Source organism: Hemitrygon akajei, chromosome 24 (assembly GCF_048418815.1).
Source record: "Hemitrygon akajei chromosome 24, sHemAka1.3, whole genome shotgun sequence".
In the NCBI taxonomy this organism is placed as follows: Eukaryota; Metazoa; Chordata; class Chondrichthyes; order Myliobatiformes; family Dasyatidae; genus Hemitrygon; species Hemitrygon akajei.
In genome coordinates this window covers 41,562,039-41,696,646 of record NC_133147.1, presented here as the reverse complement: position 1 = coordinate 41,696,646, position 134,608 = coordinate 41,562,039, and the positions used below count along the sequence as shown (strand labels likewise).

At 48.3% G+C, this 134,608-nt stretch overlaps 1 protein-coding gene across 1 annotated transcript; it reads right to left on the bottom strand.

The window, feature by feature from the left end:
- Nucleotides 1–15,144: 15,144 nt before the first annotated feature.
- LOC140715702 (cyclin-dependent kinase 17-like) lies at nucleotides 15,145–102,088 on the bottom strand. The gene is made up of 4 exons (XM_073028072.1): nucleotides 101,983–102,088; nucleotides 22,466–22,613; nucleotides 19,667–19,756; nucleotides 15,145–15,353 (listed from the first exon to the last, which is right to left on the bottom strand). The coding sequence occupies exons 1-4, from the start codon at nucleotides 102,001–102,003 to the stop codon at nucleotides 15,145–15,147; spliced, it is 468 nt and encodes a 155-aa protein (XP_072884173.1). The 5' UTR covers nucleotides 102,004–102,088.
- Nucleotides 102,089–134,608: the final 32,520 nt, after the last annotated feature.

Sequence of the window (134,608 nt, the reverse complement as noted above, 5' to 3'; positions counted from 1 at the left end):
TTGAGGGGGTGGTGGGTGGGGTGTGTGGAATGTGCTGCCAGGGGTGGGGGGAGAGGGTTGAGGGGTGGTGGGTGGGTGTGTGGAATGTGCTGCAGGGGTGGGGGGAGAGGGTTGAGGGGTGGTGGAGGTGGGTGTGTGGAACTGTGCTGCCAGGGGTGGGGGGAGAGGGTTGAGGGGTGGTGGGTGGGTGTGTGGAATCGTGCTGCCAGGGGTGGGGGGAGAGGGTTGAGGGGTGGTGGGTGGGTGTGTGGAATCGTGCTGCCAGGGGTGGGGGGAGAGGGTTGAGGGGGTGGTGGGGTGGGGTGTGTGGAATGTGCTGCCAGGGGTGGGGGGAGAGGGTTGAGGGGTGGTGGGAGTGGGGTGTGTGGAATGTGCTGCCAGGGGGTGGGGGGAGAGGGTTGAGGGGTGGTGGGTGGGTGTGTGGAATGTGCTGCCAGGGGTGGGGGGAGAGGGTTGAGGGGTGGTGGGTGGGTGTGTGGAATGTGCTGCCAGGGGTGGGGGGGAGAGGGTTGAGGGGTGGTGGGATTGGTGTGTGGAATGTGCTGCCAGGGGTGGGGGGGGGAGTGGGGTTGAGAGGGTTGAGGGGTGGGATTGGTGTGTGGAATGTGCTGCCAGGGGTGGGGGGAGAGGGTTGAGGGGTGGGATTGGTGTGTGGAACGTGCTGCCAGGGGTGGGGGGAGAGGGTTGAGGGGTGGTGGGTGGGTGTGTGGAACGTGCTGCCAGGGGTTGAGGGAGAGGGTTGAGGGGTGGGTGGGTGGGTGTGTGGAACGTGCTGCCAGGGGTGGGGGGAGAGGGTTGAGGGGTGGGATTGGGTGTGTGGAACGTGCTGCCAGGGGTGGGGGGAGAGGGTTGAGGGGTGGTGGGTGGGTGTGTGGAACGTGCTGCCAGGGGTGGGGGGAGAGGGTTGAGGGGTGGGTGGTGGTGGGTGTGTGGAACGTGCTGCCAGGGGTGGGGGGGAGAGGGTTGAGGGGTGGTGGGTGGGTGTGTGGAACGTGCTGCCAGGGGTGGGGGGGAGAGGGTTGAGGGGTGGTGGGTGGGTGTGTGGAATGTGCTGCCAGGGGTGGGGGGAGAGGGTTGAGGGGTGGTGGGTGGGTGTGTGGAATGTGCTGCCAGGGGGTGGGGGGAGGAGGGTGAGGGGTGGGGGATTGGTGTGTGGAACGTGCTGCCAGGGGTGGGGGGAGAGGGTTGAGGGGTGGTGGGTGGGGTGTGTGGAACGTGCTGCCAGGGGTGGGGGGAGAGGGTTGAGGGGTGGTGGGTGGGTGTGTGGAATGTGCTGCCAGGGGTGGGGGGAGAGGGTTGAGGGTGGTGGGTGGGTGTGTGGAACGTGCTGCCAGGGGTGGGGGGAGAGGGTTGAGGGGTGGTGGGTGGGTGTGTGGAATGTGCTGCCAGGGGTGGGGGGAGAGGGTTGAGGGGTGGTGGGTGGTGTGTGGAATGTGCTGCCAGGGGTGGGGGAGAGGGTTGAGGGGTGGTGGAGTGGGTGTGTGGAACGTGCTGCCAGGGGTGGGGGGAGAGGGTTGAGGGGTGGTGGGTGTGTGGAATGTGCTGCCAGGGGTGGGGGGAGAGGGTTGAGGGGTGGTGGGTGGGTGTGTGGAATGTGCTGCCAGGGGTGGGGGGGAGAGGGTTGAGGGGTGGTGGGTGGGTGTGTGGAACTGTGCTGCCAGGGGTGGGGGGAGAGGGTTGAGGGGTGGTGGGTGGGTGTGTGGAATGTGCTGCCAGGGGTGGGGGGAGAGGGTTGAGGGGGTGGGATTGGTGTGTGGAACGTGCTGCCAGGGGTGGGGGGGAGGGGGTTGAGGGGTGGGATTGGTGTGTGGAATGTGCTGCCAGGGGTGGGGGGAGAGGGTTGAGGGGTGGGATTGGTGTGTGGAATGTGCTGCCAGGGGTGGGGGGAGAGGGTTGAGGGGTGGTGGGTGTGTGGAATGTGCTGCCAGGGGTGGGGGGGAGAGGGTTGAGGGGTGGTGGGTGGGTGTGTGGAACGTGCTGCCAGGGGTGGGGGGAGAGGGTTGAGGGGTGGGATTGGTGTGTGGAACGTGCTGCCAGGGGTGGGGGGAGAGGGTTGAGGGGTGGGATTGGTGTGTGGAATGTGCTGCCAGGGGTGGGGGGAGAGGGTTGAGGGGTGGGTGGATTGGGTGTGTGGAACGTGCTGCCAGGGGTGGGGGGAGAGGGTTGAGGGGTGGGTGGGTGTGTGGAATGTGCTGCCAGGGGTGGGGGGAGAGGGTTGAGGGGTGGTGGGTGGGTGTGTGGAACGTGCTGCCAGGGGTGGGGGGAGAGGGTTGAGGGGTGGGATTGGTGTGTGGAATGTGCTGCCAGGGGTGGGGGGGAGAGGGTTGAGGGGTGGTGGGTGGGTGTGTGGAACTGTGCTGCCAGGGGTGGGGGGAGAGGGTTGAGGGGTGGGTGGGTGGGGTGTGTGGAATGTGCTGCCAGGGGTGGGGGGAGGGGGTTGAGGGGGGTGGGATTGGTGTGTGGAACGTGCTGCCAGGGGTGGGGGGAGAGGGGTTGAGGGGTGGGTGGGTGGGTGTGTGGAATGTGCTGCCAGGGGTGGGGGGAGAGGGTTGAGGGGTGGGATTGGTGTGTGGAACGTGCTGCCAGGGGTGGGGGGAGAGGGTTGAGGGGTGGTGGGTGGGTGTGTGGAACGTGCTGCCAGGGGTGGGGGGAGAGGGTTGAGGGGTGGGATTGGTGTGTGGAACGTGCTGCCAGGGGTGGGGGGAGGGGGTTGAGGGGTGGGTGGGTGGGTGTGTGGAATGTGCTGCCAGGGGTGGGGGGAGAGGGTTGAGGGGTGGTGGGTGGGTGTGTGGAACGTGCTGCCAGGGGTGGGGGGGAGAGGGTTGAGGGGTGGTGGGTGGGTGTGTGGAACGTGCTGCCAGGGGTGGGGGGAGAGGGTTGAGGGGTGGTGGGATTGGTGTGTGGAACGTGCTGCCAGGGGTGGGGGGAGAGGGTTGAGGGGTGGGATTGGTGTGTGGAACGTGCTGCCAGGGGTGGGGGGAGAGGGTTGAGGGGTGGTGGGTGGGTGTGTGGAACGTGCTGCCAGGGGTGGGGGGGAGAGGGTTGAGGGGTGGTGGGTGGGTGTGTGGAATGTGCTGCCAGGGGTGGGGGGAGAGGGTTGAGGGGGTGGGTGGGTGTGTGGAACGTGCTGCCAGGGGTGGGGGGAGAGGATTGAGGGGTGGTGGGGTGGGGTGTGTGGAACGTGCTGCCAGGGGTGGGGGGAGAGGGTTGAGGGGTGGTGGGTGGGTTTGTGGAATGTGCTGCCAGGGGTGGGGGGAGAGGGTTGAGGGGTGGTGGGTGGGTGTGTGGAATGTGCTGCCAGGGGTGGGGGGGAGAGGGTTGAGGGGTGGGTGGGTGTGTGGAACGTGCTGCCAGGGGTGGGGGGGAGAGGATTGAGGGGTGGTGGGTGGGTGTGTGGAACGTGCTGCCAGGGGTGGGGGGAGAGGGTTGAGGGGTGGTGGGTGGGTTTGTGGAATGTGCTGCCAGGGGTGGGGGGAGAGGGTTGAGGGGTGGTGGGTGGGTGTGTGGAACGTGCTGCCAGGGGTGGGGGGAGAGGGTTGAGGGGTGGTGGGTGGGTGTGTGGAATGTGCTGCCAGGGGTGGGGGGAGAGGGTTGAGGGGTGGGATTGGGTGTGTGGAACGTGCTGCCAGGGGTGGGGGGAGAGGGTTGAGGGGTGGTGTGGTGGGTGTGTGGAACGTGCTGCCAGGGGTGGGGGGAGAGGGTTGAGGGGTGGTGGGTGGGTGTGTGGAACGTGCTGCCAGGGGTGGGGGGAGAGGGTTGAGGGGTGGTGGGTGGGTGTGTGGAATGTGCTGCCAGGGGTGGGGGGGAGAGGGTTGAGGGGTGGGATTGGTGTGTGGAACGTGCTGCCAGGGGTGGGGGGAGAGGGTTGAGGGGTGGTGGGGTGGGTGGTGTGTGGAACGTGCTGCCAGGGGTGGGGGGAGAGGGTTGAGGGGTGGTGGGTGGGTGTGTGGAACGTGCTGCCATGTGTGGGGGGAGAGGGTTGAGGGGTGGTGGGTGGGTGTGTGGAATGTGCTGCCAGGGGTGGGGGGGGGGGAGAGAGGGTTGAGGGGTGGTGGGTGGGTGTGTGGAACGTGCTGCCAGGGGTGGGGGGAGAGGGTTGAGGGGTGGTGGGTGGGTGTGTGGAACGTGCTGCCAGGGGTGGGGGGAGAGGGTTGAGGGTGGTGGGTGGGTGGGTGTGTGGAACGTGCTGCCAGGGGTGGGGGGGAGAGGGTTGAGGGGTGTGGGATTGGTGTGTGGAACGTGCTGCCAGGGGTGGGGGGAGGGGGTTGAGGGGTGGTGGGTGGGTGTGTGGAACGTGCTGCCAGGGGTGGGGGGAGAGGGTTGAGGGGTGGTGGGTGGGTGTGTGGAACGTGCTGCCAGGGGTGGGGGGAGAGGGTTGAGGGGTGGTGGGTGGGTGTGTGGAATGTGCTGCCAGGGGTGGGGGGAGAGGGTTGAGGGGTGGTGGGTGGGTGTGTGGAATGTGCTGCCAGGGGTGGGGGGAGAGGGTTGAGGGGTGGTGGGTGGGTGTGTGGAACGTGCTGCCAGGGGTGGGGGGAGAGGGTTGAGGGGTGGTGGGTGGGTGTGTGGAACGTGCTGCCAGGGGGTGGGGGGAGAGGGTTGAGGGGTGGTGGGTGGGTGTGTGGAATGTGCTGCCAGGGGTGGGGGGAGAGGGTTGAGGGGTGGTGGGTGGGTGTGTGGAATGTGCTGCCAGGGGTGGGGGGGAGAGGGTTGAGGGGTGGTGGGTGGGTGTGTGGAATGTGCTGCCAGGGGTGGGGGGAGAGGGTTGAGGGGTGGTGGGTGGGTGTGTGGAATGTGCTGCCAGGGGTGGGGGGAGAGGGTTGAGGGGTGGGATGGTGGTGTGTGGAACGTGCTGCCAGGGGTGGGGGGAGAGGGTTGAGGGGTGGTGGGTGGGTGTGTGGAATGTGCTGCCAGGGGTGGGGGGAGAGGGTTGAGGGGTGGTGGGTTGGGTGTGTGGAATGTGCTGCCAGGGGTGGGGGGAGAGGGTTGAGGGGTGGTGGGTGGGTGTGTGGAATGTGCTGCCAGGGGTGGGGGGAGAGGGTTGAGGGGTGGTGGGATTGGTGGTGTGGAACGTGCTGCCAGGGGTGGGGGGAGAGGGTTGAGGGGTGGTGGGTGGGTGTGTGGAACGTGCTGCCAGGGGTGGGGGGAGAGGGTTGAGGGGTGGTGGGTGGGTGTGTGGAACGTGCTGCCAGGGGTGGGGGGAGAGGGTTGAGGGGTGGTGGGTGGGTGTGTGGAACGTGCTGCCAGGGGTGGGGGGAGAGGGGTTGAGGGGTGGTGGGTGGGTGTGTGGAACGTGCTGCCAGGGGTGGGGGGGAGAGGGTTGAGGGGTGGTGGGTGGGTGTGTGGAACGTGCTGCCAGGGGTGGGGGGAGAGGGTTGAGGGGTGGGATTGGTGTGTGGAACGTGCTGCCAGGGGTGGGGGGAGAGGGTTGAGGGGTGGTGGGTGGGGTGTGTGGAACGTGCTGCCAGGGGTGAGGGGAGAGGGTTGAGGGGTGGTGGGTGGGTGTGTGGAACGTGCTGCCAGGGGTGGGGGGGAGAGGGTTGAGGGGTGGTGGGTGGGTGTGTGGAATGTGCTGCCAGGGGTGGGGGGAGAGGGTTGAGGGGTGGGATTGGTGTGTGGAACGTGCTGCCAGGGGTGGGGGGAGAGGGTTGAGGGGTGGTGGGATTGGTGTGTGGAACGTTGCTGCCAGGGGTGGGGGGAGGAGGGTTGAGGGGTGGTGGGTGGGTGTGTGGAACGTGCTGCCAGGGGTGAGGGGAGAGGGTTGAGGGGTGGTGGGTGGGTGTGTGGAACGTGCTGCCAGGGGTGGGGGGAGAGGGTTGAGGGGGTGGTGGGGTGGGTGTGTGGAATGTGCTGCCAGGGGTGGGGGGGAGAGGGTTGAGGGGTGGGATTGGTGTGTGGAACGTGCTGCCAGGGGTGGGGGGGAGAGGGTTGAGGGGTGGTGGGATTGGTGTGTGGAACGTGCTGCCAGGGGTGGGGGGAGAGGGTTGAGGGGTGGTGGGTGGGTGTGTGGAACGTGCTGCCAGGGGTGGGGGGGAGAGGGTTGAGGGGTGGTGGGGTGGGTGTGTGGAATGTGCTGCCAGGGGTGAGGGGAGAGGGTTGAGGGGTGGTGGGTGGGTGTGTGGAACGTGCTGCCAGGGGTGGGGGGAGAGGGTTGAGGGGTGGTGGGTGGGTGTGTGGAACGTGCTGCCAGGGGTGGGGGGAGAGGGTTGAGGGGGGGGTGGGTGTGTGGAACGTGCTGCCAGGGGTGGGGGGAGAGGGTTGAGGGGTGGTGGGATTGGTGTGTGGAACGTGCTGCCAGGGGTGGGGGGAGAGGGTTGAGGGGTGGTGGGATTGGTGTGTGGAACGTGCTGCCAGGGGTGGGGGGGAGAGGGTTGAGGGGTGGTGGGATTGGTGTGTGGAACGTGCTGCCAGGGGTGGGGGGAGAGGGTTGAGGGGTGGTGGGTGGGTGTGTGGAACGTGCTGCCAGGGGTGGGGGGAGAGGGTTGAGGGGTGGTGGGTGGGTGTGTGGAATGTGCTGCCAGGGGTGGGGGGGAGAGGGTTGAGGGGTGGTGGGTGTGTGGAACGTGCTGCCAGGGGTGGGGGGGAGAGGGTTGAGGGGGTGGTGGGTGGGTGTGTGGAATGTGCTGCCAGGGGTGGGGGGAGAGGGTTGAGGGGTGGGATTGGTGTGTGGAATGTGCTGCCAGGGGTGGGGGGAGAGGGTTGAGGGGTGGTGGGTGGGTGTGTGGGAATGTGCTGCCAGGGGTGGGGGGGAGAGGGTTGAGGGGTGGTGGGTGGGTGTGTGGAATGTGCTGCCAGGGGTGGGGGGAGAGGGTTGAGGGGTGGGATTGGTGTGTGGAACGTGCTGCCAGGGGTGGGGGGAGAGGGTTGAGGGGTGGTGGGATTGGTGTGTGGAACGTGCTGCCAGGGGGTGGGGGGAGAGGGTTGAGGGGTGGTGGGTGGGTGTGTGGAATGTGCTGCCAGGGGTGGGTGGAGAGGGTTGAGGGGTGGTGGGTGGGTGTGTGGAATGTGCTGCCAGGGGTGGGTGGAGAGGGTTGAGGGGTGGTGGGTGGGTGTGTGGAACGTGCTGCCAGGGGTGGGTGGAGAGGGTTGAGGGGTGGTGGGTGGGTGTGTGGAACGTGCTGCCAGGGGTGGGGGGAGAGGGTTGAGGGGGTGGGTGGGTGTGTGGAACGTGCTGCCAGGGGTGGGGGGAGAGGGTTGAGGGGTGGTGGGGTGGGTGTGTGGAATGTGCTGCCAGGGGTGGGGGGGAGAGGGTTGAGGGGTGGTGGGTGGGTGTGTGGAACGTGCTGCCAGGGGTGGGGGGGAGAGGGTTGAGGGGTGGTGGGTGGGTGTGTGGAATGTGCTGCCAGGGGTGGGGGGAGAGGGTTGAGGGGTGGGATTGGTGTGTGGAACGTGCTGCCAGGGGTGGGGGGAGAGGGTTGAGGGGTGGTGGGTGGGTGTGTGGAACGTGCTGCCAGGGGTGGGGGGAGAGGGTTGAGGGGTGGTGGGTGGGTGTGTGGAATGTGCTGCCAGGGGTGGGGGGAGAGGGTTGAGGGTGGTGGGTGGGTGTGTGGAACGTGCTGCCAGGGGTGGGGGGAGAGGGTTGAGGGGTGGGGATTGGTGTGTGGAATGTGCTGCCAGGGTTGGGGGGAGAGGGTTGAGGGGGTGGTGGGTGGGTGTGTGGAATGTGCTGCCAGGGGTGGGGGGAGAGGGTTGAGGGGTGGTGGGTGGGTGTGTGGAACGTGCTGCCAGGGGTGGGGGGAGAGGGTTGAGGGGTGGGATTGGTGTGTGGAACGTGCTGCCAGGGGTGGGGGGGAGAGGGTTGAGGGGTGGTGGGTGGGTGTGTGGAATGTGCTGCCAGGGGTGGGGGGAGAGGGTTGAGGGGTGGTGGATGGGTGTGTGGAACGTGCTGCCAGGGGTGGGGGGAGTGGGTTGAGGGGTGGTGGGATTGGTGTGTGGAACGTGCTGCCAGGGGTGGAGGGAGAGGGTTGAGGGGTGGTGGGTGGGTGTGTGGAATGTGCTGCCAGGGGTGGGGGGAGAGGGTTGAGGGGTGGTGGTGGATTGGTGTGTGGAACGTGCTGCCAGGGGTGGGGGGAGAGGGTTGAGGGGTGGGTGGGTGGGTGTGTGGAACGTGCTGCCAGGGGTGGGGGGAGAGGGTTGAGGGGTGGTGGGTGGGTGTGTGGAACGTGCTGCCAGGGGTGGGGGGAGAGGGTTGAGGGGTGGTGGGAGGGTGTGTGGAATGTGCTGCCAGGGGTGGGGGGGAGAGGGTTGAGGGGTGGTGGGGGTGGGTGTGTGGAACGTGCTGCCAGGGGTGGGGGGAGAGGGTTGAGGGGTGGGATTGGTGTGTGGAACGTGCTGCCAGGGGTGGGGGGAGAGGGTTGAGGGGTGGTGGGTGGGTGTGTGGAATGTGCTGCCAGGGGTGGGGGAGAGGGTTGAGGGGTGGGATTGGTGTGTGGAACGTGCTGCCAGGGGTGGGGGGAGAGGGTTGAGGGGTGGGATTGGTGTGTGGAATGTGCTGCCAGGGGTGGGGGGAGAGGGTTGAGGGGTGGTGGGTGGGTGTGTGGAACGTGCTGCCAGGGGTGGGGGGAGAGGGTTGAGGGGTGGTGGGATTGGTGTGTGGAACGTGCTGCCAGGGGTGGGGGGGAGAGGGTTGAGGGGTGGTGGGTGGGTGTGTGGAATGTGCTGCCAGGGGTGGGGGAGAGGGTTGAGGGGTGGGATTGGTGTGTGGAACGTGCTGCCAGGGTGGGGGGAGAGGGTTGAGGGGTGGGATTGGTGTGTGGAATGTGCTGCCAGGGGTGGGGGGAGAGGGTTGAGGGGTGGTGGGTGGGTGTGTGGAACGTGCTGCCAGGGGTGGGGGGAGAGGGTTGAGGGGTGGTGGGAGGGGTGTGTGGAATGTGCTGCCAGGGGTGGGGGGAGAGGGTTGAGGGGTGGTGGGTGGGTGTGTGGAACGTGCTGCCAGGGGTGGGGGGAGAGGGTTGAGGGGTGGTGGGTGGGTGTGTGGAACGTGCTGCCAGGGGTGGGGGGAGAGGGTTGAGGGGTGGTGGGTGGGTGTGTGGAATGTGCTGCCAGGGGTGGGGGGGAGAGGGTTGAGGGGTGGTGGATTGGTGTGTGGAATGTGCTGCCAGGGGTGGGGGGAGAGGGTTGAGGGGTGGTGGGTGGGTGGGGTGGAACGTGCTGCCAGGGTGGGGGGAGAGGGTTGAGGGGTGGTGGGGTGGGTGTGTGGAATGTGCTGCCAGGGGTGGGGGGGGAGAGGGTTGAGGGGTGGTGGATTGGTGTGTGGAACGTGCTGCCAGGGGGTGGGGGGGAGAGGGTTGAGGGGGTGGTGGGGTGGGTGGGTGTGGAACGTGCTGCCAGGGGTGGGGGGGAGAGGGTTGAGGGGTGGTGGGTGGGTGGGTGGAACGTGCTGCCAGGGGTGGGGGGAGAGGGTTGAGGGGTGGTGGGTGGGTTTGTGGAACGTGCTGCCAGGGGTGGGGGGGAGAGGGTTGAGGGGTGGGATTGGTGTGTGGAACGTGCTGCCAGGGGTGGGGGGAGAGGGTTGAGGGGTGGTGGGTGGGTGTGTGGAACGTGCTGCCAGGGGTGGGGGGGTGAGAGGGGTTGAGGGGTGGGTGGGTGGGTGTGTGTGGAACGTGCTGCCAGGGGTGGGGGGAGAGGGTTGAGGGGTGGTGGGTGGGTGTGTGGAACGTGCTGCCAGGGGTGGGGGGAGAGGGTTGAGGGGTGGGATTGGTGTGTGGAATGTGCTGCCAGGGGTTGAGGGAGAGGGTTGAGGGGTGTTGGGTGGGTGTGTGGAATGTGCTGCCAGGGGTGGGGGGAGAGGGTTGAGGGGTGGTGGGTGGGTGTGTGGAACGTGCTGCCAGGGGTGGGGGGAGAGGGTTGAGGGGTGGTGGGTGGGTGTGTGGAATGTGCTGCCAGGGGTGGGGGGAGAGGGTTGAGGGGGTGGGTGGGTGTGTGGAACGTGCTGCCAGGGGTGGGGGGAGAGGGTTGAGGGGTGGGTGGGTGTGTGGGAACGTGCTGCCAGGGGTGGGGGGTGAGGGTTGAGGGGTGGTGGGTGGGTGTGTGGAATGTGCTGCCAGGGGTGGGGGGGAGAGGGTTGAGGGGTGGTGGGATGGGTGTGTGGAACGTGCTGCCAGGGGTGGGGGGAGAGGGTTGAGGGGTGGTGGGTGGGTGTGTGGAATGTGCTGCCAGGGGTGGGGGGAGAGGGTTGAGGGGTGGTGGGTGGGTGTGTGGAACGTGCTGCCAGGGGTGGGGGGGAGAGGGTTGAGGGGTGGTGGGTGGGTGTGTGGAATGTGCTGCCAGGGGTGGGGGGAGAGGGTTGAGGGGTGGTGGGTGGGTGTGTGGAACGTGCTGCCAGGGGTGGGGGGAGAGGGTTGAGGGGTGGTGGGTGGGTGTGTGGAATGTGCTGCCAGGGGTGGGGGGAGAGGGTTGAGGGGTGGTGGGTGGGTGTGTGGAACGTGCTGCCAGGGGTGGGGGGAGAGGGTTGAGGGGTGGTGGGTGGGTGTGTGGAACGTGCTGCCAGGGGTGGGGGGAGAGGGTTGAGGGGGTGGTGGGTGTGGGTGTGTGGAATGTGCTGCCAGGGGTGGGGGGAGAGGGTTGAGGGGTGGGATTGGTGTGTGGAATGTGCTGCCAGGGGTGGGGGGAGAGGGTTGAGGGGTGGGTGGGTGTGTGGAACGTGCTGCCAGGGGTGGGGGGAGAGGGTTTGAGGGGTGGGGATTGGTGTGTGGAACGTGCTGCCAGGGGTGGGGGGAGAGGGTTGAGGGGTGGTGGGTGGGTGTGTGGAACGTGCTGCCAGGGGTGGGGGGAAAGGGTTGAGGGGTGGTGGGTGGGTGTGTGGAACGTGCTGCCAGGGGTGGGGGGAGAGGGTTGAGGGGTGGTGGGTGGGTTTGTGGAATGTGCTGCCAGGGGTTGAGGGAGAGGGTTGAGGGGTGTTGGGTGGGTGTGTGGAATGTGCTGCCAGGGGTGGGGGGAGAGGGTTGAGGGGTGGTGGGATTGGTGTGTGGAACGTGCTGCCAGGGGTGGGGGGAGAGGGTTGAGGGGGTGGGATTGGTGTGTGGAACGTGCTGCCAGGGGTGGGGGGAGAGGGTTGAGGGGGTGGTGGGTGGGTGTGTGGAATGTGCTGCCAGGGGTGGGGGGGAGAGGGGTTGAGGGGGTGGTGGGTGGGTGTGTGGAACGTGCTGCCAGGGGTGGGGGGAGAGGGTTGAGGGGTGGTGGGTGGGTGTGTGGAATGTGCTGCCAGGGGTGGGGGGGGAGAGGGTTGAGGGGTGGTGGGTGGGTGTGTGGAACGTGCTGCCAGGGGTGGGGGGAGAGGGTTGAGGGGGTGGGATTGGTGTGTGGAACGTGCTGCCAGGGGTGAGGGGAGAGGGTTGAGGGGTGGTGGGTGGGTGTGTGGAATGTGCTGCCAGGGGTGGGGGGAGAGGGTTGAGGGGGTGGGGATTGGTGTGTGGAACGTGCTGCCAGGGGTGGGGGGGAGAGGGTTGAGGGGGTGGTGGGTGGGTGTGTGGAATGTGCTGCCAGGGGTGGGGGGAGAGGGTTGAGGGGTGGTGGGTGGGTGTGTGGAATGTGCTGCCAGGGGTGGGGGGAGAGGGTTGAGGGGTGGGTGGGTGTGTGGAACGTGCTGCCAGGGGTGGGGGGAGAGGGTTGAGGGGTGGTGGGGTGGGTGTGTGGAACGTGCTGCCAGGGGTGGGGGAGAGGGTTGAGGGGTGGTGGGTGTGTGGAATGTGCTGCCAGGGGTGGGGGGAGAGGGTTGAGGGGTGGGTGGGTGTGTGGAACGTGCTGCCAGGGGTGGGGGGGGAGAGCGTTGAGGGGTGGGTGGGGTGGGTGTGTGGAATGTGCTGCCAGGGGTGGGGGGAGAGGGTTGAGGGGTGGGATTGGTGTGTGGAACGTGCTGCCAGGGGTGGGGGGAGAGGGTTGAGGGGTGGTGGGTGGGTGTGTGGAACGTGCTGCCAGGGGTGGGGGGAGAGGGTTGAGGGGTGGTGGGTGGGTGTGTGGAATGTGCTGCCAGGGGGTGGGGGGGAGAGGGTTGAGGGGTGGTGGGTGGGTGTGTGGAACGTGCTGCCAGGGGTGGGGGGAGAGGGTTGAGGGGTGGTGGGTGGGTGTGTGGAACGTGCTGCCAGGGGTGGGGGGAGAGGGTTGAGGGGTGGGATTGGTGTGTGGAACGTGCTGCCAGGGGTGGGGGGAGAGGGTTGAGGGGTGGTGGGTGGGTGTGTGGAACGTGCTGCCAGGGGTGGGGGGAGAGGGTTGAGGGGTGGTGGGTGGGTGTGTGGAATGTGCTGCCAGGGGTGGGGGGAGAGGGTTGAGGGGTGGTGGGTGGGTGTGTGGAACGTGCTGCCAGGGGTGGGGGGAGAGGGTTGAGGGGGTGGTGGGTGGGTGTGTGGGAACGTGCTGCCAGGGGTGGGGGGAGAGGGTTGAGGGGTGGTGGGTGGGTGTGTGGAACGTGCTGCCAGGGGTGGGGGGGAGAGGGTTGAGGGGTGGTGGGTGGGTGGGTGGGGGGAGGAGGTTGAGGGGTGGTGGGTGGGTGTGTGGAACGTGCTGCCAGGGGTGGGGGGAGAGGGTTGAGGGGTGGTGGGTGGGTGTGTGGAATGTGCTGCCAGGGGTGGGGGGAGAGGGTTGAGGGGTGGTGGGTGGGTGTGTGGAACGTGCTGCCAGGGGTGGGGGGAGAGGGTTGAGGGGTGGTGGGTGGGTGGGGGGAGGAGGTTGAGGGGTGGTGGGTGGGTGTGTGGAACGTGCTGCCAGGGGTGGGGGGAGAGGGTTGAGGGGTGGTGGGTGGGTGTGTGGAATGTGCTGCCAGGGGTGGGGGGGAGAGGGCCTGTACTCTTCAATGATTTTCATGTATAATTCTGCTTCCTGGAAGATGTCCAGCCCCCCTCAGTGTACAGTCACGGCCCGATGGGCTCAGGCCCAACTGGGAAAGGAGGAGGGTGAGGCATGGGGCCAGCAATCCCATCCCCTAAAAACCCGGAGCTACAGAAACATCAACTGAAGCTCCAAAGACCTCATGCCAGGGAGAGGAAGGACTTCCGCCTACAAGACGCTTGACGTTGTGTGGTGAAAGCAGAAGCTTCCTATTGGCCCGGGACAGTGGCCTCTGGTGAGCTGCTGACGGTAGCGTATACTCCAGTCAGGGGTGATGAGCAAGCAATGCCTCATTCTGGAACTGTGCAGCCACATCCTTCCACCCCACCCGCTTCCCTGATGACCAATTTATGTTCTGCCCTAGGGTGGGAGGAAAGAAATGGGTTTGCTTAGCACCAAAAATGCTGTGCTGGAGTGAGGGCCACGGCCAATGGCGCTGGGAGTCTGGTGCTTGAGCGGTTTACCTGCACGCAGACCCAAACCGCCGCACATTCTCCTGAGGCCCTGAGGTGACTGGGCTGAGCCAGTAAGTCAAGATTGCTAGCTTTCAAATTCCCTCCCCACCCACCACTCTTCATCTCCACCCCACCACTCTTCATCCCCACCCCCTCACTCTTCAACCCCACCCCACCCCTCTTCATCCCCACCCCACCCCACCACTCTTCATCTCCACCCCCACCACTCTCATCCTCACCCCACCACTCTCATCCCCACCCCCTCACTCTTCAACCCCACCCCCACCACTCTTCATCCCCACCCCACCACTCTCATCTCCACCCCACCACTCTTCATCCTCACCCCACCCCTCTTCATGTCCACCCCACCACTCTTCATCCTCACCCCACCACTCTCATCTCCACCCCCTCACTCTTCATCCCCACCCCCTCACTCTTCAACCCCCACCCCACCACTCTCATCCCCACCCCCTCACTCTTCAACCCCACCCCCACCCCTCTTCATCCCCACCCCACCACTCTTCATCCCCACCCCCCTCACTCTTCATCCCACCCCCCCCCTCTTCATCCCCACCCCACCACTTCATCCCCACCCCCTCACTCTTCATCCCAACCCCACCCCTCTTCATCCCCAACCCCACCCCTCTTCATCCCCACCCCACCACTCTTCATCCCCACCCACCACTCTTCATCTCCACCCCCACCACTCTTCATCCTCACCCCCACCCCTCTCATCCCCACCCCACCACTCTTCATCCCCACCCCCTCACACTTCAACCCCACCCCACCCCTCTTCATCCCCACCCCACCACTCTTCATCCCCACCCCCTCACTCTTCATCCCAACCCCACCCCTCTCATCCCCACCCCCACCACTCTTCATCCCCACCCCCTCACTCTTCATCCCAACCCCACCCCTCTTCATCCCCACCCCACCACTCTTCATCTCCACCCCACCACTCTTCATCTCCACCCCCTCACTCTTTCATCCCCACCCCACCACTCTTCAACCCACCCCACCACTCTTCATCCCCACCCCCTCACTCTTCATCCCCACCCCCTCACTCTTCAACCCCACCCCACCACTCTTCATCCCCACCCCACCACTTTTCAAGCCCACCCCTCTTTATCTCCACCCCAACCCACCACTCTTCATCCCCACTCTTCAACCCCACCCCACCACTCTTCATCCAAACCCCACCCCTCTTCATCTCCACCCCACCACTCTTCATCTCCACCCCACCACTCTTCATCCCCACCCCACCACTCTTCATCCCCACCCCCTCACTCTTCAACCCCACCCACCGCTCTTCATCCCAACCCCACCCCTCTTCATCTCCACCCCACCACTCTTCATCCTCACCCTACCACTCTTCAACCCCACCTCACCACTCTTCATCCCCACCCCACCACTCTTCATCCCAACCCCCTCACTCTTCAACCCCACCCCACCATTCATCCCAATCCCACCCCTCTTCATCCCCACCCCACTACTCTTCATCCCCACCCCACCACTCTTCAACCCCACCCCACCACTCTTCATCCCAACCCCACCCACCACTCTTCATCCCACCCCACCACTCTTCAAACCCCACCCACCACTCTTCATCCCCACCCCTCACTCTTCAACCCCACCCCACCACTCTTCATCCCCACTCCCTCACTCTTCAACCCCACCCCACCACTCTTCATCCCCACCCCACCACAATGACAGCAGCCACCAGGTTAGGCGTCACCAACAACCGGACGGGGGTGGGGGGGGTAGTTTGAGACAAGCACGCAAGAGAATTAGCACTTCAAAGTCAACACGTGTGTTCACCAAAGCGAACTTAACAAACAGTGGGATGTGCTTGAAAGGGTTCAGAAAACCTTCAACCAGTTGACAACAGGCTCCGAGGCTTATCGAGATGGAGGGGATAATCACCTAGCGTGGTATTCCTCTGAAGGTGCGAGCTGAGGCTCCTGCCCACCACACTGTGGGGCCTCCGTATAGGCGGCTTTTTGAAACTGCCCGCGTACTGGTGAAGGAAGGAGTGCATGCTGTGGGACGTGGGGGGCCTCCCATTCTTCACCATGGGCTCTTTAAACCCAGCGAAGGAGGTCCAGAGAGAGAGAGAAAGAAAGAGAGAGGGAGAGAGAGAGGGAGAGAAAGAGAGGGGGAGAGAGAGAGAGGGAAAGAGAGAAAGAAAGAGACGGAGAGAGAGGGAGAGTGTGAAAGAGAAAGAGAGAAAGAAAGAGACAGGGGAGAGAGAGGGAGAGAGTAAAAGAGAAGAGAGAGAGAAAAAGAGAAAGGGTTGGAGAGAGAAGAGAGACAGAATGGGAAAGGGAGAAGGAGAAAAAGGGAGAGAAGGAGAGAGAAAGAGAGGGAGAGGGGATAGGAGAGAAGGATGAAGGGAGTGGGTAAGGGGGCCGGGAGAGAGGAGAAAAAGTGTGGAGAGGGAGGGGGAGAGGAGAGGGAGAGAGGATGGGAGAGAGGATGGGAGGGAGGGTGGGGAGGAATGAAGGGGAGGGGGAAGGGGTGGGGAGAAGGGAAAGTGCAGAGTGGAGAGGGGAGAGTGGAGGGTAGAGGAGAGGGAAAAGGGGTGGGGTGTAAATAGGATTGAGAGAGTGATGGAATAGGGGATGAGGGAGGCAAACATGGGGATGAGAATGTGAGAAAGGGGTTTAAGAGGAAGATGAGAGGGGTTGTGAGAGAAAGAGAGAGAGATTACAGGTGAGAGGAGAGGTGAGAGAGAGACATGAGAGATGAGGAGGGTAACAGAGAGAAGGAAAGAGTGAGAGAGGAGAGGTGAGAGAGACATGAGAGATGAGGAGGGTAACAGAGAGAAGGAGAGTGAGAGAGGAGAGGTGAGAGAGAGACGTGAGAGATGAGGAGGGTAACAGAGCGAAGGAAAGAGTGAGAGAGGAGAGGTGAGAGAGATGTGAGAGATGAGGAGGGTAACAGAGAGAAGGAAAGAGTGAGAGAGGAGAGGTGAGAGAGACGTGAGAGATGAGGAGGGTAACAGAGAGGAGAGAGTGAGAGAGGAGAGGTGAGAGAGAGACGTGAGAGATGAGGAGAGTAACAGGGAGGGGGGAGAGAGAGAGAGTGAAAAGTGAACAATTTAACACAAGAAAAACAAGAGGAAAGGGAGTTGGATGGGCAAGAGCACAGATATGTAAAAGTGGCACAGATAGTAAGCCAAGACAGTGAGAGTTTGAAGGAGTGGGACAGACACGTGGCAGTCAGCAAGGCAATGTGAAGGTGTGCCGTGGAGCAGAGTGAGCCCAGGTCAATGCAAGGAGGGAGAGAGAAAGAGGGCAGAAAGCAGCATTACAGGATGGGCAAGGCAACAGGTCAGAGTCAGCAAAAGGGTCCACATCGAAAGAGCAGTTAAGCAAGTGGAAATGAAACATGCGAGAGGTGAGGGTACAAGTTGGGGTGGGGGGGGAGGGTCAAAGAAGAGAGAAAGAGAGAAAGAGGAGACAAAAGAAGGGAGGGATAAATTAAGGGGAAGAAAAAAGAATAAAAAGAGGGAAGAAATTAAAACACAAGTAGACTGAAAATATACAATGCAGGTTTAAAAGAATGTATAGCACCAATTGAAAACCATTCAAGGCATGCAGCAGGCAATTACTGAAACAGAACTCCACCAGCACAAAACGAGGACAGCACAGCTCAGACAGAGAGTAACCTTGGCATCTGGACATTCCCGATCCCCACACCACTCAGCAGTCAGCCCCCACCCTCCCAATCATTGGGCGGCAGGCCCACACCACCCCAGGAATACCGCTGGCCCAGAGAGCTCGGCCTGCGGACCCACGGGGTGAGAGACAGGAGTGTTCTAAGAGACTGATAGCAGGCAAGCAGAGGCAAATGGGGTGAGAGAGAGATAGAAATAGAGACAGGGAGATTGAGAGATAGATAGAGGGAAAGAGACAGAGGGGCAGAGAGGCAGAAAGAGAGAGATGGAGACTGAGTGACGGGAGAGAGAGAAGGTGCAAAGGGTGACAGGGAGAGGGGGCAATGGGAGAGAGTGAGAGGGAGAGAGGCAGAGAGAGAAAGAGAGGGAGAGGGAGAGGCTGGCAGAACATGGAGGAGAGAGAGATGCGGGAGAGAAATGGGGAGAGGGAGAGGGGGGAGAGAGTGGGGAGTTAGAGGGGAGAGAAAGAGAGAAGGGACAGGGAGAGGAGAAGACTGAGAGGGAGGAGGAGGGAATTGGGAGGGGTAGATGGGGAGGGAGAGAATTGTAGAGAGACAGCTAGAGACAGAGACAAAACTGGGAACAGATCACACAAGAAGGAGAGGGGCAAACAAATTCAGGCTGTTCAAGGAAGAGATTGCCAGACGGAGGGAATGAGTGAGATATAAGTAAGAATGTTGGGGTAAGTTAGGTGGCTGATATGTTGGCAAGGTTAGTATGTTATGGTTCCCTACATTGTACAGGGATGAACAGGTGTACTTACAGCCAGGGAGGTGAGATTTAACGTGAGGAATTGGAGTGGAAGGGTGTCACTGTCACATAGGGAGAGTATGCAGTATCTAACCATCCTCTTCGGATCCTCAGTCCCAGAATGAAATTGCCCTTCTGTCCATGATCCCAGTGCCAGCTCTTTGAATTTGAACCCTTTCCCACTACAGCACCAAACAGTTCGCAGTACCCTGCTGAATCACCTCCTACACACTTTCGGGCAGAGTGAGTCCCAGATTATAAAAACCCACTGCTGAGACAACATTCCCCCAGAGACCTGCCCAAACACCATCTGTATCCCTCAGAATTCTGCTACGGATGGCCTCAACGCTGGCTCTGAGAGGAAGAGGAGTGGGGATAGGGCAAAAAATCCCATCCGGCAAATACCCAGAGTCACTGAAACGCCAGCAGGAGCTACAGAAACCTCACTCCTGGGTGAGGAAGGGTCTTCGAAAGGGGGCTTCAACAGGGGACAGGGGGCTCAGATAATCTGCTGCCGGTGCCCTTGGCCCCAGTAGGGGTGACGGGCTGAATTCATTATCCTTCTGGCCATCGACTTTGTGAGAACAACCCGGCATTTCAGAAAATATCTGTAGCCTCGCCAAGTTCTCGATGTGCCTAGAATTCACCACAATGTTCCATTTGGATGCTTCCAACCAGTGACTGTAAAGTCCACGGCTGAGTCTTGTTTGGTATAGAAAGCTGAGCCTGTGTGTTTTCATCGACCCACACTCTGTGGATTCAGTGCCCTGTCATTGGCAATGAGTGGTGCCTGGGACCAGAGTGGGGGGGGGGGGGGGATGGAGAGAGAAAGGGGGAGAGGGAGAGAAAGTGAGGAAGAGGGGGAGAGAGAAAGGGTGAGGGGCTACGGGGAGAGAGAAGGGGGAGAGGGAGAGGGAGAGAGACTATAAGGCAGAGGAGCAGAAGTAAGCTATCGGTCCCATTGTCTGCTCCACTATTCCATTACAGCTGCTTTATTTTCTCTCATTCTCCTGCCTTCTCCCTTTAACCCTTAATCAAGAACCCATCAATCTCCATTTCAATTCACATCCATCTGTGGCAATAAATTCCACAGATTCATCACCCTCTGGCTCAATTCTGAGGCTGTAGCTTCTGGTCCTAGATTCCCCCACTATAAGTAATATCCTCTGCACATCCACTCTGCCGAGGCCTTTCAATATTCAACAGGTTTCAATGAGATCTCCTCTCATTCTTCAAAACTCCAGCAAATACAGTCCCCAAAACTGTTAAATGCCCCTCATCTGTTAACTCCTTCCGGGGGATCATTCTCTCGAACCTCTTCTGGACCCTCTCCAATGCTAGCACATCCTTTCTCAGATAAGGGGCCCAAAACTGCTCATAATGCTCCAAATGCAGTCTGACCAATGCCTTATAAAGCCTCAGAGACTGAGTGAAGGAGAGAGGCAGAAAGGGTGAGGGCAAAGGAGAGGATGAGGGAGAGAAGAGAGAGAGAGGGAGTGAGAGAGGGTGTGGGGAGAGAGGGAGGGGGAAAGAGGGAGGGGGAAAGAGGGAGAGGGGAAAGAGGGAGAGGAGAGAGGGAGAGTGAGTGACACGGAGAAGCAGAGCAAGACAGAGAGACAGGTAGGGAGAGTTACAGGATGCAGTATGTGGGGTGGAATGGAGTGGGAAAGGGGTGGTTGGGGCATAAGGCTGCCCGAGCACACCCTACCCCCTACTGTGGCACCCAGAGCCACCCTTTTGCAGGCACACACACACACACAAACACACACTTACACTCCCGTGCTGTTAACTGCGCGACGTGCCTGGCAAGGGACGGCTTCCAGACCACGGCAGTTGCATCGGCCGATCAGTTAGACAGTACCCCCACCACCACCAACCACTGCACCCAGACAACCACAGCAGCAGCAACAATGACACGCCAGGTTAAAAAGGAGAGTTAAAATGAAGAGAGTTGATTCCTTACCGTTGTGCATCGGTCGTGCGGAACGCAGCTGGGAAGTGGAGGCAGCGTGACGAAGGTGAAAGGGTAAAAAACCAGACTGTGATGCTCGACCTGAAGGTAACAAGGTAGTATGTATGACAGGGCCGGCAGCGAACCGGGTGACAGGGGCGATGCACCAAGCTACCCTCCTCTGGCGTTACTGACTACGTCCTGCCTCTTGATGGGGCGTAGCTTTGCCCTCGGACAACCAGATCGGAAGCCAGTGCAATACTGGATCACCATCTTCAATAGGTGACACCTCCAAAAAGGTGCAACCATCATTCTACTCCCACCACCCAGGACATTCCCTCTTCTCACTGCTACCATCATACACACTCCACAATTCAGGGAGATCTTTTTCCCGTCTGCCATCATCATTTCTGAATGGACGGTGAACCCACAAACACTAACTCACTATTTTAATTTAATTGGGCCATCAGTTAATTGGGGCAGCCGCTTATTTGGGTCGCTGTGCCACTTAATCGGGACAGGAGACTTGCTGAACAGTTTCTAACTAGCGTCAGATGCGTGCACTTGCATGGCTATTAGACACTGTTACTTACACTGTGTGTTCAGAAGTAGTGGTAGTCTGACCCTTAGTGCCTAGGTGGCCTCGTGTGTTCAAAAAGCCGTGATTTTTTATCACTGATAGTTGGTGAGAAATAAGCACTAAGGCAATCAGAATTGTTTTGCTCACCACGGTTTCAAGCATTCAGGCTGGAGATGCCAGAAACAGCCAGAGATGAAACGATTTCACTACTTCAACAAGTTAGGACCTATGATGAATTTGAAGGTTTCGGCAATGAAAGTTACAATGAAAATGAAGATTTGGAGGATGCAATCATCGAAAGCATTGTTTGAAGGCAGTCCATTATCTGCACTAGATGTCTGAGCTGATTTTGTTCATTTACACTCAGAACAATGCACACACTGGGTGAATTCCTCTGTTGATAACTATCAGGAACCAACACACAGTTGATACTGCTGTATAGTGTTCTAATCTGTTCTGTATTTCACTTCATTTAATACCTAAGTTGTTTTTCTATTAAATGGTGGTTTGTCTTTTTTTTAATATAGCTTTTTACCTAATTCCATGAATTTTCCACTAATTGGAGAAGCCGCTTAATTGGGCTAAAATGTACTGGTCCTGATGTGCCCCAATTAACTGGAAACCACTGTATTTCTCATTTCAGTTTAGAGCATTTTTTATGTATTGCTCAATACTGCTTTTGCAAATCAACGTATTCCACAACATGTGTCAGTGATAATAAATCTGATTCTGACTAAAGAGAAAGTGCAGAACTAATGCAGGGGGGTGGAAGAGGGGGAAAGAGAGAGAGAGAGAGAGAGAGAGAGAGAGAGAGAGAGAGCGAGAAAGGGGAGGGGGAGAATGAGAGAGAGAGAAACGGGGAGGGAGGGGGAGAGGGGAGAGAGGGGAGAGACAGGGGGAGAGGGGAGAGGGGAGAGAGAGGGGGAAAGATGGGGGAGCGAGAGGGGGAGAGGAGAGAGAGGGGGAGATAGAAGCTGAATGAGCCTGTGGGGTAAAGCAGGGGGACCCTGTAGTGACTGGTTTGTGGTGAAGGTGGCAGCCAGTTAGCAACAAGGCGTGTTAGATTGCCTGGATCCTTAAAATGGAATGCCAGTGGGGTAGTTTCAGTTTGACCTTTCAGTTACCTTTCTTTGGTGGATGTAGGGTCTCCTGGGGTAAAAAGGTGACTCCACATTAAGTCGCTCCACTTTATACAGAGCCTGACTATGCCTGGAATCTGTACAAAGTCTGGGCTAATTCAGAGCCGTGGCAGGAGTGGGGTAGGTGTGCGAGTGGGGGGGAGATGGTCGAAGGGTTGGGAATGGCCCTGGAACTCATGTGATGGAGAGAGATGGAACTGGAAGATGCCTCAAGGAGCACTTGAGGTGGTGTAGCCCTCTGCTTCTGAGGTCATGCCACCCTGAGGCACAGAGAAGCCATATATGGATCGGGCGGCTGTGTTAAAGACACAGGGGCGACCGTGAAACCCAATCTGCCTGCCGCTATAATCCTCTGACTCAATCCCACTCTGAGTTCCCTGCCTTTTGCCTGAGATGTTGCCCCATGGCTCACCTTCCATGTGAGCTCCACAGTAATGCTACACCCAGCCACGTCAGTTTTTGTGTCAGGAGTGGCCAGTTCTGATGACAGGCCATCGATCTGCTCCCATTTCCCTCCCAACAGGTACTGCCTGGCCCCTGGGCCTTTCCAGCACTCACTTGTATCTCAATGTTTCCTTTGCCGCAAGTCCAACGTTGATCCTTTTCTCTGTCTGCTTTCATTCACTTGGTGTAACTTACGAATCTACATCGCCCATCTCACCTGCCATTTGCAAGATTGAGCCCTGACCCCCTCCATTATCTCACGCTCTTCTCCTCCCTTGCTGTCTGCCTTGTTTTCTGGCTCCGATGGAAGGTGAGCTCCTGAAATGTTTCCTTGCTCCACCGATGCTGCCTGGTATCCCCTCCATTATCTGCGGTCTGTGTGTTTCCAGAGACAAAGCTGGCTTGGTAGGAAGCAGGGTCTACTGGCATGCAACTACTGTGGAGGGGGGAAGGGAGGGCTTACCTGCGGGGGCGGTGGGGGGTGGACATGGTCAAAGGGGAAATATAGCCACTCACCTCAATATTGAGCCGCTAACAGTAAGCCTGGACAGTTCTCCATAGGTCATCAGACTGTGGCAATCAATCCTCACAGCCCCCCACATAACGCCCCTTACCACACCACCCAACCTCCCAATCGACACAACTCACCACTGTCGCTGACATTATTTTCTTCAATGTTTATCTGCTCTGATAGGTCACTCAGCGATTTCTCAGACGCCTGGCTACCCCGGAGCGTCATCGACAGCTGCCGCTTAATTTTCTTCATCCGATCCATCAGCGTCTGATTTCCAATCGCCTGCCATGCCAGAGGAAATAACAAGCAGGTAAGAGAGGCTGTTCACCACGAGAAAAGGGCGACTGTACCGACACTATGTTCTTGCAGGCGCTCAGAGGTATGGGTCAGCACTCTGGAGCCAACTCATGGCTTGAGGCTTAGCTCAAAGTTTAAAGCAGATTTATTATTACCATATACGACCTTGATATTCATTATCGTGCAGGTACTTACAGGGAAAACAAATAATAGAATTTTACCAAAAACTATGCGATTCTGCAGAGGTTGGAAATCTAGAGCAACACACACAAAATAAAGAAGGAACTCAATAAGTCAGGAGGCATCTATGGAGATGAATAAACAGTCGACATTTCTGGTCGAGATTCTTCATTAGGACTGGAAAGGAAGGGGGCTGGTGCAGGAGAAGGAGTACGAGCTGGCAGGTGACAGCTGAGACGGAGGGTGGCTGGGTAGGAGAGATGGGTGATAAAGTGAAAAGCTGAGAGGTCAGAGGTGGGAGAGGTAAAGGGCTGAAGAAAGGAGAGGAGAGTAGAGCACTGGAGAAAGGGAAGTAGGAGCTGAACCAGAGGGAGACAGATGATGGGCAGGTGAGGTGAAGCGAAGGGGTGAGAGGGGAACTGAAATGGGGAGTGGGAAAAGGGAGAATGGGAGGACAGGAAGTTAGAGAAATCGATGTTCGTGCCATCAGGTTGGAGGCTACCTAGAGGGGTATGAGGTGTTGCTCCTCCAGTCTGAGGGTGGCCTCATCATGGCAGCAGGAGAGGCCAGGGACCAACATATTGGAACGGGAATGGGAAGAAGATGTCCACTGGGAAATCCCACCTACAGTAGCAGACATAGCCAAGGTTCTCAACAAAGCAGTCCCCCAATCTGCACGAGGCCTCGCTGACGTAGAGGAGACTGCGTCAGGAGCTATGGATACAGTAAATGACCCCCGACACTCGCAAATGAAGGGCCGGCTCTGTAAAAAGCATTACGCTAACCGCCACACTACTGTGCTGTAAACCTGAAAAGAGCTGCTGTCTCGAAGGTGGTCTGGGATTTAAGCAGTCTGTACACTCTCACTGTGAATGTGTGGGTTTCCTCTGGGTGCTCAGGTTTCCTCCCACAGTCCAAACACGTACGGGGTGTGGTTAAGTTGTGAGCGTGCTGTGTTGGTGCCAGAAGCGTGGTGACACTCGTCAGCTGCCCCCAGACTGTGCTGGTCAGTGACACAATCAACGTATTTCACTGTCAGTTTCCATGTACACGTGACAAACAAAGTTAAGCTGTAATCCTAACGTTAATCACAGGCCAGTAGGTTAATCGGTCACAGGGGTGTGATTGAGCTGCACCAATGCAGACTCTGGCCCTCCACTGCAAGGGAGAAATCTGCTCCCATTGTGACCTCCTCCACTTTGGTAAGATGAGGGACCACATCACTGAGCACCTCTGCTCAATCCACTTTCCGGTGGCCAAACATTTCGATTCCAATTTCCACTCCCGTTCCGACATGTTGATCCATGCCACGATGAGGCCACCTTCAGGGTAGAGAGCAACACCTTATATTCTGTCCGGGTAGCCTCCAACCTGATGGCATAAACATCAATTTCTCCTTCCAGTAAAAGAAACTTTCCCCCACTCCCTCTTCTTCTATTTCCCACTCTGGCCTCTTAACTCTTTTCTTCTGCCTATCACCTCCCCTGTGCCCCTCCTCTTTCCCTTTCTCCTATGGTCCACTGCCCTCTCTTTCCTACTTCCCTGGCTTCACCTATTATCTTCTAGCTTGTCCTCCTTTCCCTTCCCCACCTCTTATTCTTGAACCTTCTCCTTTCCTTTCCAGTCCTGAAGAAGGGTTTCGGCCCGAAACGTTTACCGTTTATTCGTTTTCATAGATGCTGCCTGACCTGCTGAGTTCCTCCAGCATTTTGTGTGTGTTATAGAGGATGCTGCATTAGATACATTCTTGCTGAGTAGGGCTTAACTCCTCACAACCCCTTCCTGCTGTCCCTCCACTGCTCCTTCCACATGGGCCCCTCCTGCAGTGCAGTGCCCCCTCAGTACTGCCCTGGGAACAACCGTTCAGATTCTGTGCTCGGGTCCCTGTCAAGGACTCTGATTCCTGCATGAGGGGTAAACCTGTTAGCGGGGGAGCTTTGGCCAACTGACCAGGTTACTGCAGGATGCCTCAATGTTCAAAAATGGCCCTCGGGCAGCCCCTCAGACAAAGCAGACATGTCGCTGTGCAATCAGAGTCAGAAACAGGTTTACTATCACTGACAAAATGTTGTGAAGTTTGTTGTCTTGTGACAGCAATACATTAAGATTTTCTAAAAGTTATCATAAGGAATATTAAAAAATATATAACTGATGCTTAAAGACAGCAAAATAATGTGGTGTTCATGGGTTCCTGGATCATTCAGTAATCTGATAGCAGAGCTGTTCCTAAAACATAGAGTGTGTTTCTTCAGGCTCCCGTGCCTCCTCCATGATGGTAGGAACGCAAAGAGGACATGTTCTGGATGATGGGCATCCTCATGATGGATGCCACCTTCCAGAGGCATTGGCTTGAGAAGATACCCTCAATGGTAGGGGGGCTAGAGACTGTGATGGAGCTGGCTGACTACAACACTGCAGCTTTTACCAATGAGCGTAGAAATTTGCCACTCTTTAGTGACAAACCAGATCTCCTGAAACTGACTTGCCTGTTCCTCCATCCTGAAGAAATGGACCACATCCTCCAATGGCTCTTTCCCTCTTCCCACAGTGCTGCAAGTACTGGAGACGTACGCAAATAAAGTAATTCGATGCGTTGCTACATAAATATTTGTGTGTACACCCTTGGTTTGTAATCATGAATACTTGGCAGAAGAGATGGAGATGGTGCCCAGTGCAGGGATGAATTTCACGAACCCAAATTGAAACCCAGAGTGGAATGATAAGTATGTGACAAACAAAACTGATCTTTAATCTTTAGTAACAGCAGAAGAGTCCTCGCTGATGCTTCACCATTCAATAAAATTCATCTTCTCAACTTCACTTTCCTAATCCCCAGTGCATCGTCAGTCCTCAGGGGGTGGGGGGAGAGAGTGCACAGATTTACATCTTGACCAGAGGAACAGAGTCCTAGACACCTAGATCCTTGGATCTTGCATCCCCTTGTTCTACAGGGACCATACTGAGGAAACCTCGGCGGTTATCGTCTCTTGGGTGTGTCACCTAAAACTAGCTAATTTCTACAGATGTACCATGGAGAGCATTCTGAGTGGCTGCATCACTGTCTGGTACGGAGGCTCCAATGCAGAGGATTGGAAAAAGCTGCGGAGGGTTCTAGACTCAGCCAGCTCCCTCACGGGCACAATGCTCCCCACCATTGAGGACATCTTCAAGAAGGCGATGCCTCAAAAAGGTGGCATCTTACACTAGGAATGCTTAACACCCTCTCCTCTTTTCTACCATCTGAGAGCTTGCAGACACACACTCAAAATTTTACAAACAGCTTCTTCCCCTCAACCATCAGATTTCTGAATGGTCCATGAACCCACAAACACTATCTCACTGTTTTTGCAGTGAAACAGACTGGGGCTGTATTCATGGTAGCTTGGAAAAATGAGAGGAGATTTCATTGAAACCCGTAAAAATCTCACAAAGGCGAACAGGCCAGATAGAGGGAGGACTGTTTCCTGCCGGACCAGGTCGCAGCCTCAGGATACAGCAAATACCATCTGTAATCAAAACGGAGAGACATTCCTCTGCAATGCACATAAAATGATGGAGGAACTCAGCAATGGAGAGGAATAAGAAGACAATGTTTTTGGCCAAGACCCTTGAAATGTCCTGGCACAGGGTCCTGGCCCGAAATGTCAACTGTTTATTCCCCTACATAGATGCTGCCTGCTCTTTTTGTCACACTACATATTTATTTATTTATTTCATACTGTAGTTTATAGTACCCTTTTATTATTGCACTGTACTGCTACTGCAGTAACAAGAAATTTCATGACGTATGTCAGAGAAAATAAACCTGACTCAGATCCTGACCTATTCTGCTACTCCGGCTTAGCAATCCTCTGCTGTTCATCACTGGATGAACATCTCAGTTTTGGGGTCAGCTAGACCCACAGTGATAAGCGATACAACCCTGGAAGAAGTGACTTCTATTTTGGAAGCATTGTGAGTGTACATGGTGGTTCAGATGAGGATGTTAAAGCCAGGATCAACACGGCCAGAGCAAGTTCCAATATCCAAGAAAGTGTGGACATCCAGCATCATATCACGGAAAACTAAAAAACAGAATCCTCAACTCAAATGTTAAAACAGTTCTCCTATATGGCTCTGAAACCTAGAGAAGAATCCGAGACATCAGATGGACTGGCAAAGTAACCAACCAGACACTGTGGGAAAACACCAACCAGGAAAGGACAAAATCTGCAAATAGAAATGGAGGTGGATTGGCCACTCCTTGAGAAGCCAACCAACACCACCACCCGGCAGGCATTAAAATGGAATCCCCACGGTAAGATGGAAAAGGGACATCTAAAGAACACATGGAGCAGAGACGTCAAGGCCGAAATAAGACGATGGGGGCATTCCTGGTTCACCCTCGAGAAACCAGCTCAGAACAGAGGACGATGGAGGCAGGAGGTCATCAATGGCCTGTGCTCAACTGGGAGCTAAGGACAAAGACGAAGAACTGGAGGTTGTTACCGTAGGCAATGCAGTCTTCAGGCAGAGGGATGGAGGGTTGACTGATACAATTACTCTGCCTTAATGCTTAAACGTGCCTTTGTAACCTCCAACTTAACTTTTCCAGCATCTTACAGTCAGCTTCCTTTGTTCTGCTGCCTGGCTGATTTCTGGGGTGCGAGAATAGCACTTAAGGAGAGACTACTTTAGATTAGATTAACCACTTGTACATGGAAACATACAGTGAAATGTGTCGTTTAAGTTAACAACCAACACACCCACTACAGTAGCACAGCAGTTTGTGGGATGCTAATACAGCTTAGACTGTTCTGGTGTTCGGAGTTCAATTCTGTTGCCATTCCATCACATACCAGTCTTCATTGAGTGGAAAAGGTGAGCAATTTCAAGTTTGTGGTTGTTAACACCTCCAAGGATCTATCCTGGGCCCAACATATTGATGCAGTTATGAAGAAGGCATGACTATGACTATATTTCATTAATCTGAGGAGATCTGGTATGTCAGCAAAGAGACAAGAGAGCAAATTTCCGCCGATGTACTGTGGAAAGCATTCTAACTGGTTGCATCACCGTCTGATATGGGCGTGGGGGACTGCACAGGATCGGAAAAAACTGCAGGAAGTTTTAAACTCTGTCAACTCTATCATGAGCGCTCATCTCCCCAGCATCCAGGATATCTGCAAGGAGAAATGCCTCAAAAACGTGGCACACATCATTACGGACCCTGTCACCCAGGGTCGCCTTCTTCTCAGTGAGGAGGTACGGCGGGCTCAAGACACACACTCAGCGATTCAGGAACAGCTTCTTCCCCTCTGCCATCCCATCTCTGAATAGACACTGAACCCATGAACACTACCTCACTACTTTTTTCCCTCTTTCTGCACCACTTATTTAATTTAACTTTTTAAATACACTGTACAGTCGGCCTTCCTTATCTGCGGATTCCACACACGTGGATTCAACCAACCGCGGATCAGGAAAAGCACTCGTTGTTTGAGCACGTACAGACGATTTTTTCTTGTCATTATTCCCTAAACAATACAGTATAACAACTATTTACATAGCATTTACATTGCATTAGGTATTATAAGTAATCTAGAAATGACTTATAAGTACAGGCAGACCCCGGGTTATGAATGAGTTCTGTTCCTGAGTCCGTCTTCAGTCGGATTTGAAGTCGGAACAGGTCCATCCGGTATTATTTAGCGTCAGTTAGTCAAAAGTTCTTTTAGTATATAGTACATATTTTACCTTTCTATGCACATAAAACACTTAAAAAACATACGTATTTCAATAATTAAACCACTGCGTTGCTTAGTAATAATTGTAGCTTTCATCAGGGCAGGGCCTTTCACAGGCTCCATTAAAATTGCTCCGATCGTTGACTGACTGTAGCCTAATGCTTTTCCAATGACTTTCACCTCTTTCCGACCACTTTATTACTTCCACCGTATTTTCAATCGCGATCGTGATTATTTTCGTGAACAGAAACACCGCGGATTCATTGAACATGTTAAATAAAGTCCGGGGTTCCGCTGGGTTCTAAAGACCACTGCATTGATTCAAGTTAAATACAGGACTTGAGTATCCGCGTTTTTTGTTATCCGCGGGGGGGGGGGGGTCGCGGAACCAATCCCCCACAGATAAGGAGGGCCGACTGTATATGTACTTATTGTCATTTAGTTTTAATTGTGTATTGAAATGTACTGCTGCAACATAACAGCAAATTTAATGTCATATGCTAGTGATATTAAATCCAATTCTGATTCTGTAAGACCTGATCACCCACCCCGTGGAATTCAGCTAGACACTAGAACACTACAGCACAGTACAGGCCCTTCGGCCTTCGATGTTGTGCCGACCCATATATTCCTTAAAAAAAGCACTAAACCCACACTACCGCGTAACCCTCATTTTTCTCTCAGCTTATGTGTGGGTTTACTCCGGATGCTCCAGTATCCCCCCACAGTCTGACTGGTCATTGTAAATTGTCCCGTGACTGGCTTAGGGTTAAATTGAAGGTGCTGGGAGGTGCTGGGGCAGCACGGCTCGAAAGGCTCTGCGCTTATAACCATATAACCATATAACAATCACAGCACGGAATCAGGCCATTCCGGCCCTCCTAGTCCGTGCCGAACTCTTAATCTCACCTAGTCCCACCTACCCGCACTCAGCCCATAACCCTCCACTCCTTTCCTATCCATATACCTATCCAATTTTACCTTAAATGACACAACTGAACTGGCCTCTACTACTTCTACAGGAAGCTCATTCCACACAGCTATCACTCTCTGAGTAAAGAAATACCCCCTCGTGTTTCCCTTAAACTTTTGCCCCCTAACTCTCAAATCATGTCCTCTCGTTTGAATCTCCCCTACTCTCAATGGAAACAGCCTATTCACGTCAACTCTATCTATCCCTCTCAAAATTTTAAATACCTCGATCAAATCCCCCCTCAACCTTCTACGCTCCAATGAATAGAGACCTAACTTGTTCAACCTTTCTCTGTAACTTAAGTGCTGAAATATTTTTAACAATTCACCCGGGGGCATTGTGAGACAGCCACACTTCCCGGGGGCACCAGCACAGAACAAGCAGTCAACAACACAACAACAGCCACACATCCCGGGGGCACCAGCACAGAACAAGCAGTCAACAACACAACAACAGCCACACATCCCGGGGGCACCAGCACAGAACAAGCAGTCAACAACACAACAACAGCCACACTTCCCGGGGGCACCAGCACAGAACAAGCAGTCAACAACACAACAACAGCCACACTTCCCGGGGGCACCAGCACAGAACAAGCAGTCAACAACACAACAACAGCCACACATCCCGGGGGCACCAGCACAGAACAAGCAGTCAACAACACAACAACAGCCACACTTCCCGGGGGCACCAGCACAGAACAAGCAGTCAACAACACAACAACAGCCACACTTCCCGGGGGCACCAGCACAGAACAAGCAGTCAACAACACAACAGCCACACTTCCCGGGGGCACCAGCACAGAACAAGCAGTCAACAACACAACAACAGCCACACTTCCCAGGGGCACCAGCACAGAACAAGCAGTCAACAACACAACAACAGCCACACTTCCCGGGGGCACCAGCACAGAACAAGCAGTCAACAACACAACAACAGCCACACATCCCGGGGGCACCAGCACAGAACAAGCAGTCAACAGCACAACAACAGCCACACTTCCCAGGGGCACCAGCACAGAACAAGCAGTCAACAACACAACAACAGCCACACTTCCCGGGGGCACCAGCACAGAACAAGCAGTCAACAACACAACAACAGCCACACTTCCCGGGGGCACCAGCACACAACAAGCAGTCAACAAATCAACAACAGCCACACAGACTGGAGCTGTTTCCACTGGAGTTTGGAAGAATGAGAGGAGATTTCACTGAAGCCTGTAAAGGTCTCACAAAGGCGAACAGATAGAGGGAGGACTGTTTCCTGCCGGACCAGGTCGCAGCCTCAGGATACAGCAAATACCATCTGTAATCAAAACAGAGAGACATTCCTCTGCAATGCACGCAAAATGCTGGAGGACCTCAGCAAACCAGGCAGCATCTATGGTGAGGAATAAGAAGTCAACGTTTTCAGGCAAACCCTGCAACAGTCCTGATGAAGGGGCTCGGCCTGAAACGTCAACTGTTTATTCCCCTCCACAGATGCTATCTGAGCTGCTGAGTCCTCCAGTGTTGTGTGTGTGTGTGTGAGTGTGAGTGTGAGTGTGAGTGTGTGTGAGTGTGAGTGTGAGTGTGTGTGAGTGTGTGTGTGTGTGTGTGTGTGAGTGAGTGAGTGAGTGTGTGTGTGAGTGTGTGTGTGTGTGTGAGTGTGTGTGTGTGAGTGAGTGAGTGAGTGTGTGTGTGAGTGAGTGTTTGTGTGAGTGTGAGTGTGAGTGTGAGTGTGAGTGTGAGTGTGAGTGTGTGTGTGTGTGTGTGTGTTGCTCTGGATTTCCAGTATCTGCTGTGTTTAAAACACTCAGTGTGTGGTGAACATGTGAAGGCACATGCTCAAGGACAGCTTCTTACCAGACTATTGAACCCTAGTACAATAAGATAGCCTCCTGACGTCACAATCTACCTCGCCACAGCCCTTACCTACACTTTCTCTGCAATTTTAACACTTTCTTCTGCATTCTGTCTTATTCTGCATGATTCTTGTGCTACCTCGACGCACTGTGAGATTGGAGATTATGATATTAGATTTTTTTGCCACATGCACACATCGAAACATACAATGAAAACGCGCTGTTAGCTTCAAATTAGATCAGCAACAATTGTGTCTGGCAGTCCACTAGTGTCGCCATGCTTCTGGTACCAACATAGCTTGCCCAATAAAATAATCTGTACAAATAGCATGCAAGATTTACATTAATAAACCAATTTACAAAGGCAACCAGCTCTTTGAATATAGAACATTACTGCACAGTACAGGCCCTTTGGTTCACAATGTTATGCCAAGCGTATAATCTACTCTAATATAACACTTCCCTCCCACGTAGCCCTCCATTTTTCTATGGTTCAAGTGCTGATCTAAGAGTTTCTTAAATGTTCCTAATGTATCTGCCTCTAATACCACTCCTGTTAGGACTTTTCACGCACTGTGTAAAAAAACATACCTCTAATTTTCGACCCCCCCCCCCACCCCATTTTTTCCTCCAATCACCTTTAAATTATGCCTCCTCATATTAGGCGTTTCAGTCCTGGGAAAAAGTCTCTGGCTGTCCACTCTTCTCATCTTGTACATCTCTATCAAGTCACTTCTCAGCTCTAGCTTGCTCAACACCTGCTCATAAGACATGCTCTCAAATCCAGACAGCATCCTGGTAAATCTGCTTCACACCCTCTCTAAACTTCTACCTCCTTCCTATAATGAAGCGACCGGAACTGAACACAGTATTCCAAGTATGGTCTCCAGGGGTTCCCAACCTTTTTAATGACATGGACCAATACATTCAGCAAGCGGTCAATGTTAAAGAGCTGCAACGTTACCTCGCAGCTCTTGAACTCAATCCCCCGACGAATGAAGGCCAACACGCCGTACGCTTTCTCAACCACCCTATCAACTTCCGCAGCAACTTCAATGGACACAAACCCCAAGAGCCCTCTGTTCCTCCACACCGCTAAGAATCCTGCCATTAACCCTATACTCTGCCTTCAAATTACGATACCTCGGATAACATAAGAAATCTGTTCAAGGCAAAACGGCACAGCTGAAAAGTCAAAAGATCTCAGACGAGCACGAACAGATAAAAAGAAAACGTACAGGACATTGGGGACCATGATCGTGTCTGTGAAGGGTCCCCAGGGACTGACACGACTGCGGAGATTGCTGGAGGCTCACTTGCTTCTGCCTTCTTATGCAAGCGAAGCACTCGATGCTCCTGCCCATCGCGATTATAAATATTCAGGGCTATGAAGCTGCGGGCGTATGCAGAAAGCAGCAATTACATAACATGTATGCAGAGCAGCAGCACGGGCACAGGCTGGCTGTGAGAGGCTTTCGGAGTGCAGACACTGGAGGGAGCAAGTGAGAGACTCTGCTCATTATAATCGAAGCTCATCACTCCACACCCACGCTGTGACACCCCCACCCCACCTGATACACGAATCCAAAGCGCTGGAAGCTTGTCTATTATTGAAGAGCAGTCGTTTGGAAAATTGCACGACATTAAGGGGAGAGGGGAGGAGGGAGTCATGAGTCAAGCTCCCCCTTTGCTTCGAAAGCCCCACAAGGGTGTTCTATTGAGAGAGACTGAAAACACACACACACACACTCATAGACGGGTTTAGAACTGTGCCTGGCAGTCTTAAATTGAGAAACAAAACTCCATTTACAGCCATTTGCTCTGTAGCAGAGGTCGAGAAGGTTGGAATCAACCCCGGTCCGCAGAGATGATCAGGGGGCCGTGCCCCACCCACAGCAATGTGCCCTGTTCAGAAATGATGTATGAAGCAAAGGCTGAGGAATCCCACATGCCCTCCTCTCACTGCTACCATCAAGGAAGAGGTACAAGACCCAAACGTCTCAGAAACAACTTCTTACACCGCGCCATCAGATTTTTGAATGGGCAATCGACCCTCACCACTTCGCTCTATTTCACATCTCCCAGGATGCAGAAAAATTGATTCAGGCTTTTGTTTTTAGCCAATACTACGAATGTAATGCATGCTTTTCAGGGCAGCCTAAGAAAGATATAAATTGTTCAAAGTGCAGCAGCAAGAAAAAAAATCTGAGCACATTTCTCTGGTTTTGGCATCATTACACTGGCTGCCTGTGTCCTCAGGATCAATTTTAATATACTCTTAATTGATTATAAGGCTCTGAATAATCCAGTTCCTGCGTATATCTTGGAGTGTCCTTACATCGCTAACTGTAATCTTACATCTGCAAATTCTGGTTTACTTAGTGTTCCTACAGCCAAGCATATAAGAAACACCAATGCCCTTGAACAAAACCAAGTGTATACGGCCAAGTCCATCATGGGTAAAGCCCTCCCCACCACTGAGTGCATCTATGTGAATCATTATTGCAGGAAAGCAGCATCCATCAGGAAGAAGGAACAGGAGCCACAGGACTCACACCATCAGGTTCAGGAGCCTCTCAACCATCAGGCTCTTGAACCAACTTCACTTGCCCATCACTGAAATATTCCCACAACTTATGAACTCACTTTCAAGGACTCTTCAAGTCATGTTCTCCATATTTATTGCTTAGACCATAAGACATTGGAGCAGAATTAGGGAATTCATCCCAGCCGTTCCAACACGGCTGATTCCAGATCCCACTCAACCCCATACACCTGTCTTCTTGCCAGATCCTTTGATGCCCTAACCGATCAGGAAACTATCAACTTCCCCTTTATCCTTGGCGATTTCATCCACTTTGCCTCCATCTTCAACCCTGTTCTCAAATTCACCTGGTCCATTTCCGACACTACCCTTCTCTTTCTTGATCTCACTGTCTCTTTCTCCGGAGGCAGCTTATCCAACAATGTCTAATATAAACCAATGTACTCTCACAGCTACCTGGACTACACCTTGTCTCACCCTGCCACCTGTAAAAACGCCATCCCTTTCTCTCAATTCCCCCATTTCCGCCGCATCTGCTCTCAGGATGAGGCTTTTCACTCTAGAGCGAAGGAGATGTCCATTTTCAAGAAAGGGTCTTCCCTTCCTCCACCATCAACACGGCCCTCAACTGCATTCCCTCCAATTCATGCATGTCTGCTCTTACCCCATCCTCCCACCACGCTACGAGGAATAGGGTTCTTCTTGTCCTCATCTACCACCCCACCAGCCTCCTTGTCCAGCACATAATTCTCCGAAACTTCTACCACCTCCAACGGGATCCCACCACCAAACACATCTCTCTCTCCCCCCCCTCTTTCTGCAGGGATCGCTCACTACGCAACTCCATTGTCCATTCGTCCCTCCTCACTGATCTCCCTCCTGGCACTTATCCTTGCAAGTGGAACAAGTGCTAAACCTGCTCCTACACCTCCTGCCTCACTACCATTCAGGGACCCAAACAGTCCCTTCCAGATGAGGTGACATTTCACCTGTGAGTCTACTGGGGTTATATACTGTGTCCGGTGCTCCTGGTGTGGCCTCTTGTATATCGGTGAGACCTGACGTAGATTGGGAGACCGCTTCACCGAATACCTACGCTCCATTTGCCAGAACAAGCGGCATCTCCCAGTGGCCACCTTTTTTTAATTTATCCATGGCCTCCTCCGCTGTTGGGATAAGCCACACTTAGGTTGGAGGAACAACACCTTATATTCCGTTTGGGTAGCCTCCAACCTGATGGAATGAATACTGATTTCTCAAACTTCCAGTGATGCCTCCCCACCCCTTTCACCATATCCCACCCCCTTGTGCCTTTGTTATGTTATCTCTTTGCCCACCCTTCTCCTCCCTCTGGTGCTCCTCCCATCTGCCCCACCCCCACCACTTTTTTCTTTCTTCCATGGCCTTCTGTCTCTTTCACAAATCAACTTCCGAGCTCTTTGCTTCATCTCTCCCCTCCAAGTTTCACGGATCGCCCGGCATTTCTCTCTCCCCCCCCCCCCCCCCCCCCCCCCAACCTTTCAAATCTACTCCTCAGCTTTTTGTCTCCAGTCGTGCCAAAGGGTTTCGGCCCAAAATGTCAACTGTACTTTCGGCCTGCTGAATTCCTCCAGTTTTTGTGTGTGTTACTCGGATTTCCAGCATCTGCAGATTTTCTCTTGTTTCCCGCCTCACTGATCTCCCTCCTGGCACTTATCCTTGCAAGTGGAACAAGTGCTACACCTGCTCCTACACCTCCTGCCTCACTACCATTCAGGGACCCAAACAGTCCTTCCAGCAGACCACCGCAGTCTGGCAGAGCAATCCTCAGATTCTGCACTCTGGCTAAAAAATTCCTCTTCACCTCCATTCTAAAAGGTCACCCCTCAAGTTTGAGGTTGTGCCCTCGAGTTCTGGACATCCCCACCATTGGAAACATCCTCTTCACATCCATCCTATCTAATCCTTTCAACATTCAGTACGTTTCAATGAGATCCCCCTCATTCTTCTAAATTCCAGTGAGTACAGGCCCAAAGCTGTCAACCCCTTCACTCTGGAATCATCCTTGTGAACCTCCTCTGGACTCTCTCCAATGACAACACATCCTTTCTCAGATATGGGGCCCAAAACTGTTGACGATACTCCAAATACCGGCTGACAGGTGTTACGAATGTGCCACAACTCTGAGGGGTCGAAGGGTACAAAGTCGCCCCCTCTGTTTTTGAGAATCACAAGATCGCTATTAATTCGGGTCTGCGACCCAGGAAATGAGAGAGAATCCACAAGGTTTGGAATGTGTCCTGGCCTCAGCGAAAACAAAACCCCTGATAACGGCCATTGTCTCTGGGAGACGGAATTGTGTATTGAGTACTGTACTATTCATTGAAGCCCCTCAGGGGATGACCAGAGTGGGCTGGTTGAGGGATTGCATCATCCCAACCTGCCTGACATCTGAGACCCAGTGAGTAAGGATAAAAGAGGGTCTGGGTAACAACCCCTTTAGACGCACCAGGAGAAACGCTAGAAATCCCATAACAGCGTTTAATAGCGACAGCCGGTAGGGGGCAAGTGTGCGTCCTTCCCTTGCCTGGGATTGGCAGCCTCACCATGGAAGAACGGCTTTAGCTAAAGGAGAGGCCACAAGTGAACGGCCACACCAACGGGACTTCTGACGGGTCAAAATCATAAAAAGGAAAGCTGGCAAGTTTCTAAAAATCTCTCTCTCTCCAACCAAAGGCTGCAGCTTGCATGAACTGAGTGACTTTAATATTTCCATCGGACATTATCCCCTAGACAACGATAGAGCTATTTCTTATTGATTATTATTATACCCGCACTTTCAGATTTAGTATTGACGACGTATATTATCTGTATGTTTGCATTGATATTATTTTTGTGTATTTTTACTAATAGATACTGTTAAAAATAGTACCATCAGACTTCAACGGACCTCTCTATCATTGCTGCCAGTTACGGGGTTCGTAACACTAGCATCTTATAAAGCCTCAGCATTATCTCCTTGCTTTCATATTATTCCCCTTGAAATAAATACAAAACATTGCCTTCTTTACCACAGACTCAACCTGCAAATTAACCTTCTGGGAACCTTGCATGAAGACTCCCAAGTCCCTCTGCATCTCTGATGTTAGAACCATCTCCCTATTTAGATAATAGTCCACACAATTGTTCCTTTTACCAAAATACATTATCATTCGTTTCCCAACACTGTATTCCATCCGCCACGCTTTTGGCCATTCTTCTAAGTTGTCTAAGTCCTGCTGTAATCACATTGCTTCCTCAGCATTGCCTACCCCTCCACCTATCTCCGTATCACCCACAAACTTTGCCACAAAGCCATCAATTCCATTATCAGAATTACTGACTAACAATGTGGAAAGTAGTGGTCCCAATATTGCTCCCTGAGGTACACCACTATTCACTGGCAGCCAACTAGAAAAGGCCCCCTTTATTCCCACTTGCAGCCTCCTGTCTGTCAGCCATTCCTCTATAGATACCAGTATCTTTCCTGTATTTGACTCCACTGCCTGTCCTTTGTCCACCCTGCTTGTTACTTCCGCAAAGAACAGATTTGTCAGAAAAGATTTCCCTTTACTGGAATTATGCCATCTTTTGACTTATTTTATCATTAGTCTCCAAGTACCCCAAAACCTCATCCTAAATAATCAACCACTGAGGTTAGGCTAACTGGCCTATAATTTTCTGGAACCATGCCAAAATTAAGTGATTCTTGAAAGATCATGACCAATGCATCCGTTATCTCTTCAGCCACCTCTCTCAGGGCTCTGGGATGAGGTCCATTTGGTCCAGGTGACTTATCCACCTTAAGACCTTTCAGTTTGCCTCACACTTCTTTCCTTTGTAAACTCTTGCTCCCTTACATTCACGGACCTCCAGCACACTGCCACTGTGTCTCCAAAGTTCATCTGTCATCTCTTTGTCACCCGTTACTACCTCACCAGCATCATTTTCCAGTGGTCCAATATCAACTCTCACCTCCCTTTTACTCTTTATATAACTAAAAAAACTTTTGGTATCCTGCTTTATATTATTGGCTAGTTTGTCCTCATATTTCATTTTTTTATCTTCTTATAGCTTTTTTAGTTGCCTTTTGCTGGATTTTAAAAGCTTCCCAATCATCCAACTTCCCACTCACTCATGCTACATTCCTTGTCTTTTATGCAGTCCTAAACTTTCTTTGTTAGCCACAGCTGCCTATTCCTGACATTGGAGAACTACTTCTTCTGTGGGACATATTTATACTGCGCCTTGTGAATTATTCCCAGAAACTTCAGCCATCTCTGCTCTGCCGTCATCCCTGCCAGTATCCTCCTCCAATCCACATGGCAAGCTCCTCTCTCATGCCTCTGTAATTCCTTTATTCCATTACGACACTAATACATGGACTTATGCCTCTCCCTCTCAAATTGCAGCTTGAATTCAATCATATTATGATCACTATCTCCTAAGGGTTCTTTATATTAAGCTCCCAAATAAGATCTGGGTTATTACACAACACCCATCTAAGATGTGCTTGAGCCTACTCAGCGAAAGACTAAGCTGCTCTAAAAAAGCCAGCTCATAGGCATTCAACAAATTCCCTCTCCTGTGATCTGACAACAGCCAATCTCCTTGCATATTGAAGTCCCCCGTACAATTGTGTCATTACCCCTTATTACATGCCTTTTCCAGTTCCTTTTGCAATCTGAACCCCACATCTTGGCTACTATTTGGAGGCCTATAGATGATTCCCATAATGTTTTGTTACCCTTGCAGTTTCTTAACTCCATCCACAGAGATTCAACATTCTCTGACCCTATGTCACCTCTTGCTAAAGATGTAATTCCATCTCTTACCAACAGAGCCACACCACCACCTGTGCCTTTCTGCCTGTCCTTTCCATACAAAATATATCCTTTGATGTTGGGCTCCTAACTATGGCCTTTTTCCAGCCACAACTCAGGGATGCCTATGACATCGTATCGACCAATTGCGCCACGAGTTTGTCACGTTATTCTGAACGCTACGCGCACTTAAATGCAGCATTCTTCACCCTTTTGAATTTTGCTTCTGTGGTACAATTTAACTCTTTGCTCTGTCTGCGTTTGTAGCCAATCATTGGGTTATTTATTTCTTATTTCTTTTTGTATTTGCAGAGTTTGTTGAATGTCCAAGTAGGTATGGTCTTTCATTGATTCTGTTATTATCCTATTAGGGACTGAGTGTTATATGGATGTGTTGAGTATTTATTAAGGACTGGGTGTATCTGCAACCACCCGACACTTGTTCTCTGCCGCCTATCCCACTCCCCTCCTGCAGCACTCCACCCTCGCCATTCTCAGCATCTCCCGCTCCCACCAGATTTATAAACTCGCTCTCTGCTGCGCATTGACAGATACAGTACCGTGCGTAAGTCTATGGCACTGTAGCTATTTCTTACTGGGGTGGCAGGATGGAGATACAGCTCTACCAAAGGAGGTGTAAGGTGCGTCTGCAGGTCACCCTTGGGCAAGGTGTAGCACCTGCTTAGCCCCCGATCAGGGTCACGTGAAGCCATAGGAGCAGGTGGTAGATGGTTGTCTGAGCAGCCGGTGTATCTCACAAGTCCTGGTTATGCAACCACCGACGTCAGGCAGACAACCTCGGAAGAGTACTGATGATGGCTGGGGTCACTGTCTTGTAAAAACACTGCCCAGAGACAATGGCAAACCGCTTCTGTACAAAAGTTTGTCAAGAGAAATCATGGTCAAGGAGGGGAAGGAGAGTGAGGGCAGCAGTGTGGAGTGTCTTCCCATGGGCAATGACCGCTCGCTACTTCTCAGATGAAAGGCCGTGATTACCCAAGTCATACAAGACTGCACATAATGATGATTTTGATCTCAATGATGCTGCGTAATAACAAATTTCACAACACACACTAGTGACATTAAACCTGATTCCCATCCCGTGGTCTTTCCTGACACAGGTTATACGTACCACCACACACAGATTTGGATCAAGTCTACTATCGCTAAGACACGATGTGAAATGTGTGGCTTTGCGGCAAAAGAACAGTGCAAGACATAAAAATCTATAAAACACACAGATAAAAATAAATAGTGGAATGAACAAAAAAGAATAACAAGGTAGAGTTCATGGACAGAAATGTTATGGTGGAGGGGAAGAATCAGTCTGTGGCTTCAGGCTCCCATACCTCCTCCAAGAGGCTGTGGCGCAGATTGTGAGGGTCTGTAATGATGGCTGCCCCTTCTTCAAGCAGTGCCTTATGAAGATGATGGATGGAGTTGTGCCTGTGATGGAGCTGGTGGAGTCTACAACCCTCTGCAGCTTTTTTCCGAACCTGTGCATTGGAGCCTCCACACCAGTCGGTGATGCAGCTAGTCAGAACGCTCTCCATGGTACATCTGTAGAAATTTGCGAGTGTCTTTTGGTGACATACCAAATTTCCTCAAACTCCCGGTAAATATATCTGCAGTCATGCCGTTGTCTTTGGAACTGCTTTGATATGTTAGCTCCAGGTCAGATTCTCAGAAATGTTGACACCCACGAACTTGAAACTGCTCAACCTTTCCTCTGCTGATCTCTCAATAAGGATTTTACTGTGCGTTCCCTCAACTTCCTCTTCCTCAAGTCCACAATCTTCGTCTTACTGACAGCGAGTGCAAGTCAGGTTTATTATCACTGACATATGTTATGAAATTTGCAGTTTTGCGGCAGCAGTACAGTGTAAGTCATTTAAAAATTACCGTACTATGTTACAATAGGAAATACCTGAAAAATAAATAAATAGTGCAAAAGTAGTGCTTATATGGGCAGCTTTTTTCCGAACTTGTGCATTGGAGCCTCCACACCAGTAAGGACTTCTTTGAGCTCATCTGCAGAAAATTTCCACCTTTAATGTCTCTTTTTTCCCTTTTCAGGGTGGATGGGGTTCTGTCGAAGACCCTGACCTAGAGTGCCACTCAAACTTCAGTATTTTGTGGCGATGGGACCCAGTCCAGCTCACTGACCGGCTGTTTTTCCATAATCCCAAGCACACGGCCTAGAAGACGAGGGTGCCTTCGGGGTTCAGAGGCTTTGAAGTGGATTCTATGCCAGTGCCACCAACTGAAGTGTCGTGGAAGAAAACAGAACATCAGGATCAGTGGACAGTTGTTGCTGGCCCTGTACTCGGATCGCGCACACTCTCTCTCTCTCTCCCTTTCTCTCACTGGTGGGGAGAGTTTGTTGCTGATTCTCAAGTTGGAGAACTCAGAAAAAAGTGAGGTGGCAGACTTTAACACCGTAAATCAGAGAGTCGTTTGTCTTTGTTGGTCTCCCCTCTTGCTATGGAAGGGTGACACCTCCCTGTCCCTTTACTAGGGAGAGAGAGACACAGCCTGTGGTTTGTCGAATTGTCAGGTGAATGATTCGTTTTTGTTGTACTGCAGATCACGTCTTTCTTAGGAACTTTGCAATTGCTTGCTTGGTGGGTGGAGGGTGCAGATCCGGAGAAGGCGAGTAGGGGGACTTTGGGGTTCTAACATTTTTACTGTCACTCGTTCTTTGGGGCACTCTTCTGTTTTCGTGAATGTCTTTGAAGAACAAGAATTTCAGGTTGTGTACATTATCTGATATTAAATGGAACATTGAAAAAGAGAGCAAGTATTGAGGGTGTCTTCAATGTCCATTCAGAAATCTGAAGAAGCTGTTCCTGAATCGTCTTCAGGCTCCTGTAGAAGGACCTGATTCTGCTCCTGTGGATACAACATTTCCATGATTTTAATCAGAAAAGGTTGCTGACAAGGCTGAGGGATGAGTTGCCTGGACTGGCAGTTGGAGGCAGTGGCCGCTGGCGGGAATACACAAGGTGCCTATCCACTGGGAAGGGTGAGACAGATACAAATGCACAGCCTGCACTCCATCACGGGGGAACTAATTGATCCAGGGTAGAGGAGATTTATGGCATCATTGGCCTCTAAGCTAGTTCATGCCACAGAGCAGCGGCTGCGAGGGGGTGGGGAAAGGTAGTTAATTGTACCATCAATCTGCTCTCGACAGAGTCCAGCTGGTGTAGAGGTCACTCTTCTGAAATCCTGCTGAAAGACAAGGCACACACAGAGAAAGAGAGAGGACAGACTTGCCAATTCTGTTCCTCTGCACAGAGCAAGTTCACACCGTTCCCCCAGTGTGTCCACGCCCACCTGCAGGCTGCTTCAGGAAATAAACGAAGAATGGTAACAGGCCGCTGAGATAGATGGCACGGCTGCTGGAAAGCCTGCAAGTACAGGGATCACAACAAGCTGCAGAGGGTCGTAGACTTCGCTGGCTCAGCCACGGCACAACCATTCCCACCTTAAGAAAGAAGCATCTTTCACAATCCAGAACCTATCCTCTTTTCAGTACTACCATCAGCGAGAAGGTACAGGGGCCTTCCAGGAGGTAGAGGAGTTCACACATCCAGCACAGCTTCTTCCCCTCTGCCATCAGATTTCTGAACGGCCCATGAACACTACCTCACCATTTGTCTTTTGCTGCTGCAAAACAATAAATTTCATCCCGTAAGTCGGTGATAATAAATGTGGTTTTGACTGGAGATTTAATGATTGCTATAAAGATTAGATTGGCTTTATTTATCGCACCTGCATCCAAACATACAGTGTAATGCATCTTTTGTGCTAACAACCACACAGTCCAAAGATGTGCTGAGGGGGCAGTTTGCAATTGTCGCCATGCTTCCAGTGCCAGCATAGCATGCCCACAACTCGACAGCCCAACCCGCGTATCTTTGGATGGTGGGAGGAATCTAAAGCGTGTGTACTAACCACTCGCTAATTTAGACTTTAGAGGGCAGAGTAGAACCCTCTGTCCTTTAGGATGCGATTTATTCCCCTCCCCTCACATGAGGCTCTGTAGCTCTTTCTCACTGCCGATTGGCATGTTGGGGTTTGGAGAATAATGTCCTTGTTGCTGTTTTTCTGTGTGGAGCGATCTGGAAGATTTTTGTGTGAGGGACGGGTTGCCAGATGAGGGTTTAATGTTCTTATTGCAATATTTCCGTGTGGAGCTGTCTGTTTGTGTGCAGGAGGGTGTTTGGGGTTTGCAAGTTTTTGTTTCTCTTTTTGGCGGGGGTGGGGTTAATGTCTTTCTTTCAACAAGTTCCATGGTTTTCTTTGTTTCTGGAGAAGATGAGTTGTATATTTCATACATACTTCGAAAATTAATGAACCTTTGCGCCGTGGTAAAGCTTGGATCAGCCACAAACCTACTGAACGAGGAATCAAATTCAAGTTCTTGGATCTGTTTGACTGACTCCTGAATCAGAATCAGGGTTATGAAATTTGTTTTGCTATGGCAAAATGTAGAACCCTACATTAAATATACTATAACTTACAATAATATATACAATCCTGTGCAAAAGTCTCAGGCACTCCAGTAGTTTTATGTATTGCACAGCACCTCTCCCGCAAGAAAAAACAAATTTCATGAGAAATATGAAATATAAACCCGATTCTGATATGGATCTGAGAGTGGGAAGGGGGCAGGGAGAGGGGTATCATGGCTGTGAAGAGGGCAAGGGACAGGGAAGAGAGCAGGAAGCACCAGAAAGATATTCTATAATGATCAACAGACCAATTGTTTGGAATCAAATGACCTTGCCTGGTGTCTCAAACCTGGGTGTGTCTGCACAAGTGCCACTTCTCCCACCCCTGGCACTCCTTCTCTGCTACCTGTCCCACATCCTCCCCCCCCCCCCCCCCCCACCGCAGCAGTCTGTCGTCATTCCCAACATCCACCAGACTTATAAACTCGCTCTGCACTCCACATTGGCAAATATTGCGCAAAAGTCTTAGGTGCATGAAAAAAAGTTCTGTATAGCGAAGATGTTTTCAAAAAATATATAATGAAAAGTTTATAAATACCAACAAAAAATTACTATAAAGACTAGTAAAAAGTAAAAAAAAAAATCAAATCAATATTTGGTGAAACTACTCCTTGCATTTAAAACTGCATCTACTCTCTTAGGTACAATGTTTTGTAGTTTTGTAAGAAAATTGGTTGGTAGTATGTTCTGAGCAACTTGAGAACTTGCGCAATTCTTCTACAGACTTTAGCGGCTGTGCTTGCTTCTGACTCTCCAGTGAGCCCAGGCAGCCTCGATCAGGGCTCTGTGGAGGGCTTACCATCTGAAACCTTCTAAAATAAACTCAGGGTGCCAAAGACTTTTGCACAGTTTTATAAACACTGATAGGGGACTCTGGGATTCCAGTACAGCAGGAGCAGTACATTTTGGCCCAATTAGCTGAAGTCTCAAGGAAATAGTTAAAGAGGTATGAAAAGATAAACTGAATAACAAATTATTTATTTAAATGAAATACAGAACAAATTAGACAACTGCTGTCAATACTACTACAGTACTATAAAACTGTATTAGATCCTAATAGTTACTGACGGAGGAATTGTACACTGCCATGACTGTAAATGAACAAATTCAGCACAGACATCCAGTGCAGATAATTGACTGCCTTCACACAATGACTTCGATGACTGCATCCTCCCAATCTTCATTTTTATTGTTCCATTCAAGATGATTGACAATACCTTCAAATGCTTCGCAGTTTTCAACTTGTTGAAGAGTGAAATCGTTTCATTTTCTCTCCCAGCTTTTTCTGGTATTTCGAAGCCAGAATGCTTGAAACTGCAGTGAGCAAAATGGCTCTGAACGGTCTTACTCCTTATTCTCACCAACTATCAGTGAGAAGTATCACTGCTTATTGAATACAAACACATGCTATTAGAAACCTGTTTGCTCTAAGCACAACATAGTGTTTAACAGCCACACAAGTGCATGTGACTGACACTAGTTACAAAATGGTCAGTAATAGTCTCCTGTCCCAATTAAGCAGCATAGTGTCCCAAATAAACAAATGGAATCCCAGTTATTTTCTTGATTAGTTTTTGTTCTTTAAGAGTTGCCTCAAGTAAGTTGCTGTTCCGATTAACTGACGACAATTTATTTTCTTGCTGGCATACTCAGTAAATCCAATCAATGAAAGACTGCCCCCAACAGGGCAGACAAACGGTGGTGAAAAAGACAACAAACTGTGCAAATACAAGAGAAAAAAAAAGAAATAATAATTAATAAATGAGCAATAAATATTGAGAACACGAGAAGAAGATCCCTCGAAAGTGAGGCCGTAGGTTGTGTGAACGGTTCAGTGGTGGGGCAAGTGAAGTTGAGTGAATTGTCCTTTCTGGTTCAGCAGCCTGATGGCTGAGGGGTAATAACCACGCCTGAACCTGGTGGTGTGGGTCCTCAAGCTCCTGCAGCTTCTTCCGCGTGGCAGCAGTGACAAGTGAACATTTGCTGGGTGGTGGAGTACGGTGCTTTCCTGTGACAGTGCTCTGTGTAGATGTGCTCAATGTTGGGGAGAGCTGTATCTACGACTGAATGGGCCATATCCTCTACTTTGTGTAGGATTTTCCATTCAAGGTAGCAAAACGAGAGAGCAAAAATAGCAAAGTAATGTTTATAGGTTGATGGACTGCTGAGAAATCTGAAAGCGGAGGAGAAGGTGTTCCTAAAATGCTTGCATTTTCCATTAAATTTCTGGTATCCAAAGATTTTCTTATCTTAATCTTTTTCTGTCAAAGATGGTTCTGCTACTGTTGGAGCCTGTGATCTACATTTTGATGGTGTGTTTTCAGGCTGACTGAACGATTGCTGTCTCTGAGGAAATTTGGCAAGGTTTCGAGTGAAGTGTGTGGCCCGGAGGCCAAGCAGCCTGGAGATGGGGCGCGGGCACGTGACTGACTCTATTTCTCGCTGATTCCACCAAGTAAAGTGTCGAGGAAGGTTGAGGATGCAAGTGGCAGGCGGGTGGGTGTTCAGCACATCTCCCTCTCGCTCGCTGCTCTCGGATGAAGCTGCCTATGTACAAATGATCTCTCTCGCTTGATGCTGCTGGAGTCCATGAGTCTTGGGCAAGATTTAATTGGCGTGGTTTGTGGATTGGTTCACGTTATGATGTGTTTCTGATTTCTGTTCGGGGTGGATTAAGTCTGTGGCCTGCAGATAGCAAGGGCTGCAGTGAACTGAATATGCCTGGACTCTTATGACGTCTTGTGATTTGATGTTTTGTATTCTGATTTTTTTCTTGCCTTTGTGCAGTTTGTTCGTTTTTTTGCACGTTGCAGGTTTGATGTTTTTCTTTAAACGGGTTCCATGGTTTTTTGGCTGTCTGGGGGAAGATGAATTTCAGGGCTGTATACTGCATACAAACTTTGATAATAAATGTACTTTGAATCGTTTCCTAAAAATTCAATAACTGTGCATCCACAGCAGATATTTCCAAACGCTCAAGTCGCTGGCTGAAGAAGCTCCTGTTCTTGGATCAAAATTGCTGACTCCTTTCCTTGTAGAATCAATTTAAACTCTCGCTGACATGCTGGGATTTTGAATGAGCAACTTCAGATACAAACTTGACAGCAACAAATGCGCTACTACAGCTCCGTACTTTGAAAATGGTCTGCAGCCTAGACCCTCCAGGCAAGAAGAACAATAGAAATTATTTCATTACAAGCATCCTATTGTGTATCATAAAAGAAACCCCCCCCCCCACCCCCCACCAGCCAGGACATCCCTCTTCTCATTACTACCATCGAGGAGGTGGTACAGGAACCCAAAGAATCTTAGGAACAGCTTCTTCTCCTCTGCTCTCAGATCTCTGAATTGTCCACGAACCCATGAACAGTACCTCACTATTTATGCCCTCTTCATTGTATCTCTTATGCATTGTATTGTACTGCTTCTGCAAAACAACAAATTTCACTACAGACAGTAATAGAAACATAGAAAACCTACAGCACAATACAGGCCCTTTGGCCCACAAAGTTGTGCCGAACATGTCCCTACCTTAGAAATTACTAGGCTTACCTATAGCCCTCTATTTTTCTAAGCTCCATGTACCTATCCAGAAGTCTCTTAAAAGACCGTATTGCATCACTCCCTGAGTAAAAAACTTACCCCTAACATTTCCTCTGTACCTACCCCCCAGCACCTTAAACCTGTGTCCTCTTGTGGCAACCATTTCAGCCCTGGGAAAAAGCCTCATTATCCTATACACCTTTATCAGGTCACCACTCATCCATCGTCGCTCCAAGGAGAAAAGGCTGAGTTCGCTCAACCTGTTTTCATAAGGTATGCTTCCCAATCCAGGCAACATCGTCGTAAATCTCCTCTGCACCCTTTCTATAGTTTCCACATCCTTCCTGTAGTGAGGCGACCAGAACTGAGCACAGTGCTCCAAGTGGGGTCTGACCAGGGTCCTATATAGCTGCAACATTACCTCTCAGCTCCTAAATTCAATTCCACGATTGATGAAGGCCAACAGTACTGTGCAAAAGTCTTAGGCACCCTAGCTATACATTGTATATGTGTCTAAGACATTTGCAGAGTACTGCATGTCAGTGATGGTAAACATGATTCTGATTCTCAGTGTTGACAGTTAGCCTGTCACCTTAGTGGAGTCTTCAATTATCATCTGTACCACGCAGAAATAGTTTGACCGATTTAATTTAATTCAAAGGGGCTTCATTTGGAGTATTGTGAGCATTTTTGGGCCTCTTATTTAAGAAAGTGTACACCGACATTGGAGAGAGTTCAGAGGAGGTTGACGAGAACGATTCTGGGAATGAAAGTGTCATCATATGAACAGCAATTGAAGGCTGGGCCTGTACTAGCTGGAAGTTAGAGGAATGAGGGGCGATCTCATTGAAACCTATTGAACGTTGAAAGGCCTAGAGAGTGCGGATGGGAAGAGGATACTTCCATTGGCCGGGGAGTCTAGGACCAGAGGGCACAGCCTCAAAATAGAGGGATGAATTTCTTCAGCCAGAGAGTGATGGATCCATGGAATTTGTTGTTACAGGCGGCTGCGGAGGCCAGGTAAAACTGGGTGCATTTAAGGCGGAGGTTGATAGCTTCTTGATTAGTAAGGGTGTGAAAAGTTATGGGGAGAAAGCCAGAGATTGGGGTTGAGAGAAATGGATCGGCCAAGATGAAATGACAGAGCAGACCTGACAGGTCAAACGGCCTAATTCTGCTCCCATGTCTTATGGTCCTAAAAGCCTGATCCCAAAAGATGAAGCAGCCGGTTTGCCTAGAGTGCTGTAAGGCAGGCGAACATAGCAGACGGCAACATAGTGGTTGAGTTACTGGGCTAGCAATACAGAAACGTGGACTAATGAGGCAGAAAACTAAATGGAGCATATTCTGCCTAAAGGTTGTTGGCCAGTGATGTTCGCAGGGACCTGTTCCAGGACCTCTGCTCTTTGTGAATTTTATAAATGACTTGGATGAGGAAGTGGAAGGGTGGGTTAGTGAGTACGCAGATGTGATGAAGGTTGTGGAGTTGTGGATAGTGTAGAAGGCTATCATTCGTGGGTTACAACAGGACTCTATCAGGACGCAGAGCTCAGCTGAGAAGTGGCAGATGGCAGTTCAACCTGGAAAAGTGTGAAATGATTCATTCTGGAATGTCAAACCTGAAGGCAGAATACAGGGTTAACGGCAGGATTTTTAGCAATGTGGAGGAACAGAGAAACCTTGGGGTCCATGTCCATAGATCTATCAAAGTTTCCCCACAAGATGATAGGGTGGTTAAGAAGGTGTTGGCTTTCATTAGTTGGGGGACTGACTTCAAAAGTTGTGAGGTAATGTTGCAGCCCTTTAAAACCCTGGTTAGACCACACTTGGAATATTGTGTTCAGTTTTTGTCACCTCATGGTAGCAAGGATGTGGAAGTTTTAGAGAGGGTGCTGGGGAAATTTACCCTGGAGCAGACAGCACTTCTTCTGAAGATGGGTTGAGTGATTTAGGGCTTTTGTCTTTGGAGTGAAGGATGAGAGGTGATTCGATAGAGATGTACAAGATGATAAGAGGCATTGATTGAGTGGGCAGCCTGAGACTTTTTCTCAGACAAATTCAAGGAGGTGATTGGAGGAAATTTTAAGGTGATTGGAGGAAAGAATAGGGGAGCTATCAGAGTTTTTTTTAAACACAGAGAGTGGTGAGTGGTGAGGGATAGCAGTAGAGGCAGATACTTTAGGGACATTTAAGAAACTCTTAGATTTGCACATGGAGGGCTATGCTGAACAGAAGGGTTAGATTGATTTTGGAGTAGCTTACAAGGTCAGAATAACAGTGTGGGCCAAAGGGCCTGTATTGTCCTATGTTCTATGCAAAGCAAGAGCCACCAGAGCAGGTGGGCAATTTAAAAATCAGTGAGCTTGATAAACCTGGAATACAAAACAGCAATGCTGGCTGTGAAGCCCCTTGGAAACCTGCCATCCTTGCTCAATCTGTTCCTCCAAACCCAACAAAATGGCTGATTAACAGTCCCCAGTAACGGCACAATAAGTCACTCAGTTCGAAATCCCTCAGGACAGTCGTTAGGTGTCAAACACTCTTTGTACTTCATCAGTCTTGCAATAAAGGGTAAAGTTCCTTCTGTCGTCTTCATTACTTTCTCTGTCTGCTTGCTCTTTGTGTTTCTTGCGTAGGGCACTAAATCCTTTCAGAACACCAACATTTAATTGCCTGGAGCCATTTCAATCACTCTTTCCAACTCCGATCTTATTTTTAAGAAAAGCCAATGCAGAATCAGGATTAGATCTACGCTGGGTCCGGAAGCGTGGCAACACCTGTGGGCTTCCTGATGAACGGCTGCACATCCTCAGACTGTGGCGGTCTTTGACGCATTTCACTTTATGCTTCAGTATACGTGTGACAAATAAACATAATCTCCAAACTCAAGGGAGCTCACCACTACTTTGCACCGGTGGGGGGGGGGGGGGGGGGGAATGGACAGGCAATAAATGCCACATTGAAGGATTCAGGGGCCAAGCCATCCCCACTCTAGTGTACGAAATGCCAAGGGCAGTTCGTTCATTCATTATGCGCCTTACCACATTGACGTGGGCGATCCGTGACAATGATCATTCCTGAAATGGTTTGCCATTGCCTTCTTCTGGGCAGTAACTTTACAAGATGGGTGCCCCAGCCATGACCAATTCTCTTCAGTGACTGTTTGCCTGACGTCAGTGGTCACATCATCAGGTCTCCCGATACGCATCGGCTGCTCATACGACCACCCACCTGCTCCTATGGCTTCATGTGACCCTGATTGGGGGCTAGGCAGGCTAGCGGAGGGAAGGAGCACCTTACACCTTCTTTGGGAGACTTATCTCCACTCCACCACCAAATCCAAATCCAATATAGCTATGGAGAGGGTACAAATTTCCAATGGGAGTGACACAAATATTTCTCCATGTCATACATTACTGAAACCACATCCACAGCAGCACAGGGTCGAGCAAAAGACCGACCTTTCAGCCATCACCGGAGACACTCTGCTACCAGCAGGACTCAGCTTTTCATAGTACAGCACACATAAAATGCTGGAGGATCTCAGCAGGTCCGGCAGCATCTATAAGGAGGAATAAACAGTCGATGCTTCTGGCTGGGGAGAGGGAGAAGTACAAGTTGGCAGGTGATAGGTGAATGAAGTACAAAGCTTTGCACTGTATGAGGATGGATGGATCCTTGCAGAGGCCCCACTGCCTCCACCTGCAAATGGCCATCTTGGCCAGGCCCAGAACAACTAGGAAGTCTCCACCTGGACTAGGGGACATCTGACACGATATATTACCCCAAAAACCATGAACTAGGGACATTCTTTCTGCAGAAAGAAAATGCAGAAATAACTGGTTTCCAGTGAAAAGTGATCCAGGGAAAATAAAGGAAACATTTTGCCATCGTTTTACAAAGCAGAAGCTGAAGGCTGTTATTATCCCCTTGTAATTATATCCACTGGTTTCAACACCACTCAATAAACACAAAGGGACAATGGTAAAGTGGGATGATTCAGTTATGAGTCATTCAGTAGGGCCACTCGTGAAAACACTCTTCTGCAGCTCAACAGGAACATAAATTTACACCTTTAATGAGGAGAGCAGAGCATGCAGAAATACCTCCGCACCACGAAGGTGAGGTACCTCCACAGAGCAGAGAGATAATTCCACACTGGGGAGGAAAGATACCTCCGCACCACGAAGGTGAGGTACCTCCACAGAGCAGAGAGATAATTCCACACTGGGGAGGAAAGATACCTCCGCACCACGAAGGTGAGATACCTCCACAGAGCAGAGAGATAATTCCACACTGGGGAGGAAAGATACCTCCGCACCATGAAGGTGAGGTACCTCCACAGAGCAGAGAGATAATTCCACACTAGGGAGGAAAGATACCTCCGCACCACGAAGGTGAGGTACATCCACAGAGCAGAGAGATAATTCCACACTGGGGAGGAAAGATACCTCCGCACCACGAAGGTGAGGTACCTCCACAGAGCAGAGAGATAATTCCACACTGGGGAGGAAAGATACCTCCGCACCACGAAGGTGAGGTACCTCCACAGAGCAGAGAGATAATTCCACACTAGGGAGGAAAGATACCTCCGCACCACGAAGGTGAGGTACATCCACAGCGCAGAGAGATAATTCCACACTGGGGAGGAAAGATACCTCCACACTGCAAGAGAGATACCTCCACAGCGCAGAGGAGAGATAATTCCACACTGGGGAGGAAAGATACCTCCACACTGCAAGAGAGATACCTCCACAGAGCAGAGAGATAATTCCACACTGGGGAGGAAAGATACCTCCGCACCACGAAGGTGAGGTACCTCCACAGAGCAGAGAGATAATTCCACACCGGGGAGGAAAGATACCTCCGCACCACGAAGGTGAGGTACCTCCACAGCGCAGAGGAGAGATAATTCCACACTGGGGAGGAAAGATACCTCCGCACCACGAAGGAGAGGTACCTCCACAGCGCAGAGGAGAGATAATTCCACACTGGGGAGGAAAGATACCTCCGCACCACGAAGGTGAGGTACCTCCACAGCGCAGAGGAGAGATAATTCCACACTGGGGAGGAAAGATACCTCCACATCACGAAGGTGAGGTACCTCCACAGCGCAGAGAGATAATTCCACACTGGGGAGGAAAGATACCTCCGCACCACGAAGGTGAGATACCTCCACAGAGCAGAGAGATAATTCCACACTGGGGAGGAAAGATACCTCCACACCACGAAGGTGAGGTACCTCCACAGAGCAGAGAGATAATTCCACACTAGGGAGGAAAGATACCTCCGCACCACGAAGGTGAGGTACCTCCACAGAGCAGAGAGATAATTCCACACTAGGGAGGAAAGATACCTCCGCACCACGAAGGTGAGGTACCTCCACAGAGCAGAGAGATAATTCCACACTGGGGAGGAAAGATACCTCCACACCACAAAGGTGAGGTACCTCCACAGAGCAGAGAGATAATTCCACACTAGGGAGGAAAGATACCTCCGCACCACGAAGGTGAGGTACCTCCACAGAGCAGAGAGATAATTCCACACTAGGGAGGAAAGATACCTCCGCACCACGAAGGTGAGGTACCTCCACAGAGCAGAGAGATAATTCCACACCGGGGAGGAAAGATACCTCCACATCAGAGAGAGATACCTCCACAGAGCAAAGGAGAGATAATTCCACACCGGGGAGGAAAGATACCTCCACACTGCAAGAGAGATACCTCCACAGCGCAGAGGAGAGATAATTCCACACCAGGGAGGAAAGATACCTCCACACTGCAAGAGAGATACCTCCACATCGCAGAGGAGAGATAATTGCACACCGGGGAGGAAAGATACCTCCGCATCAGAGAGAGATACCTCTGCACTACGGAGGAGAGATTATTCCATACTGGGGAGAAAAGATACCTCCACACTGCAAGAGAGCTACCTCCGCATCGCAGAGAGACACCTCCACACCACAGAGAGCTACCTCCACAGCGTGGAGGAGAGATACCTCTACACTGCAGAGGAGAGATAATTCCACACTGGGGAGGAGAGATACCTCCGTATTGCAAAGGATACCCCCACATTGCAGAGGAGAGGTAAATTCACACTGCAGAGGAGGTAACTCCACATCGTGGAGGAGAAACACACCTGCTATACAGCCAGACCCGCCCTGCTGACTCTGATTTACTCTGCTTTGATTGTCTCCTCTCCACGGAGGACATCTTCAAGAGACAGTGCCTCCGGGAGGACCCTCACTATCTGGTACATGCCTCTTATCATTACTAATGTCAGGGAGGTGGTACAGGAGCCTGAGGATGATTCAGGAACAGCTTCTTCCTTTCTGTCATTAGATTTAGCAGGCCTCTAGCAGGCAAAGTGAAGGAAAATCCAAAGGGCTTCTACAAATATGTTAAGAGCAAAAGGTTTGCAAGGGACAAAATTGGTCCTCTGGAAGATCAGATTGGCAATCTATATGTGGAGCCAAAAGAGATGGGGGATCTCTAGAAGTGAGGCACACAGGCAGCAGCAATGGACCCGATACAGATTACAGAGGAGGTGTTTGCTATCTTGAGGCAATCTCCAGGGCCTGACAAGGTGTTCTCTCATTCCATGTGGAAAGCAGGTACAGCAACTGCAGAGATATTAAATCATAGAACATAGAATAGTACAGCACATTACAGGCCCTTCGGCCCACAATGTTGTGCCGACCCTCAAACCCTGCCTCACCTTAAATTCCTCCATATACCTGTCTAGTAGTCTCTTAAATTTCACTAGTGTATCTGCCTCCACCACTGACTCAGGCAGTTCATTCCACGCACCAACCACTCTCTGAGTGAAAAACCTTCCTCTAATATCCCCCTTGAACTTCCCTCCCCTTACTTTAAAGCCATGTCCTCTTGTACTGAGCAGTGGTGCCCTAGGGAAGAGGCACTGGCTGTCCACTCTGTCTATTCCTCTTAATATCTTGTACACCTCTATCATGTCTCCTCTCATCCTCCTTCTCTCCAAAGAGTAAAGCCCTAGCTCCCTTAATCTCTGATCATAATCCATACTCTCTAAACCAGGCAGCATCCTGGTAAATCTCCTCTGTACCCTTTCCAATGCTTCCACATCCTTCTTATAGTGAGGCGATCAGAACTGGACACAGTACTCCAAGTGTGGCCTAACTTGTCATCCTTAGTGACAAGCTGAGGTACTGGGTACAAGGTGGTGAGAGTATGGAGTGAGCTGCCAGAGAAGTGGTGGATGTGATTTTGATTTCAACGTTTAAGAGAAGTTTGGATAGGTACGTGGATGGGAGGGGTATGCAGGGCTGTGGTCCGAGTATTGGTCGATGGAACTAGGCAGTTTAAACAGATTAGCATAGACTAGATGGGCCAAGGGCACTGTTTCTGTGCTGTAGTTTTCTACAACTCTATCTATATTTTGAAATTTGTGGTAAATTATTGTCTTTGCCACACAACAACAAACTTCACTTCAGTGATAATGAACCTGATTTTGATTCAGAGCACAGTGAGCTCATGGAGAGCCCTGGGGTGGATATCACAGGTCCACAACCAAAGTTAGTGAGCCTGGCAGTCTGCAAGGTCAGAGGCTGGTTAAGTGGTGTTGCAGTTGTAACACCACTCAACCAGCCGATCTATATCACTCCTATACGCCTCCTCATCACCATCTGAGACTCTGCTGATAAATTATTGACGAATTAATAGGTGGCACTTGAGCTGTGCTTAGCCGCACAGTCATAGGTGTAGACCAGGGGTTCCCAAACTGGGGTCTACGGATCCCTCAGGAGTACAACATAAAAAACGTTAGGAACACTTGCTGTAAAGGAGTAGAGCACTGGGCTAAGCACACATCTATGAGGTGTGCCTGTGTTGGTTGACAGTGAGGAGAAGTTGTCAATGATCAGCACTGACATGATCTCCTGATCAGGAAGGAAGATACAGAGGCCCAAGTACAGAAGCTCAGTGATTAATAGTGGGGAGATGATAGTGTTGAACGCCGAGCCGTAATCGATAAACAGCAGTCTGACGTATGTTTTACAGTTGTCTGTGTGCTCCAGAGTAGAGCACAGAGCCAGTGAGATTGCGTCTGGTGTAGATCTCTTATGTCCCCTCGCTGACTGTTGTGTTACATTGGGAAGTTTCCTTCTGAGCCTTGTCCACTTAATTGCCTGTCGATGCATTCCTAAAATGTCGTGATTGCATCAGACTTCATCGCCACCTGACAACCAGATATCACCATCCCTGTACTTACAATTTTTGATAAAGTTGTTGAAGACAGTGCAGAGGGGGGATTGACTATCAACTGGAAGACTGAATGCATGGTTGTCACGAAGAAGGAAGAATTACAGGAAGGCGAATTGAAATTGGGCAATGAAACAATTAAACAAACATGGAATTTCAGTTACTTAGGGAACACATTAACATCTGACAGTGGGGCTGATGTTAAAATTAGGAGGAGGATTAGGATTACTAAAGGCACGTTCAAGTGTTTGAGCAAGAAACTAAAGAATAACATGTTACAGTGCTGCATTTATTCCACGTTAATATATGGAAGTGAATGTTGGACAATATCAAAGCAAGATGAGGGAAGACTGGAAGCTGCAGAAATGGGGTTTTAAGTGATGAAAATAATGTGGAAAGCCAGACTAACAAATGAGGAACTGTTGAGAAAAGCTGGAATAAGAAGAGAGCTGATATCATCAGTCAGGAAAGGCCAGCTGGAGTTTCTGGGACATGTACTTGGGAATGAGAAGCTCAAAAATCTTGTAGTGACAATTGATGGAAGAAAAAGTTGAGGTTGACAGCACATGACATTCATGAGGATATCAAGGGATGGTCAGGCAGAAGTTTAGAACCTCTCAGATTAAAAACAGATGGAAGACCACGATCACCAAAGTCACATGACATGGCACATAATGATGATAATAATGATTATTTCCCCTTTAAAACGGTGTCCTCTTACCAAATTATCTCTAATCAGACTCCATCCTTATAAACGTACGTGAATCTTGTCCGTTTGAAATTTCTGCAATAATTCCCTACCAATGATCTAAGGCTCACCAGCAGGTAGTTTACTGGCTTATCCTTGTTGCTATAAGGCCATAAGAAATAGCAGCAGAATTAGGCCATTTGGCCCTCTCAGTAAATGCTGCCAATCTATGGCTGATTTACTATCCCTTTCAACCCCATTTTCTTGCCTTCTCCTCATAACCTTTGATGCCCTTGACTTATCAACCTCCCCTTTAAATATACCCAATGACTTGGCCAGCACAGCTGTCTGTGGCAATGAATTCCACAGATTCACCACCCTCTGGCAAAACAAATTCCACCTCAGCTCTGTTTCAAAGAGACATCCCTGTATGTTCTAAATGAAGAGAAAATTCAAACATCCGAGGTGCAAAGGGACTTGGGATTCCCATTCCTTTTCTGTTTTGTTGTGCGAGGGGAGGGTGTCTAAGGGTTTATATCCTGTTGTATTCTGTTAGTCTTTTTGTGTGGGAGAGCAGTTGTTGTTTAGAGGTTGATGTTCCTGTTCCGTTTTGTATGGGGGGAGGGAGAAGGGGGTTTTGGGGGTCAATGATTGGGGTGCTGTTCTTTTTTCTGTGGGGGTGAGGGTAGGGTTTGATGTTTCTCTTTGAACAAGTTTTTCTTTGTTTCGTGGCTATCTGGAGAAGACGAATTTCAGAGTTGTGTATGATACATCTTTGACAATAAATTAACCTTTGAAACTTTCAAAGGTTAACTTGCAGGTTGAGTCAGTGGGTAAGGAAGGCAAATGTTATGCTTGCATTCATTTTGAGAGGATTATGATATAAAAACAAGGACATAAAGCCCGACATTGGAGAGGGTTCAAAAGAGGTTCATGAAAATTATTCTGGGATTGAAAGGCTTATCATATGAGGAGCATTTGATGGCTCTGGGCCTCTACTCACTGGAATTTAGAAGAATGAAGAGGGAATCTCATTGAACCCTATCGAATGTTGAAAAGCCTCAATAGAGTGGATGTGCAGATGCTTCCTATAGTGGGGGAAGTTTAGGACCAGAGGACACAACCTCAGAATGGAACAGGGCCTCCCAACCTCGGTCTATGGACCCCAGGGTTGCCCAGGGTTGATGGTAAGGCTCCATGGTGTAAAAAAGGTTGGGAAATTCCTGGAAAAGAGGGCCCTCCATTTAGAACAGAGATGAAGAGGAATTTCTTTAGCCAGAGGGTGGTGGATCTATGGAGGCCAGATCATTGAGTGTATTTAAGGTGGAGGTTGATAGATTCTTGATAAACCAGTGTGTGAAAGGTTAAGGCAGAAAAATGGATTTAATAGGGAAATGGATCAGCCATGATCAAATGGCGGAGAAGACTCGATGGGCCAAATGGCCTAATTCTGCTTCAACTTCAGATCACCGGCAGGTGGTAAGAGTCCGCTCCCTCATGCCTGTCCCTCTGACCTTAACACAGGAACCCCTCAGGGCTATATCCTAAGCCTCCTCCTTTACTCTCTGTATACCCATGACTGTGTTGCCACCCACAGCTCCGATCTGCTAATTAAAGTTGCTGATGACACCACACTGATTGGCCTAATTTCAAATAATAACAAGGCAGCCTACAGAGAAGAAGTCATCATTCTGATATGCTGGCGTCAAGAAAACAACCTCTCCCTCAATGTTGCAAAAACAAAGGAGCTGGTTGTGGACTACAGGAGGAATGGAGACAGGCTCGCCCCTATTGATATCAATAGATCTGGGGTTGAGAGGGTGAAAAGCTTTAAGTTCCTCAGCATACACATCACCGAGGATCTCATGTTGTCTGTACATACTGGCTGTGTGATTAAAAAGAAGCACAACAGCGCCTTCATTCACCTCGGACAGTTGAAGAAGTTTGGTATCGGCCCCCAAATCCTAAGAACTTTCTACAGGGGCACAATTGAGAGCATCCTGACTGGCTGCATCACTGCCTGGTATGGGAAATGTACTTCTCTTAATTGCAGGACTCTGCAGAGTGGTGCGGACAGCCCAGTGCATCTGTAGATGTGAACGTCCCACTATTCAAGACACTTACAAAGACAGGTGTGTAAAAAGGGCTCGAAGGATCATTGGGAACCCAAGTCACTCCAACCACAAACTGCTCTAGCTGCGACCATCCAGGAAACGGTACCGCAGCATAAAACCCTGGGCCAACAGGCTCTGGGACAGCTTCTTCCACCAGGCCATCAGACTGATTAATTCATGCTGATACAATTGGATTTCTATGTTATATTGACTGTCCTGTTGTACATACCATTTATTATAAATTACTATAAATTGCACATTTAGACAAAGACGTTAACATAGAGATTTTCACTCCTCATGTATATGAAGAATGTAAGAAATAAAGTCAATTCAATTCAATGTCTTAGGGTCTTATTCTGAGGCTGTTCCCACTGATCGTAGACTTCCCCACCATAGGAAACATCCTCTCCACATCCAAAAAGATGGTCAGGAATTCTCTCTTCTAGTACCTCATCTGTCGCTTATGAAAACACAAGCATCTCCATCAGGGACACAATCATCTCCTCTCTGGCCACCATTCACAGAACATCAGGTGGTCAGTCCATGGTCGGGGGTGGTGGGGTTGGGGGAGAGAGGAAGAGCTCTGACAGGCAGCATAGAGGCAATATTACTGAACTAGTAATCCAGATGTTGTGATTCCATAACCTACAGACACGTTTTTAAGAACCCTACAACTCAAGCTCTCAGTAATAGTTATTAACTTTATTTATTTACTTATTTGCACAGATTTGCCTTTCCTGACACATTGGTTGTTTGTCAGTCTTTGTTTAGGTACCGTGTTCATAAATTCAATTGTATTTCTTTAATTTTCCTGTGAATGCCTGCAAAAAATGAATCTCAAGGAAACCAGAGATCCATGAGCCTGTCCTCATTGGAGGAGAGGGTCAGCAACTTTAAATTCCTCACTGTTATTTTGGAGGACCTGTCTCAGCACATAAGTGCATTTGCGAAGAAAGCACAGCAGTTTGCGAAGATTCCCGAGAGCAAGGAACAACTTCTATAGATGTGTAGTGGAGAGTACATCGACTGTTTGCATCACAGCCTGGTATGGAAATATCAATGCCCTTGAATGGAAAATCCTACACAAAGTAGTGAATACAGCCCAATGCATCATGGGTAAAGTCCTCCACACCACCGAACACACCTATGTGAAACACTGTCACAGGAAAGCAGCATCAATCATCAGGAACACCCACCACACACGACATGCTCTCTTCTTGCTGCTGCCAACAGGAAGAAGGTACAGGAGACGCAGGACTCACACTATCGGGTCCAGGAACAGTTATTACCCCTCAACCATCAAGCTCTTGAATCAAAGGGGATAACTTCACTCAACTTCACTTGTCCCATCATTGTTCCCACAAACTATGGATTCACTTTCAAGGATTCACATCTCATGTTCTAAATATTTATTGCTTATTTCAGGCCAACGAGCCACTGCCTAGTAACACACCTATTTAACTCTAGTACGATCACAGGACAATTTACAGTGACCAGTTAACCAGCTAACCAGCACATCTTTGGTGTGCTATATGTACCTCACTTTGAGTTCAGAAGATGCAAGTCTGGATCCCATTGAACAAGTGGGAAGTTTACAGTTGGAATTCTGTAAACCAGGACCCTGTAATGGTAATCGCTGTGAAAGCCAACTGGTCCATTGCTGCCCTTCAAGGGCGGAAAGCCTACAGCCTTTGTGCAGTACAAGAGTATCCAGCCCTCAACCGACCGTGGAGAAAGACAAACATTAATGTTGAAGCATACAGTGAAACGCTTCGTTTTGCACGAACGACCAACACTGTCCAAGTATACAGCTGCAGGTGTCACTGTGCTTCAGGCTTTGTCTTTGGGGTGTGGGAAACCTAGGCAGTCGTGGGGAGAACGTACGAAGTCCTCACAGACAGCGGCGGGAACTGAACTCCGATGAGTGATCACTGACCGTCAAATCGAGGCAGAGGGTTCCGGGACCGAGAGCAAGGAAAAACCTGAGGCTTGGCCAACTTGAGCGCCAGACCAGATCGAAAAGGTCAAGGTGCCGGGGCTGGAGGTGAGGGACGGGCCGGGGTTCAGCTCACTGCTCTGAGGGGTTTACTCAGCTCTGTGCTGAACTGAGGCTGTGGCCTGCAACTAACGGATCGGCTGTGACTGGTGCTGGACTCACTTTCGTGAACTTCAAGCTCTGAATGTTACTTGATTACTTTTATTATTTGTATGATGTTCATTGGGTGTTTGATCTTTTTTTTAAATGGATTCTAATGGGGGTCTTTGTTTTGCGTCTGCCTGTAAGGAGACAAATCTCAAGGTTTGATAATAAGCTCACTTTGAACTTTGAAACTAACAGCGACCCTAAATAAGAGATCCTGCCCGATCAGACGGTTATTTTATGGCTCTGTGGTGTGTGTGTTGCCATGGCCAAGGAAGTCCAACATGAACTCCATGTGGCTTTTGGTGTGGCTGATTTAATTACAGTGCTTGTAACAAAGGGACAGTGCAGCCCATAACAGAAATGTACCAAAACAAAAAATAGACTCAGATTTATCACGATTTACCAGAGCTTCACACTTTACGAGTTCCCCATGACCACCATAGAGGACATCGAGAGGAAAACCAACAAGCACCTGTGGAGACGGTTAGGAGTTCCCCCACGCTTCTCCTCAGTGGGCCTCTGTATTCGATCCAGGCAACCTCAGCTTCCCCATCACCTGCTGTGGAGGAATGCAAGGTGGCTAAATGCAGAGCCTTATTAAGCTTGAGAGATTCCAATGACAACCTGGTATGGAAGGTTATGGGCTGAGTGCAGGTTGGTGGGACTAGGCGAGAGTAAGCGTTCGGCACGGACTAGAAGGGCCGAGATGGCCTTTTTCTGTGCTGTAATTGTTATATGGTTATATGGTAAAGCAAGCAGGCGTTACAACCAGATCTGGGTGCAAGTGGGCAGCCAATGCAGCAGTAGAGCAGGCGGTGTGTTCTCTGAAACTGTGAGATATCATTGGCAACCCCCGCGTCGGGCGGCAAGGCCTCGGCTCAGTTCACTTCCAGCAGTGGGGAGATGCAAGCATAAGGAACAGGCGAGACATGGTACAGGCAGAAGTACGGATCCGTGAGGAAGAGAAGCGGATGACAAAGGCAGTGGGACAAGTGTCCCTGGGTGCCTGGACAAAATGGGCAGAGTTATGGAGACTGGAGCCCTTCCGTATTTCCTTCCTCTTGCGATCCGTGTTTGACACCCTTCCTTTGCCATTACATCTGTACACGTGGGGGATGAGAGAGGACCCAAACTGCAAGCCCTGTGGTCAGAAGGGGACACTGGCTCATGTACTGTCCGGGTGTAAAACAGCTCTAATTCAAGGACGTTATAGGTGGTGCCATGATAAGGTGCCGCTGGTTCTTGCTGACACACTGGAGCGAGAGAGATGCAAGAAGAGGACGGCTGGCACAGATTTGAGGAAGGCCATCACCTTCATCAAAGAGGGAGCCAGGTCTTTCGTAACCAAACCACTAAAGCCAAATCTGCAGCTAACGGCCAGGTCCTGGGAGATGAGGGTCGATGTGGGAAGGAGGCTGCAGTTCCCGGAGGTGGTGCACACAACCCTCCGCCCGGACATTGTATTGAGGTCAACTGAAGACCGGAAAATAATTCTGGTTGAGCTGACGGTGCCGTGGGAGGAGGGATGGGAAGAGGCCCACGAGAGAAAGTCCTTGAAGTACCAGCCCTTAGTGCAGGAGTGCAAAGACAAGGGATGGCAGGCATGGTTGTTCCCTGTGGAGATCGGCTGCCGAGGTTTCCCAGCCAAATCAGCATGGTGGTAGTTGTCAGCTCTGGGCCTGGAAGAAAGGAGCAAAAAACAAGCAGCTCGTAGGAGGGGGGAAGAGGCAGAACGAGCCTCTTGTGGGATTTGGAGTAGGCGAGAGGAGGGAAGCTGGAAGCCAGGAGCAGATGGGCAGTGATTTAGCCACCACTGCCGGCCCACCAACTGTCATGATTAAGGGTCAAAACACTCTGTGAAGGTTGGGAACCACCTGATGACACCTGCTCCTGGCTGAAGGCTACGGTTACCTCATAAGGTATCTGGAGAATGCACCCTAACAGGTGTATGTAACAAGAAACATACTATGAAATGGGTTGCTTAGCGTTAACACACCCTAGGATATGTTGGCAGCAGCCCGCACGTGTCAGCACACATTCTGGCACGAGAGTAACGTGCCCACGATGCTCAGCAACACAGAACACATGGAACAACAAGACGACAACAGCTAAACAATCCCCGTTTCTCCCTCCCGCCCACACATATACAAAGCTTCAGCCACCAGTGGACTTGGACTCGCAGACACATTGGGCTTCCACGGTCGATCTGCAGACTCGGCCTCAACTTCTAGATGACCGACTGAAATTTGGCCTTTGATCTTCAGCATCGAACTGATTACCAAACTCTAGTCCTTGAACTCTGGTATCATCAACTCATGTTCACTGGGGGGGTAAACTCCGATACTGGAACCCACAGATAATTTGCTGACCCTGAGGGGGAGGGGGAGGTGGGGGCCACCAGCCCTCATCCACGGTGATCTCTGGCCTTTGAATGCACAGCCGAGGCTTAGACTAAAACACCATATCCCTGTCATTAAACTCTAAACTAACCCCTACCATTCCTCTACCCCCAGAATGGTAAAGCAAAGTAGCATAACGCGTCATAGCGCCAGTGACCTGTGTTCAGTTCCTGCCACTGTCTGTACGTTCTCCCCATGACCGCGTGGATTTCCTCCAGGTGCTCGGGTTTCCTCCCACAGTCCAAAGGTGTACTGGGCAGGTTCGTTGGTCATTGTAAGTAGTCCCGTGACTAGGATAGGGTCAATTGGGCCTGTCGGGGTTTGCTGGGCCAGCATGGATTGAAGGGCTGACTCCGAGCTGTATCACCAAATAAATAAATACACGGTCTGCCAAACACAACCGCTTTGACTGAAAGAGTGTGCTAAGTGATTTCTTTTTTACCTCAGACTGCATTAAGAACCACATCCAAACATTACCTAATGCTCCACAGAACAATCCCTTAGCCAGGCAGGAAACCAATCTAAAAGCTGCAATATAGAAGCACTCAACTCATCCAATCCTCTACATAATTCAAAGGGATAGATTGCTGGGCATCTGTGTCTCTGTTTTAGTCCATATTATCCTCAATTTAAAAGCCATTTGACCTTGTGCACCGTTGCCAAGCTCAAACCCATCAACGTGAATTTTTGCCCAAAGTTGACGCAGATCAATTCGGATCAGGAACACTGGCCGTTCACCATTGCCCGGCTCGGAAAGCAGAGGCAGTTAGCGCAACATTCTTACAGCTCAGGGTGTCAAGAGTTCAGAGTTAAATCCTGGTGTCCCCTATAAGGAATCTCTTTTTCTCCCATAGTCCAAATATGTGCTGGATAGGTTAGTTAGTGATTAGGTTAGGATCAATCAGGGACATTGGGGGGGGGGGGGGTTAATGAATCTCTAAATAAATAATGGAGGGAGACATCCCACCTTCCTGGTGCCCCTAGTCCTTCCCTTTCCCCTCTCCTATCAGATTCCTTCCTCAGCCACCTATCCCTTCCCAGCTTCTCATTTCACCACCCTTAGTATCAACTATCTGCTCCAGCTTGTCCTCCTTCCCCTCCCTCACCTTCTCATTCTGGCTTCTACCCCACTTCTTTTCCAGGCCTGATTAAAGGTCTTAGCCTGAAATGTCAACCATTCATTCCCCTCGATAGGTGCTACCTGACCTGTTGAATTCCTCGGGTGTTTTGTGTGAGTTGCTCTGGATTTCCAGCATCTGCAGAATCTCTTGTGTTTATAAAATCATGAAGTCTAGCTACGTTAGATAGAATCTTTTATCCCCAGTAGCGAAATCAAAAGGAAGAGGATGTACAGTCGGTCATAGGCGAGAGAGATATGAGGGGGAATTCTCTTTACGCACATATTGACATCTGGGGCCCCTTCATCCACCCCACCAGCACTTCACATCTGGGGCCCCTTCATCCACCCCACCAGCACTTCACATCTGGGGCCCCTTCATCCACCCCACTAGTACACATCTGGGGCCCCTTCATCCACCCCACCAGCACTTCACATCTGGGGCCCCTTCATCCACCCCACCAGCACTTCACATCTGGGGCCCCTTCATCCACCCCACTAGTACTTCACATCTGGGGCCCCTTCATCCACCCCACTAGTACACATCTGGGGCCCCTTCATCCACCCCACCAGCACTTCACATCTGGGGCCCCTTCATCCACTCCACTAGCACTTCACATCTGGGGCCCCTTCATCCACCCCACCAGCACTTCACATCTGGGGCCCCTTCATCCACCCCACCAGCACTTCACACCATACCTAAACTGACAAGGAAACTGTCCTACCGTGTTTTCATAAGCCACGATGCAAACTCTTGCCAAGAGTCACTTTGTCACTTCAAGATTCAAGATTGTTTAATGTCATTTCCCGTATACAAGTGTAAAGGAGAACAAAATAATTGTTACTCCAGGTCCGATGCAGCACAAAATTCACAGTGAGATAAAGAACACAATAATAACAAAACACAAATAAATATAAATACATATGGTAGCTTATATACATAGATTGATTTATAACCATAAAACAATGCTAGGCTCAAGAGTGTTTGTACATAGGGTGACTAGACTGACAGGAAATGACAGTCATCTGGCGAGGGTGTGGAGGAGTGGGTTAATGTGTTCTGCTGGGCGTGGAGGAGTGGGTTAATGTGTTCTGCTGGGCGTGGAGGAGTGGGTTAATGTGTTCTGCTGGGCGTGGAGGAGTGGGTTAATGTGTTCTGCTGGGCGTGGAGGAGTGGGTTAATGTGTTCTGCTGGGCATGGAGGAGTGGGTTAATGTGTTCTGCTGGGCGTGGAGGAGTGGGTTAATGTGTTCTGCTGGGCGTGGAGGAGTGGGTTAATGTGTTCTGCTGGGCGTGGAGGAGTGGGTTAATGTGTTCTGCTGGGCGTGGAGGGGTGGGTTAATGTGTTCTGCTTGGAGAAAGTAACTGTTTTTGAGTCTGGTGGTCCTGGCATGGATGCTACGTAGCCTCCTCCCTGGTATGCCAATGCCGCCTTCTGGGCAGCGCCTTCACGAGAGGGGTGACCCCAACCATTATCAATACCCTTCAGAGATTGTCTGCCTGGTGTCAGTGGCTGCACAGCCACAATTTGTGATATGCATCGGCTGCCCATACAACCATTGATCACCTGCTCCCGTGACTTTACGTGACCCCGATCAGGAGGCTAAACGGGTGATACACTTTGCCTAAGGGTGTCTTGCAGGCGAGCAGAAGGAAGGAGCACCTTACACCTCCTTTGGTCGAGAAGTAGCTCCACCCTGCCACATAAACAATCTATGTATAAATGGCCACATTCAAACAATTACATATACATTGTGTTTAATACGATTGCTTTTATATTTACTATATCTATGTGTTTTTTTATGCTGCATTGGATCTGAAGTAACAATCATTTTGATCCTCTTTACACTCGTGTACTGAAGAATAAGACCATTTGGTCCATTAAGTCTGCTCTGCCATTTCATCGTGGCATCTTAACCCCAATCTCTCCGTAATCCTTCATGCCCTGACTAATCAAGAATCTATCAACCTCTGCCTTAAATAAACCCAGTGACTAGGCCTCCACAGCCTCCTGTGGCAACAAATTCCACAGATTCTGGCAAAAGAACTTCCTCCTCATCTGCAGACTAAAAAGACATCTCTCTATTCTGAGGCTGTGTCATCTGGTCTTCGACTCTTCTACCATAGGAAACATCCTCTCCACATCCACTCTGTCGATGCCTTTCAACATACAATAGGGTTCAATGAGATCCCCTCTCATTCTTCTGAACTTCAGTGAGGCATGAATGGCTCCTCATATGGTAAGCCTTTCAATCCCAGCATGATTTTCATGAACTTCCTTTGAACTGTTTCCAATGTCAGCACAACCTTTCTCGGATAAGGGGCCTAAAACTGCCCACAATACTCCAAGTGAGGCATCATAAATGCCTTGTAAAGCCTCAGCAATGCAACCTTGTGTTTATATTCTAACCCTCACCACCGACTCAACCTGCAAGTTAACCTCCAAGGAATCCTGCAAGTCCTTTTGCAATACAGATAAAACTGCTCACACTGGCCCGAGTGAAGCCGCACCAGTGCTTTATAAAGCCTCAGCGTTCCATCTTTGCTTTTGATCATAATGCCAAGAAACAATCCAGAATCTTGGATATCTGGAAGGTGCTGCCAAAGGGTGAGGTGTGATTGGGTGCAATCTCATTTAGCCAGGCATTTGAATAGACAACACCTAGAAGGGTACAGATCTACGGCAGGCAAATGGGATCAGCAAATCTCTTTACTTTAACTTGGCTAGTAGATGACTTGCTCGGTACAGAGGAAAGCTTCCTCTGCACTGTCCCAGAACATTCTTTCAGGGCAGGGAAAGCACTGAGGAAATACGAGCTAAAGCCTAGTTTGACATATTAAAGAAAAAACACAAAATGCTGGCAGAACTCAGCAGGCCAGACAGCATCTATGGGAGGAGGTAGTGACGACGTTTCGGGCCAAAACCCCTATTAGATAGATAGATAGATAGATAGATAGATACTTTATTCATCCCCATGGGGAAATTCAACTTTTTTCCAATGTCCCATACACTTGTTGTAGCAAAACTAATTACATACAATACTTAACTCAGTAAAAAATATGATATGCATCTAAATCACTATCTCACAAAGCATTAATAATAGCTTTTAAAAAGTTCTTAAGTCCTGGCGGTAGAATTGTAAAGCCTAATGGCATTGGGGAGTATTGACCTCTTCATCCTGTCTGAGGATCATTGCATCGATAGTAACCTGTCGCTGAAACTGCTTCTCTGTCTCTGGATGGTGCTATGTAGAGGATGTTCAGAGTTATCCATAATTGACCGTAGCCTACTCAGCGCCCTTCGCTCAGCTACCGATGTTAAACTCTCCAGTACTTTGCCCACGACAGAGCCCGCCTTCCTTACCAGCTTATTAAGACGTGAGGCGTCCCTCTTCTTAATGCTTCCTCCCCAACACGCCACCACAAAGAAGAGGGCGCTCTCCACAACTGACCTATAGAACATCTTCAGCATCTCACCACAGACATTGAATGACGCCAACCTTCTATTAAAGGATGATTTAGATCGACACAATAGTGTAGCGGTTAGCATCAGCTGTAAGATTGAGGTTCAATTCCCATTGCTGTCTGTAAGGAGTTTGCACGTTCTCCCCAAGACTAAATGGACTTCCTCCGGGTGCTCTGGTTTCCTCCCACAGTCCAAAGGTGCACAGGGTAGGATTAAGTGAGCTGAGGGTATGCTGCATCCACAAGCATGGCAAATGGTGTTGGTCACAAACCGTTAATTTCTACAGATGTAGTGTGGAGAACAGCCTAACTGGCTGCATCACTGGGGGTTGGGGGGGAGGGGGCTACTGCACAGGGATGAAGTAAACTGTAGGAAGTTGTGAACTCAGTCAGACAGGGATTAGCCTTCGTAGGATCAAAAACATTTTCAAGGAGTGGTGCCTCAGAAAGTTGGCATCAATCATTAAGAACCCCCATTACCCACGACATGGTACCATTGGAGAGGAGGTATAGAAGCCTGAAGGCACACACTCAGTGATACAGGAACAGCCTCTTCCTCTCTGCCATCCGAATTCTGAATGGCCACAAACACTACCTCACTAGTCTTTTCCCCACTTTTTGCATTACTTATTTAACTTGACTAAACACAGACACACACACACACACACACACAAATACATATATACTTACTGTATTTTACAGTTTTTTAATTATCTATTACAATGTACCGCTGGTGCATAACAACAAATTCACACAAGTGACAGTGATAATAAACCTGATTCTGATACAAATGGCACATTTCACAGTACGCTTTGATGTACATGTATGTCATAAATAAAGCTAATTTTTAAGTTTTCAGTTTCTAGGGGTGCTGACTGGGCAAACAAAATCAAACGTCTGCTGGTTACGGAGTACAAGACTCGGGAGTAGAGAAGCTCCTTACGAACCTCTCTCCCCGGATCTATATCTGACACTGGGTAATCTGTTCATATTAAATTAATGTTTTTATTGCTAACTAAAACATTAAGGAGTATGAGGAAATGGCATGTGGATGGAGTGAAGAGATGGACAAGACACTGTGAACAGACTGGAGATGTTGATGGGATTCTTACTTGACTTTGTAACAGAACATAGAATAGTACAGAACATTACAGGCCCTTCGGCCCACAACGTTGTGCCGACCCTCAAACCCTGCCTCCCATATAACCCCCACCTTAAATTCCTCCATATACCTGTCTAGTAGTCTCTTAAATTTCACTAGTGTATCTGCCTCCACCACTGACCCAGGCAGTTCATTCCACGCACCAACCACTCTCTTGAGTGAAAAACCTTCCTCTAATATCCCCCTTGAACTTCCCTCCCCTTACCTTAAAGCCATGTCCTCTTGTACTGAGCAGTGGTGCCCTAGGGAAGAGGCGCTGGCTGTCCACTCTGTCTATTCCTCTTAATATCTTGTACACCTCTATCATGTAATGTGAGGCATAAATTTATAACCAGGAAGGAGACACATAGCGTGGAACAGGCCCTTCTAATCTAATGAGCCTCATCGCCCAGCAACCCCCTAGTTACCCCTAGCCTAATCACTGGACAATTTACAATGACCAACCTTTGTACTGTGGGAAAAATCCGGAGCACCCACATGGTTCACTGGGAGAATGTACAAACTTCCTAAAGACAACGGCAGGAACTGAACTCCCAGGCTGTGGAATGCTGAGCTGTAATTTCTATTTATTTATTACTTATTGAGACACAGTGTGGAACAGGCCATTCTGGCCCTTTGAGCCACGCTGCCCAGCAATCCCCCTATTTAATCCTAGCCTAATCATTGTACAATTGACAGTGACAAATTAACCGACTAACTGGTATGTCTTTGGACTGTAAGAGGAAACCGACATGGTTATGGGGAGAATGTACAGGCAGCAGCAGGAATTGAACTCGAGTCGCCTGTACTATTAAGCATCATGCCAACTACTATGCTACCGTGACACTCTTGAGGAAACCAAGGGCCTCTTACCTGAGATGGTAACATAAGGCATAAATTTATGATCAGGAGGGAAAGTTGTGACTTCAATTCATCAGCGCAAGATGCTGGAAATCCGGAGCAACACAGACAAAATGCTGGAGGAACTCGGCAGGCCGAGCAGCATTCACAGAAATAAACAAGCAGTTTACATTTTGGACCAAGACCCTTCATCGAGACTGGAAAGGAAGGGGCCTCAAAGAGGCTTCACAGTGGAGCAGCAAATCATAAAGACAAGAGATTCCGCTGACGCTGGAGGAACTCAGCAAGTCAAGCAGGGTCTACAGAGAGGAAAAACAGTTGATGTTTCGGACCAAGATCCTTCATCATTTGATGCAGGGAGTTTCTGGGGACCAGCTTTCGTAGAAGACATGCAACACATGCAAAAGGCATGTCTCTTTAGCAGGCCAGACAGCATTCATTGCCAGAGAGAAGACCTGAATTTTGTGTCAATGGCATTTCATTTGTACTGTCTGTAAGCACTTTTCCTATAATAAGGATGGAAAGGGTATGAAAAAAGGCCAGACAGGGTCGAAGGGGAGGCATTTCATCTGGTCATGTAGAATTGTTTCTCCATTACTCTGTCAAATGCGAGGACGGAGCATTTGAACTGCACTGACTATTTCTCTGTGAATAAAGCTGGTACATTCTGGGTGGACAGTGCAGTCTCCTGTGCTGTAATCTTCAATGACTGACAGCTGGGAGAGTTGTCTGCCAGTAAAGATGGGTCAGAGAAATGGGAATGACGCAGCAGTCGAGCACTGTGGCCAAACCTGGTTCAAAGCATTTTGGGTGGACAGTGCGGTCTGCTGTGCTGTAATCTTCAATGACTGGCAGTTGTGAGAGTTGTCTGCCAGTAAAGGCGTGTCAGAGAAATGGGAATGACGCAGCAGTCGAGCACTGTGGCCAAACCTGATTTAGGGCAGATGACTAACAGTGGAATACTCACCCCCACCATCCCAAAGAAGGCCTCGGCCCTGGCTGCTCATCACAGGGAGTGTGCTGTCTGGGAATCCAGTCAGGACAGGACTTGCAACCTCTGCCAGCTTGTGAGATTAGCCAAATGTTTCGAGAGAGTTATGGATGAGGGGGAAGAGAGTGCCACAGTGGTGAGATTTGCATCTATTTTGTCCTTGTCGTGTATCACCCTGGCATGGTCCTCTAGAGGCAGGTGCCATGATCTGGCAGACTCCTAATTCTGTCCATCCCACAGTGAGGAGGAAAGAGCCCACTTGTTATCAGACTAGCTGCATCAACCATTGTTACCATACTGGGGCAGGGACTGGGTGCAGCCGTAACTAGGAAATGCACCACCTAGACAGGCCTGGTTAGAGAAGATGTTCCCAATAGTGGGAGAGTGACAGAGTGGACGTGGAGAGGATGGTCCCTATAAGTAGAGGAGTGACAGTGTGGATGTGGAGAGGAACACAGAACATAGAAATCTGTAGCACATTACAGGCCCTTTTTGTGCCGACCACGTAACCTACTCTAGTAAAATAGAGGGCTAGAATACCCTACTGCATAGCCCTCTACTGTAGCTATCTAAGAGTCTCTTAAAGACCTTATTGTATCTGTCTCCACCACCATCGCTGGCAGTGCATTCCACACACCCCCCACTCTCTGTGTGCAATTCTTACCTCTGAGATCCCCCCTGTACCTACTTCCAAGCACCTTAAAACTATGCTTCCTCGTGTTAGCCATTTCAGCCAACATGATCAATGCCTCTCAGCATCTTGTACACCTCCATCAGGTCACCTCTCATCCTCCATTGCTCCAAGGGGAAAAGGCCAAGTTTACTCACCCTATTCTCATAAGGCATGCTTTTCATTCCAGGCAATGTCCTTGTAAATCTCCTCTGCACTCTTTCTATAGTGTCCATATCCTTCCTGTAATTAGGTGACCAGACTGAACACAGTACTCCAAGTGGGGTCTGACTAAGGTTGTATATGGCTGTAACACGGCTCTTGAACTCAGTCCTACAGTTGATGAATGCCAACACACCATATGCCTTCTTAACAACACTGTCAACCTGTGCACAGTTGGAAATGGACCCCAAGATTTATTGATCCTCCACACTGGAGTCTTACTATTAATACTATATTCTGCCTTCAAATTTAACCTACCAAAATGAACCATTTCGCACTTATATGGGTTGAACTCCATCTGCCACTTCTCAGCCCAATTTTTCATCCTATCAATGTCCCGCTGTAACCTCTGACAGCCCTCCAGACTACCCACAACACCCCCAACCTTTGTGTCATCAGCAAACTTACTAACCCACCCTTCTACTTCCTCATCCAGGTCATTTATAAAAATCACAAAGAGGAAGCACACCAAAACAGAGCCCTGAGGAGCACCACTGATCACCGACCGCAATGCAAAATACTAACATCTAGAACCACTCTTTGCCTTCTGTGGGCAAGCCAATTCTGCATCCACAAAGCAAGGGCTCCTTGGATCCCATGCCTCCTTGCTTTCAGAATGAGCCTTGCATGGGGAACCTTATCAAATGCCTTACTGAAATCCATATACACTACATCCACTGCTCTACCTTCATCAATGTGTTTTGTCACATCCTCAAAGAATTCAATCAGGCTCGTAAGGCACGACCTGCCCTTGACAAAGCCATGCTGACTATCCCTAATCAGATTATGTCTCTCCAAATCCTGCCTCTCCCTGGTCTATAATTTCCTGGGTTATCTCTACTCACTTTCTTGAACAAGGAAACAACATTTGCAACCCTTTAATCCTCTGGTACTTCTCCCGTCCCTATCGATGACAGAAAGATCATTGCAAGAGGCTCAGCAATCTCCTCCCTCACTTCCCACAGTAGCCTGGGGTACATCTTATCTGGCCCCGGTGACTTATCTAACTTAATGCTTTTCAAAAGCTCCAGCACATCCTCTTTCCTAATGTCTACATGCTCAAGCATTTCAATCACTGTAAGTCATCCCCACAATTGCCAAGGCCCTTTTCCCTGGTGAATACTGAAGCAAATTATTCAATAAGTACCTCTGCTATCTCCTTCGTCTCCATGCACAAGTTTCCACTATCACACCTGATTGGTCCTATTCTCACACAGCTCATCCTCTTGCTCTTCACATACTTGTAGAATGCCTTGGGGCTTTTGTTAATTCTGCTTGCCAAGGCCTTCTCATGGCCCCTCCTGGCTCTCCTAATTTCATTCATAACCTTCTTCCTGGCAACCTTGTTATTTTCTAGAGCTCCATCAGTACATAGTTTTTTGAACCTTCTGTAACTAGATTTGTAACCTTTCTTCTAACTAGATTTTCCACATTCTTCGTATTCATTCTTCCTGCCATTCTTTCCCTGTCTCAATAGAACATACCTATGCAGAATGCCATGTAAATGTTCCCTGAACATTTGCCACATCTCTGCCATTCTTTCCCTGTCTCAATAGAACATACCTATGCAGAATGCCATGTAAATGTTCCCTGAACATCTGCCACATCTCTGCCATGCATTTCCCTGTCTCAATAGAACATACCTATGCAGAATGCCATGTAAATGTTCCCTGAACATTTGCCACATCTCTGCCATTCTTTCCCTGTCTCAATAGAACATACCTATGCAGAATGCCATGTAAATGTTCCCTGAACATTTGCCACATCTCTGCCATGCATTTCCCTGCCATGCTCCCAACTTCCTGCCTAATAGCATCATGTTTCCCCCTACCCCAATTAAATGATTTCCCAAATTGTCTGCTCCTATCCCTCTCCAGTGCTACAGTAAAGGAGATAGAGTTGAATTCACTACCTCCAAAATTGCTCTCCCACCGAGAGAGGTTCATTTCCCAATACCAAATCACGTACAGCCTCTCCTCTGGTTGGCTTATCTACATAATGCATCAGGAAAATTCCTGAACACACCTAACAAACTCCATCTAAGCCCTTGCTCTAAGGAGATGCCAGTCAATACTAGGACAGTTAAAATCTCTCATCACAACAACTCTATTATTATTGCACCATTCCAGAATCTGCCTCCCTATTTGCTCCTTGATGTCTCTGTTACTACTTGGGGGGGATGTATCAAAAAGCCCTCAGGTATTGCCCTACCTGTTTCTGACTTTCATTCATGTTGTCTCAGTAGATAATCCCTCCATCCTCCTCTTTTCCTACAGCCATGGCACTCTCCCTGATTAGCAATGCCACGCCTCTACCCTGTCCTTTCTGAAACATCTAAATCCTGGCCCAATCAGCAGCCATTCCTGCCTGAGACATCTAAGTCTCTGTAATGGCCACAACGTCATAGCTCCACGAATCGATCCACGCTCTAAGTTCACCAACCTTTTTTATGGTACTCTTTGCATTAAAGTAAACACATGTCAAACCATCAGGCTGAGTGCATCTTTGCTCTATCATCTGCTTTATCCCTCCTCACAAACTCCAGTCCTTCAGCCAGGTATTTATCCGCCACCTCATTCTATTCCTATACTCACTGACATGAGGTACATGCAGCAATCCTGAGATTACTACCCTTGAGGTCCTGCTTCTTAGCTTCCTTCCTTCCTTCAGCTTCCTGCTTTCAGGGCATCTACCTGCGTTGTTGGTACCATACGTACCACAACCTCTGGCTGCTCACCCTCCCATTTCAGGATATTGTGGACGCGTTCAGCACCATCACAAAGTCAGGCACCTGGGAGGCAAACTCCCGTCCATGTTTCCTTTTCACACCCACAGTATCACCTATCTGTCCCCCGATAGTGGATGTGGGGAAGTGTCAGCGTGGATGTGGCGAGGATGCTCTCTCTCACACACAACCACAGTCATCCACTTCACACACCCACTTCACAAACACGCACACACACACCGTTTGCTGCTGTTCCCCTCATTTCAGGGCACTGCCCTCATCCTTACCCCTCCTGCATCCAAACCAGCGATGACACAGACAGCATCTTTTCTGGCGTCAATCAGTGATTATAACGCTTGATTACTGTCAGTCATCAGCACCCTTGGCTTAGGCCACAGCCAGCATAACCGAGACTCCAATTTATGAACAACACCAAGTCTCTGACTGAGGATATTTATGGAGCATCATGCTGTCAGTGATGCCATCCTTTGGATTAGGGATTAGCCCACTGTCCTGCGCAAGTGGAATAACGTAATCAGTTGGAGGAGCCGTGCAGGGAAAGCCCACTGCCTTTAATCACCCACAGGTACTACTGTGCAAAAGTCTTAGGCAAATATATATTTAGCTCGGGTTGCTAAGACTTTTACACAGTACTGTATTTGTCAATGTGGAGCAGAGAACAAGTTTATAAATCTGGAAAGAAAGGGGAAGATGCCAGAGTAATGCTCTGTGACAAGACAATCCTATTTCTAACTCCTCAACATAATGCTGTACAGAAGCAGGAACACCTTTAACACCAGGCTGACACTCAGGCATAAAGATTAGTTTTATTTAAGAGCTTTATTTATCTATAAAGAGCAATTTCCTTAGGCCGGAGAATTTAGAATTCAATGGCACACTTTAGGGTTAGCCACTTTCAGTCCTAGATGGAGAGACGTTTATTCACTAATCTGGGCGAATTCCCTTCCCAGGAGTTGTGGATGCTGAGGCACGGCATATATTCCTGGATGAACCTAAATATTTTTTTGCACACTAAAAGGAATTGGGGGATTGGAGAGAAAGTGGTGTTAAATTTATTGATTTAATTCATCCCTAACACAAACATCTGTAGTTCCTAGAGACCAATTATGTCAGCTGGAGGACATCATTGCTAGTATGGAAGAACTGACCTTCATCAAAGACAATCCCATACAATGAGGACCAGCCCAGCTGGGATGCTCTCGGCAATATAACTCCTCAACATAATCCTGCATGGAGGAAGGAGCTCCTTTAGCACCTGGCAGAAATTCAGGTAAAAAAGTTTTATTTGTCACATGTACATTGAAACATAAAGGGAAATGCGTTGTTTGCATCAATGATCAACACAGCCTGAGGATGTGCTGGGGCCAGCCCTCAAGCATTGCCATGCTTCCAGGGCAGCATATCATGCTCACCACTCACTGACCCTAACCTGTACGTCTGTGGAAGGTGCAGGTCACAGGGAGAACATAATTTATTTATTTATTTATTTATTTTTCAGACAGTGGTGGGAATTGAGCCCCAATCTAACAACTAGTGCTGTAAAGTATTACCATAACCGCTACTATACCATGACGCCTATCGCTGACGAGCAATAAGCTGATTTGCCTTAAGTTATATTGGAGACAGACAAAGTTCCGCACATTGTCTGCCTTCAGCTGACAGGAATCTCGCGACAGCCTACAGAGTCGTCGACTTTGCCAAATCCTACTTCGTTAGGAACTGTACAGATATTGATATTGACCTATAACCATGTAAATGACGTGGCCACAGTGGCTGGCAAAAGGCTAGGGATCCGACAGTCAGTGAGTTCCTCGAGCCTCCCCTCCATGCAAAAGAGACTGGTCAGGAATGAGATGGAACACTCTCTAACTGCCGGGAACATACGAGAGGCAACAGATATAGGCACAGGGACGTAAGAAAATTAGAGGATAACAGACTGTATAGGAAGGAGTTAAATTGATTGTAAGTTTACGTTTAACCTAATTATAGGAAGTAGGTTTATATATATCAGCACAGTGCTCGTTCTAAGTGTTGCTCCAATAATTCACATTCAGATTCATTTATTTATCACATGTACATCAAAACAGAAGATGAAATGCGTCATTTGTGTTAACAACCCACAAAACCGAAAGAAGAGCTGGGGGCAGCCTGCAAGTGTCGGCACAGATAGCATGCTCAGCAGAACACTAGCAGCAGCATCAACATCAAAACAACATTGGTAAAACAAACCCCTTTTGTTCCACCTTCCTCCCAACCACCCATCCAGACTTGTCTTCAAACTTCAGGACAGGCCAGCTCCGGCTCTCCAGAGGACTCGCAGACTCCGGACCTCTGCTGCCTTCCAAGAATACTTCAAATGCTCGACATTATCTAAGACAAACCCACCTCCATCCCCTACAAGCAGACCTCTGCTGAAACGTGTCAATTTGCTAGGTCTACTCTAACAGCTTGTGCTGGGGTGGAGATACACCCCTACCAAAGGAGCTTTAAGGTGCTCCTTCCCTCCGCGAGCCTGCAGCCCACCCTTGGGCGAGGATAGCATCTGCTTAGCACCACCCCCCACCCCGGCTCAGGGTCATGTGAAGCCGTGGGAGCAGGTGGGGCGGGCGGTGGATGGTCATACGAGAAGCTGGTGCATATCACAAGTGCTGTTGTGACCACTATTGCCACGTGGACAGTCTCTGAAGAGTATTGACCTGTCTTGTAAAGGCACTGCCCAGAGGGCGGCAATGAGAAAACAACTTCTGTGGAAAAATGGTGGTGGCATCCGTCGGTCTCGAGAGACCATGGATCTGCACCTGGAGTTTCCAGGGCGCAGGTCTGGGCAGGGTTGTATGGGAGACCGGCAGTTGCCCAAGCTGCAGGCCTTCCCCTCTTCATGCCACCAATGTTGCCCAAGGGAAGGGCACTAGGACACAAACACGCTGCCTCAGCTGAGGCTCGAACCAGTGACCTTCAGGCTAATAGTCTGATGCCTTGCCCACTAGGCCACACGCCAACACTTGGTGGAAAAATACACCAAGAACAATCATGGTGATGGAAAGACCATAATCGCCCACATCAATATGATGCGGCACATAATGATGGTGATGATGACTCTAACAGCCCCTCCCAAACCCAGCATGCAAAATATTTCATCTTACACATGGCTTCTCGGAAACACTTTACTGGATCTAGATTCTAAAACTCATTAAAAAATTGAATGATAAAAATATAGAATCTTAAAATATTTAAGTATTCATATAGGACTGTGCAAAAGTCTTAAACACATATATTTTGCTAGGGTGCCTAAGACTTTTGCACGGTGCTGCACTTCGCAATGTGCAGCAAAGAGCGAATTTATACATCTGGCGGGAGTAAAAGATCTTGGGAATGGCAACGGTGGAGCGCCACGGGAGGAGTGTGGGCAGAGAAGGTGGGTAGGTAACACAAGTGCAGACACAGCCAGTCCTGAGACACCAGGCAAGGTCATTTCAGATTCAGATTCAGTTTATTGTCATTTAGAAACCACAAATGCAATGCAGTTAAAAAATGAAACAACGTTCCCCCAGAATGATATCACAAAAGCATATGACAAAACAGACTGCACCAGAAAATCCACGTAACGTTTGGCAATCCCCAATCCAGAGTCCGGAGAGGCTGCTGCGTATTAATATCGCGCTACCGTCTAGCGTGTTCCCCGGAAAGGAGCTCCAAATCCACCAGACAAAAACAAGACCAAAAACTAAAGCTACAAGATCTGCACAAAACCACATAATTACAACATATAGTTACAACAGTGCAAACAATAGCATAATTGATAAAAAAAAAACAGACTATGGGCACAGTAAAAATAGTCCAAGATGTTAAAGGACTGTAAGTTCAAAAGAAATCACCACAGTTTCCACAAGTCCCCAGGGTCCCGACAGACTCGCCATCCCACGCCGGCGGCAGAAGGGAATACCCCCGCTATGGACTTCCACGGCGCCGCCCGACTCAGCCTCACAGACGCAGCACACAGTGAAAGCTCCGTCAAAACCAGCCTCGCAGATGCAGCACACACCGAAAGTGACCCGAGTCCCTCAAGAGGACTCTGAGTCCATCGAACCTCCGAGCCGACGACCATCCCCTCCGGCACAACTTCTCCGAGCACCATCCTCTGCCGAGCGTATTAAGACGGCCCCGACAACGGCCATCGGCAACGCGACCCCGAGGACTGGGGGCCTTTTCTTCCAGCAGAGTCCCGGACCTCACAGCAGCAGCAACAACGAAGAAGGTCTTCCTGGAATTTCCCAATGTTCCTCCGTGCTCCCACGTCCGTTTTCAATCGATTATGATTGTGCACGGCACCCCACTTCACAAATAACAGATAATCAGCTCCGGAGTGGCCGCTGCAAGCTGCGTCGCGCTGCCATCTTGGATCTTGGATTCCAAACAATTCGTTTATTGATCATTACAGTTGTTTCTCTGGTGCTTCCCGCTCTCTTCCCCTTTTCCCTACCATGATTCCCCTCTCCCTGCCCCCTTCCCACTCTCAGTCCACAACAGAGGCCCATATCAGAATCATCCTTGTCCTATGAAAGGAGTCTGTATGTTCCTCCCCATGGAATATGTGGGTTTCCCACAGTCGAAAGATATACTGGTTAGGTGGTTAATTGAACATTGTAACTTATCCCATGATTAGGCTGGGGTTAACTCGGGGGTTCTCGGGGGCTGCTGGACAGCGCCACTCACAGGGCAGGAAGGGCCTTTTCTGTGCAGTATCTCTAAATAAATTAATTAATACTTGAAATGCCAATGCACAGACTAGTGGAGCCTCCGATGCACAGGATCGGAAAAAGCTGCAGAGAGGGTTGGAAACTCAGCCAATATCATCACTCACACAACCCTCCTGAGCAGAGGCCATCTTCGATCAGCGGTGTCCATTATTAAGGACCCTCACCATCAGGGAGGAGGTACATTTTAGGAACAGCTTCTTTCCCTTTGCCGTCAGATTTTAAGGCAGCCTCAACATTTTGCTCTCTTTTCACCCTACATTTCGTATTACAACTGGAAGTAACTGTTCTCATAGCACAGTACTGCTGCTGCAAAACAACAAATTTCACGCTGTATTTCAGTGACAATAAACCTGATTCTCATGGTAAATGGAGTTAGTATAGACGGGAAATCCAATCACAAACAAGAGAAAATCTGCAGATGCTGGAAATCCAAGCAACACACACAAAATGCAGGACGTTCTGCCGAAGGGTCTTGGCCCAAAATGTCGACTGTACTCTTTTCCATAGATGCAGCCTGACCTGCTGAGTTTCTCCAGCACTTTGTGTGTGTTGTTAGTATAGTTGGGTACTTTATGGTCAGCACCGGTGAGTGGGTGGACAGTCTCAGAGTCTCCTGCCAATGACCCCACGGCTAGGTGTCTAAGTGTGGCTGAGGGTACAGAGGATCTGTCCTAGGTCAGCGCATGAATGCCATTACAAAGAAAGCACAGTAGCGCTTCTACTTAGAAGCTTGCAAAGGATTGACATGTCATATAAGAGCCTGACAAACTTCTATCGATGTGCAGTGGGCAGTTCACTGACTGGCTGCATCACGGTCGGGGATGGAAACACCAATGCCCTAGACAGAACAGTCTACAAAAACAATGCACTCAGTCCAGTCCATCACGGGTAAAGGCCTCCCCACCACTGAGCATCCAGGAGCACTGATGCAGCATCCATCACCAAGGACCCCAGGGTATGCTATCTTCCCACTGCTGCCATCAATAAAGTGGTACAGGAGCATCAGGACTCACACCACCAGGTTCAGGAACAGTCATTACCCCTCAACCATCACAGGCGATAACTTCTCTTGCCCCATCGCTGAAATGTTCCCACATCTTAAGGTATCAAATTCCAGGATTCTTCATCTCGTATTTTTGATATTTATTATTATTTCTTTCTTCTGGTATTTACAGTCTGCATATTGGCTGTTTGTCTGTCTTGCCTTTCATTGACTCTGTTGTGTTTCTTCCTATTTACTCTGAATGCCCACAAGGAAGTGAATCTCAGGGTAGTATATGTGACATACATGTACGTTGATAACCAATTTACTTTAAACTGTAGATGGGGTTTGCGAAGAGAGGATCAATGGGCCAAGCAGCTTATTACTGCGTCCGCACGTGGATAAATAACAGAGACTGGACCATCTGCTCGCAATGAATTAAATCAGACTGCTTGTGGATGGACCCAGCTACACATAAACAGCACCTGGGCAGAGGAAGACCACGTGACAAGAGTGAGAAACCCTCGAAAATAAGCGAACACAGTGGGCATGACAACTGGCATGAGGGATTGGCAGGGTATGAGCAAGGAAGGGCTGCCAGAGTGATGGTGATGTTCACATCTGGTCCACGCAGAGAGTTGCTCGCAGGCTCTACTTCATTAGTAGTATGAGGACATTTGGTAAGTTACCAAAGACCATAGCAAATTTCTAAATTTCAAAGTGGCACTACTGTCTGGTATGGAGGCTCCACTGCAGAGGATTGCAAAAGGCTGCAGAGGGTTGTAAACTCATCATGGACACAACCTTCCCAATAATCAAGGACATCTTCAAAAGGCAGCATCCATCACTGAGGACTTGACCATCAAGGTAGAATGTGCCTTCTCATTACTACTATCAATGAGTACAGGAACCTGAAGACACACACTCAACATTTCCAGAACAACTTCCTCCCACCTGTCATCAGATTTCTAAATGATCCATGAACACTAACTCACTAACTTTCATTTCAGACCTTAAGATAAACGAGCAGGATGAGGCCATTTGGCCCATCGAGTATGTTCCACCATTTCTTTATGGCTGTTTCAATATTCCCTCTCAGCTCCAATCTCCTGCCTTCTCTCCGTATCCCTTCGTGCCCTGACCAATCAAAAATCTATCAACCTCTGCCTTAAATATCCAGAGATTTGACCTCCTCCTGTGGCAAAGAATCCCACAGATTCAACATTCTGGCTAAAGAAATTCCTCATCTCCTTTCTGAAATGTCACCCCTCTATTCTGAGGCCATGTCCTCTGATCTGAGACTCTCCTATGATAGGAAACACCCTCTCCATCTCCACTCTATCAAGGCCAATCACCATTCCATAGATTTCAATGAGGTCTCTCCTCATTCTTCTGAATTCCTGCGAATATAGGCATAGAGCCATCAAACGCTCTTCATATGACAAACCACTCGATCCTGGAATCATATTCATGAATCTCCTTTGAACCCTCTCCAATTTCAACTGCTCTTTCTCTTCTCTTCAGGCCCCTCTTTCCGAACCCTGGGGTCTACACCATCTGGTCCTGCTGACTTATCTACCTTCAGACCTTTCAGTTTCTCTCTAGTTTTGCACTACTTTTTTCTTGTATTCCTTATTGGAACTAATAATTTCTTTTAATGTATTGAACTCTATTGCATCCACAAAACAACAAATTTCATGACACACATCAATGATTATAAAACCAATTCTGATTCAGAGCAGATGGGAGGGAGGAGGGTCAACGGGACTAGCTGGCCTGGCCAAAAGGGAGAATGTAGGGTTAGAGATGAATGAGTAGGTGCTTCACTTTGAAATTTTGTCCATTTGTTTACAACCCCCACAACCACTAAGCATATAGCTAAAGTTTAACTATGTCCTGAATTTGAAATTGCGTTTAAATTCACTCCAGCTTTCTGAGCTCTCCGCTCTCTCCCAATCCTAGGCTTTGAAACATCCCCTGATTTCCACTCCCCTATTAGTAGAGGCATGGCCCAGCCCTTCCAGCATGGTGATGCGGATGGAGGTTCGGTCAGTATCAAATGCTTCAACAGCCATGAGTTCTGCAGTTCTAACTAAATTAATTGTCAAAGTACAGTACTGCACAAAACTCCTAGGCACAGAAGTCTTAGCACGGTACTGTAGTAATGTTATGTATTGCACTGTAGTGCTGTGTAAAAAAAACAGACTTCAATACAGGTGTCCTCTCCTTTACAAAGGTACAGCGTTCCTATGAAACCTTTCTTAAGCTGAAATGGCGTAAAGCGAAGAACCATTAACTTATATGGGAAAAACTTTCGTAAAAGCCAAAATCCTCTTTGTAATGCAAAAACAGGTTACTAATGTAGGTCTTTTGTAAAAGCAAATCGGTGTAAAGCGAACATTCGTAAAGCGGGGAACACCTGTACATATGTGAGAGATGATAAACCTGTTTCTAATATGGTGGACTGGGAATGGGAGGGGGTCAGAGAGAGGGGAATCATGGTTGGGAAAAGGGGAAGGGAGAGGGGAGTGAGTCGGAACCACCAAACTATTTGGAATCAAATGACCTGGCCTGGTGTCTCAGGGCAGGGTGTGTCTCCATCCTTGCCACACACCCCTACTCTCAGCATTCTTTCTCTGCCCCCTGTCCCACAACCCTCCCGCAGCGCTCCAATCTCGCTATTCCAAACATCCCTTGCTCCCACCAGATTCACAAACCTGTTCTCCACTCTACGTTGACAAATACAGTACTGTACCTGTAGCTGGTTAACAGTAGAAGGCTTCCCCTGCACATCTCCAACCTGTCTGCACTGGTTAGGATACCAGACGATTCAGTTCTCTTCTGGCTATTGCCATCAGGCAAGTGGTACAGGAGCCTTAGATCCCACGCCACCTAATTAGGGCTAATCCCTAATCCAAAGCTCTCCACACTGACAGTGTGATGCTCCGTAAATATCTTCGGTCGGAGACTCTGTGTCAACCATAAATCGGAGTCTCAGCATGCCGGCTTAGAGCCAAAGCCGAGGGTGCTAATGACAGACAGTAATCAGGCATCACATCCGGTGTTTGACAAGAGAAAAGTCGCTGTGTTGTTGCCGGTTTGGATTCGGAAGGGGCAAGGATAAGGACAGTGTCCTGGAAGAAGGGGAACAACAAGTGTGTGTGAGTGTGTGAATATATATATATATATATATATATATATATGGTAGAAGGGGAACAACAAGTGTGTGTGAGTGTGTGAATATATATATACATACATATATATATACACACACTCTCTCTCTCTCTCTCTCTCTCTCTCTCTCCTATTAAGGGAGTGGCAGTTAATCATTACAGCAAAGGGCACACGTCATCTTACAAAACCCACATTGGGAAGGGGCGGGGAAGTGGGTTGGGAAGCTCAAAGAACATCATGTGTTGTGGAAACTAGTGGCTCAGGGAGGAGGTGGACGAGCGTTTGGGATCTCGGTGTTCACTGAAACAGGACCTTCATCCCAATGAGTTGCTGCTGACCACAGTGCCCACCGAGCACCAGGTTCAGGGACAGTCGTTATCCTGCAGTGTCAGGCTCCTGAACCGGTGTGGGTAATTTCACTCACCTCAACACTGAACTGGTTCCACAACCTACACACTCACTTTCAAAGACTTGACAACTGTTCTCAGTATCATTTATTTTTTTACAATTTGTCTTTTGCACCTTGGTTGCATGGCAGTATTTGTTAAAGTGTAGCTTTTTGTAATTCTATTGTATTTCTTTATTTTTCCTGCAAATACCTTGCAAGGAAACTAATCTCAAGTGAGTGTTGCTCGTTCGTTATGTGCCGTGGCATATGGTCTTACCATGACTGTGATTATTCTTGGCAAATTTTTCTAAAGAAGCGGTTTGCCATTTGCCTTCTTCTGGGCAGTGTTTTTACAAGATGGTGACCCCAGCCGTCATCTAAACTCCTGAAAAATTATCTGGCTGGTGGCAGAGGTCATCTAACCAGGATTTGTGATGAGCACCACCTGCTCCCAGTGACCAGGATCGAGGGGGCTAAGCAGGTACTACACCTTACTCAAGTGACCAGGATCGAGGGGGCTAAGCAGGTACTACACCTTACTCAAGTGTGACCCAACAATGTACATTGTGACATATGGTGTGTTTAACCAAGTAAGTGCCTTTTCCATCACACAAGTGCAAAGGAGAACAAAATGATCATCTGGCTCCAGGAATCCGGTCCTTGAGTCTAAACATGCAGACATCTAGCCTCTGAACTCCAGACAAAGCGGGCCTGAAAGCTTCAACCTCAGGTCTCGCTGATTTTGGCCTTCAACCTTTAGCTCTGCCTTCCGGATTTTGCCGACTCCAGGATTTGCCAATCACAGGGCTGACCGTTGGGTCTCGATCCCAGCAAATAATACTGGCCTATGTCATCCTTGGAGGGGTAACCAAGGCTCATTAAAACAGTTCAAGAATGTCACCCAAAGTGTACAACCTTCCACGCCTGCCTCACAGATCCAGGGCCTACGCTCGGTCCCTGGGCATCAATCCAGCCTACAAGTAGTGGATACAGCCCAGACCAACTTGCGTAAAGCCCTCCCCACCATAGACTCACTTTCAAGGATTCTACAACTCAGGTTCACAATATTTATTACTTTTTTCCCCCTTTTTCATATTTACACAATTTGTTGTCTTTTGCACACTGGTTTTTTGTCTGTCTTTGCTGTGCAGTAATTCGATTGTATTTACTGTGAATGAAACCCAGGGCTGTAAACTCAGCCAGCTCCATCATGAGCACTAGCCTCCCTAACATCCAGGTCATCTTCAAAAGGTGGTGCCCCAAGCTAGTGGCACCATCATTAAAACCCCACCATCCAGGACATGCTCTCTTCTTGTTACCATGATTGGAGAGGAGGTACAGAAGCCTGAAGACACACTCTCAACATTTTAGGAACAGCTTCTTCCTTTCTCCGCCGTTAGATTTCTAAACAGTTTATGAACACTAACTCACTATTTTGGTACCTTTTTTGCATCTTTTTTTTACATTTCTTAATGTAACAGTAATTTTCTTACGTACTGCTGCTGCAAAACAACTAATTCCGTGGCATACCGTACTGTGCAAAAGTATATAAGGCGGCTAAGACTTTTGCACAGTACTGTAGTAATTTTATGCATTGCACTGTACTGCTGCCACAATAAAAAACATTTCATGACATACAGTATGTGAGTGATGATAAACCTGATTCTGATATGGGTCTCTGTTGTGGACTGAGAATGGGAAGGCGGCAGGGAGAGAGGAATTGTGGTTGGAAAAAGGGGAAGGGAGAGGAGAGGGAGTGGGAAGCACCAGAGAGACATTCTGTAATGATCAAAAAAACCAATTGTTTGGAATCAAATAACCTTGCTGGTGTCTCAGGGCTCGGTGTGTCTGCACATCGTCCCACATCCATCCCGCAGCGCTTCACATTCACCATTCTCAACGTCATTTGCTCCCACCAGATTTACAAACTCACTCCCCACTCCCCATTGACACATACAGTACTGTGCAAACGTCCCAGCTATCTGTATGTGCTGGGGGCTTTTGCGCAGTACTGTATGTCAGTGATTCTCATTCAATCCTGACCTCTGGTGCTGTGGGTTTCAAAGTTCAAAGTAAATTTATTATCCAAGTAATATATGTCACCATATACAACCCTGAGATTCATTTTCAAAGGAAAGACATTTCTTATCAATGTATGAATTATATAACCTTGAGATTTGCCTGCTTATAGACAGCCACAAAACAAGATACCCAAAGAGCCCAACTAAAGAAGATGAACAATAAAAGCAAGTGACAGCCTTTGGAATGAAGGGGAGTCCACAGAGTAGCTGAAGTAGACCCTTAACCTCAGCCTCAGTTCATCACCCAGAGGGGCAGATTATCGTGAAGCTTGCAGTTAAGAAGCCCATAGCAGGACATAGCCTCAGTGCCACAGCTTGCGGCGAGTGGAGTAAATGTTGTGGAGAAGCGAGCTACAGTCAATCCTGGAATAGGTATCCATATTGTCCTGGAGATCTGGGGCCACATGGAGATCCAATGAGATCACGTCTGCCATAGACCTAGTGCGGCAATGGTAAAATTGCAGTGGGTCCAGGTCCTTGCCGAGGCAGGACTTGATTCAACCTCTCAAAGCACTTCATCACCGTTAAGGCAGCTCACACTATTCTTCTTGGGCACTAGTATAATTGTTGCACTTTTGAAGCACGTGGGAACTTCCGGCTGTAGCAATGAGAGATTGAAAATGTCTTTGAATACCCCTGCCAGTTGGTTGGCACAAGTTTTCAGAGCCTTACCAGATGTTCCATTGGGGCTCGCCTTCTTGCAAGGGTTCACCCTCCTGAAAGACAGCTTGACGTCAGCCTTCGAGACAGAGATCACAGGGTCTCTGGGTGCTGAAATCTGCAGAATTTCTCATGTTTACGTAGACGGGGTGCCGCTGTGGTATATGTAATGTACCATACAGAGGACAGCAGCAGTGGGAACGGTATCTTGTCTCGTGCAGTGTCATCAAACGAAGTGGTTAAATGGAGTCTTGATCAAAGGGAAAGGGAAGGGGGGGGGGTTATGAATTCTATTATGCATTGATGAATCGGTGCAATTCATTGCCACAAGCGGCTGTGGAGGACAAGTCATCGGGTATATTTAAGGCAGAGGTGGATATACTCTTGATTAGTCAGGCATGAAGGGTTACAGGGAGGAGATTGGGGCTGAGAGAGAAATGGATCAGCCTTGATGAAACGGCGGAGCAGACTCAATGGGCCAAATGGCTAATTCTGCTCCTATATCTTATGGTCTTTCAACTGCTCCCAACACCTCATTCTCCCCTCCCCCCCCCAGGATCATACCACTCACCCAATACACGTTTGGGATGTCAGGGGAAACTGCAGCTGTGGGAAAACCCACGCGATCACAGGGAGACAGAGATACACACACACAGACCGGTATTTAAACTAGGAATTCACAGCTGTCAGCTTGCACTGTGCCTATGCAGCGGGCAAGCATTACTAAACCCACACCAGGACTTCAAGCGGCTGCTATTTATTTATTCGGGGCATTCCCAAACAGCTGAGACGATGAACTTTGTTCTCCAATTTGAGTGGTCTAAACATCCAGTCTCTACTGCCTTCAGGGAAAGCAGACACACGCCTGGGTTCTGATGGGAAAATGGCTGACAAAATGGCAGGCACATTATTGTAGCAGCGAGCGTAACACTATAACAGTGCCAGTGACCTGGGTTCAATTCCCACCAGCTTCTGTAAGCAGATTGTATGTTCTCCCCAGGACAGTGTGGATATCCTCCCACATTCCCAAATCGTATGGATTAGCAGGTCAATTAGTCACATCGGGTGGTGTGGGCTAGTTGGGCTGGGAGGACCTGTTACCGTGCTTTACTTGTAAATAAATCTATATTTATAAAGAATGCGTGGAATAAAGCCAAAGATCAGTTGGCATTATTCCAAGGGCAGCAAGGGAAGATCTGACCACAATGTCCCCTGTTAGAGTGCCACAGCAGATAGCGCAACACTATTTTAGCTCGAGGCGGAGTTCAGAGTTCGATTCAGAGGCGCCCTCTCTAAGGAAGCTTGCACGTTCTCCCTGTGCGTGCATGGGTTTCCTCCAGGTGCTCCAGTTTCCTCCCACAGTCCAAAGACGTACCAGCTGGTAGGTTAATTGGTCTTTGCAAATTGTTCTGTGATTAGACTAAATCAAGAATCGCTAGGCAGCTCGACTCGAAGAGCCGGAAGGGTCTGTTCCACTCTGTATCTCAATAAAAACACAAGTGAAAGAACAGGGACACCAAATCGTGAGGCACTTCACAGCCATAACAGTGCCGAGCAATTATTCTTTCCTTGTTTGTGTATTTGCACTTGTGTCTTTTGCACGCTGGGTGTCTGCCCTGATGGGTGTGGGCTTTCATTGAGTATACCTGCAAGAAAATGAATACTGGGGTTGTATATGGTGACATATATGTACTTTGATAATAAATTTACTTTGAACGTGGCTTCTTTGAGATAGCTCAAAGGGCAGCACAGTAACATAGCTTTATAGTACAAGCTAAAGATTGGGGTTCAATTCCGGCTGCTGTCGGTAAGGAGTTTGTACGTTCTCCTCATGAATGTGAGTGTTTCCTCCCACGTTGCAAATACATACAGGTTAGGGTTAATAAGTTGCGGAACATGCTATATTGACACAGAAAGCGTGGTGGCACTTATGGGCGGTTCTCAGCACAATCGCCGCTGATTTGATTTTATGCAAATGATGCATTTCACTAATATGCCTCAATGTAGACGTGACCAATAAAGCTAGCTTTTAAGAGCTACTAGCACCTTGTGCCAGGATGGGGCACAATGACAAGCTTGATCTGAGATGTCCTGCGAGTTCAAGCCAGTAGGTGAGGCTGTCGAGTACGCAGCACGGCTTTGCACTCCACTGGGGAGCGGCACACTGACCAACCTGGAACTCTTGGCTGAGTCATTCAGCACATCCCAGAGGCAAACACCACTTGAAACACTCCACAGTGTTTCTGAGTGACTTGAAAGGGTCTGCATAATTGCAAATTAAGGTCACCGCGCACAAAAAGAAAAATTGGGTGCCATCATGATAAATCTGGTAAAGAAAAAAATGACCAAGGCTTCTGGCCAGCCAGCTCACCGCCCAAGGGAGCCGCTTAATCAAAGAGTTTAGGTTTACTTGGCACAAGAACACCAAAACAGACAGTGAAATGCATTGTTTGTGTCTACAGCCAACACAGTTCGAGCGCGTGCTGGGGCAGCCAAGTGTCGCAGATCTTCCGGTGCCACCTCGGCACGCCCACAGCGCAGGAAGCCTAACCGCTACATCTTTGGAGCGTGGGAGGAAACTGGAGCATCTGGAGGAAACCCACGTGGTCACCAGGAGAACATACAAACATCTTAAAAACAAAGCAACACACACAAAATGCTGGAGGAACTCTGCAGGTCAGGCAACATTGACGGAAATGAGTAGAGAGTCAACATTTCAGGCAGAGGCCCTCCTTCAGGACTGAGAAAGGAGGGGGAAGATGACAGAGTAAAAAGGTGGGAAGGAGAATAGCTAGAAGGTGATAGCTAAAGCCAGGTGGATTGGAGAGGTCCAGGGCTGGAAAAGAAAGGTTCTGATAGGAGAGGAGAATGGACTATAGGAGGAGGGGACATGCAGGAAATAATACGCAGGTAGAAGAGGCAGGAGGGGGAATTGAACCCAGGTCACTAGCGCCATAAAGTGTTATGCTACCCCGGCACAAAGTTCAAAGTAATTTACAAACAAAATATGTATATGTTAACATGTACTATCCTGAGATTCATTTTGTTACAGGCATTTATAGGGAAAAAAAACAACAGAATTTTACAAAAAAAACATGAAAACAGAGACAACCAATGCTCAAAAGAAGACAAAGAGAGCAAATAAAAATAATGTCTAGTACATGTGTTGTAAAAAGTCCTTGAAACTGAGTCTATAGGTCATAGGTCACAGTTCAGAGGATGGTGAGCGTGGTTATCCATGCCAACTCAGGAGCCTGATGGTTGTGAACAGCATGGCAGTGTAGTGGTTAGTGTAAAGCTTTACTGATCCAGCGAGTGGGATTCAACTCCCGCTGCTGACTGTAAGTTCTCCCCGTGACCGCGCGGTTTTCCTCCTGGTGATCTGATTTCCACCCACATTCCAAGAACGTACTGGTTAGAATTGATAAGGTATTGGCCTGCTGTTTTCGCACTGGAAGAACGGCAACACTTGTGGGCTGATGATGTGACCAATAAAGCTAATCTTTATTTTTTAAATCTTTAAAATGACTGCTCCTGAACATGATGGTGACAGACCTAAGCTCCCTCCACCTTCGTATTCATCACCCTACATCCCCACCAACGCAACACAGATCTGGAGCAACTAGTTCACAGCAAAGCCCTGAGGGTATCCGAGAACCAACACCCAATCTGCTCTAGTCTGTTCTACAGATGTGTGGTGGGGAGCACTGTCTGGTATGCAACAGAGAATATCTCTTACTACCTTTCCTTTCAGTTAATCCTGACGAAGGGTCTCGACCCGAAACGCCGACAGTACATTCTCCTATAGATGCTGCCTGGCCTGCTATGTTCCACCAGCATTTTATGTGTATTGCAGAGTTGTAGATTTAGCTAGCTCCATCACAGGCACAACCCTTCCCACATCTTCACGATGCAATGCTTCAATGCTCCATCATTAAGAACCCTCACCCTCTTCTCATTACAACTATAAGAGAGCAGATACAGCAGCCTGAAGAGACAGACTCAATGTTTTAGGAACAGCTTCTTCCCCCTCCACCACCAGATTCCTGAACTGTCTATGAACATGACCTTTTTTTATTTGATTTATGATATACAGTAACGTTATCGCTTTGCAATAGACTACTGCCACAGAACAAGCTTCATACCATCGAAGTCAGCGATGATAAATCTGATTTGTTAAGAGTGAAGGGTGCACAAAACACAGTGCAGAGAAATATTGAGCTGTTGGTGGCAGCAACAGGAGAAGCTATTCCTTAGGAGTCTGAGAAGATTTAGCAGGTCACCCAAAGAGTCTAGCTGTACCCTGGAGAGCATCACTGTCTGGCATGGAGGCTCCAATGCACTGAGGGTGTGTAACTCAGCCAGCTCCATCATGGGCACAAGCCTTCCCACCAGCCAGTGGGTGGAGGCCTGAAGACTCCCACTCCCTTTAGGAACAGCTTCTTCCCCAGCAGATTTCTCAACGATCCATAAACCCCCAACACCACCCATATTCCCTCCAATTCTTCTCATGGCTGCACAGACCAACCATTGCTTAGCCTGAAAACTACACCGAGGCACTTTAATAAAACATTATGTAAAAGAAGATTCCAACTGTGTGGAAACAAAGACTATGGGTGCTGGTGTATTTCAGTTACTGGGCAGCCGCACACCCGAGCACAGGGACTACCACATTATTTTGCTGTTTTTATACTTTAAAAAATATACTGTTCATAGTAATTTTTATGTATTGTACTGTAGTGCTGCCACAGAACAACCACTGTCATGGCATACTTTAGGTCATGGATGGCAGGGTGACAAGGAGGTGTAAGGCACTCCTTCCCTCCTGCCAGTCTACAAATCACCCTTTGGCAAGGTGTAGCACTGGCTTATCCCCCCCCCCCACCCCACCCCACCGGGTCACGTGAATCCAAGGGAGCAGGTGGTGGATGGTCGTATGAGCAGCCGGTGCAGATCACAAGTCCCGGTTATGCGACCACTGACACCAGGCAGACAATCTCTGAAGAGCATTGATAATGGCTGGGGTCACCCGTCTTGTCAAGACACTGCCCAGAAGAAGGCAACGGCAAACTACTCTGCAAAAATATTTGCAGGAACAATCATGGTTACGGAAAGACCACGATCGGCCCCATCATACAACACAGCAGTGTAATCTCACCACAACCACAGTATTACTTTGATACATGAACTTCAAATTCCTTGAATCATACCTGCCCCACAGAGGGAACTGACATACAACTACAACCAATGTGTCCTGCCCTTCTGTGGCTTTGTGTCTCCACCCAAACTGGTTGCACAAATTAACTGCATTAAGGTTAGTCCTGGCTGTTTAATCCTCTCCAAAGATGCTGCCTGACCTGTTGAGTTCCTCCAGCATTTTTTGAGTATTACTCGATACTTCCTTGCACTGCAGAATCTTTTGTCTCTATTTCCTTGCAATGCTCCTCCATTGCTTGGGGCCACTGCTGTTAAGAAACATGCTTCATCTGCAGCAGAGGTCCCAACCTGAATCATGTCAGAAGAATACACACAGAATGCTGGAGGAAGTCGGCAGGTCAGGAAGCATCAATGGAGAGGAATAAACAGTCAATATATTGGGCGGAGATCCTTCATCAGGCCCAAAACTCTCCACAGAGGTAGCCTGACGTGTCGAGTCACAGAAAAGTACAGCACAAAAACAGGCCCTTCATCCCATCCATGGCAAGCTATTAATCTGCCTAGTCCCATCGACCTGCCCACGGACTGTAAAGGCCTCCACACATCTCCCAACTATGTACCTATTCAAATTTCTCATCAATATTGAAATTCAACCTGTATCCACCACTTCTTCTGGCGGCTCATTCTACACTCTCACCACCCTCAGTGTGAAGAAGTTCCCCCTCATGTTCCCCTTGAGCATTTCACCTTTCACCCATGGCCTCTAGTTGTAGTCCCATCCAACCTCAGTGGAAAAAGCCTACTTGCATTTTCCCTATGTATACCTCTCATAATTTTGTATACCTCTATCAAATCTGCTCTCAATTTCCTACAATCCAAGAAATAAAGTCATAATCTTTCCTTATAAATCAGGCCCTCCAGGCCCGCAACAACCTTGTAAATTTTCTCTGTACTCTACAACTCCTCCTGTAAGTAGATGACCAAAACTGCGCACAATACTCCAAATTAGGCCTCACCAATGTCTTCTACAACCTCAACATACCAGCTCATAAGAACATAAGATACAGGAGCAGAAGTAGGCTATTCGGCCCATCGAGTCAGCTCCGCCATTCAATCTTGGGCTGATCCAATTCTTCTAGTCGCCCCCCACCCCCCTGCCTTGTCCCCACACCCCTTGGCGGCCTGGCGAATTAAGAACCTATTTATCTCTGCCTTAAATGCACTCAATGACTTGGCCTCCCCAGCCTCTCTGACTAAAGTAACTTCTCCGCATCTCTGTTCTAGACAGGCGGCCTTCAATCCTGAAGTGGTGCCCTCTTGTCCTAGACTCCCCCCTACCATGGGAAATAACTTTGCAATATATAATCTGTTCAGGCCTTTTAATGTTCAGAATGTTTCTATGAGATCCCTCCTCACTCTCCTGAGCTCCAGGGAATACAGCTCAAGAGCTGTCAGACATTCCTCATACAGTAACTCTTTCATTCCTGGAATCATTCTCGTGAATCCCGCCTCCTATACTCAACACTTTGATTTAGGCCCTTGAAGGCCAATGTGCCAAAAGCCTTCTTTACAACCCTATCTACCTGTGATGCCAATTTCAAAGAATTATGCACCGATATTCCCAGATACATTTCCACTGCACTCCTCAGTTCCTACCAAAGGCAACGTTCTGCACTCTATGTCAATAAATCTATAAATTCAGCAGGTCATCCAGTATCTATGGAGGGGAATAAACAGTCAATATTTCCAGCAGACATCCTTCAGCAGGTCCGCAACTCTCTTAGATGCTGCTTGACCTGCTGAATACCTCAAGAATTTTGTGTGTGTTCTCAACTGCCTTTATCCTATCAGGACTACATCACCTCCTATCCTGTTTTTTCCCCCCCATCTCTTTAAATATTTAGTTCCCAACATTGTTCCCTTTGCCCTTAGACCATCCCAAGTTTCATTAGGAACGCTGTGCGCACATGTGAGCAATCTCCTGAGATGTCAACATCTCCGAGGATACACCCTGGGCCCAACATATCAATGCAGTTACAAAGAAGACATGACAGCAGCTACATTTCATTAAGGGTTTGAGATCTGGTATGCCACCAAAGACACTCACAAATTTATACTGATGTACGGTGGAGAGTGTTCTAACTAGCTACTTCACTTATTGTAATTCACAAGGTTTCCTCTCTATTATCATGTACTGCATTGTTGTATTGCTGCCGCAAAGACAACAAATTCACAACATATGCCAGTGATATTAAACCTGACTACCATTAAACATTATACCAAGGGTATCGCTTTACAGTTTTCATACACACTGATTTTGGTTGCTAGTGTCCTTTAGCATACAATGCTCTGTCCTGACAGTCTCTTGTTATCACTACCCTTTAGTATCCTGCAACAGTCCACATCCACTTCCACGATTCTCCTCACCGGAACCTTCTATCTACAAATACTTGCATGAAGCTTCAATGGATATTCAGCTTTGCTAGGACACCATAGAATCATAGAGCTCTACAGCACAGAAACAGGCACTTTGGCCTATATAGTCATTGTTGGGCTGGTCTTCTGCCATGTCCCTCAACCGCTCCCAACAATGTACCTATCCAAACTTCTCCTGGATGCTGAAATCAAAACCACATCCACCAGTTCCAATGGCAGCTTGTTCCACGTCCTGAGTGAAGGAATTCCCTCTAAGGTTCCCCTTACATATTTTGCTTTTCACCCTTAACCTATAGTCTTACCCAACCTCAGTGGGAAAAAAAAGCCTGCTTGCATTTACCCTATCTATACCCCTCATAATGTTGTATACCTCTATCAACTTCCCTCTTATTCCTCTGCATTCTATGGAATTAAGTCCGAGCCTATTCAGTCTTTCCCTATAACTCGGGTCCCTCTGTAGTCTGACACCAGATGGACTGGGTTGAGTTGATTGGGGGGGGGGGGTGACTTTGTCTGTCATGGGATGACCCCTTGATGGAATGCCTCGACATGCACAACTGCATTCTACAGCTGCCCTTTCTGCTTTGTGTGCGTCACTGGGCCTGAGACATGGCACAACCACTGTCAACTCGCTTCCTCGTCGGGGACTACAAAACGGCAAGGTTGCCGCGACCTTGCACATTCCAGCTCACACGCAGCCTACCTACTGGCAAAAAGTGGGAAACCTTTTATCAGAGACAGAACTAAACTCAACAGATGGCAGCCCCTATATTTAGCCAGAGCCTGCAATACATTGTTGTATTACGCTGGAGAGGAAGGACCAAGGCCAACCTGACAACCACCCCCCCCCCCACCCCAGTATTTCTCCTGTTATGGAAAATGGTGGATACAGACCAGTCCATAACAGGCAAAGCCTTCAGACAAGACACACGGTGGGTCCTCGGTCACAGCGGTGGGGCGGGGGGCAACTATTGGTCTCCCAGGCAGCTGGAATCAGTGACCTTTCCTCTGTCAGGAGGATGCAACCTTCTCCTCTGAGTTGAGGGAGGGGCACAAGGTGAGGGAGAGAGATGTAGTTGAAGGTGTGGTGGTGGGTGCATAGAATGGACGTGGGTGCATAGAATGGACGTGGGTGCATAGAATGGACTACCAGGGAAGTGGCAGAAGGCATGATAAGACTATTTTCTTAGAAGTTTGCCTAGATTTGACATGTCACAAAAAAAATTGACAAACTTCTACCGCAAGTTCAGTCACTATGTGGACAAGATAAAAGAGATGATTGTGAACTCTAGGAAGGTGTGAGCTGGCTCCTCACTGTACATAAACAGCTCTTCTGTGGAGAGAGTTAGAAAGAAGCACCAAGTTTCTGGTGCTTCTGGCACATAATGGACGATCTCACCTGGTCCCTCAAAACCTCTGTTTGGTCAAGGAAGCACAGCAGTGTTTCCACCGTCTGAGGTGAGGTGACTGAGGTGAGCAAGGCCCTCCACATCCCCTCCTCCAATTTCTAAACAATTTTTACAGGACCACCACTGAGTGTCCTGAGCTACCATTTTGCACAAGAATTGCAACGCCACAAGACCCTACAATACATCACTCTGCAACTCGTTGCCAGACTTCCTTACAAACAGACCTCAGACAGTAAGAATGTACAACTGCTCCTCCCTCCTCAATACAAAGTCCTCCAAGGCTACGTGCTGAGCCCATTACTGCACACTCTGCTCACACGGCCAAACACCCCAGCAATCACATCAAGTTTGCTGATGACACAACAGTGGTGGGATTCATCACCAACAATGGTGAGATGACCTACAGAGAGAAGGGCTGGTGCCAAGCAGATAACCTCTTTCTTAATGCCAAGAAGACAAAGGAGATGTTTATTAACTTAAGGAGAACTTACACTAGTCATACCCTCCCTTTACATTGGCCACACAGCAGTGGAAACTGACAGCAATTTTAAACTCCTGGGAATGCACATCACATATACCTCTCATGGTCTCAGAACACATCCTACACACTCATTAATGCCTCTACTTTCTGTGGAGGCTGAAGACAGCCGAACTAAGCTCACATCATTCTACTGATGCAGAGTAGAGAGCATCCTAACTGAATGATACTGGAACTGCACTGTGGCAGACAAGGCGGCTTTAAAATGGGCAGTGACAACTATTCAGTGCATAACTGGCACCAGCCTACCTGCCAACAAGAACATACTGTATATATAGAAAGGTGCTATAAATGGGCCAGTAAATCATGAGGGATCCTACACACACTGCTCATGGACTTTTTATCCACACCCATCAGGGAGGAGGTTACGTAACATCTGTGCCAAGGTCACCAGACTCAAAAATCTGTTACTTTCCCCAAGCAACACACACAAAATGCCGGTGGAATGCAGCAGGCCAGGCAGCATCTATAGGAAAAAGCACTGTCAACGTTTCGGGCCGAGACCCTTCGTCAGGACCCTGGACTTCTTCCTACAGATGCTGCCTGGCCTGCTGCGTTCCACCAGCATTTTGTGTGTGTTGCTTGAATTTCCAGCATCTGCAGATTTCCTCGTGTTTACTTTCCCCAAGCAGTAAGGCTGATCAACACCTCCACCCACTAACTCCACCACAACTTTGGTATTGCTCATCAGCCACCTTGCGTACAGCCTAGCGTCACTTTACGGCCATACTATCAATGTATATAAGCTTTCTTATGTATTGATAATTATTGTGTGTTTTTTAAATTATTGTGTTCTTTACCTTTTGTGAGATGATTATTCCCTTCTCCTTACACTTGTGTACATGAAATGACATTAAATCAACAATCTTGAAGAAAGGATTATGAGGGTCACTCTTTGCAGAGGGGGTCACCGGGGTCTCTCGTCCTCTCATCCGTGATAATTACCAGAAGCACCATAACGGCTGGGTCCTCCGCACTGTCAATGAACCCTCCCATCCGTCCATCAATCTCTTTGACCTCCTAGCATCAGTCAGGAGGTACCATAGCAACCAAGAACCGCTAGGATAAGAAACAGCTTCTTCCCCCGGACTGTGGGACAATTGAACCATCCAGGTCTCGCCATGTATGAAGTGCCAGTAGCGTTGTGCTGCTTACTTGTTATCTTGCATTGTAAATGCACCTAAATATTTGCTAATTTGTATTACTGCGTGTGAGTTCTATACACTGTGTTGTGCATCTTAGCACAGAGGAATGTTGTTTCATTGGTAGTTTTTAAAAAAATGGAATGGCTAAAATGACAATAAATGTGAACTTGACTGGGGACTGGTGAGCCCCAAGGTCAGCGAGTCCAGGGTTGGAGGTCCATGCGGGCAGGAGGGCTAATGACAAACACCCCGTAACCAACCCCCCGACAACCCCAAGATCAGCTAGTTCCAGAGTTCAAGGTCTCGTGATTGTCAAGTCAGGAAGTCAGAGGACTAATGTCTGAAAGTCTAAGGCCAATGACTGGAGCTGGCCTGTTCTGGGTTTGGAGTCCTGTGTGGACATGAGAAAGGAAGGGGCTTGTTTGGCTGTTGCCTTGCTGTGCTGTTGCTCTGCTGAACATGGTGGACATGCTACGTTGGTGCAAATGTGTGGCGACAATTGTGGGCTGTCCCAGCTCACCATTGGGTTGTTTGTTTATATACTTATTTAGCGATAGAGTGCGGGGTAGGCCCTTCGAGCCGCGATGCCCCAACAATCCCGATTTAGCCCCACCCTAATCGTGGGGCAACTTACAATGTGGGAGGAAACCTGAACACCTGGGGAAAATCTACGATTCCACAGGGAGAAACGTACCGTTCCTGACAGAGGAGCTGGAATTGAGCTCATGCCCCGGACCAGCTTCAGCTGCTACCTGCTACATTACCATGGCGAGGACACAACTCCTTCCAATGTATATCTGAGATAGATTCTGAAAGCTGAAACTACATTCAACGATAGGTGGCCAAAACCTTTAGCAAAGTAGAAAAGATTTCTGGAGGAGAGACCGGATTATGTAAATGGGAACTCTGAGAAAGAGAGTGCTTGGAGGCTGGGCAGAGGTTGCAGAGATAGGGAGAGGTGGAAGGGCAGGAGGAGATAAGGATGAAGGGAATGGAATGAGAGGGCTCAGCAGAAAGAGGGGTGGGTGTAATGGGTGGACGGAGATACATAGGCCTCTGAAGGGAGGACTGAACTGGGTTACAGAGATGGAGAGCGGCTTAGCAGAGAGAGGAGGGGGAATATAAATGGACGGGTTTACAGGGAGAGGAAGAGACCCGGGGGGCGGGGGAACAGAAGAGACCGGGGGGAGACGGGGGAGAGGGAACGGAAGAGACCCGGGGGCGGGGGAACAGAAGAGACCTGGGGGGAGACGGGGGAGAGGGAACGGAAGAGACCCGGGGGCGGGGGAACAGAAGAGACCTGGGGGGAGATGGGGGAGAGGGAACGGAAGAGACCCAGGGGGCGGGGGAACAGAAGAGACCTGGGGGGAGACGGGGGAGAGGGAACGGAAGAGACCCGGGGGCGGGGGAACAGAAGAGACCTGGGGGGAGACGGGGGAGAGGGAACAGAAGAGACCCGGGGGGCGGGGGAACAGAAGAGACCTGGGGGGACCCGGGGGGCGGGAGAACAGAAGAGACCTGGGGGGAGATGGGGGAGAGGGAACAGAAGAGACCGGGAGTGGGTTACAGAAATGGGAAGGGGTGTGGGGATAGGTAGAGGTTACAGAGATGTAGACAAATACAAATACAGTGGGGTATATGGGGATAGTTAGGGGTGGAGGGACAAGATGGGGCTACTGAGATAGGGAGGGTTGTAGGGACAGGGAGGGTTGTAGGGACTGGAAGCATTATGAAGATGGGGAGCCGTGTAGGGACAGGAGTGGGTTACAGAGATAGGGAAGGGTGCGGGCACAGGGGAATTAAAGAGAGGGAGGGGTGTTGAGACAGGAGTGGATAGGGAGGGTTGCAGGGATAGGAAGGGGTTAGAAAGATAGGGATGGGGTTCAGGGGCAGGAGGGTGCTGCAGAGATAGCGAGGGGTGTAGGCACAGGAGAGGGTTATAGAGATAGGGAAGTGTGCAAGGACATGAGTGGGTTACAGAGGTAAGCATGGGAGTGTGGCTGGAAGGGGTTACAGAGAAGCAGGTTCAGAGATAGCTGTGGGTGGAGGTACAGAAGGCCCTTACAGAGATAGGGACCAGGGACAGGAGGGTGTTATAGAGATAGGGAGGGATGTAGGGACTGTATGGGGTGACAGATTTGGGGGGACAGTGGGGAGATTCAGAAGAAGAGTGAAGGGACAGGATGGGGTTACAGCACTAGAGAGTGGTGCTGAGACAGGAAGAGGTAACAGAGATAGGAGCAATTAGTGGGACAGGATGTGTCACAGAGATAGAGAGTGGTGTGGGGACAGGAGGGGGCAACAGAGAAAGTGAGGAGTGTGGGGCCAGGAAGGGGTTATCGTGCTAGGGAGTGGCATATAGATGGGAGGTGGTTATGGCAATAGGGAGGGGCATAGAGACAGGAGGGGGTTATAGCAATAGGGAGGGCGTAAATAGGGGAGGGGTTGGAGATTATAGGACTTGAGGGATGGATGAGATTACAAAAATGGACAGATTGGGTGAGGGGGTGATTTGTTGCTGGTGCTGAGAACTTAAAACAACACAATAAAGGGCAATAGGTGATGAGGATTGTGTGCGCAAGGACTCAGTGTTGAAGAATGAAAGGGGGCATGGTGGATGCCAGCTATTAGAGCAAGTGGGGGTAACAAGGGCACAGCTCACGTTGGGGCAGAGTTGGGTAGGTAACTGCATGGTAGATGCTGTGCAGGTGTCAGAGTTGATAGCCAGATGTGACAACAGGAATACCAACAGCCTGCTGGGGACTATGATAGGGTCAGGGCTGGAGAATAGAATCTTTAATTCTGGAACAACAGCCAATGCTTATGCAGTGTTGCCATTAGCGTAATGCTATTACAGTGCCAGGATTCAATTCCCACCGTTGTCTATAGGAGTTTGTACTTTTTCCCTGTGACCACATGGAGTTCTCCCACATTCCAAAGATGTACCGTTGAGTTGCGGGCATGCTACGCGGGCACCAGAGCCCGACACTTGCAGGCTGCCCTCACTGATCGGATTGGATACACTGCACTATGTGTTTTGATGTACATGTGACAAATAAAGCTAATCTTAATCTTAACGTTTGGGAAGAGTGAATTTCTGTTCATCTTTGGTTCTGAGGCCGAGCCCTCCCCACCACTGAGAACATCCACAAGCAGCACCTCCAAAGAAAGGACTAAAGCCACGCTCTCTTCTTGCTCCAACCATTGGACAGGAGATACAGGTTCCACACCACTAAGTTCAGGAACAGGTATTACCCTACAAAAGTGGCTCCCAGCCTTTGTTACACCATGGACCAACACCACTTTGTGGACCCCTGGTCGGGGAAACCCTGCCCTACAACAAATCAGGCTCTTGAACAATTTAAATTTGAACTGATTCCATAACCTACAACTCTTGTTTTCAATATTATTTATTTACTTGTTTATCTTTATTTGCACAATTTGTCTTCTTTTGCGCACAAGTTATTTGCCAGTCTTTATTCATGTACAGTTTTTCATTAATTATTTTGCATTTCTCAAGGTAGTATATGGTGACATTGACATAACCTGATAATAGATTTAGTTGACTTTGATGAGTGGGCCAGACACAGTGGATGCAGGGAGGGAAGTCACACACACAGCAAGCAGACCACCCGAACTCCAGAAGGAATCCTCACCAACTTCCCCTCATCTCACAACGGGGGCTTGTGCCCCTTGTTCATTAACCCTCACCTCCTTCTAGCAATGGGACATTTCAGCTTTGCAACCCCATCCCAGCTCTTGCACTCACTCCCCTACCTCAGTTACGTCAGTGGGCGGAGGTACCTTTCAAATCCTGCGGAGGATGGGGGAGAAACTGCTGATCAGTGCATCCATGGGGGTTCAATTCCCGGTGCTGTCTGTAAGGAGTTTCTATGCTCTCCCCGTGACCTCAGGGTGCTCCGGCCTCCTGCCACATTCCAAAGACAAATCGGTCGGGGCCAGTGAGTTGTGGGCAAGCTGAGTTGGTGCCGGAAGCGCAGGAGTACACTTGCGGGCTGCCCCCAGCACAATCCTGGGATTGACGCAAACGAGATGCATTTCCCTGTAGGTTTCGTTGTACAAAGCGAATCCTTCGGAAGCACTGGCTACCTACACTGGGCAGTTTACTTTGCCAGCTCCTGGAAGCTTGTCAGAATGACCACCGCGCTGGATCGCCGCCGAGGTCGGGCCACAAACGCAGGCTTCGATACAAAGGCTTGAACGCCGAGGGGATGGAAGGCAAAGGCGGCGGCACCCGTCATGAAGTACCCCCGCCACCCACGACGTGCCCTCTCTCATTGCTACCATCAGGGAGGAGGAGGTACAGGAGCCTGAAGGCACACACTCAACGATTCTGGAACAGTTTCTTCCCCTCTGCCATCCGATTTCTGAATGGACAATGAAGATTACCTCACTATTTTCCTTGCTCTCTTTTCACGCTATTTATTTTTATTTATATATTCCTTCATGTAATATATATTTTATTATGCATTGCAATGTACCGCTGCCGCAAAATAACAGATTTCACGACATATGCCCGTGGTATTCAACCTGGTCGATCCATTTCAGCACCCCGCTAAACCTTACTTTTTAAAGCAGCCTGTAATCTCAAGCCAAACCCAGTTTTGGAAACCACTGCCTGGATTTTTCTCGCTCTCCACCCCGCCTCCCCTCTACCTTATTTTCAAACAGAGAGAAAAAACAATAAAATTACATTATCATTTCCACGTCTCCAAGCACAATGCAAAAACTCCACAGCATAATTCCTTAAAGAGCATTAGCACAGAACAAATCTGCCACACAGCCAGCCCAGAACGTGGACCCGCTGGTTTACGCTCCCTTTACAGAAAGACGGGGACGGAGGCCTGGGCTGCAAACATCGCCCTGACAGGCACCGTGAATTCCTCTCCCACAACACCGTTCCCGGTGGAAGGACATACAAATACCGCACGCACCATTCCAGCTACTTTGGCACGCAATCCAATGCAACCGTAGTTAGTGAGCACGGGAAGAAACGCGCTGAGTTATTTACAAGCCGGCACTGTCAGGTTTTACAAACAAAATGACCTTTTTTCCCCCTTTTAAATAAACACCCCGTCCAATCAGTACGATGTTCAAAAAAACAACCTATTTAAAGACAATATTCAAAAAAACTCAGTTAACAGGCAAAGCGCCTGCGCCGAGTGCAGGATTCCTATGTCAACAATGCAGAGTCTCTATGTTTCTTATAGCTCACCCCCTCCTCCTCCCGACTATTACAGAGGAATATAACAGTTACGATTACAAAGCGAAGGGGAGAGGGAAATCAGTAATAAATAAGCTGGTTTCGTTACCTGCCCGAAGGAAAGGACCACCATGGGTTGACAGCCCCTTAAGGTTGTATGTGGAGGGATGGGGAGGGAAAGAGGAGGGAAGGGGGTGGAGGGAGGGAGGGTGTGGATTTGCTTTATCAGTGCGTCTCCCAATAGTCCCCCGACATCGCTACACCATTGCCCCCGCAGTGAGACACACACATAAGCGGCTGTAGCCCTGCCGAGAAGCTGCAGGGAAACAGGAATCCCGGCCCGAGGAGCGAAGAAAATGTAACGATTCAGCGAGCTACTGAAGGGAGGGAGGGTGGGGCAAACGACACTGAAGCTCTGCATAATACCCTACCCCTTACCGATTCCTTCCCACAGTCCATTTATAAAGTACACCGCCGATACATTGAATGCGGTGCTACACGTTTATTCCGCGCCTCTGTAATGCTTTTTATTGTCTTAAACAAGCTTATCATCCCCTCCTTTAATTCCGCGTTGGTTGTGCCCAGATTCCATTCAACAGCTGCGGGGTACGAGCTGTGCCAACTGCGTCCTGCTTTAAAACAGGGGGGAACGCGCTAGTTGCAATTCTTACTTTCAATTTACTGGCAAGCAAAACCACCTCAGACTGTGTGAATTGTCGGGAATATTTTAATTCAAAGATACGGTGCTGCTTTGCATTCAGAAGGGGGCGGCTCTGGGGAAAAATAATTCCTTTTCGTCCCTCCGTCACCCCCTTCTTTGATCGCCGGTGGTCTTGTTGCGCTGCCGTGGCCGAGCTGGCTGTCGGACAACGTAGTTCACTCTCCCTTACAACAGCCCGACAACGGAACCAAACGAACTACAAGTCCCGGCAGCGCCGATTACAACGAGCAAGATGATTGACACCTTGTCCCTGTGAAGCATGACGACATTGTAACTCCGCCGAAAGAATGGGGAGGGGGTGGAGAGCGGGGGGAAAAGATCTTTAAAAGCAGCGGCACTCCAGATGCCAATTGTTTCCGGCACTCACGGTACCGAGTTTAGGGAGGCATTGGCGAACGTGCAAAAGAAAACCTGAGGGGCATATGATTGAACATTCCTCTATCCGAGGACTTTAAACGGGTAGAGGCAGGGCAGATATTTTCACTTGTTGGGGAGATCCGTCGATGATAGTAACCAACGAGTGGGAGTTTATTCATTGACGTGAGTCGGGAGGACGTGGAGGCAAACAACAGAGATTGGTTGAAAGGGAATTTAACACAGAGGAAAGCATAGAAAGATGGACAGATACTCGAGCACTACCATTCATTCTTCTACACGCAACTACCCTTGATAAGATGGTGGTAACCCTTCTAGCAACGGCCTTCCACACTTGGGTTGGGAATTTCCAGGGCGCGGGTCAATGGAGGAATGCTGTTATACTTCTGAGCTGGGATGGTGTGGGACTTTCTGGGGGTAACCTGCAGAGGATGATGTTTCCGTGTACCAGCTGTTCTTGGTAGATACTGTGGATCTGACGCATAATGTAGAGTGCTTGCCTACTTAATGGTGCACACTCTATGATGCATAATGGAAAAGGGAATAATCTGTTTAGGTGCAGACCGGTGCAAATCAAGAAAGTTACCCAAGCCCAGATGGTGTCAAGCTTTGACCACAAGATACAGGGATAGAATTGAGCCAGTTGACCAATCACCTGCTCTGTCATTTCATCCATTTCCCTCTCAGCCCCAACCTTCTGACTTTTCCCTGTATCCCTTCATGCTCTGACTAATTAACAATCTATCATCTTCTGCTTTAAATATACCCAATGACTTGGCCTCCACAGCAGCTTTGGCAACAAATTCCACAGATTCATCACTCTCTGGCCAAGAAATACCTCAATCTCTGTTTAAAATAGACATCCCTCCATTCTGCAGCTGCGTCCTTTAGTCCTAGACTCCCCCACCATAGGAAACATCCTCTCCACAAGGCCTTTCAACATTTGATAGCTTCTCAACCCCAAAACTGGACCAAGACAGATGTGGGTGGTCCAGTAACGTAACAGTTAGCATAACGGCTGCAGTGTTGGCAACTGGGTTTCAATTCCCGTCGTCACTGACAGGAGTTTGAAATTCTCTCAGTCACTGTTTGGGTTTCTTCCAGGTGCTCCGGTTTCCTCCCATGTTCCAAAAGCAGAGCAGCACGCACAAAATGCTGGAGGAACTCAGCAGGTCGGGTCGTATCTATGGAGGAGAATATTTAGTTTTAAGTTTTGGACTGGAAAGGAAGGGAGAAAGTGGGGTGGGGAAGGGAAGAAGTACAAAGTGGCAAATGAGACCAGGTGAGGGTGGAGGGAGGATGAAGTGACATGCTGGGAGGTGATAGGACTGAGGGAGGAATCTGATAGGACAGGAGAGCAGACCATGAGAGAAAGGCAAGAAGACAATATATGTGAGTTGTGGGCATGCTATGTTGGCACCGGAAGTGATTTTTGCAGGCTGCTTCCAACCCCCCCACAGCAAATCCTCGGACTGTGTTGGTTGTTGGCGCAAACAAGACATTTCACTGTGTATTTCGATGTCTAAAGGCTAGCTTTTTCCTCCTGGGTGAAGGGCCTGCATGTGTTGAAACTGTTATGTAATGTCGGGGGATAGGAGAGGCTGGGGGAGCAGGAGGGCAGGCTGGATACGTCATCCACATTGAACACAGCTGGGTTTCACTGGTTTACCTAATTGATTGAGGTTTGATGCCTGCCTGAATCAGAAAGATCGGGTACAGGCCAAGTCAAAGTGACAGGGACCAGGCCTCAAGGCATATCAAAGCAACTGAATCCAATGTATTTAAGCATCGGGCCAGGGTGAAAAGGTTACGGTATTGGGGCCCAAAGCTCTGCACTTAACGAAGGGTCTGGGGATGGACTTCAGTTCTGAATGCTATTTGCTCGTGTTTATTGTTCGTATGATTTGTTTCTCTGCACGTTGGGTGTCTGTTGGTCTTCGTTCTTTTGGGTTTCTTTGTTTGGATGGCTGCCTGTTAGGAGATGAATCTCAAAATTATATAATGTATACATTCTTTGATAATAAATGTATTTTGAAAGTCAATGTACTTTGAACTTTTAATATTCAGCACATTTCCAAAAGTGAATTAATTGTGATGTATACTGAGACTATGTTACATAAGCAAACAGCATTAGCATGCATGAACAGCTTACATCCTGCCTATCATTCTGGCCTGGTTGTGGTTTACGCTGCAGCTAAAGCAAGACAGTGAGATAATGATGGAGGAAATGGAAAATTTCTTTCACTAGGGACTCAGGAGTCAGCAAGAATTAGCTTGCAGTCTGTTAGTTTTATTAGAGCAGAGAAGATTACAGCAAAGTACAGGCCCTTCGGCTCACAATAGGCACAATTGCTGAGAGAGCAATCTTTTATCATTCATGTGCCTTCTAGGAGTCTAATGTATCTGCCTCTACAACCACCCCTGACATGGTGTTTCACACACCAATTACACTCTCTGTGTAAAAAAAAACTACTTCTGACATCCCACCTTTACTTTCCTCCAATCACCTAAAAATTATGCCCCCTCATATTAATCATTTCTGCACGAGGAGAAAGTCTGACTATGCACTCTATCTTATTATCTTGTTATTATCTCTTATTATCTCGAACACCTCTATCAAGATACTTCTCATCCTCCTTCTCTACAAAGAGAAAAGCACTAGCTTGCTCAACCTACCCTCATAAGACACACTCTTTAATCCAGGCAGCATCCTGGTAAATCTCCTCTACACCCTCTTTAAAATTTCCACATCCTTCCTATAATGAGATGACCAGAACTGAACGCAATATTTCAAATAGAGTTTCATAGAGCTGCAACACTACCTCACAGCTCTTGAACTCAGTCCTCCAACTAATGATGATCAACAACATTTTTAACCACCCTATCAACTTGTGTGGCAATTTTGAGAGATCTATGGGTGTGGACCCCAAAATCCCTCTGTTCCTCCACACCGATAGAATCCTGCTGTTAACCGTGTACTGTATTCTGCCTTCAAATTTGACCTTCCAAAGGGAATCACCTCACACTTTACCAGCTGAACTCCTTCTGCCACTTCTCAGGCCAGCTCTGCATCCGATTGGTCCCATATGACAAGCTCTACACCGTCCACAACTCCACCAACCTTTGTGTCAAAATTCAAAGTAAATTTATTTTCAAAGAACATATATGTCACCATATACTACACTGAGATTCACTTTCTTGTGGGTATGCATAGAAAATACATTATAATTATATTCAAGAGTCTCTTAAATGTTCCAAATGTGCCTCTACCACCACCCGTACAACATGTTTACGCACCCATTACCTTTTATGAAAACAGAACTTACCTCTGACATCTCTCTATATTACTTTCCTCCAATTACTTTAAAATTATGCCTCCTCATATTAGCCATTTCCACCCTGGGAAAAAGTCTCTGGCTGTCCACTCTATCTAAGCCTCTTAACATCTTATACATCTCTATCAAGTCACCTCTCATCCTCTTTTGCTCCAAAGAAAAAAGCCCTAACTAAAATATAAATATAGTTATAGTTTATTAACTTATTTATCGCGTAATATTTTGGTTTATGTGCTGTGTATGATAGTTGTGTGGGTGCATCGTAGTCCTGAGGAACGTATATATTTACAGTCAGATTACAATATACTTTTGTCTTACTCATGTTCCCCTGACCTGGAACACCTAATGATCAAGTGCTGACCATTCCATTTACCAAGAGAATTATCCTCTGTGATCGGTTTATATACCAACATTGGCTGACTGTAATCAGGCACTTTAGATACTGCATGCTGCCATCACCAAAAAAGAAACAGTCGACCCCAAAACATTTCAAATCATAGTCGGGGACTTTAACCAGGCTTGTTTGAAGAAATCTCTACCGGTTACCGCAACATATAGCCTGTAGCACCCCAGAGGTCCCTGCTGTACTAAGATAAGAATGCCTAGTGTTCACTTGGCTGTCCTTCTCCTACTTCCATGCAGACAGAAGCTAAAAATAAAGGCTCCAGAGACAATGAAGAGGTGGTCATGGGAGGCAGATGAGCAGCTACAGGATTGCTTTGAGTAGGTGGACTGGGCCATGTTCAAGGACTCATCAGTGGATCTGACTGAATACACTATGGTTGTCAAGACTTTATAAAAACAAGTTGTAGCTGAATGTGTCCCCATAAAGTCACTTAGAGTCTTCCCAAACCAGAAGCCCTGGATGAACCAGGAGATCCGCAATATGCTGAAGGCCAATCATAGGCATTCAGGTCTGGTGACCAAGAAATATACAAGAGGTCCAGGTTCGATCTCTGGAAAGCCATCTCACAGGTGAAGTGGCAATTCCAGACTGAACCTGAATCAAGGAAAGATGCTCGACAGTTGTGGCAGGGCTTCAATGCTATTAACTCTTACAAGGTGAAATCAAGTGACATGGGTGGCAACAGTGCTTCGCTTTCAATTGAGCTCAATGCCTTCTATGCTCACTTCGACTGTCAAAACATGGAGGAACCATTACAGACACCCAACAGCCCTTGATGACCCTGTGATTTCAGTCTCCAAGGTTGATGTGAGAGCATCCTTCAGGAGGGTGAACCCACGGAAAGCATCTAGACCACATGGGGTGCCTGGTCAAATACTAAAGTCCTGTGCTGGAGGGTTCATCGATATCTTTAACCTCTCACTTCGGCAGTCTGAGGTACCCACCCACTTCAAACAGGCTCAATCATTATGGTGCCTAAGAAAAATGTGGTAACCTACCTCAATGACATCCACAGTGATGAAGTGTTTTGAGAGTTTGGTTATGAACCAAATCAACTCCGGCCTCAGAAGCGACTTAGATCTGCTCCAATTTGCATAACAACACAATAGGTCCATGACAGCTGCCATTTCATTGGCTCTTCACTCAACGCTGGAACATCTGGACAGCACAGATGCATATATCAGGATGCTCTTTATTGACTATAGTTCTGCTTTCAATTCTATCATCCCCACAAAACTAATCTATATGCTTCAAGACCTTGGCATCAATATCTCCTTGTGCAATTGGACCCTAAGTTTCCTCACTAGCAGACCCATAGTCGGTTCAGATTGGCATCGATGTCTACACAATGTCCATCAGTGCAGCTGCACCACTTTACATTTGTGACTGTGCGGCTAAGCACAGTTCAAATGCATAACGATGACACCATGGATGTCGGCCAAATCAAAGGTGGTGATGAATCAGCATATAAGAGGGAGATTGAAAATCTAGCTGAGTGATGCCACAACAACTTTTCACTCAATGTCAGCAAGACCGAGGACCAGATTATTGACTTCAGGAAGAGGAAACTGGAGGTCATGACCTAGTCCTGATCGGGGGGATCAAAAGTGGAGAGCATCAGTAACTTTAACTTCCTTGGTGTTATCACTTTAGATGACCTGTCCTGGGCATGCAAGTGCAGTTACAAAGAAAACACCAATGCCCTTGAACAGAAAATCCTACAAAAAGCTCTCACCTCCATTGAGCGTATCTACTCAAAACGTTGTCGCAGGAGTGCGGCTTCCACTATCACGCACTCTTCTCGCTGCTGCCTTCAGTATGAAGGTACAGGAACCTCACAGTGACTCCCCTTCAACCAACATGCTCTTGAACCACTCACCCCATCACTGTTTCCACAACCTATCGACTCACTTTCAAGGACTCTTTATCTCATGTTTGCAATATTTATTGTTTATTTATGATTATTATATGTATTTTATTTTTTGTATTTGCAGTTTCCTATCTTTTGCACATTGGTTGGTTGTCGGCCCTGTGGGTGCAGGTTTTCATTGATTCTAGTATGGTTCTTAGATTAACTGAGTATGCCCACAAGAAAATGAATCTCAGGGTTGTGCCATGGTGACACGTACGTACTTTGATAATATACTTACTTTGAACTTTGAGCTTGAACTTGAAATACAAATAAACACAATAGAGCCAATGAAAACCTGTACACAACAAATACAATAAATTATGCAAATACAAAAAGAAAGAAAACAAAATAATAATAAATAAACAATAAATATCGAGAACGTGAGATGAAGGGTCCTTGAAAGTGAGTCCATAGGTTGTGGGAAGAGTTCAGTGTTGGGATGAGTGAAGTTATCGCTTTTCCCAGTGTCCAGTGTTGGTCGGGGTCTCAAGTCTGAAGTCCAGTCGGTGGGTTCATTTGTGTGCAAGACAATCTGGTGGAGGAAGTTGGTGGGTCAGGTAGCATCTACTGGATCTACTGGAGGGAAGGGGGGCATGAAAAACCAGATGCTGTTCCAGCAGCATAAAAGCGCAACACTTTTTATGCATGTTTTAAAGTATACAGCTACGCCTGTGCAAATCCCTGCAGCATTTGGCGATGCTGTGATTTCTGCCTTGGAGGTCAATATTAGAACACCTTTCAAGCGGGTGAACCCTCTAAAGATATCAAGCCCCAATGATGTACCTGGTCATGCTCTGAAAACCTATGTTGGAGTGTTCAAGCACATCTTCAAACTCTCAAAGCACTGCGATCAAGTTCTTTGAGAGGTTGGTGATGAAACGTATCAACTCCTGCCTGAGCAGCAACTTGGCTCCACTCCAGTTTCTGAACCATTATAGTTGGTCAACAGCAGATGCCATTTCATTGACTCTACACTCAACCCTGGGACATCTGCGCAGTGCAGATGCATGCATCAGGGTGCTCTTCATCAACTGCAGCTTGACATCCCTATCATCCCTCAGAACTAATTAACAAGCTCCAAGACCTCCTTGTGCAACTGTTTGACTTACTCACTCGCAGACTCCGGTCAGTACACATTGGCAACGACATCTCCACTATCACCATCAGCACAGGTGCACCGAAAGGCTGTGTGCTTGGCCCCCTGCTCTACTCGCTTACACTTATGACTGTGTGGCTAGGTACAGCTCCAATGCCACGGTTAAGCTTGCTAACGACACCACTGTCATTGACCGAACAGATCAATGTCAATGATCTGTGATGAATGTATGGTGACGAATACAGGAGGGAGAATGAAAATCTGGCTGAGCGGTATCATGACAACAATCTCTCACTCAACATCAGCAACACCAAGGGGCTGATTATGGACTAAAGGAGGAAACTGGAGCTTTGTGAGCCAGTTGCCTTTGCTGTATAAGAGGTGGAGAGGGTCATCAACTTTAAATTTCCCGGTGTTATATTTTCAGTGGATCTGTCCTGAGTCCAGCATGTAAGTGCTATTAAGAAGAAAATATTACATGTCAAACTTCTATATAGGTGTAGTGGAAAGTATATTGACTGGTTGCATTATAGCCTGTTATGGAAACACCAATGCACTTTAATGGAAAATCCTACAAAAAGTAGTGAATGTGGTTCAGTCTATCACAGGTAAAGCCCATCCCTCCATTTAGCATATCTACAGGGAGCACTGTTGCAGGAAAGCAGCATCCATCATCAGGGACCTCGCAGGTAATGCTCTCTTCTTGCTGCTGCCGTCAGAAACAAGGTACAGGACCCCCAGGACTCACACCACTAGGTTCAGAACTGTTATTACCCCTCAACCATCAAGCTTTTGAACCAAAGGGGTTAACTTTACTCGCCCAATCACTGAAATGTTCCCACAACCTATGGGCTCACTTTCAAGGACTCAAGGACCTGCTTCAAAAGGGCATTAACCATTGTCCAAGAAGATCAGGGGGAGCTGTTTCAACAATTGCCCAGTAGCACTCACATCTACTGTGATGAAGTGCTTTGAGAAGTTGATCAGGAGCACTGCAGGGAAGTGTACATAACCCCCTGTTCTGCTCACTTTATATATATATGACTGTGTGGCTAAGTAGAACTCCAACACCACTGTTGTGGGCTGTATCAAAGATGATGAAGAATCAGCATACAGGAGGGAGACTGAAAACTTGTCTGAGTGGTGTGATAACAACAACCTCTCGCTCAATGTCAGCAAGACCAAGGAACTGATTGTAGACTTCAGGAGAGGGAAACCAGAGGTCCATGAGTCAGTAACCATCGGAGGATCAGAGGTGGAGAGGGTACTTTAAATTCCTGGGTGTCACTATTTCAGAGGACCCGTCCTGGATCCAGCATATAAATATAATTGCAAGTAAAGCACAGCAGCACCTCTACTTCCTCGGATGCCTGCGGAGATTCGGTATTTCATCAAAAGCCTTGGCAAACTTCTATAGTTGTGTGTTGCAAAGTATGCTGACTGGCTGCATTACAGCCCAGTATGTCTTTGAGTGTAAAATCCTACAAAAGTAATGGATTCAGCCCAGTACATCGTGGGTAAAACCCTCCCAACCATTGAGCACATCTACATGAAAAGTTGCCATCATCAACGATCCTCACCTCTCAGACAATGTTTTTTTTTTGCTGCTGCCATCAGGTACAAGTGCCTCAGGACTCACACCACCAGCTTCAAGAACAGTTACCATCAGGCTCTTGAACAAAAGGGGATAACTTCACTCATTTAAGGACTCTTTTATCTTGTTATTTCATGCTCGTTAATTATTGCTATTTATTTATATCTGAATTTTCACAGTTTGTTTACAGTCTACAGTTACTGATGTTTACAGTTTACTGTTTACTGTTCTGTAGATTTGGTAAGTATGCCCAAAGAAAAAGAATCTCAGGGTCGTATGTGGTCACATGCATGTACTCTGATAATAAATTTTACTTTGAACTTTGATCTTGGCTAAGCAAGGACCTGAACCCATTGTAATTTGATTACTGCTACAACAGATCAACAGTGGAAGCAATCTCACTGACTCTCCACTAAGCCTTGGATGCTGCCTTCTTGAGGCATTTTCAACAAGGCTGCTGGTCACACCCTCAGAGTAATCAATAAGCTTCAAAACCTGGGCCTCTGGACCTCTCTCTGCAGCTGAAGTCTTAACTTCCTCATCAGGAGATGACAGTCAGTGCAGATCAGAAATAACAATTCCTCCTTGCTCACAACACCACACACCTCAACAATGTGTACTTAACTTGCAACTCTACGAATGAAGTACACCCACGACAGCATGGTTAGGCACAGCTCAAACACCATTTATACATTTGTCAATGATGCAACTGTTGTTGGCAGAACTTCAGATGGTGCTGAGGAGGTCTACAGGAGTGAGACAGATCAGCTGGTTGATTGATTTGGCAACAACAACCTTGCACTCAGTAAGACCAAGGAATTTATTGTCATCTTCAGGAAGGGAAAGTTGAGGGAATACACACTAATCCTCAACGAGAGATCAACAGTGGAAAGGTTGAGCAGCTTCAAGTTCTTCAACATCTCTGAAGATCTATCCTGGGCCCAACATATTGATGCAATTACAAAGAAGGTGTGCCAGGATATCTACTTTGTTAGGAGTTTGAAGAGATTTGGTATGTTACCAAAGCTTCTGTTCCCTCTAAGCTGTGCATGCGTGTGGCTGTGCAGTAACACATAGCCTTTGTAACTGCACAGCTGGAGTTTTCTTTTATATATGTGCCATGCAGTTTTCAGGTCACACCAGTTGGTCAGTGTTGCTGTAAAAAAATGAGAACATTGTAAAGTCTAGCAACTTTATGCAGATATACCATGGAGAGCATTCTAATTGGTTGCATCACCGTCTAATTGGTGTGGACGTTGTAAATAACTCAGCTAGCTCCATCATGGGCACTAGCCTGCCCACCATCAAGGATGACTTCAGAAGGAGTTGCCTCAAAAAGGCAGCATTCATTTTTAAGGACCCCACTCATCCAGGACATGTCCTCTTGCCACACTCAGGGAGGAGGGACACACTCAATGATTCAGTAACAGCTTCTTCCCCTCTGCCTGATTCATGAGCAATACCTCACTATTTTTTCTCTCTCTTTGCACTGATGGCTGGTTCTTCACTTGCAAAGATCAGGAGGGGGTAAAACCTTTCTCCATCGCAGTAGGACTTCTCTTCCCACCTGTGTTGTGTAGGTTTATAGTGATGATCGATGTGTGCAAACTGATTACACTCTTTCGGCTGGGGGACATTCCACCGTGAGCTGTGATGACTATAGGCTGAGTATCAGAGTTTCCCTTCTCCTAGACCAACTACCTAAGTCCCATCTGCGTTGAGCCATGACATAGCAAATGCAGTAAAATAGGGACGCCAATGAAGGCTGTGCCATGTGTGAGAGAAGCCATGTGTTGGCAAGCCAAACAGTGGTCCTGTAACGATCATTACACCTGGAAAGGAGAGGCTATCGGAGATGCTTCACCTCCCTTAAGTGAGCAGGATGACCAGCCCTAGACTCACCTGTCCCTACCAGCGCTATATACAGTATATTTGCCAAAGGCATTCGCACACCACTGAATATGTTCCCTTTTGTAATTTGCTGCTGCAAAACAACACATTTCATGATGTATATCAGTGATATTAAACCTGATTCTGATTTCTACAGCAGAGTGTCAGTCACTCCATATTCCAGCACCTGCAGTGTTCTGTGTTCTCATTTGATTTAGCTTCTCAAATAGTGTACACACAACACACAATATGTGGTTTACGTGGAAAGACCCCAGCTTGTTTTCCCAGCACCTGTCTAGGTCTTCAGCCTGAGCAGGGTGGGGTTACTACCACAGAAGGTGCAATGCCAAGTCTCCGTCACCAAGCAGCCTGTGCAGCAGGACGAGGTCTGGAAAACAAACTCACGTGCTTCTGTCATATGAATATCCTGCCACAGCCACAGGAACTTCTGCCATCGTGACTTGTAAGGTAAGAGTTATCGCCTAGAGCAGTCTTCACTCTCTGGCTTGTACAGAGCCTGACAAAGAAGGACTCTGAGATTCACAGAGCTGTACTGCATGGAAAACTCCATTCAGCCCATCAGATCCATTCTGATCTGTGTGCTTAAATGAGCTAGTCCTATCTTCCTGCTTTTGCCCCATATCTCTCGACTCCTCTCTGATCGGATACAATTGTAAAGTGATTGGAGGCAAGTGTGGGGTGGGGTGTTGTCAAAAGTAAGTTTTATTTTACACAGAGAGTGGTGGGTGTGTAGAATGCCCTGCCAGGGGTGGTGGTAGAGGCAGATAAATTAGGGGCATTTAAAACATTCTTAGATAGGCACATGGAACCCACATATTTAACCGCTAGCCTCATTACACGACAATTTAAAGTCAAAGTAAATTTTATTATCAGAGTATATTTATGTCACCACATCCGGCCCTGAGATTCATTTTCCTGCGGGCATACTCAGCTAATCTATAGAATAGTAACTATAACAGGATGTTGGAATTGAACTCCCAAACTCCGATGCCTCAGGCTGTAATTGTGTCGCACTTACTGCTATGCCACCACAGAGTCCCCCCATGCAGAAGGTTTAGATGGGGCAGAATTTGTTAGGTGTGTCCAGGAAGGATTCCTGGAACAGTATATGGACAGGACAACTTGAGGAGAGGCTATTTTGGATTTGGTATCAGGCAAGGTACTTGGTCAAGTGTCAGATATCTTGGTGGGTGAGCATTTCAGAGTCAATGACCACAACTCCCTGACCCTACTTTAGCCATAGACAAATACAGGAGCAGATGATAGAGTATTTAATCAGTGGAGGGTGAAATATGGTGCCGTTACACAGGGACTTGGGGGCATAACTTGGGAATAAATGTTCTCTGGGAAATGTACAACAGGAGGCTGCTTAGTAAGTTGCTCCCATTGAGACAGGGAAAGGATGATCAGATGAAGGAACAGTGGTTGATAAGAGGTGGAGCATCTAGTAGAGAGAAAGGAAGAAACATACTAAAGGTTTAGGAAACAGAGATCAGGCAGGGCTCTTGAGAGTTATGAGGTAGCCAGGAGAGAGCTGAAGGAGAGTGAGGAAAGCTCGAAGGAGACATCAGAACGTCTTGGCAAGTATGTTTAAGGAGAACCCCAAAGCATTTCACACGTTTGTGAAGAATGGAAGATGACTAGAGTGAGGGTAGGACTGATCAGGGACTAAAGAGGAAATAAGTGCCTGGAGTCAGTTGAGGTGGGGGCGGGGAGGTTCCTTAATGAAAGCTTTGACTGGGGAGAGGGACCTTGACAAATGTGAGCTCAGTATAGGACAGGCTAATGTGCTGGAACTTGTTGAGATTAAGAAAGATAATGTGTCTGAACTTTTGAAAAACATCAGGAAAGCTAAATCCCTGGGGATACACAGGATTATAGCCGAAACTGCAGAAAGTGAGGGAAGAAAATGCTGTGCCTTCAGTGATGATCTTTGTATCCTCAAAACCACGGGAGTAGTACCAGAAGATTGGAGGGTGGCAAATGCCATTCCTTTGGTCAAAAAAGGGAGTAGGGATAACCCTGGGAATCTTACTTCATTGGTGAGCAAATTATTGGAGAGAATTCTTAGGGACATGATCTAGGGAGGATGAGAGGAGGCATGATAGAGGTGTACAAGATATTAAGAGGAATAGACAGAGTGAACAGCCAGCGCCTCTTCCCCAGGGCACCACTGCTCAGTACAAGAGGACATGGCTTTAAGGTAAGGGGAGGGAAGTTCAAGGGGGATATTAGAGGAAGGTTTTTTACTCAGAGTGGTTGGTGCATGGAATGCACTGCCTGAGTCAGTGGTGGAGGCAGATACACTAGTGAAGTTTAAGAGACTACTAGACAGGTATATGGAGGAATTTAAGGTGGGGGGTTATATGGGAGGCAGGGTTTAAGGGTCAGCACAACATTGTAGGGTGAAGGGCCTGTAACGTGCTGTACTATTCTATTTTCTATGTTCTACAAGCATTTGGAGAAGCATGGTCAGATTAGAGATAACCAGCAAGATTTTGTGAGGGTCAGTCCATGCCTTAAGAGTCTGATTGAATCCTTTGAATACGTGATAAATCACACTGATCAAGGTAGTAGGTGTGATGTATGAGGTAGTCTTATTCAGAAAGTCAGGAGGCATAGGATCCATGGAAACTTGGCTGTGTGGATTTGGAATTGGATTTCCCACAGAAGATAGAGGATGGTGTGTATTCTGCCTGGAGGTCAGTGACCAGTGCTGTTCTGCCAGGAGTTGTTCTGGGACCCCTGCTTTTTGTGATTTTTATAAGCCATTTGGATGAGGAAGTGGAAGGATGGGTTAGTAAATCTGAGGATGACACAAAGGTTGGTTGTGTGTATACTGTAGAACTTTGTCATTGGTTATAACAAAACATTGTGAGGATGCAGAGCTGGGCTGAGAAGTGGCACATAGGAACATAGAAAACCTACAGCACAGCACAGGCCCTTCAGCCCACAAAGCTGTGCCGAACATGTACTTACTTTAGAAATTACCCAGGGTTATCCATAGCCCTCTATTTTTCTAAGCTCCATGTATCTATCCAGGAGTCTCTTAAAAGACCCTATCGTATCCGCCTCCACCACTATCGCCGGCAGCCCATTCCACACACTCACCACTCTCTGCGTAAAAAACTTACCCTGACATCCCCTCTGTACCTGCTTCCAAGCACCTTAAAACTATGTCCTCTAGTGTTAGCCATAACACGAGTTCAAAGCCTCAAAGTGCATTTATGAAGTATGAATGCAGGAGACAACCCTGAGATTTGTCTTCCTGCAGTCACCCACGAAACAAAGAATGCCATGGAAAAACATCAACCCCCCCGCATAAAACATCATGTAAGCAGCAAAAAAAGGACAAAAAACACAAAATATAAAACACAAAATCAAAAGAGTGCAGCCATATTCAGTTCATCCCAGTTCAGTTCAACTGTGTTGTTCATTATCACAATAAAAAAAAATCATCCAATCTCAATAAGACAAAGGAGCAACCAGAAGCACATCATAATTTGTGGTACAGAGTCCAACCCACAAACCATATCAATTAAACCTTGCCCAAGACCCAGGACTCCAGGGTGAGAGAGAAAGAGAGACCATTCGAACACAGGACCCTCCTGTGGAAGTAGCGAGTGAAAGGGAGAGAGGGAGACCACCACACACAGACTCCTTCCTCTGACAGCAGCGAACAGCACTCGCCTTCCGCTCTTGCCTTGATGATTTCAATCTTCTTGACACTTGAATTGATCACGGGCTCAAGCCCCGTCCGCAAGCTGCGCGCTTCGCTCACTCAAAAACTTACAAAACATCCTGGGGGAGAGCAAGATTGGCTCAATTGCACGAAAATACACCACCAGAATGAAGATCACAGGCTCCAACAGTAGCAGAACTACAATTAAAAGAAAAAGACATAAAAGTAGTGAAATAAGTAGTTTCGTGAATTGTCTGAAGGATGTTGCACTTGGTCGTGAGGTTTGCTGGTGCCTTCTTCTTCCAGAAAGGTTCAATCTAGGAAAGTGTAAAGTGATTTATTTTGGAATATCCAACTTGAAAGCTGACTGCAGGGTTAATGGCTGGATTCTGAGCAAAGTGGAGGAATGGAGGGATGTTAAGATGTTCCACCTCTTAACTTCTTAATTGTGGGGCAACTTTGAGGGATCGATTGATGTGAAACATCTAGTAGAGAGAAAGGAAGAAACATACTTAAGGTTTAGGAAACAGAGATCAGGCAGGGCTCTTGAGAGTTATGAGGTAGCCAGGAGAGAACTGAAGGAGAGTGAGGAAAGCTCGAAGGAGACATCAGAACGTCTTGGCAAGTATGTTTAAGGAGAACCCCAAAGCGTTTCACACGTTTGTGAAGAATGGAAGATGACTAGAGTGAGGGTAGGACTGATCAGGGACTAAAGAGGAAATAAGTGCCTGGAGTCAGTTGAGGTGGGGGCGGGGAGGTTCCTTAATGAAAGCTTTGACTGGGGAGAGGGACCTTGACAAATGTGAGCTCAGTATAGAACAGGCTAATGTGCTGGAACTTGTTGAGATTAAGAAAGATAATGTGTCTGAACTTTTGAAAAACATCAGGAAAGCTAAATCCCTGGGGATACACAGGATTATAGCCGAAATTGCAGAAAGTGGGGGAAGAAAATGCTGTGCCTTCAGTGATGATCTTTGCATCCTCAAAACCACGGGAGTAGTACCAGAAGATTGGAGGGTGGCAAATGCCATTCCTTTGGTCAAAAAAGGGAGTAGGGATAACCCTGGGAATCTTACTTCATTGGTGAGCAAATTATTGGAGAGAATTCTTAGGGACATGATCTAGGGAGGATGAGAGGAGGCATGATAGAGGTGTACAAGATATTAAGAGGAATAGACAGAGTGGACAGCCAGTGCCTCTTCCCCAGGGCACCACTGCTCAGTACAAGAGGACATGGCTTTAAGGAAAAGGGAGGGAAGTTCAAGGGGCATATTAGAGGAAGGTTTTTTACTCAGAGAGTAAATTCCTGAGGAAACACCCAGAGCTGGAATCCTTAAGGCAGTCCAACATTGAGTTCAACACTGACTGGTAACTCCTGCAATGTGCCAAACTGTATCAGTGTACTGTGTAGGTTAATCAAAATGGCTTCTTTAACTTTAACCGAGGACACTCCTTCAATTACAGAGGCACGTATGGGTGTTTCGCCTTCTCAACCAATGCCACATCCCCCTTCTCTACCGCTCTCCACACAGTGCCAAGACCCGGGTCATTTTGCTGAGCAGCTGCCACTTCCCCCTGGACTCAGTTCCGGCAACTGTTTAGTCTGCAGTGCGGTCAGGTCCCTTCGATTCTCCAATCCTTCCGGTACAATAAGGTCACCTGCGATCCCGTATCTTTTGCGTAAACTCCCTCTATCCGTAGACACACACTGGCATATCGGGGGCCCCTTGCAGAGGCTCATGGAAAAGACCTATGGATTACTCAAAGACCGGTTCTACTGGCCCCGGATGAGGGGGGAGGTCGAAGAATACTGTAGGGGCTGCAGTCGTTGCATCCAGAGGAAGACCCTGCCAGCGTTGGCGGCTCCACTGTCGCACTTGCAGAGTGCGGGACCTCTGGTAATGTCATGAAGGCATGACATTTGCTGGTGGGGGGAGATTATACTAATGTTAATCAAAATGGCTTCTTTGGTTTGCTAGAATAGGAATGCTTTTATGTTTGATAATGTTTTCTCTCGCAGTTGCTTAGCCTTGGACTTGCTGATATGGGGATTGTATTCATTTGTTGACCAATGGGGAATGTTATTTTGTCTTGTGAGGCTGGGAGCTTGGGGGTTTCGTGGTCTTTTCAGGGGAGGCGGGAAGGAGACGCTGAGAAAGGTGGACGTGCGCTGCACTGCTCGGTCGACCACCGGGTGGTCCCAGGTGCAAGGACGTGGAGGTCAGAGGAAAGTGACGAGGGGTCGAATGGTTCGATGGTTGAGCTCCAACGATGTGCACTAAACTGACTGAACTTTGATAAGTTGGCACCTTTTACTTTATTTTCTTTTCCTTCATATATACTGTATTGCATAGTACTCTTTTAGTTTTAGTAAAATCTTTAAAGTGTATTCCATAACGGTATCTGGTGTGAGTTTGATATCGTGTGTGTACATGCGGCATAAACTTGATTCCCACAGCACCTGCGTGTACGGGAGGTGGGGTTGGTGAGTGGCTGGATCTCCTTTTCCCCTAGACATATACCAGCCTGTTGGGTAAGTGTTACATCAGTCTCTGCAGTCCCTTTGGATTCATCAGCTGTTTGGAGAGGGGGAGCTTGCTACATGGACAACAGCTTGCTCTCCATATTGTACTGCCCTGGCTAGGATGCAATATCCATGGCAGAGGGTGATAGATTCTCGATTGGTCAGGGTATGAAGCGATACGGGAAGAGTTCGACTGGAGTACCTTCTGGGTTACACATGGGTCCATATCCTAGCGAGCACATTTAATAGAGCTGTTAGGGAGGGTTTAAATTAATTTGGCAGGGGAATGGGAACTGGAGAGATAGGGCCGAGGAAGGGAAAACAGAAATAAATCAGATAGCATGCAACAGACATAGAAAGGCTTTTTATAGAAAGAACAGGCAGGAGATGAGGCTCAATCAAAGCCAGTGGCATGAGTTACAGGGCAACAGAGGCGTGATGCAGTTAAAACAGAAAGCAACAAATACTGGACTGAGAGTGTTGTATTTGAATGCACGCAACATAAGGAATAAAATAGAAGATCTTGAAATTCAGCTACAGATTGGCAAATATGATGTTGTACACGCAACCCTGTAAAAGTACCAGCAGCAATAGAGCACACCTGGAGTCTGGTTCTGATGGTAAAACCACTACGTATTTTAGTAACTACTTAATATAGTAACTTAAACCAGGTAAACCAAGAGTTAGCAGTGTTATGCATAGATATGTGTGTAAATATAATTCCCAAACTCATTCAAGCTCAGGTGGCAAGAGTTACAGTCATATGATGGTAATGTAACAAAGTTCAGTTCAATGCACGGAGTTGTTATTGTTGGTATGAGGGAGATATTTGTAATCCAAAGGAGAAATCCACGATAGGAGAAAAACAAGTAAACAGGTGCCGTTGGTCTTCTGCTGTCAGCTCCAAATCCACATGCGAAGTATCGCCAACAGTAGCTTATCACAAAGGGGACCATCTTCAAGGAAAAACTACCATCCAGGCAAGGGTAGATACACCAGTAGATTCCAGAAGGTTACCCCAATCACACAACGTGATCGCCACTTATCCCGTTCCACGACATACGAAGTAACTCCAACAGTGATTTGCCACAGGGGTGCCTTTCTTCAGTGAACTACCACACCCAGACAAGGGTTAACACACACATAGTATTCACAAAGGTTTCCCTCACCAGAGAACCCACTCCTGTGGGTTAACTATGTGACAACCACACTTCCGTATTCGAATGGAATCAAACTCACCCTTACGGGCTACTTGGAGAGACAGTCCAAACAGTGATCTCTTTGTCACTAGGTTTCTTCTGTTTCAAACCTTTTCTCTCTGCTCCTCTCTGCAAACTTCTTCTGGTTGCAGCACTTGTGAGAGTCATTTATCAATACTGTGGATCGATCTCAACTCAGCCCTTTGGGCTACTGAAAGTTTAAACCAGCGACCCCGTTCACTGGTATCTTTCCATGATCGAACCCAGCTCGACTCTGACCATGTGTCCCTGTGTGTCTATGAGAGAATCATCTGACCTTGCTTAATATAAACATGCTGCGAACTTGTGTAAACACCCATTGTCCATCACCTCTCTTTCACCATGGCAACCCAGCATTTCTGTAGTCAGTAGAAATCCAACAGAGCAAAAGTCTGTCTCAATTATATAACCATATAACAATTACAGCACGGAAACAGGCCATCTTGGCCCTTCTAGTCTGTGCCGAACGCTTACTCTCACCCAGTCCCACTGGCCCACACTCAGCCCATAACCCTCCATTCCTTTCCTGTCCATATACCTATCCAATTTTACTTTAAATGACAATACCGAACCTGCCTCTACCACTTCTACTGGAAGCTCATTCCACACAGCTACCACTCTCTGAGTAAAGAAATTCCCCCTCGTGTTACCCTCAAACCCTTGACACACTCAGGTTGGAGGAATAACACCTTATATACCGGCTGGGTAGCCTCCAACCTGATGGCATGAACATTGACTTCTCTAACTTCTGTTAATGCCCCTCCTGCCCTCCTTACCCCATCCCTGACATATTTAGTTGTTTGTTTTTTTCTCTCTCTCTGCCTGTTCTCAATCTCCCTCTGGTGCTCCCCTCTCCCTTTCTTTCTCCCTAGGCCTCCTGTCCCATGATCCTTTCCCTTCTCCAGCTCTCTATCACTTTTGCCAATCACCTTTCCAGCTCTTAGCTTCATCCCACCCCCTCCGGTCTTCTCCTATCATTTTGCATTTCCCCCTCCCCTTCCTACTTTCAAATCTCTTAGTATCTTTCCTTTCAATTAGTCCTGACGAAGGGTCTCGGCCCAAAACGCCGACAGCGCTTCTCCCTATAGATGCTGCCTGGCCTGCTGTGTTCCACCAGCATTTTGTGACCATTATTCCTAGATCACTCTGTTCTACTGCATTCTTCAATGCCCTACCATTTAGCATGTATGTCCTATTTTGATTATTCCTACCAAAATATAGCACCTCACACTTATCAGCATTAAACTCCATCTGCCATCGTTCAGCCCACTCTCTAACTGGCCTAAATCTCTCTGCAAACTTTGAAAACCTACTTCATTATCCACAACGCCACCTACCTTAGTATCATCTGCATACTTACTAATCCAATTTACCATCCCATCATCCAGATCATTAATGTAAATGACAAACAACATTGGACCCAGTACAGATCCCTGAGGCACATCACTAGTCACTGGCCTCCAACCTGACAAACAGTTATCCACCACTATTCTCTGGCATCTCCCATCTAGCCACAATATTAATACCTAATGATTGAACCTTCCTAACTAACCTTCCGTGTGGAACATTGTCAAAGGCCTTACTGAAGTCCATATAGACAACATCCACTGCTTTACCCTCGTCAACTTTCCTTGTAACCTCTTCAAAAAATTCAATAAGATTTGCCAAACATGACCTTCCATGCACAAATCCATGCTGACTGTTCCTAATCAGACCCTGTCTATCCAGATAATTATATATACCATCTCTAAGAATACTCCACATTAATTTACCCACCACTGTCGTCAAACTGACAGGCCTATAATCACTAGGGTTACTCTTCGAACCCTCTTTAAACATTGGAACCACGTGAGCAATACGCCAATCCTCCGGCACCATCCCTGTTTCTAATGGCATTTGAAATACTTCTGTCAGAGCCCCTGCTATTTCTACACTAACTTCCCTCAAGGTCCTGGGGAATATCCGGTCAGGACCTAGAGATTTATCCTCTTTTATATTCCTTAAAAGCGCCAGTACTTCCTCCTCTTTAATCGTCATAGTTTCCATAATTTCCCTACTTGTTTCCCTTACCTTACACAATTCAATATCCTTCTATCTCGGTGTTTTAACGTGACAGTCCACAGGGGAAAACCCTGGGGGTATATTACAGTGTCCATCTCTGAAACTTGACTAAAGGATGGCTGCCATTGGGAGCTGAACGTCCAAGGATATATGGTGTATCGGAAAGATAGGTTAGTAGGCAGTGGGGGTGGTGTGGGTCTATGTATAAGAAATAATATTAAATCATTGGAAAGAGATGACATAAGATTGGATGGTGTAGAGTCTCTATGGGTTGAGTTAAGAAATGGCAAGGGTAAAAGGACACTAATGGCAGTTGTAGACAGGCCTCCAAACTGCAGCCGGGATGTGGATTACAAATTACAGCAGGAGATAGAAAAGGTGTGTCAGAAGGGCAATGTCATGATAATCGTTGGGGATTTTAACATGAAAGTGGATTGGAAAAACCAGGCCAGTACTGGACCTCAAGCGAGAAAATTTGTAGAATGCCTAAGGGGTGGTTTTTTAGAATGTCTTGTTGTTAAACCCACTAGGGGATCGGCTGTGCTGGATTGGGTGTTGTGCAATGATCTGGAGGTGATAAGAGAGCTTAAGGTTAAAGAACCCTGAGGGAACAGTGATCACAATATGATTGAGTTCACTTTGAAATTTGAGAGGGAAAAAAATAATAAAGAAAGGCAGCAGAGCAGCAATGGCTGGAGTTTCTGCGAAAATGAGGGAATTGCAAGACAGATATATTCCAAATAAGAAGAAATTTTCAAAGGGAAGAAGGTCACTATCGTGGCTGACAAGTGAAGTCAGAGCCAAAGTAAAAGCAAAAGCGAGGGCATACAAGGAAGCCAGAGCTAATGGGAAGATAGAGCATTGGAGAGCTTTTAAAGACTTGTAGAAGGAAATTAAGAAGGTCATTTGGAAGGAAAATATGAATTTTGAGAGGAAGCTGGTGACTAATATCAAAGAAGATACTAAAAGCTTTTTTAAGTAAAAGAGAGTCAAGGGTAGATATAGGACCAATATAAAATGACTCTGAAGATATTATAACGAGAGATGCTGAGATGGCAGAGGAACTGAAGGCATATTTTTCATCAGTCTTCACAGTGGAAGATGTCTGCAATATACTGGACATTCAAGAGTGTCAGGGAAGTGAAGTTTGTGCATTGAAAAATTACGACTGAGAAGGTGCTCAAGAAACTTAATGGTCTGAGGGTGGATAAATCTCCTGGTCCTGATGGAATGCACCTCGGGTTCTGAAGGAAGTGGCTGGAGAGATTTTGGAGGCATTAACGATGTTCTTTCAAGAATCAATAGATTCTGGCATTGTACCGGATGACTGTAAAATTGCAACTGTTACTTCGCTATTTAAGAAGGGTGGGAGGCAGCAGATAGGAAACTATAGACCTGTTAGCTTGACATCAGTGGTTGGGAAGTTGTTAGAATCGATTGTTAGGGATGAGATTACAGAGTACCTGGAAGCACATGACAAGATAAGCCAAAGCCAGCATGTTTTCCTGAAAGGAAAATCCTGCCTGACAAACCTACTGCAATTCTTTGAGGAAGTTACAAGCTGGGTAGACAAAGGAGATGCAGTAGACATGGTGTACTTGGATTTTCAGAAGGCCTTTGATGAGGTGGTGCACATGAGGCTGCTTAGCAAGATAAGAGCCTATGGAATTACAGGGGAGTTACTAGCATGGTGGAGCATTGGCTGGTCAGCAGAAAACAGAGAGTGGGAATAAAGGGATTCTATTCTGGCTGGCTGCTGGTTACCAGTGGAGTTCCACAGGGGTCGTTGTTGGGACTGCTGCTTTTTACGATGTATGTTAATGATTTGGACTGTGGTATTAATGGATTTGTGGCTAAATTTGCCAATGATACAAAGATAGGTGGAGGAGCGAGTAGTGTTGAGGAAACAGAGAGCCTGCAGAGAGACTCAGATAGTTTAGGGGAATGGGCAAAGAAGTGGCAAATGAAATACAATGTTGGAAAGTGTATGGTCATGCACTTTGGTGGAAGAAATAAACAGGCAGACTATTATTTAGATGGGGAGAGAATTGAAAATGCAGAGATGCAAAGGGACTTGGGAGTCTTTGTGCAAGATACCCTAAAGGTTAACCTCCAGGTTGAGTCGGTTGTGAAGAAGGTGAATGCAATGTTGGCATTCATTTCTAGAATTATAGAATATAACGCAGGGATGTTATGTTGAGGCTCTTTAAGGCACTCGTGAGGCCACATCTGGAGTATTGTGTGCAGTTTTGGGCTCCTTATTTTAGAAAGGATATATTGACATTAGAGAGAGTTCAGAGAAGATACACGCAAATGATTCCAGGAATAAAAGGGTTACCATATGAGGAACATCTGGCAGCTCTTGGGCTCTATTCTCTGGAGATCAGGAGAATGAGAGGGGATCTCATAGAAACATTCTGAATGTTAAAAGAGCTGAACAGATTAGATATGGCAAAGTTGTTTCCCATGGTAGGACAAGAGGGCACAAGCTTCAGGATTGAAGGATGTCCTTTTAGAACTGCAATGCAGAGAAATTATTTTAGTCAGAGGGTGGTAAATCTGTGGAATTTGTTGCCACGAGTGGCTGTAGAGGCCAAGTCATTGGATGCATTTAAGGCAGAGATAGATAGGTTCCTGATTAGCCAGGGCATCAAAGGGTGTGGGGTGAAAGCAGGGAAATGGGGATGACCGGATCAGCTCATGATTGAATGGTGAAGAAAACTCGATGGGCCGAATGGCCTGCTTCTGTTCCTCTATCTTATGGTATTATGAGCACCGCACAGATGCAACAGAAGCATTCCTGCACAGATCTGGAGAAGAGTTTTAAAAACAAAGTCTCTTTTGTAAGAGAGGTGCCACCAAGTGGAGTGGTCATCGTAGGAGCGATTGTCATCAGAGCAGCCTGAGGCAGAGCCTTGGCTCAACAAGGCTTCAGCAAGGACAGGCAGAGGCAAGGTAAGTTCATTCCTTATTTCTTATTTAAATACTGAGAGAATAGTGGGTATGTCTACAGAGCCAGTATTCTGTTCTGGGTGCCAGATGTGGGCTTTCTAGGAGACTTCCAGCCTCCCCATCATCAGGGAAAATGAAGCACTGACAGACAGGAGCTACAGGGAGGTATACCAATGTAACGTATACCAATGACATATGTAGAAAAAGGGAGGAGGTCCTGAAAAGAGAATACAGGGAGTTAGGATGGAAGCTGAGAAATAGGACCTCAAGGTCGCTGCCTGTGCCATGCGAAAGTGAGGATAGGAATAGAATGAGGCAGCAGATAAACGTGTGGCTGAAGAATTAAAGCAGGGGGAGGGATTCAGATTTCTGGATAACTGGGACCTGTTCTGGGGCAGGTGATAGGTTGCACCTGAATCCAAGGGGGACCAATATTCTTGTGGGCAGGTTTTCTAGAGCTGTTGGGAGTGGTTGAAACTAATATAGCAGGGCAATGGCAACCAGTACGATAGAGCTGAGGATGAGCCAACAGGTTTACAAGCAGATGATGGATGTAAGATGAATGTAAGGAAGAACAAGCCAATGACTGGGTACAAATGCAGACAGAGCAAAGAGTTCAATTGTAACAGAGGCAAAATTCAAAAGGGCGAAGAATACAGGACTGCAGGTGCGGTATTTAAATGAGTGTAGAATTCTGAATAAGGTGGACGAACTCGTAAAGCAATTAAAGATTTGTCGATATGATGTTGTGGGCATCACTGAGTTGTGGCTGAAAGGTCATAATTCGGAGTTTAACATTAAAGGATGTACTTTGTATCAAAAGGACAGGCAGGAAGGTATAGGCGATAATGTGGCTCTGTTGGTAAGAGATGGAATTATATATTTAGAAAGAGGTGACAGGGTGTGGGGTTGAGATTGCAAAGGGAGCTGAAAAAGGCACGTAATAAGGGTAATTACATAATTGAACTGGGACTTCAATATGCAAAGGGATTGGGAAAATTAAGTTGGTGTCAGATTATCAGAGAGGGAATTTGTTGAAAGCATACAAAATAGCTTTTTAGAGCACTTATGCTTAAGCCTACTTAATTTAAGCCTACTTAAGCCTAATTTAAGACCATTTTAAATTGAGTGTTGACTAATACCCCAGATCTTATTAGGGAGTTTAATGTAAAGGAACACTTAGGAGGCAGTGATCATTATATGATTGCATTCTTACTGCAATTTGAGTGGGAGAAGCATAAGTCACATGTATCAGTATCACAATGGAATAAAGGGAACTACAGGGGCATGAGAGAGGAGCTTGCCCAGGTGGACTGGAGGAGGATACTGGTGGGGATGACAGTAGAGCAGAGATGGCTGAAGTTTCTGGCAATAATTCACAAGGCGCAGGATAGATATGTCCCAAGGAAGAAGTATTTCTCAACTAGCAGGGGTATGTAACCGTGGCTGACAAGGGAAACTAAGGACTGAATAAAAGGCAAAGAAACGGCATATAAGGTAGCCCAAGTGAGTGGGAAGTTGGATGATTGGGAAGCTTTTAAAATCCAACAAAAGGCAACTAAAAAAGCTTTAAGAAAGGAAAAGATGAAATATGAGGACAAACTAGCCAATAATATAAAGCAGGATACCAAATGTTTTTTCAGTTATATAAAGAGTAAAAGGGAGGTGAGAGCTGCTATTGAACCACTGGTAAATGATGGGGGTGAGGTAGTACTGGGGGACAAAGAAATGGCAGATGAACTAAATGGATACTTTGCATCTGTCTTCACTGTGCAACCAGCAGTGTGCCAGAAGTCAACGTGCGTCACGGAGCAGGAGTGAGTGCCATTGCTATTACAAAGCAAAAAGTGCCAGGCAAACTCAAAGATCTTAAGGTAGATAAGTCATGTGGACCAGATGGACGACATCCCAGAGTCCTGAGAGAGGAGCTGAAGAGATAACGGATTCATTGGTCATGATCTTTCAAGAATCATTTGATCCTGGCATGGTCCTGGAGGACTGGAAGATTGCAAATGTCACTCCACTCTTTCAGAAGGGAGAAAGGCAAAGGAAAGGAAATTATAGGCCAGTTAGCCTAACCTCAGTGGTTGGGAAAGTGTTGGAGTCTACTATTAAGGACAAGGTTTCGGGGTACTTGGATTCTAATGATAAAATACATCAAAGTCGGCATGGTTTCGGTAAAGGAAAATCTTGCCTGACAAATCTGTTAAAGAATTCTTTGAAGAAGTAACAAGCAGGGTGAACAAAGGAGAGGCAGTGGATATCATTTACTTGGGGTTTCAGAAGGCATTTGATAAGGTGCCACAATTGAGGCTGTTTAACAAGATAAAATCCTCGGGATAAAAGGGGCCTTTTCTGGTTGGCTGTCAATGACTAGTGGTGTTCCTCAGGGGTCAGTACTGGGACTGCTGCTTTTCACATTGTCTGTCAATGATTTGGATAATGGAACTGATGGCTTGGTGGCAAAGTTTGCGGATGATACAAAGATAGGTGGAGGGGTAGGCAGTGCTGAGAAAGCAATGTGATTGCAGCAGGACTTAGACAGTTTGGAAGAATGGGTAAAAAAGTGGCAGATGGAATATAGTGCTGAAATAAATGTTGGCATTTATTTCAAGGGGATTGAAACATAATAGCAAGTAAGCCTTTATAAGACACTACTCAGGCCGCAGTTGGAGTACTGTCAACAGATTTGGGCCCCATATCTCAGAAGGGTTGTGTTGTCACTGGAGAGAGTCCAGATGAGGTTTACGAGGATGATTACTAGGAATGAAAGGGAGAAGCATTCAGCAGCTTTGGGCCTATACTCACTGGAATTTAGAAGAATACATGGGGATGTCACTGAAGCCTACCGAATGTTGAAAGGACTAGATAGGGTGAATGTGGAGACAGTGTTTCCTATAGTGGGGATATCCAGAACTAGAAGGCACAGCCTCAAAATTGAGGGTTAACCTTTTCGAACAGAGTTCAGGAGTAATTTTTTTAGTCAGAGAGTAGTGAATCTGTAGAATGCTCTGCCATAGACTGTGGTGGAGGCCAAGTCCATGGGTATATTTAATTTGGAAGTTGATCATTTCCCATTGGTCAGGGTATCAAGGAATGTGGCGAGAAGGCAGGTGTATGGGTTGAGTGGGATCCGGGGTCAGCCATGATGGACTGGTGGAGCAGACTCGATGGGCTGTAAGGCCTTATTCTGCTCCTATGTTTTATGGTCTAAGGAAGGAGATTGACACTGAGAGTAAAAATAGATCAGAAATGGTGGAGTAGACTCAATGGGCCAAATGCCCTAATTCTGCTCCCAAATCTTATGGTCTAAGTCAACTCCACCGTTCCATTTTGGCTGATTTATTATCCGTCTCAACCCTGTTCTCCTGCCTTCTCCTTGTAACCTTTGATGCCTTGACTAACCAGCTTCTGCTTCAAATATACCCAATGAGCCTCCACAGCCATCTGCAGCAATGAATTCCACAGATTCACCATCCTCTGGACACAGAAATTCTTCCTCATCTCTCTTTTAAATGGTCGTCCCTCTATTCTGAGGCTGTGCCCTCTGGTCCAAAACTCCCCTACTATTGGAAACATCCTCTCCACCTCCACTCTACTAAGGTCTTTCAATATTCGGTAGGTTTCAATGAGATCCTCCCTCATTCTTCTAAATTCCAACAAGTACAGGCTTAGAGCTGTCAAATGTTCCTCATACATTCAGCCTTTTATTCCTTGAATGATTTTCATGAACTTCCTCTGGACTCTCTCCAACACCAGCCCATCCTTTTAGGTAAGGGGCTGAAAACTGCTCACAGTACTCCAAATGCGGTCTGAACAATGCCTTATAAAGATCCAAGCAACACACACGGGATGCTAGAGGAACTCAGCAGGTCAGGCAGATTCTATGGAAATGAGTGAGCAGTTGATGTTTCGAGCCAAGACCCTTCATCAGGATTGGAAAGAAAGGGGGAAGACAACTGAATAAAAAGCTGTGGAGGAGAAGGATGATAGCTAGATGGTGATAAGTGATGCCAGGTGGTAGGAAAGATACGTCCTTGCTTTTATATTCTAGTCCTCTTGAAATAAATCCTTACCCTAACACTAAAGTACAGTCCCAGCACAATCAAACACTCCTCATACTCATAAAGATCGTTCTCATAAAATCACTGAATCCTCTTCAATAGCAGCACATTCTTTCTTACCTAGCTTCGATGAAACGCTTTGGGCAACTTGAGGTGGTGAAGGCCTTTTAATATTCGGTAAGTTCAGAGAGCAGACCAGGCATGGAGGCATAGTGGTTAGCACAATGCTCGATGTGGTCCAGGTTCAGTTCCCGTCGCTGTCTGTAAGCAGTTTGTACGCTCTCCCTGTGACCGTGTGGATTTCCTCCAGGTGCTCTGGTTTCCTCCCACAGTCCGTCCAAAGATGTACTGGTTGGTACATTAATTAGTCATTGAAAATTGTTCCATGATTAGGCTAGGGTTACATTGGAGGTTGTTGGTCTGGAAAGGCCTATTCCACATGGTATATCAATAAATAACAGGAGTCCATTTCTACAGTAAGGGACTAATGGTGACACTGGAGAATGAGCCAAGAGTTTGATAACATAATCAGAATCAGGTTTACTGTCACTGACATATATCATGAAATTTGTTGTTTTGCACGCAGTGCTACAGTGCAACTTAAAATATTCTATTAATTATAATGAAATATATTTCAAAACTAAACTAGTGCAAAAAGAGAAGAAAAATAGTGTGGTAGTGTTCATAGGTGTTATGTTTTGTAACTTCAAAATATTAAACTAATTGAAAGGAAGACACAGGAGTTCAAAATGATGGTCTAACTACGAGTTTACTTTAAGCGAGCAGCACATGTATACTTGGTAGCATGATGACATATGCAACTTGTAATGAATTACTTAAACAGAAATGTACACTTAATAAATGGTGTGTGTGTGTGTGTGTGTGTGTGTGTGTGTGTGTGTGTGTGTGTGTGTGTGTGTGTGTGTGTGTGTGTGTGTGTGTGTGTGTGTGTGTGTGTGTGTGTGCGTGTGTGCGTGTGTGTGTGTGTACACAAGATTACCGAATATTGAAATATCTAATGCACAACAATAGATTCATTGTCCATTCAGAAATCTGATGACAAGAGGGAAAGTAGCTGTTGTTGAAATAATTGAGCATGTCTCCAGATTCCTATACCTCTCCATCCGAAATATCCATAATCCAAAAGTATCCAAAAGCCTCAGTGTCTTTAGAATTCCATGGGTCAAATCAGGCATTCTTTGTGAGCTGATATTTTTAATTCAAGGTGTCTACTTGCTTTATGGTGTGCAGAGAGTGTCCAAGTGATCAACAGTGCAAAAGGAAAAGTGTTATGTTTATGCAGCATGTTGGAATTGTGCAGACATCAGATAAGAGAGTAACTGTATGAGCTGATGGGATGTTCTGGGGCTGGCGACACTTGATAAGTGCAAGAGGCAATTTAAATAAGGTTGGAAAGTACAAAGCCACGGCAGTCGTTCTTGCTCAACTTCTTTGTCAGTGGCTTAAGCAATATCACGGTGAACGTGTACCTGATCCCAAGCCATTAACTGAATAAAGAGACCAAACGGCTTGATGGGTTGTACATTAGCAAGCCCCGTGGCTCTGCAAATGGACGTCTGAAAGAATTTCGCACAACGGCATCCACTGCTAGGCAAGGACTGTCAGTAGAGGCCACAGAGAAATATATTGATTTAGTTGCTGTCGGTGAGAGATGGAGATGACTTTAACCCCCAAGCAGATTTACAATGCTGCTACTGCGCGCCTCCCCCTAGCAGCACACCGGTTGGGAGAGGAGGACAGGCAGCTTCAGGCAGGAAGGAACCAAGAGCAGAATGCCTGTCCTTAATTTAAAATAAAACATTCAGTAGTACAGCACAGTACAGGCCCTTCAGCCCACAATGTTCTGCCAACCTTTTAACCCACTCCAAGATCAATCTAACTCTTCCCTCCCACACAGCCCTCCATTCTTCCTTGATCCATGCGCTGATCTAAAGAGTTTCTTCAAAGTCCCTAACGTATCTATCTCTACCACCCCCGCTGACTAATCTCTGTGGAAAAATCCTTCCTCTAACATCCCAATTATACTTTCATAGAAACATAGAAAACCTACAGCACAATACAGGCCCTTCAGCCCACAATGCTGTGCCAAACATGTACTTACTTTAGAAATTACCTAGGGTTACCCATACCCCTCTATTTTTCTAAGATCCATGTACCTGTTCAGGAGTCTCTTAAAAGACCCTATTGTATCTGCCTCACCACCATCACCAGCAGCCCATTCCAAGCACTCACCACTCTGTGTAAAAAACTTACCCCTGACATCAACCACCTTAAAATTATGCCCCCTCATATTAGCCATTCCCTGGGAAAAAGCCTCTGGCTGCCCACTCAAATTATGCCTCTTATCACCTTGTACACCTCTATCAAGTCACCTTTCATTCTCCTTCGCCTGGAAGAGAAATGCCCCAGCTCACTCAACCTGATCCCATCAGCACCCTGGTAAATCTCCTCTGCACCCTCTCTCAAGCCTCCACATCCTTCTGAGGTGACCAGAACTGAACAGTCTATCCAGGGTTTTATAGGGCTGCAATGTTACCTCATGCTCTTGAACTCAGTTGCTTGACTAATGAAAGTCGAATGACTAATGAAGTATGCATTCTTAGCAATCCTACCAACTCTTACAAAAATTATGCAACTGTTAGTGACAGAGAGGAATGCTTACATTAGGGCATTGAAGAGACTGAAGGTGTCACCTCTGTTAATAGAACAGGGAACAATAAAGAGGGCTGGAGATGTCCGTGGAAGAATACTGCCGACTGGCACTTTCCAGACTCTGCTGAAGGACACACTGGTGTTCCATCTGTGTAATAATGGTCTGTTTACTCTCACCATTCAGCACCGGAGTTCTATCTGTGTAATAATCTTTCATCTCACTGATCGGTACTGGAAAGCTATCAGTGTTTTTTCTTGCATTGTTCCTCTCTGCATCTCTATTTGTGAATGACACAGTATTTTGTTTCCTGTTCAGTACTGCAGTTCGATCTTCGTAAAACACAGTGTTTATTCTCACTGTTCAGTACTGGGGTTCTGTCTGTGTTAAAATATTCATTGTTTCCTCTTGCTGTTCAGTACTGGAGTTCTATTGGTGTAATACTCAATGTGTCCTCTCAGAATTCAATATTGGAGTTCTATCTGAGTAATAATTCTCAGTGCTTTCTCTCATTGTTCAATTTGATCTGTGTAAAACAGTGTTTATTCTCACTGTTCAGTACTGCAGTTCTATTAGTGTTTCCTCTCACTATTCATGACTAAATTTCTATTTGTGAATGATACTCAGCATTTTCTTCACCTGTTCGTGCTGCAGTTCAATCTGTGTGAAACACATTTTTTTCCTGACAGTTCGTACTGGAGTTCTGTCCGTGCGATGATACACAGTGTTTTCTCCCACTTTTCAGTATAGGAGTTCGATCTGTGGGGTAATAATACTCAGTGTTTCCACTCACAGTTCAGTACTAGAGTTCTACCTGAGTAATACTACTCAGTATTTAGTACTGGAGTTCTAACTGCAATAATTCTCAGTGCTTTCTTCCACTGTTCAGCACTGCAGTCCAATCTGTGAAAAAGATAAGACCATAAGACATAGGATTGAAGGATGTAATAGAGAAATGGAGGTCATTTAAAGGAGAAATTTTAAGGGTACAGAATCTTTATGCTCCTGTTAGGTTGAAAAGAAAGGTTAAAAGTTTGAAAGAGTCATGGTTTTCAAGGGATATTGGAAACTTGGTTAGGAAAAAGAGAGATATCTACAATAAATATAGGCAGCATGGAGTAAATGAGGTGCTTGAGGAATATAAAGAATGTAAAAAGAATCTTAAGAAAGAAATTAGAAAAGCTGAAAGAAGATATGAGGTTGCTTTGGCAAGTAAGGTGAAAGTAAATCCAAAGGGTTTCTACAGCTATATTAATAGCAAAAGGATAGTGAGGAATAAAATTGGTCCCTTAGAGAATCAGAGTGGACAGATGTGTGGAGCCGAAAGAGATGGGGGAGATTTTGAACAATTTCTTTTCTTTGTTATTCACTGAGGAGAAGGATACTGAATTGTGTAAGGTAAGGGAAACAAGTAGGGAAGTTATGACGATTAAAGAGGAGGAAGTGCTGATGCTTTTAAGGAATATAAAAGTGGATAAATCTCTGGGTCCTGACAGGATATTCCCTAGGACCTTGAGGGAAGTTAGTGTAGAAATAGCAGGGGCTCTGAAAGAAATATTTCAAATGTCATTAGAAACAGGAATGGTGCCGGAGGATTGGCGTATTGCTTATGTTGTTCCATTGTTTAAAAAGGGTTCTAAGAGTAAACCTAGCAATTATAGGCCTGTCAGTTTGACATCAGTGGTGAGTAAATTAATGGAAAGTATTCTTAGAGATGGTATATATAATTATCTGGATAGACAGGGTCTGATTAGGAACGGTCAACATGGATTTGTGCGTGGAATGTCATGTTTGACAAATCTTATTGAATTTTTTGAAGAAGTTACTAGGAAAGTTGACAAGGGTAAAGCAGTGGATGTTGTCTATATGGACTTCAGTAAGGCCTTTGACAAGGTTCCGCACGGAAGGCTAGTTAGGAAGGTTCAATCTTTAGGTATTAATATTGAAGTAGTAAAATGGATTCAACAGTGGCTGGATGGGAGATGCCAGAGAGTAGTGGTGGATAACTGTTTGTCAGGTTTAAGGCCGGTGACTAGTGGTGTGCCTCAGGGATCTGTACTGGGTCCAATGTTGTTTGTCATATACATTAATGATCTGGATGATACGGTGGTAAATTGGATTAGTAAGTATGCAGATGATACTAAGATAAGTGGCGTTGTGGATAATGAAGTAGATTTTCAAAGCTTGCAGAGAGATTTAGGCCAGTTAGAAGAGTGGGCTGAACGATGGCAGATGAAGTTTAATGCTGATAAGTGTGAGGTGCTACATTTTGGTAGGAATAATCCAAATAGGACATACATGGTAAATGGTAGGGCATTGAGGAATGCAGTAGAACAGAGTGATCTAGGAATAATGGTGCATAGTTCCCTGAAGGTGGAATCTCATGTGGCTAGGGTGGTGAAGAAAGTTTTTGGTATGTTGGCCTTTATAAATCAGAGCACTGAGTATAGGAGTTGGGATGTAATGTTAAAATTGTACAAGGCATTGGTAAGGCCAAATTTGGAGTATTGTGTACAGTTCTG

Bases quoted from the DNA above. Each gene is read 5' to 3' on its own strand.
- LOC140715702 (XM_073028072.1), bottom strand. From the start codon at position 102,003: ATGGACTGTGGGAAGGAATCG. The intron at 22,614-101,982 runs GTAAGGGGTAGG...CTGGCATGGCAG, and splicing joins TGGACTGTGGGAAGGAATCG to GCGATTGGAAATCAGACGCT. The intron at 15,354-19,666 runs GTAAGGAATCAA...CTGGGTTTAAAG, and splicing joins CGCACGACCGATGCACAACG to AGCCCATGGTGAAGAATGGG.